This window comes from Sus scrofa, chromosome 14 (genome assembly GCF_000003025.6).
Source record: "Sus scrofa isolate TJ Tabasco breed Duroc chromosome 14, Sscrofa11.1, whole genome shotgun sequence".
NCBI classification, from domain to species: Eukaryota; Metazoa; Chordata; class Mammalia; order Artiodactyla; family Suidae; genus Sus; species Sus scrofa.
Window position 1 is genome coordinate 40,227,613 of NC_010456.5, and position 131,659 is coordinate 40,359,271.

Consider the following 131,659-nt stretch of genomic DNA (forward strand, 5'->3'; position numbering starts at 1 on the left):
AACCTCTTTCCCCAGCTGCGAGTGTAAGGCGGTCCAGAGGCCCATGTCAGGATGCCTTCAGCAAACCCATGGGAAAGTGCAGTGGACAGGGCCTGGCCCACGCAGGAAGCCAGGAGAACCACAAGTGCCTGGTGGGGCAGGAATCCCATCCCTAGGACTTCGGCCTCAAGTAAGGGAATTTCAATGATTTACCCTCAAACTGTGGTCCTTGTAAGTCTGGGGTAGGGAGTTTGGTCTCTTCTGAAAGTTGTTATCTCAGACCACAAAGAACAGGCACTGGCACAGGTGAAAATAATGGCAAACTTTATTGGCATAAATCACAGGAATTGAAATGGGGGAAAGCCAGGTTAATAAGTTTATGGAGGAAAAAAAAAATCAAATCATTGAATAACCATTGAACCAAAGGGGAGACAGACCTCTGAAACCCCAGGCCCTCTGGGGGAAGGGCTTGGGGCAGGTCACTGTAAACAGAGCGATACGGCCTATGGGTACAAGTGGAGACATCAGACCTGTGGCTGGGCCTGGCTGACCACTCCAGACCCAGGCTGCTCCCAGCCCTGCCACCAAAGAGGACCCTCTTCTGAGACCTCAGCACACCCAGCCTCTGCTATGAGGCTAGTGGAGTGGTCTGGCTCTTCATCAATTCAGACCCCACTGGGGTCCCGTTCTGCTGACCCAGAACACCAGCCCTATCTGTTTCCCCTCTGGGAGAGAGCACTCTGGGGCTTCCTGTTGTGTCAGCAGGATCCTGTCGCTCTGCTCAGAATCCTACCAGGCCCTCATTTGAGAACCTGGATTCTTTTTCCCCAGGCCTCCAGTCTCCAGGGAGGGCAGGAAATTTGGGGAAGGGATGCACCCAGTGGAATCAACAAGACTAATGGTCAAAAATCGGATACCAGCTTTCCTGAGAAGGCAGGAGAAAGAGCCCCAGAGAGAATGTTCTCTTTGTTGCCAGAAAGTTCACAGGGGAGTGGACGCTCCTAATGGCTTACTTAGGAAACAACACTCCAAAGTGCACTTCCCCTTCTCCCCCCTCAGGAGCAGGACGGATGAGGTTCAGAATTCCAGGCCTCCAAGGGCAAGAGCCCCTTAAGGCCAATTTCAGTAAAGAGCTTGCTGGCCTGGGTTAAGTAAGGAAGGGGTTTCAAAATACAGCAGTTTATAAAAACAGTCCTGGTGAGCTGTGAAGTTAAAGAAGGGGAGTCACAGAGCTGCTCCCAGTTCACCTGCTTGTGCTAAGAAAAAAATAAAATACAAATTGCTTCCCCACCCTGAACCCTCAGTACAAGGCAAACTCCACACCACAGCCACCATCACTGACAGGATCAGTGGCGGCTGACACAGGGGAGTACAAAGGGGACATCTTTAAAATCTCTTCAAAATCATTTTTGTACAGAGAAGTAAAAGCAAGTCAGACGATATGAATTCAAACCTCAGTGTAGAAATCTATCAAAGTCGGTACAGTGTCCAGGCACAGGGTGAAACTCCCCACCTCATGCCATTCCTGGAGACAGAGGAAGTGACTAGAAAACATTATTGCTGGAGAGGCCTTTCTCAGTAGAACCAGAGCGGTTTTGCGGAGGCAGCTGCCCAGGCCGGGGGAGCCTGGAAGGGCAGAAGGAGCACAAGGAACCTTCCATGGCCCCCTGGGCACTTCCAGCCTTGGGTGGATGCTGGCTTTGTCTGGAGGGAGCTGTTGTCCCCAGTACTCTCGGAACAAGGATAACGAGGTTGATGGGGGAGGATGAGGATGAAAAGGGGCCCCCATCTGACCCTGCCTGCCCTCCCCCTACCCCCCGGCTCTACTGCCGAAGTATGAGTAAGAGATGGCTCCAGTGTGGGGTGCTGGGCTGGCCAGGCGGGTTCATGAGGACACAGGTGGGCCCTACAGCCTCCACCTCCAGGGAGGGTGAAGAGCTAGCAGCCTGGGGAGAGCTGCAGGAGGAAGGAGGCCCAGAGGCTCTGGCAGGGGGGTAAGAAAAGCAGGTGGGACCCCACAAGGTCTTCTTGCCATCCTGCACCAGCCATGGACATGGTTCCAGTTTCAGTTGGGTTTGCCCCTTCACCCCAGTGAGGCCTCTGGGTCACAGTAGCGGCTGGAAGGCTGGGTTGGGAAGGGGGGCAGAGGAAGGACAGGGGCGCCTAGCAAAAGAGCTTGAGGAAGCAGTTCTGACAGTAAGGCTTGTCATTCTGCTCCTTGAAGGTGCCCTTGTTGAGCTGCTTGAGGCAGAAGGCACAGACGAAGTGCTCCGGGTGGAACTTTTTGGCCATGGCCGTGATGCAGCGGCCCGTGATCGGCTTCTGGCAGCCAGAGCACAGTGAGCCCCGCCGCTCGTGGTAGTGCACCTCACAGTAGGGCTGCCCATCGTGCTCGAAGAAGCTGCCGTTGACGAATGGCGTGAAGCATTCCTGGACACAGAAGGGGGCGGCAGGGGGCAGAAGGCTCAGCCTGGGGCTGGGGCTGGGGACTGAGGGAGCTCCCAGGTGATGGGCAGGGTCATCACTCTGGGAACAACTCCCACTTGCTAAGCATTCCCTGAGTGTCAAGTGCGATGCTAAACACTTACTGTTCTCCCAATAAAGACCTTGACCTGCCACTGCTAACCTGCACTGCCTGGATTCCAACAAGGATCTGACTCCTGGGCACTTTAGCAGGTGGCTGTAAGGATGTGCCCAGAAAGACTCGTTCTAAAAAAAGGGTTCTGCGGTCAAACTCTGCATCCTAGATTTCCATTTGGAGATCCACATGCACATCTGGGTATTAAAGACTCTGAGAAGTCCTGTAATGCACGGTGTTCCCCAAACTTATTTGACTCTTGGTGGAACCCTAATAACATCTGTGGGCCATTACCCCTAGAAGGCAGTCTGGAAACCCTTGCCCATTTCCGCTGAGGCTGCTAAATGCTTGCGTTACCCCATTTCACTCTCACACACCCCTCTCCCGAACGTGACCAATCTCAGGGCTGTGGCACAGGACCACCTTGCACTTTTCTACTAGTCTCAGTTCAAGTCCTGGCCCAGGACCTACTGGATTTGAGGAAGTGTACCTCCTGCCTTCCCACTCCCATTAATAACCCAAGTGGGGCCTCCAAGTTCAGAAAGTGAAGCAGGCCCTTCTCTTCCCTGCTGCTCACCCTCACCCCCCTAGAGGGTCTGGAGGCTCCTCACCCGACACACGAAGCACTCGGGATGCCAGAGGGTGTTGAGGGCCGAGATGTAGTTCTCCAGGATGGCCCGGGCACAGCCGCCACATTTGGGCGCGAACATGTCAAAGTAATCCTTCCGGCAGTAGGCCTTGCCGTCTTTCTCGTGGAACCCTGCGGAGGTGGGGTGTGGGGCAGATGAGGGCCTCTAGAGGGGGCGCCACCCTGGCACCAACCTCTGCCAAGTCTCCCTGGAACCCCTCCCACCCCAATCCTCCAGGAGACAGTGAGTTGGCAGGCACCAGTCAGTACCTTCAGGCCCAAAGAAGGCGCCACACTGGGCACAGAAGAAGTGCTCCGGGTGCCACGTCCGGTCAAGGGCTGTCACCACTTTCTGTAAAAGCAAAGTGTGGGACCAAAGCTGAGCTGCAGCCCCACTGGGCAGATCCCACAGCTGAGACCCAGCAGCAAGGCTCTCTTCTTCCCACCCCTTCCCCCAGCTCCAGGCCAAGAAAGAGCAAAACACTCCGAAGATGGAGGTCTCCCCTACTTGTGCTCTGAAGCACCGAGGATTCCGCTTTAGTGAATGAAGGATGTGACATGCCAGACCCACTCTATCTCCTTTAACCCTCACATGTGGTCAAGGTCATACATTCTATTGTGACTCCCATTTTATATGAAACTTAGGCTCAGAGAGGCTAGGCACCCCCCTAACATCACACAGCAGGAGCAAGGGAGCAACACTCCACTCCATTTATCCGAGCTGGGCTCCTAACCTCTGGGAGTCTGGGCCAAAGGGAACCAGGGATGGGAGATGGGAGGGAGCCAGGGCCACTTAATGTGGCCTGAGTGAAAACCCGGGTTCCCAGCTGGGTGAGCTCAGGCATGTAAGTTGACCTCTCTGAGCCTCGGATGGGGCCACCTGTGCAGGAGGAACTCACATCCAGGATGGGCCCGTTGCAGTAGTAGCAGCGTGGAGAGAAGAGGTTGTGATAGTCCTTTTCACAGTAGGGCTGTCCATCCCGCTCAAAGAAGTTCCGGGACCCGATCTCCTCCTGGCAGTGGGTGCAGACGAAATGCTCTGGGTGCCACGTCTTCCCCATGGCAGTCACAACCTGAGGAGAGGAGGGAGGCAAGATCTTCAGGGCCTGGGTCTGCCTGGTGTACCCTCCCAGAGGAGCCAAGGTCCCAGGCCCACCTGACGCGTGCCCCCCCACCCCCACCCCGCCATCATCACCTGCCCCGCGATGGGTTTTTTGCAGGCTCCGCAGACCCCCTTTGCAACCGTGGCGACCCCCAGTTTGTTCAGGTCAGACTGCAGGCTCCCTAGCATGCTGTCCAGCTGGCTTCCCGGCTTTGGGGGGCCCCCTGGAGGAGAGCTGCTCCCGGTCTTGCCCTGGGCCATGAACTGCGGAGACAGAGACAGAGGACAGGTCAGGATACCCAGGCCCTGGGGATAGGCTTTTGCAGCACTGGGGCTCTTTTCCCTCCTGGACACATGAGCTGATGGCGGTAGGAAGTGCAGCCCCTCCAGGGGCCTCAGGAGCCCTCAGGGTGGGAGTGGCATCTGTAAGGCATTGTGGTGGTCAGAGGGGCTCACGGCACCCTGAGGGCCTGACTGAGCCCCCAGAAACACACGGCAAGCAGGACACAAGGCTCCAGCCTTGGCACTGACCCCTCCCTTGTCCTGCCCTTCAGGGCTGCTCTGCCTGCCATTCCTCCAGCCAGCTGCCCAGCACAGTTCTCTGTCCACTCTTTGTTCCAAGCCCTGGGTCTTAGGGGAGGAAACAAGGAGAAGAATTTCCTTTTAAAAAATTAAGAAAGAGAGAACATGAGGCCTTGTCATTGGACCATTTCACAAAAGGGAACTTAGGATGAGATAAGAGGATAGATTCTGCCCTCCCCCACCCCCACCCCCAAACACACACTGGTAGTCCCAAAATCAGGAGAAAAAGTCCAGAGAAAAACCACCACGAGAGAGAGGCCCAGGGAGAGGTGAAGAGAGAAAAAATCTTAAAGGGAGTCAAAGGCACAGGACTTAAGGAGGGGAGGTGATGGGGCCAGAGAGCAAGGAGGCCTTGCCCGGTACTGGGTCTGGGGCTGAAGAGGAGAACAGGTTTTGGTTTTCCTTCTGGAAATGGCTTCCTCAGACAGAGCCTGGGGCAGGGCTGAGGGGCAGCAGGAAAGGGCCATCGGAGGGCAGGCCCCACAAGGAAGAAAGGGACTGCTGATGTCTCAGAGGTGGGACTGTGGACATCAGGTTACGTTTGTGAGGGTCCAGGGTCAAGGACAGATCTAAGGAAGGACCCTAGTTATGCGAACTGTAGAAGGAGGGACAGGAGTTCCCGTCGTGGCACAGTGGTTAACAAATCCGACTAGGAACCATGAGGTTGCGGGTTCAGTCCCTGCCCTTGCTCAGTGGGTTAACGATCCGGCGTTGCCGTGAGCTGTGGTGTGGGTTGCAGACAAGGCTCGGATCCCGAGTTGCTGTGGCTCTGGCGTAGGCCGGCGGCTACAGCTCCGATTGGACCCCTAGCCTGGGAACCTCCATATGCCGCACGGGAGTGGCCCTAGGAAAAAAAAAAAAAAAAAAAAGAAGGAGGGACAAGGAGAGGCGAGCATGTGTGTGCAGCACGGGGACTTGGCTCAGGCATGAGGACAGGGAGGGGCCCCAGGAGGCCTGCCTGCATCGGGGGGAAGAGTGGGTCCTCGTCAGTCTGGCAGCCCACGGAGCTCAGAGAGTGGGGCGCAGGTGAGAAAGGGCTGGGGCCCTGTGCATCAGCTTCCCATGGCCCCACCCCAGTGCTCTGGACCCCAGGAGAAGCGCAGGGGAGAGCCGGGGACCCCAGGGTAGAGGGGCCAGGTGGGCTGGGTGGGGGCGAAGAGCTGCTGGCCGAGGTGTCTCTGCGATGCTGGAGCAAAGGGCTGGGAGGAGGAGGAGAAGGCAGAACAGAGAAGGTTCTTCTCAGGGGAATGGGAGAGCCGGGAGGGAAGACAACCTGGGAGGAAGGAAAGAAGGAGAGAGATGAGGACGACAGCAGAAACATCAGCTCTGCAAACAGGGGCTCCCGGCCTCCCCACTCACGAGGCCACAGGATGCAGGACCCCCACACACACCAGACCTCCCCTCCAGCCAGTGCTGGGCAAGAACTGGAGGACCTCCGCCCTGGCCCGGTCCTGGGCATCTGCTCGCTACCTTCTCTACCAGCTGCCCCCCAGCCCGCCTCCCACGCGGCTGCACAGTGATGATGACGCCCTCTGTCAGCCAGTCCTCCGCAGAGGCTTCCGTGGCCTCCTCCACCTCCGGCTGGATGCCCAGACGGCCCTGCAGCTCTGCGATGAGCCGCTCCTGGGATGGGGTCCTGCTCAGGGTGGCGGGGTCCAGCCGGCGGCGAGGGGAGGGCTCCCGGGACATGGGGTGCGCGTGGCCTGTCTCCCGGCTCCTCCTGATCACCGAGCGGATCTGAGGAGGGAGGGAAGCTGTCATGGGCCACTTTGGGCTCCCCCGATGCTGCTCAGTCCACACTGGGGGTGCACTCAAGAGGGGAGGGCTGAACCACACCACCAGGGAAAAGCCAAGCTGGACTAGGGTGGAGGCAGGGGGCAGAGAGGATGCTTTCCAAGTCAGCCCTGACCTTGGGCAAGACACTTCACTTCCAGGCCTCTGCTTCTCCATCCTTGCAGTGGGCTAGTGATGTTTTCTCAGTTGCCTTACAGGGCTATCACAAGAATTATTTGAAAGAATAGAAGTGGACAGTCTTGAAAGGGAAGAAGACTTTTCCTTTTTTTTTTTTTTTTTTAATTCATAATAGAAAAATGTGGTCTTTCTAGTAAATCTTTTAACTGCTTTTTTTCCCCCTTGTTTATATTATAAACTACTTGTTTCTCGTGGTTTGGGTTTTTTGTTGTTTTACTTTGTTTTGTTTTTGAAAAGGGCCTAAAATTTCAATCAAGTAAGAAGCAAATAATAACGGCAAGGTCAGCCACGGCCTACTGGGGACCATGTGCTGTGTTCTTTCTTCATTTAAGGCACTACCTTCATTTAAGCCTCTGGACAGCCTTGTGGGGGAAATGGCCTATTACCCTCACTTTAAAGATGAGAAAACTGAAGCTGGTTGCCCAAGGTCACACAGGGAGCATGTGCTGGAGGCGTGGTTCGTATTCAATTCTATCTGGTTCCAAAGCCCATGCCTTTTTTTTTTTTTTGGCTGCAGCATGCAGCAGCTTCATGGAGGACCTCAGTTCCCAGACCAGGGATTGAACCCGCAATGGTGAAAGCGCCAAATCCTAGCCATTAGGAAACTCCCCCAAAGCCCATGCTTTTAACCATCCCGCACACATCCTTTAAGGTGTCAGGGGAAGCTCATCTAAAGGAAAGGCCTTAATCAAGCCAGAAGCAGTCACTATGAGAAATTCTGGGGCTCGAGGAATTCTGTCAGCCCCACAGAGCTCACTGCCCAGTGCCAGTCGTCAGGGTCTTGGGCCACGACATCTCGGCTGCCCAAGCAGACATGCGCAGAGTGGGAGGTCGCATGCAGTTAGGCAGGCGTGGCCCCGTGCCAGGCGCCCCCCAGGACTGGGACCGTGCCTAGCAGCCGTGCGAGCTCCGCCTGCCTGGCCAGAGGTGGAAATCCTCTCAGTGGTGTTGGGTGTATCCATGACCACAGCCTGCGGAAGCTCCAGCTGTTCCCTCCTGGCCTCAGCGGCAGTTTCCGTGGTGCCCTCTGGCGTCCTGGGGGTCTTGAGTCCTTGGATTGGTCTGACAAGGCTGCCCCCCATGGGTGTCTCTCCACCTAACTGCTCTCCTGGCCCTGGCCTGGCCCTCTCCTGCTGTCCACGTTCCTTCGGGAGACTCCAGGTATCTGGGAAGACAGCCTGACGGTCTGCAGCCACCAAGGTGGGCTCAGATACTTGCTGGAAGCTGGGCATAGCTCCCTGAGGAGTCTTAGACCTGACAACCTCCAGACCCCACAGGAGCCCCTGCATGGCGGCCATAGCCTCCCCTTGACACAGAGGGTTGGCTGATGGAAGTTGGGGGTCCCCAGACTCCTGGGGACCTATGCACCCAGTGTGGGGTAGAATGTTACCCGGGGATGCCCTGGAGAGCTCACACACCAGGTTGGGTGGGTCCCTCCAAATGTGGGCCTGGCTCTCTGTACCCAGTGGCCCCAGAGAACCCTCCATGGAGGAAGACCTTGAGTTTGGGGTGTCCGGTGTCACCCCAAAGCCAGCCAAATCAAGCCAGCTGGGGGCCACAGGAGGTACAAGGCCCTGAGCTAAGTTATCACTGTCCTCAGTGCAGACGACCTCAGGGGTGTGGCCAGGGCCTCGAGTGGGGGGTTTCCCAGCAGGTGGCAGGAATACAGAGGGCCGGGGAGGAGAAGGAGGAGGAGCAGGAGGAGGAAGCATGTGGTGTGTGGAAGGAGCTGAGCTGGACAGCAGCCCCGGGGAGCTCAAGGCCACAGCGGAGGAGCTGGTCTGGAGGAGGAGAAAAACAAAAGGCAGAGGGGAGAGGAGAGAAAGAGACGGGAGAGGTGAGGAAGGAAGTTCTCTGCAAGGTGCAGGCCTGGGCTCAGGGCTCCGAGAGCCACCACCTACACTGACCAGACTGTCTACACCATCTACACTGTCTACACTGATCAGACTGAGGTGGAGGCAAAGCTGAAGTGTGAGAACTGGCTCTGGAAGAGGCCCCACCCCCCAAAAAAGGTTTTCCTGGACTCCGTGTCCTTGGCCCCCATCAAACCCAGGCAGCAGAAAGCGGCCTCCAAGCCATTCCTGTTGGGGTCACCCCAGTCAGCAGGGAGACAGAGAAAAGGCTGTGGTGAGGTGGAGCACAGGGAGGGCAGCTGGGATAAACACCCTGCCTCCTGCAGCCTCGGCTCTCGGCCCTGTCCCCCCCCGCCAGGTAATCCCAGGGCTCCATGACCTTGCTCTGGGGGCACAGCTGGAACCAGTGCTGCTGCTCAAGGGGCATCGCGACGCTGTGGTCTCAGAAAGTCGCACAGCCTAAAAGACACTGAGGCTAAGGGCTGAGTCCAACAGACTTGCTTCTGACTGTGGCTGCCCAGAAATGCTGGCACACGAGGGTCACAAGCCCAGGCTGCCCCCATCCCCACCCCCAGCATGAAACCCCAACCGAAGGAAGGCCTGGAGGCCCCACTGGGGCCAAGAGCTGGCTCCCCTTCTCAGATTCCCTAAGTCAGGCCCACATGGAAGGGTGGAGTCAGCAGCCATTAGAGTTCAGTCAATATCAGCCACCATCGAGGCACTGCATCCTCTAAATAAAACATCTTGGGTCTGGCAGGCCCAGGGGGCCAGGATGGAGGGGAAGGGACGCCTCGTGCAGGACTGGCCCAGCAGCCTGATGGGTGAGGTGTTCCAGACAGAACCCATGGGAACTCAGAGGCCACAGAGGATGAATGGAGGCTGGTGAAGGAAGCCTGCGGATTCAGGAACCAGAGGCAGAAAGAAAGGGGACATGCTGAAGACAGCCAGCGTGGGCAAAGGGCTCCAGGGCCAATGACCTCTCAGCACAGGATCCCAAGTTCCACGGCCCAGGAGAAAAAGAACACCCTCCCCCACCAGGAGCAGCCATTAACACAGGGTCCTTTGTCCCAGCCTCCTGATCCCTCCCAGGGTGACTGGGAGCTGGGAGCACCCAGGGAGTTAGGAATGTCCTGCTGAGCACTTTTCAGACTTCACAGGCTTCCAGGCAGCTCAGCTAGGAACCCGGCCTGGCCCTCCCTTCCCCGTACCCTGGCATGGCCGGGGCACTGCCCGCTGGGTCCCGGGCTCAGGGTGAAACACCCAAACCCTAAGGGGCCAAGTTCCAGCTACTCACACTGAGGTATGGGAGAGAAGAACCAGGGTGGGAGTTCTGAGGGGACAGAGCTGGGAAGAGGAGGGATCTCAGGGCACCTTAAAATCTGACAGCGAGGCCATCAGCTCGTCCAGCTCCCTGGTGGCAGAGGAGGCTGAGATGCGCGTCTGCTGCTGGCTGGAGGTGACTCGCTGGGGGCTGTTCATCTCACCCTGGTTCAGAGTGATGGCGGGGCTGCAGACAAGCATGGCATCAGCGAGGACCCCAGAGTCCAATGCAATCCCCTCCCCAGGGGAGCCCCCCAATCTCTCCTGGGGACCTGTCACTGGGAGGGGACTGCTGTCAGCCAGGGGAACAGAGCCCTGAGGCCTGCTCAGAGGGCACCTTTCCCAGGAAGACCAAGTCCAGGCCTGCCTGTTCAACAAGCCCACGCAGCCTGTGTATCCTCCACAAGGCTGCATGTGCTCCCACAACATCTAACACCGAGAAGAGCTAATGTTCCATCGGCACTTTCCTCCTCAGGCACCGTGGTGTCGGGTCTCACCCATATTGAGGTAGGTGGTCCCATCCCTGTTTTCCTGTATCCCTTATCCCATTCTACAGACGGGAAGACACAGGCCTGAGAGACAACAGAAGGGCAAGATGCGAACCCTATCGTGTGGCTCCAAAGCCGGTGCTGACAGCCGCTGGGCTACAGCGTGCATGGCGTCAGTCTCTTTGGATGGACTGTGTTCACCTGCCTGAGGGCAGGCATGGCGTCTGTGTGACTCACCAGCTGCCCGAAAGGCCTGGGAGAAAGCCTGGTAAACAAGAGGCACCTTCAGAGGGAACAGGTGACACTAGGGATGAGAGGACAGACACTGGAGCATGGGGCAGGCTCAGGGAATACTCACACAGGGCTGGGCACGGAGCTCTCCAGCTCGTCCAGGAGACTCTCCACGCTGGGACGCACATCCTCCAGGCCTCGGCCTCCATTCCGCTTGGGCTTCTCTTTGGTCACCGGCCCCGCTTTGCCCCCCAGTGAGCTGTTGTGTTCCAGGACGCCATAGTGTGGGCTCAGAGCCCCAGGCAGTGGGGGGCTTGAGTTGGCCTCATCTGCAAGGAGAGAGAAAAGCTGCTCAGCCTGGAGCCATGCGGGGGATCCGTAGGGGAGACCCTGGGGGGCCTGGCCGAGGCCTACCTGTGGGGAAGCCTGGGGCGTTATGCTGCACAGCATTCAGCTCCAGCAGCAGACGGTCAAGTTCAGAAAGGTTGCTGCCCAAGGAGGAGCTCATGACGGTGGGTGAAGGCTCAGCCGACTTCTGCTTGTTGGGAAAGCTTGAGAGGCAAAGGGAAGACCTCAGTGAGACATGCTTCCTTTTGCCGGCGGCCCCCAAATGCTCAAGAATAAACAGAGGGGATACGGTGCCTCCGCCAGCCAGAGAACGGACAGTGGGAAAGGGATGTGGTAAGAAGATTGGAGGAAGTAAGTCTTGCTTCAGTTCCTGAACCTTCCTCAGTGCAGGGTGATATGACAGCCAGCCCAGCCACAGCGCAAAGATGACAGCAATAAGGCTACTGGGCCAGGCGAGAAGCCTCAGGACCTGGCCAGGCACCCAGCGGCTTCCACAGCCTAACCCAGTGACCCTTGAGGCAGAACCCCACAGCCAGGGCTGTGACCATGCCTGTCCCTGGTCAGCTACCCCCTGCCCCCAGCCCGGACAACTCACAGGATTTCCAAGCAGGCAGAGGCGCTGGGGGGGTACCTGTACACGTGCTCCTCCTCGCTGGCTCGTGGACACGGAAGGCCGATGCCGTCCTGGGGGTTGGAGGAACTGGAAGTTTTGGCACTGGAGCCGTACACAGGGGATGGGGCCTGAGGCTGCAGGAAAGAGAATGTTCAGGGTCTCCTCGGTGAGGGAAGGGAATAGCCCAAGTCACCCCAGGAGGCTCCTGCTCACAGCCAGTCTCCCCAGGGTATTTCCACACTCTGGCCAGGAGATAGGTGACTAACACTTGGTCACTGGCCCTCACGTGGTGGCATCTGGTGCAGGGAGCTGGGTGCTTCCTGCCTCCTCCCCTTGTCCCTGATCCCTGGCTCCCTATCCACTGCCAGACAAGCTCCTTTGGCTCCAAAGCTGACTTCCAAGCCTCGTCCCCACCTTACCTGCTGGTGGATGAATCGGGAGGTGCTGGGTTGCCACTGGTCTATCGGGTCAAGAACTGAGCCATTGAGGGCCTCACTGGATGGGGGTGGGGGGACAGGGGGTGGCACGGCAATCTCCTGGTATGTGTGGTTTCCAGTTGGGTACGAGTATGGGGTCTCCTCTGACAAGAACACAGGCCGTTTGGAGATATGGGAGGTGGTGGACTCCAAGTCCGCCAGCAGAGCGTCTGCAAAGAGAAGGCGTAGGGAGCAGGTAAAGAAAGGGATCCTAGAAAGTAGTCTCCAGTGGCAGCAGCCTCCCTGCTGGCACCAGAGAGTTAACAACTTCTGAGCACCTGCCCCGCCCATAGGAGAAATGACCAGCCTCTGGTCAGAAAGGTATCAGCCCGGGGCACACCTAGCTAAGAACAGCCCCTGAAGCTCCACCCCCAGCCCAAGAAGAAGGTGCTCTGGAGGCCCCTGGGGCCGCCCTGGGGGCTCTTCTACCTCCGGGAGTTGGGCACCTGCACTCCCTCCCGACCAGGCCCTGGCAGTGCAGCTGGCTGGCTGGGAGTCAGAAATGCCTGCCTGGAACCAGGCACTGACTCCGCAGGGCAAGGCGGAGAGCATGGGCGGGAGGGGCCCCACGTCACAGGGAGGGGCCTGGGCACTACCAGGTCCCACTTAATTTCCAAGAGCCTAGGCCTTCTCAGCACCCCCCCAATGGAGGGGCCCCTGCAGTGGTACCTGCCTTCCTGATCAGGTAGAAGCAAACCTCAGGCACCAAGCTTCTCCTCAGTCTCTGGGCTACTGGCGAGGTGTGTGGGGAGGTGCGGGCTGGGATGAGGCTGGTGCAGTGCTCCCCACCTCCTCGGCAGAGCCAGGCAGGACTGCTCGGTAGGCTGTTTCTGTGGAAGCCTGGCAAGCAGCCTGGCCCCAGAGGCTCAAGGGCCCCACTATTCTGCTTTTAACAGCAGCAAGGAGATGAATTGGCCCTCAAGAGCAAAATTCCATTACCCTGGACCGGGCAGCCTGCATCTCCCCTGTCCCCAGACAAGGAGGGTACAGCTAGAGGGGCAGGGGTGACAACTGCTGATCTTCCCGATCCTGGGGCCCTCAACAGCCCCAAAGCCGAGAGCCTGAGTCCCACATGCCACACCCTCATTCCTGCCTGGATCACTGCCGCCCCCTCCCCCGTCCCCCCACCGCTGACCTACTGGGGTTGGGGACACTCAGTACAATCACCAAAAAGCAATGGCTGGATCTTGGCTGTTTACTATTGACAGGCACTGTGCCGGGCATGTTACATACATGGTATTAGTGAGTCCTCCTAATACCCATGAAGTGGGAATTCTCCCTTTACAGATGGGGAAATTGGTTTTGAAAGGTGGTGGGACAGGCCCCAGATAACAAAGCTGGTAAGTGACAGGACTGTCTGATTCCTTAAAAGCCCCAAGCCCCAAAAATCTGCCCTGCAAGAGGCTGCTATGATCACAGGACAACTTTCTGTATGGCAGGGCCCAGACTTTGAGCGCGGCCAGTCCAATCCTTTCTGGTGGCCCTGTCCCCACCCCCACCCCTGCTCAGAGGAAGTAAGAAGGATCAAGGGCCTCACCCAGGGCCTGGGCCTGTGGGCCCACACCTTCTCCCAGCTGTATCCTATCCCCAGGCTCCAACCCTAGGCTGGTAATAGATACCTACCACAGGCTCCTACCCAGCTGATCAGAAGCTTGTTCCACAGCCCAGAATGTCTCCTGACTTCCAAGGAAAGTCAGTTCCTATGCCCCCTCCCTCTCCGGGTCCTTCAGAAGAGGTCTGACTTCCTGTCTCTAGCAAACCGGAACTGGAGGGAGTCAGTGTGAGTCTAGGTAACAGCGGAAAAGGAACCAGTGTCCAGGGCCAATCCCAGCAGGCTCTCCAGGGCCACACCTGCTATCTTGGCTTCACACGGAGTCTCCACTTCCTCTGGGCTTAAGCCAGCAGTGGTGGGGTCCCTCCTTCTCCCTCATGGGCAAAGCCAACCCCCCAGAGCAACAAGGGCAAGCCTGGTAGGGGTAATAGGCAGCTGCCATGTCTGAATGCCCACCATGTGCCAGGAGGTTCACCTGTCACCTTACTTCCTCCTAACCCACCAGCACAGATGGAAAAACTGAGGTTCAGAGAGGCACAGGCACACTTCCATACCACCTGAGCTGGATGAAGTGACACAGCTGGGACATACCTACCCCAGGCTACAAACACTCAACAGAGGACAGATGATTCACCTCCCTCATCAAACCTTCTGAAGCAGGGACACTACTGCCCTCTGCATCACCTCCCCCCACCTCACTCATGACTGACTCCAAGTTTGGCTTATTGGTTTTTGACTTCAACAGGCTCTTTTCTTTTCCTTTCTCTCTTTCTCTCTCTTTTTTTTTTTTTTTTTTTTTTTTTTGAAGTTCCCAGGCTAGGGGTCAAATTGGAGCTATAGCTCCCAGTCTATGCCACAGCCACAGCATTGCAGGATCTGAGCCATGTCTGCGACCTACACCACAGCTCACTGCAACACTGGATCCTTAACCCATTCAGTGAGGTCAGGGATCGAACCCACATCCTCATGGATCCTAGTCAGGTTTGTTAAGGCTGAGCCACGAAGGGAACTCCCCATTCATTTATTTATTTATTTATTTTAATTTTTAGGGCTGCACCTGTGACATGTGGAAGTTCCTAGGCTTGGGGTCGAATCAGATCTGCAGTTGCCGGCCTACACCACAGCCACGGCAAGGCGGGATCCAAGCCGAAGCTTGCAGCACTGCCAGATCCTTTAACCCACTGACTGAGGCCAAGGATTGAACCCGCATGCTCATGGATTCTAGGTGGGTTCTTAACCCACTGAGCCACAACAGGAACCCCTGTTTATCCATTCTAAATGTAATAGTTTGCATCTACTAAACCCAAACTCCCAGTCCATCCCTCCCTGTCCCCCTCCCTCTCGGCAACCACAAGTCTGTTGGCTACTCTGTGAGTCTTCAACAGTCTTTTCTTTTCTTTTTTTTGCCATTTCTTGGGCTGCTCTGGCGGCATATGGAGGTTCCCAGGCTAGGGGTCCAATCGGAGCTGTAGCCACTGGCCTACGCCAGGGCCACAGCAACTCGGGATTCGAGCCTCGTCTGCAACCTACACCACAGCTCACGGCAACGCCGGATCGTTAACCCACTGAGCAAGGGCAGGGACCGAACCCGCAACCTCATGGTTCCCAGTCGGATTCGTTAACCACTTCGCCATGACGGGAACTCCAACAAAGTCTTTTCAACACAGATACCTCTGTTGGTGGAAAGGAGCAGAGACAAAATATCACAAGTTGGAGAGTCGAGCCAGACACCAGTTCAGTGCCAGCTCCTCCATCTATACTACCCATGGCCACAGAGCAAATCACAACCTCCCTGAGCCTCAGTGTCCTCAGTAAGCTGGGCTTTCTAACCCCCACCTCATCTCACTGGTATGAGGTTTATATGGAATAACAGATGCTAGTAGACGGGAAGCTTCAAACATCACATCTTACTGACTCTGTGAAATCAGAAAAAGATTTTTCTCCAAGGAGGTCAGGTTGGGTGCAAAGTGCTAACTTTTCCTCCTAAGTCCTCTATGGGTAGGATCTGAGCTAGACAAGAAAAGGGCAACCTTGAAGAGAAAAGCAAAGTATAAAGTAACATTCAAAGTGAAACACGTGTGGCTGTCAGAGATATGAGGCAGATCACTGTCCAAACTTGTGTCTGACTGCGTGAGAGGACATGTACAGCTGCAGGTTGCAATGCAGCTTCCTTCATTCTCTCCATCCTTGGTCCTGTCCCCCCTGGGCCCCCCACAAGTGCCTCAGGGAAGAGCCAGGACGTCAGGAGACACTGAGGAGCACTTGCTGGCCTCTTCTTAGGATTTCTATGGGCGCCGAAGCCTACTATCTCCCCACGGGCTCCAAATTGTGCCAGGGCAAAGTCTCCTTGCAAGCTCAGCAAACCCCACCCCGCCTGAGTAAACAGAGGTGGAAGATGGAGGACTGGACAGGGGAGTCCACTTGCTGGCAGTGCCCCATGGTGGTGGTGGGACGGGGAGTGTAGGTTTCAGCTACAGTGACTGCCTGGCGCCAGCTCTGAATACTCTTGGAGCAGGCTCAGAGATTCCTGCTATGTACCAAGAAGGAGTCAGAGAAAATGGTGTGGCTAAAACACCCCCTCCCTCCACATGTTTGAAGGACACCTCCCATACACACAGGAGCAGTACCTGAAGCAGTCAGGGCTCACTCATGCAGGCCTGGAACTTCCTAAGCAGGGTTCCACTAAATTTCTGGACCCAGGCCTGAGACCCAACGGACAAGTCAGAGGCACTCTGACCATTCCAGTCGCCCTAGTGAAGGAGCTCTCTCTGGAGCTTGCCTTTTCTGGAGGACACTACCCTAGATTCTGCAGGCTTTTTGCCTCTCTGGGCCAGGTAATGGAGGCTCTGGTACTTCCATCCAAGAGGAGAGAAAGCCCAGGTCTCTGGGTGTGTCTGTCCACCACACGTGTGGAGGGGAAAGGTTCTCGGTTCAGGCCGCGGGGTGGGGGGAGGGGGGGCAGTTAATGCAAAGTCTCCCGGCACAGCAGAGGCAAAGGCCACCCAGCGGCTCCCTAGCAGGGAAGGGCATTGCCCACCAGAGGGCGCCATTGGTGCGTCAGCTCCCCACTGAGGAGAGTAACCGAAGGTAACTACCAGGAGCCCCCAGCCGCCAGTAAAGTTTCAACGAGGCAGGGAATGTGCTGCACCAGACTGGAGGGGCGGAGCAGGATATGAGGAGGAACACAAGAGGGTCTGGGTGCCAAGCCTCTGCCCTGTGCGTGAAGCACACATCATTTGAAGGTGCGATCCAAGAGTGATGCAGAGCGTGGGAACCCAGGTGACAGACATGCCCTCACTTCCAGTGCTGCCTTGGCAGATGCCATGGCAGCACCTGAACAGTGGCTCAGAGTAGTTGTCGCCTCAGCTGAGGCTGCACTGCCCTAGGGCAGGCACCTGGGTGGGCACAGCGCACCAGGCCCAGGCCAGGGTGAAACACCTTTCCTGGGCCCCAGCGACCACCAGTGAGCATAATCCTGAAGAGCAGGTGGGAGCTGCTGGGTCTACAGCCCCCAGGGACTTCAGATTCAGGTGTCCAGGCTCTCTGCTGTGGGTGGGAGGGGACCTAGGGGCCAGTCTGCCCGCATTCCAGGGCAAATGCTGTAGCTGCACCCCTCACATTCCCAAACCTACTCAGGAGCACAAGACCACGGGACAGAGTCCCCCTAAGGGATCTCCCCCTGATTTCAGCTCTGGGGCCCTGAGCTAAGCCACAGATACACCCAATAATAAGTTAAAGATAATCAATTAACCCTTCCCACCTCTACCCCCAACTGGAGTAGAAAGACAAGTCAAGCCTCTTTCAAACACCCGGCCACTTCCTAGTGTGTGATAAAGACTGTCAAGCTCAGGGACCTAGAACTGGGCGGACTCCAAAGAGAGTGAGATAAAGGGCCATCCAGGATTCCTCAAAGGTGTGTGTGTGGGGGGGGGCAGAGCCATTTCATCCTCTCTCCCAGGCTCTGAGGACACTAGATGTTGGAAATCACACAGGGGCATCCTGAGTCACACAGCTACCCTGTGGCCAGGTTGCTTGGCCAGGCTGCTTAACTGCTCTTAGGCCTCAGTCTTCTCGTCTGTTCAATGGGCATTCTACCTCAGTCACAGGAGTAAAAATGACATGAGAGAATAGTAATGGCTTGCTTTAGCACAGTCCCTGGAATAGAGCTCCCTCCCAGAGAGATGGTGAGCCCTGGAGGGGAAGAAGAAAAGCGCCTTCCTGTCCCATTCCACTCCTGAAGGCAAAGGATGTTGCAATCCTGGATCAGCAGTTAGGGGCACCACTCTGAAGAAAACAAAGTTGCTATGGTCAAGCCTCCCCACCATGTCTTCATGATGGGGCAGGTATGTGTGGGGCATTGTCCCATCCCAGAGTTCACAGGCTCCCCTGCCGCACTGGCATGAGGCTGAGCTAAAAGAAACAGGGTCCTTTGGCCACCTGGAAGACTCCACCTCGACCAGCCTTGTTTTTTTCTGTTTTTGTGCATGTGTGCTTTTTAGGGCTGCACCCACGGCACATGGAGGTTCCCAGGCCAGGGGTCAAATCGGAGCTGCAGCTGCCGGGCTACACCACAGCCACAGCAATGCCAGATCCAAGCCTCATCTGCAACCTACACCACAGCTCACTGCAACACCAGATCCCCAACCCACTGAGTAAGGCCAGGGATTGAACCCGCAATCTCATGGATACTAGTCGGATTCACTTCTGCTCTGCCACAACAAGAACTCCTAGCCTTGTATTCTTGAGGCCCAGCCTAGGAGAGGCCCAGAATAAAAATAAGATCTCTCCAAGACTCAGTTCACCCACCTTCTTTCCACAGGCCAATTTAACTCAGCTTTCATGGCCCCAGGCAGCTGTTTCCTTAGGACCTGACAAGCAGAAGCAAGGTGTGGCCAACACTGCCATGAGAGCCCCAACACAGGTTATAAGAGGCTGCCATAGCACCAGGCCTTCCTAACAGCCCAGGGCCAACTGTCCATCCCTGCCACTTAATTCTTGACCCTGACTCTCAGAGCAACAGCACCAACTCGGCAAGGCCCTTCCCCACCAGTCCTGGAGAGGTCCAGCCTTTCAGCCTGCCTACTCCGCTCCTTCAGAACTCTGGGCTCTTAAGAGAGGTTTCGGGCCCCCTGGATGGACCACCTGTGCAGTCTTGGTGGCCTCAAGTGTCAGAGAAGAAGCTGCCCAGACTCCTTACAGCTGCCTGAGCTCAGGACATAAGCAGTGAGCAGGGCTCAGCCCTTCTTAAGGAAGGAGCTATGTAAACAGCAGGGCAGGCGGGCTCCTCTCCTCAAGGATGGTCTCATCTCAGCCCCTCCACTGACACTCTTCCACATTAGGAAGGAGTGCAGGAGAGGAGGCACTCTCCCCATCCCCCAGCTCTGAGCAGGGTGCAGTTGGAGCAGAGGTAATCTAATCCACGGCGGGGCCCTTGCACTCGGTGAGTAACTCCCTAGGAATGGGGAGCTGGGTATATTTATCCTGATAACTGTCCTGGGAAGAAAGGCAGATCTGGGACCAGTAAGGGCCAATCTACAATTAGGCCAGATACGCTCTGCACCACCCAGCCCGGGGACCCAGGGTCTGGACACTGACTAGGAACTTAAGCTCCTAGAGGGTCCTTCCCTGCCAATTTGAGCTCCTGTCAACTGACTGCCTCCTCTCCAAGAATTAAGCTCTCCAGAACAGGGGCTCTGTCTACCTTGCTCGATGCCACATCCCCAGCAGCTAGAATGAACAGCCGAATGACAGAGGGACGGCGTGAGGAGGAGGAGAAAGGTGGGAAAGTAACTGTGACCAGAGAAAACAGGCCGTGAGCAGAGACCACAGCCTGTGCTAGGATGCTGTGACGCCAGGCCCAGGCTGCTGGGTGCCCGTCGTCATCGTCAGGTAGAACCACCTTTTGGGGTCGTCTTCTCTATCTGTAAAATGGGCAGAACCCAATTTGCTCCCATGCCTGGTAGCAAGCTCTGAGGGGGAGATAACATAATTTCAGGTGAGATTTATACAGAACCTTTAGAGTTTGTCTAAATCCAAGATATCTCTATTATCCAAATCCCAGACAGGAACTGCTTTCCTAAGGGGATGGATGAGAAACAATCAATACTGTAGTGTCATTTAAATATTTAATAGCCATGCCTGGAGGTTATAAAGACTCAGCCACCACTCTCCTTTGCTGACTCATGCCTCCTCAACAGGAACTGTCATTTTACTCTCAGCCCTGAAGGAAGTGTGGGCCGGGGGTGACACACAGGAAACCAGGGGAGAAGGCCAGAGTCTTCCAATCTGCTGCTCAGAGGGCTGGGAGGTGGCCCTTTCTTTCCTGGACTGCCCAGATGCCTTAGGAGGGCGGGGTCCTGTCTGCCCTGCTAGCAGGGGCTGACACAGCCTGAGTGTGCCGACAGGTTGGCTTTTTGCTGGGTGCCTGGCTGGCACCCAAGGTCATAGGTAACCAGACACTTGAGAGAATAAAGGCAGAAAGGCAACTCCGGAGGTCACCCTGAGCTCCAGGCAGAAGCCTAACTGTGCCAGGCCCTGTCTACAGCACCAGCACACACACAGAGCCCCCCATGGACCAGGCCCCAGGCCTCTACAGCTTCCCCATCCATGGGGCTCTGGCAGGTTAAGCAGCAGCAGGTGAGACAAGTTGCCCAGGTACACTCTGCCCACCCCTACCCCCCACAACGGGCACAGCAGTGGGCCAGGCTGACAGGCCAGCAGAGTCTCACTTCTGTTGTCAATAACACATCTCTGGGTCCAGGATCGGCAGGCCCCGCCCTCCCCCAGAACGCCCAGAACACTGGATGCATTTCATTGGTCAGAGTCATCCACCTCTTCAGGTCACCCAGCGACTTCTGGACTTTTTAAGGTCACGCCTAGGGTCCAACTCCAGGTCCATCCCCGTGGTTCCTTCACAGGGTGAAACGTGGATTAACAAAAAAAAATCTGACTGCCTGGAAACCAGGAGGCATAGGGGCTGGGGTTTTTCTCAGCTATTCCACATTCACTCCAATCCGTTCCTGCAATCTGGGCTCTTTGAGGCAAGTCCGCCTGTTGCACAGCAGGGCGGCTCCGGGGGCCTCTCACCCCTGCTAATCATCAGCAGAGGTTAGGAGGGGCTCCAAGTGACTCAGCCACCCTACACAGACCCAAACACAAAGTTCAAAAGTTTGCCTGTTCTAGGAATGAGCTTCAGTCTTCCTGATGTTTGTGGATCTCACAGCGCTAGTTACCCACTCTTGGCCAATAAGTTCTAGTGAATACGGCTCAAAAGGCCTCGGAACAGGTCCCAGCTCCCCGATCAAGCATCTGGGCCACCTCCCGATCCTGCGCTCTCTTGCCAGGCCCCCTTCCAGCTCCCACATTTCCTTGTCTCTGAGTGTCACAGGTTCTTCCTTCCTTCCCAGGAGCCTCCCCTTTCCTGGCCTCCCTTTCTTTCCATCACAGGAAGCCAACAACTTGGACTGGCATCAAATCTTCACTCAGCCCCTTCTCAAACCCCTGCCCTGGCTTCCCCTGCTCTAGCTCTGGCAGCAGACCCCCGAAATCCCACCTCTTCTGTGTGCATCCACTAACTAGACACTTGCCCTCTGAAGGCAGGAACCTCCCTCCCCCTTGCTAGATCCACAGCACCATGAACATCCTCATGAGCCTCTGGATGCAAGCAAGGGGGATGGCCCCTGCTGCCTACAGGACACAGGAGGAGACTGAAAGCCCTGGGCTTGGCACTGTGGTCCGGAGCCTCTCAGAAAATGATCCCAACTAGCCTTTACCTCCTGCCCAGGCCTGCTCTCTGCAAACTGCCTCTCTGGTCAAAGGGGACCCCTCCTCCCTTTATTTATTCAAAATACTGACATGTCCCCCTCCCCCACCATCTATAGGGATGTCCATACTCTCAGGGGGCGGATGGCGGCCAGGGGCACAGGAACACCATCTGATGGGATCAAACCGCCTCAGGAACAAAAAATTGAAACCACTGCTTTAAATTAAAAGGCTACTTCATGGGAGTTCCCGTCGGGGCACAGTGGTTAACGAATCCGACTAGGGACCACGATGTTGCGGGTCTGATCCCTGCCCTTGCTCAGTGGGTTAAAGGATCTGGCATTGCCATGAGCTGTGGTGTAGGTCGCAGACTCGGCTCGGATCCCTTGTTGCTGTGGCTCTGGCGTAGGCCGGTGGCTACAGCTCCGATTAGACCCCTAGCCTGGGAACCTCCATATGCCGCGGGAGCGGCCCAAGAAATGGCAAAAAGACAAAAAAAAAAAAAGGGGGGGCTACTTCATGGAGTCAAATACAAAATGCAAATGAACTGCAAGATAAGAAGTGAGGCTTCAAAGAGACTCTTGGCATGTGCACGTGGGAGCTCAGGGTGACATTTAAGTAGCACCACAAAGCCGTCTTACCATACCAGAGACTTGGCCGCTCTGGTGGTATTAGGAGCTGTGATGGTCACCTAGCTCTTTGTACCCTCCTGGTATCCTGCCCATGTGGCAGTGTGGCTCAGTGGAAAGAACGGACCTCCAAGTAGAGAGGGGGACAGTTCAAATCTACACCACTCACTCGCCTGGGTGGCAATTCTGGGCTTTAGTTACTCAGACACCTCATAGAGCACAGGGTGAGTAATCAATGAAAAAGTATACAAAAACCACCACTCCTGCTGGGGAGAGCCTCCTGGGCCTCCTGCTGTCATACAAGGAGGCACTCAGTAAAGAAACCCATCCTGACACCAACTTGCATCTCCCTAAGGACACGATGGGGAGGGAGTGGAGCCAGGGACTGTGGCCAGGAATCTTGGGAGCTGTGACAGGTCTGTCACTAACTTTGGCCCCCTTGCTGAGCAAACCACTGACCTCACCCTTCTGTGCCTCCAGTTCATTCCAAGTCCTCATCAGCTGAGCCCAGAAGCTTCCTACTCATTCTCTTGCAAGGACGAAGGCAAGAGAGAAGCTGCAGGGCTCTAGCCCCCCCCAACCCCCGACCCCTACCCCACACCAGCTCTGCCACCTGCTGGGAAGTCACCGTTGTCTGAGAGTCCTGTGGCTTCGAACCTGGAATCATGTCAATAGAAGGAGCTGGCTAAGCTTCTCAGAAGCTCCCTGCCTCTGACCTCCCAGAGGAGAGAAGCCTCTGCTCCTGCCACCTAGGCTCCGAACCCCGCAGAGTTTTACGAAGGGACCCAAAGACAGAGCTGCAAGGCCAGAAAGAAGCTTAGAAGGGGGACATAGGGAGAGACAGAGATGTGAAATAATCCTTACTGAGCATCTACCAGGAGGCTGACCTCACAACCTCATTTTCTAGATCGGGGCAAAGAGGCTAAGAGATGCCTGATTAAGGGTGCTCTGCAGGCCAGCAGAGTTCCCCACCCCACGAGAATAGCTCATTCATGTTCTTCCATGATACCCCTGGGAAAGGAATATTGCTGCCAGCAGCTGTCCCTCGCTCTGTCACCACTCTCCACACTCTCTGTTTCAAAGCCTCAGTTTCTGGAGCTCCTGGAACAATCCAAGAAGGCTGGCCCCTAGCATGCCCTCCACCCTTTCTTTCCCCCTCAGCCGGGGTGCTGAGCCACAGATGAGCCCCTAGTGGTGGCATGGGGAGCTCCATGTTCCAGGCTAACTTGCTGCCTGGTGGGTCGACTTGCAAGAGTGTTTCCCCGCTGTGCCATGCTAGGGCCCACCTGAACAGTGTGATGCAAGACAGGGTCACCCCAGGCACTGAGGACCTCCCTCCCTTACTACCCCATGGATTTCTTATCTGGACATAGGGAGGGGCCTGGGCCATGGTTCTGGTTCTGGGGCACAGACAGATCACTGGCTCCCCAGAATTAGGCAGAAGCAGCATGAGAGTCATCAGGAGACAGACAGGCAGTCAGAGCTCCACTGAAGGCACCTAATGACCAACTGGGGGAGGGACAAAGGATCTTGGGCCTGATGTGTGATCGATCAGCCTGAGGCGTGCCACCACCTGTCCTTAGCTAAGGATCATAAAGTACTTACTTTTCAACTTATTTGCTTTTACTTTTCAAAAATAAACTGAATGAGTTCCAGATGACTCTATGACTGTCAGTCCCACTCACACAAGATCCAATATGCTTGCTTTTTTTTTTTTTTTTTGTCTTTTTAGGGCCACATCCGCAGCTTATGGAAACTCCCTGGCTACAGGCTGAATCAGAGCCATAGCAATGCCAGATCCTTAACCCACTGAGTGAGCCAGGGATCAAACCCGCATCCTCATGGATACTAGTTAGGTTCTTAGCCTGCTGAGCCACAAGGGGAATTCCCGATGTGCTTTCTTGAGCGAGAGAGTGAGGAGGTGCTCAGAATCCCAGGCTGCGTCCTCGGTTAGGATGGGCAGTTCGTGATCCTTATCTGCCACAAATGTCATGTGGAGGCTATGACACTGCAGAACACAGCTGGAACTGCTATTTGACATGGTCAAGAGCAGAGAAGGGGCAGGTGGGGCAGGAAAGAGCCAGGACCAGCAGCCTCCAAACTGACCCTCGATGACACTTTTACTTCCCAAGAAGTACCTACACCATCTGGCCCTGACCTTTCTAGTCTCACAAATTTGGAAGCCATTTGCTTGGTTTGGGGCAAGACAAGATTTTTGGGCCACATGACTGACAGCACCTCCAGAGTAAGGGGGGAGCCCCAAGTCTTGTTCCTGTCCCTCCAAAGCACCCCACACAGGCCCTGGTGGGATGGTGTCACTCATCTACAAAGGAGGGCAAGACAGATTTCTCTGCAAGCTCAGATCCTTGTCGACTCTCTGTGTTGGGAACTCAGCCTCTTCCTTGACCGGGAGGGAGCAGATAGAGGACACAGTCCTTGGGGCTCTGGCTAACCAGAGTCACACTGGGAAACCACACGAGAAAGAAAGGAGGGAAAGACCTTCCTAAAAGGAAAAGCACCCAGGGAAGGGACTCCTCTGGACTGTCAGTCTTGCTAGCAGGGCTCACATGCAGAGAAAAAAAGTGCAGAGGAGGGGGAACAGAACCAAAATGAGATCCTGTAGTCCGCCAGCAAGAAGCCCACCAGACCCAGAGCAGAGGCAGGTTCTCTCATGGGAGAACCGAACAGCACGGTCTGTGTCTGAGGGGGGCTCACGTGGCAAAGGGTCCCAGGTCACAGCTTGGCATGGCTGAGCTGGCCTCCCTCCACCAAGCCCAGCTGGTTACCTCAGGAGATTGATGGGGGGAAGGAGAAGGAGCCATCTCAGCCCTGCTTTGTGTTTTACTGGAGTTGACATCTGGGGCTCTGGGAATCCAACCCAGCAGAGCCAGGACAGATGGCAAAAGCAGTACCCAACCATAATGTCCCAAAACATCACTCAAGAAGTCCCCAATGTCCACAGAGTATTCCAAAAGTCTGTCTGGAAATCAGTTTGGTTTTTTTTGTTTGTTTGTTTGTTTTTGTCTTTTTAGGGCCACAGCTACAGTATACGGAAGTTCACAGGCTAGGGGTTGAACTGGAGCTCCAGCTGCCAGCCTACACCACAGCCACAGCAATGCCAGATCCGATCTGCATCTGCAACCTACATCGCAGCTAATGGCAACGCCAGATCCTTAACCCACCGAGGCCAGGGATCAAACCTGCAACCTCATGGATACTAGCTGAATTCATTACCGCTGAGCCACAAAGGGAGCTCCCTGGAAGTTAGATTTTGAACTGTGGAGACTGTCTTCTTTTGGGTGACAGTTCAGGTAGACCATTTCTATCACTCAGTCCATGAGACATGCCAGGTTCTGCAGTTTGCTAAGAATGCCTTCTCACTCTGAGGGGCCGAGGACCAGAGGCCAGAGGAGGGGGAAGGCCAGCATGAGTCAAAAGCATCAAACCCCCTCATTCTGCACTCAATGTACCTGCTCTATGCCCGGCCATGTGCTGTGCACTGGGGGATACAGCTGCCCTGGACACTCCTGGTCTAAAGGTCCCAAGAATATACAGGACAAGAAATCTTGTTGCTTCTGCCCTGAGCAACTGTGTATAAAACTGGGAGCCTCGGAGTTCCTGTTGTGGCACAGTGGTTAACAAATCCGACTAGGAACCATGAGGTTGCAGGTTCAATCCCTGGCCTTGCTCAGTGGGTTAAGGATCCTGCATTGCCATGAGCTGTGGTGTAGGTCACAGATGCAGCTTGGATCCAGCGTTGCTGTGGCTCTGGTGTAGGCTGAAGGCTACAGCTCCAATTAGACTCCTAGCCTGGGAACCTCCATATGCTGTGGGAGCGACTTAAGGCAAAAAGACAAAAAAAAAACACAAAAAACCAAAACCTGTGAGCCTTAAGGTTACGTAGGCAAACTCTGATCCGAACAAAACTGCCAGCGAGGCTGCTGCCTCTTCCCCTGCCTGTCTCTATGTCCAGAAAGGAAGTACTCACCAAGACAGGCAGTGAGCTGATGAAGCACCACCCACTACTGCCCTCTTCAACACCACTTGTTTCTCCTTTTTTTCCCCTTTCTTCTTTTTTGGCTGCCCCTCGGCATGTGGAGTTCCTAGGCCAGGGATCAGACCCACTCCACAGTTATGACCTACCCCACAGCTGCAGCAACCATGGATCCCTTAATCCACTGTGCCCAGATCCTTTAACCCACTATGCCCAGCCAGGGAGCAAACCTGCATCCTGGTGCTACAGAGATGCCACTGATCCTGTTGCACCATAGCGGGGAACTTCTGTTTCTCCTTTTTTTGTTTTGTTTTGTTTAGGGCCACACCCATGGCATACGGAAGTTTGCAGGCTAGGGGTCGAATCAGAGCTGCAGCTGCCGGCCTACACCACAGCCACAGCGACACCAGATCCGAGCTGCATTTGCAACCTACACCTCAGCTCATGGCAATGCTGGATCCTTAACCCACTGAATGAGGCCAGGAATCAAATCCCATCTTCGTGGACATTATGTCAGGTTCTTAACCCACTAAGCCACAACAGGAACTCTCTGTTTCTCCTTTTTATTTTTTATTTATTTTACTTATTATTATTATTTTTCGGTTTTTTGTCTTTTCTAGAGCCGTACCTGTGGCATATGGAGGTTCCCAGGCTAGGGGTCTAATCGGAGTTGTTGCCGCTGGCCTACACCACAGCCACAGCAACACCAGATCTGAGCTGTGTCTGTGACCTACACCACAGCTCACGGCAATGCCGGATCCTTATCCCGCTGAGCAAGACCAGGGATAGAACCCGCAACCTCACGGTTCCTAGTTGGATCTGTTTCTGCTGCGCCACAACCTCACGGTTACCAAAGGAGAAAGGGGGGAGGATAAATTTGGAATTTGGGATTAAAAGATCCACACTACTATATATGGAGTTCCTGTGTGGCTCAGCAGGCTAAGGATCTGGCCTTGTCACTGCTGCGGCTTATGGTGCTGCTGTGGCATGGGTTCGATCCCTGGCCCTTGAACTTCTGCATGCCACAGGCGTGGCCAATAAATAAAATTTAAAAAAATATATATATATATATATATATATAAGGACCTACTGTATAGCACAGGGAACTATAGTCAATATCTTGTAATAACTTATAATGGAAAAGAATCTGAAAAAATACCACATATTATACACACACGCACACACATATACACAAAATAGGAGTTCTCACTGTGGCACAATGGGATCAACGGTGTCTTGGGAGGGCTGGAACAAAGGTTCAATCCCCAGCCCAGCACAGTGGGTTAAGGATCTGGCATTGCCACACTTGTAGCTTAGGCCACAACTATGGCTCGGATCTGATCCCTAGCCTGGGAACTCCATATGCCACAGGGCAGCCAAAAAAGAAAAAAATAAAATGAATAAAATGGAATCACTTTGCTGTACACCTGAAACACTGTAAATAAACTATACTTCAATAAAAAAATAAAAATTTTAAAAAGGTACAAGTCTCTGTCCCCATCCACCCTTCCTGCTGTGCCCAGAACTGTGATGTCTTCCTCCATGGGCACCTTCCCTGGCAGCGTGTGTGGGAAGGTTGCCTGTAAGCAAAAGGGGTGCCTGGCCCCAGTCCACTGTCCTACCCCACACGTAGTTGAGGTAGGAGCTGGGATGAGAGGAGTCAAGTCTCACTGGCTATGAAAAAGGACTTCTGTTTCCACAAGAGGAACAAACTTCAAAACCAGGTACAAAGCGCTGCCACAGCGCTCTTGCCCGGCATCCAGGTCTTCTGAGGGAAGATCCCAGGGGCGGTGCCACCCTTAGAGCCAAGGGCAATTTGGTGTGCGGTGGCAGACATCATGAAGTGCCAGCAGCTTCTGAGGGTGGGGCGATGGGGCTGGCCCAGCAGCTCAGGCCCTCAAGCACAGCCTCCAGAGCAGAGATTCCACAGTTCCTGTCTTGTCCACACCTACCTATCTTTTTGGTGAAACAGGAATCATCAATGGCTAGGGTTGGCTCAGATAATTTTCCAAGATCTCTTTCGAGTAATGAACTCTGATTCTTCTCCTTTCGGAGGGGATTCTAGAGGCCCGAGGACCAAGGGAAGGGGAAGGGGGTTAAAAGAGGCAATGGAGAATAAATATGGCAGAGGCCCCAGCCTAAAGCCTGAAGGCTGCAACCCACCACACCACCCTCTGGGTATCTCTGTGCTTTTTAAAGAAATGGTGATATTTCACATGAAAGCCAGACTATTTAGCTTCCTAGGAGGAGTCAGAACTAACACTGGAGTTCACTTGTGGCTCAGTGGTTAACGAACCCGACTAGAATCCACGAGGATACGGGTTTGATCCCTGGTCTCGCTCAGTGAGTTAAGGATTCGGCATTCCTGTGAGCTGTGGTGTAGGTCACATACTCGGCTTGGATCCTGCGTTGCTGTGGCTGTGGCCTAGGCTGGCAACTGTAGCTCCAATTTGACCCCTAGCCTGGGAACCTCCATATGCCTTGGGTGCGGCCCTAAAACAAACAAACCAAAAAAAGAACTAACGACACTGGTCTATTTTCCTGCAGGGCCACCACAGGCTGTAGCATGAAATTTAGTGCCTTACTCCCCTCTTTTTGGCCCACTCCATCCATTCACAACACTCTGTGGCCTCAGCAAGTATATGAGTTTGCAAAACAACATAGCGTGGGTTTTGTAGCTGGATAATGCAGGTCTAAGTCCTGACTCTGTCACTTGCTAGCACTGCACCTCTTTGAGCTCAGTTCCTGCATCTATAGAATTTGTGTGACAAGAGCCTCTGACATCGCAAGGATGGGTGAGTTCCGCCAATCCTTCCATCTGTCCCCCAGGTACCACCTCATCTCTACCCGTGGTGGCCCCATTAGTGTCCACAAACACCATGCTGGGCACAGGGGTGACAAATATACAGTGTGTGTCCCCAGGGAGCGCTAACTAGTGGGAAACTGTCATATTTGGGGCTGGGGGAGGGGGCAGGAAGGGTTTCCTTGGCACAGGAAGGAGCAGAGGCAGAGGTGAGACACAGCCTGGCAGACAGAAGGGGTTGGCGTTCAGAGCACAAGTCCCAGCTTGGGGGAAGAGGAGCGCAGGCCGGCTGCGGCGTCTGGACTTGGAAGGGCAAGCCTTGGAAGGAAGGCTGCAGGCAGGGAAGGGCAGGACCAGGCTTGCAATTTACATCAGCAGCATGTGCAGGAGAACTGGGGCTGGGGGGGGGAGGGGGTGGCTCACCCAAGGTGGATGGAGAGTCACAGTGCTCTAAATAAAACTAGGTAAATCAAGGAGAGCCAGTAATTGAGTGGCTCTGAAGAAAGAGGAGTACAGGATGCCTCCCACGTTTGTTTCCTGCAGGAGGATGGAACATCCCCCAGATGAGCTCTGCTGGTTGGAAGGGGGAGCAGGGCCAGGGGAAGAAGTTGCACAAGAGGGTCAGGGGGACAGGGCAGCAACCGAGGACAGGAAGAGCCATGGGGCTATCTGAACCAAGGGCCTTTCTCCTCCCCTGACCAAGTCACCTCTGAACATCTCAGGGGCACAGGAAGCAGAGGTCTGAGAAACCATACAGAGCCGCTACTCCTGTTTGCTCTGGCCCGGGCATGGGGAAGTTGCATGCAGCCAGCTCCGGGAATTCTCAGAGTGCTCATCCCTCCCTCAGCCCACTCCCGCGGTGCCAAAGTCCAGCCCTGAAATCCAAATACAAAGCTAGCTCCCTCCCCTGACAGCTTCCCTCCGGAAGAGGGGCAAGGTCAAGCATTTATCACAGGAACCAGGTCCTTCCTGCCACAAAAGCATATGGGCTCACCGCTGGGGCCAGTGGGCCCAGGACGCAATCTCAGGCCCCAAACTCTTGTGGAAATGGCCTTCGGAACCGGCCCCGGGCTCCACCCGAGTGGAGCCCAAGAAGAATTTGCACCCACAGAGCTCAACATCTGAGTGGAGGATAACAGAAGCCACAGAGGCCAGTCCCACCTCAACTGCCAAACAAGCCACCCCAAAAGGTCATTCCACTGAGGAAGCAAAGGCTAAAGACTGCCCTTGGGGAGTTCCCCTTGTGGCTCAGTGGTAACAAACCTGACTAGTATCCATGAGGATGAAGGTTCAATCCCTGGCTCTGCTCAGTGGGTTAATAATCCAAAGTTGCAATGAGCTGCAGTATAGGTCACAGACACAGCTCAGAACTGTCATTGCTGTGGCTGTGGTTGTAGGCCAGCAGCTATACCTCCGATTCGATCCCTAGCCTGGGAACATTATATGCTGCGGGTGTGGCCCTAAAAAAAAAATTTTTTTTTAAATTAGCAATAAAGACTGTCCTTGGCCTTGTGACTGGGTCTGAGTTTGACAGATCCAAATGGGACAATACAGGATGCCAAATAAGAGCCAATGAACTTACTAGAACATACATGCAAAGGCTTCTTCCCCCAGGCCTTTGCATGTGCTGTGCTGCCTGCCTAGACCACCCTCCTGTCTCCTTCACAGGCTAAATCCTTTCTTATCCAGGGAGACTCATCAACAGTTCAGTTTCCTCCTCAACACGAGGATAAAAAGGACCCACCCTGCCTACCTAAAGAAAAAGGAATGCGTGGTTTTTATGAGGGGGCCTCTTCTGTAAAACTTTCCCAAAACTTATTATGGAAAATTTTATTTTTGGGGGTAGGATTCCAGCTTTTTCATTTTTCCCCCTTTACACAAAACAAAGTAGAAGACAGGCTTAAAACCTGTATTATTACAGTAGTTAATTGGTAGAAGAAATATACGTTAAAAAAAAAAAAAAAATCCAGAGGGTGGTGTTCCCTTGTGGTGCATCAGGTTAAGGATCCAACATTGTCACTACAGCAGCTCAGGCTGCTGCTGTGGCATGGGTTCAATTCCTGGCCCAGGAATTTCTACATGCTGCAGGCAAAAAAAAAAAAAAAAAAATCTGGAGAGGAAGACAAATCTATTTACAATAAGGAAACAAAACTTTTTTCTTTTAAAAGACAAACATATGCTAAACAGGTATCACTGTTTACAGCAATATTGAAGAGGAGAAAACAACACTTATTTAGGGACAAATGTACAAGGTTCAGGTTTTTGTTTTGTTTTGTTTTTAACAGCTGCACCTGCAGCATACGGAAGTTCAAATCTGAGTGTCAGCTGCAACCCACGCCACAGCCACAGCAACACCAGATCCTTAACCCACTGTGCTGGGGATCAAAGATAGTGCCAGATCCTTAACCTGCTGCACCACAGCAGGAACTCCAAGGTTTTACAGCATCTTTTGCAAGAGATTTTTCAAATCTTATTATGGAGATCCTTATAATTTATATAAAGGACAAAGGTTTGGGACCTTCCTAAATGTCAAGTTTCCAATTAAACACATATTGAAGAATCAGCTTAGAATACCTTTTCCTCCAGGGAGCCCTCCCTGACCACATTCCCGCCACACAAGGCCCTTTCATACACATCCCGTGACAGCACGTGTCAAACTCAAAGGAAATATCTGCCTGAGTGCCTATGTCCCACCAGCCCATCACAGCTCACCAAGGGCAGGGAGTCTGTCTTTATCTTTATCTCCTTGATTCAAGCAGAACCTAGCCCCACCAAGCCCATCTGTCACCAAGACCTCACCACTGCAGTCCATGCTACTCCAGGCCTCTGTGAGTGCTCATTATATGTAAAGCATGATGGGGGCAAGCAACACGTAAACACAGGGCCCAAGCCTTTCCTTCCCTCCTAGCCCAGGAAATTCCCCTCTACTGTGATCTAGTTACCATCACCCCTCCCCAACTGGCACCACTCCTACCCTTTAAAGAAAAAAAAAAAAAAAGAGAAATCAAAGGAACACTGCACAAGACTCTGTGTCTGTGGCCTGAGCAGAGCAGCCCCTTGTGGGTACTTAAGGTTTCAACTCACTGTGTGGCCTGTCTGGCTTCCTTTGCGGGTGGGGGAAGGCAAGTCAGGGAGGGGGTCTGGCTCAGAGGAGTGAGGCAGATGGCAGGAATCTGGTACCCAGGCAGCCAGGCCCTGGGATCAGTGGCACTTTCACTTGCTGAGGGGGAGTGGGAGGGGCTGAACCAAGTGACAGGGCAGGATGAGGAGGCGCAGGGAGAAATGCAGCCCCAGCGTCCTGCCACACCTCTCCCCGTGGGGCAGACCAGGCAGGAGACATAAGCCGGAATGTGCAGATCTTCTGAAACGTAGGCCACTGGAATGTGTTAGCAACACCAAAGGGGCTGCTGATAGCTTCATTGATTATCACAACCAAGCCACAGATGAGACAGCCAAAAAGCATGCACAGATTAGCAATGCAAAGAGAAGCTCCCCAGGCAGGGAAAACTCATCAGGGAAAGGGAAAGAAGGACAAGTTTTTGGAAGAGAAAGTGAATGGGGGAGGGAGGGGAAAAAATGATTTGCAAACATTTTTGTTAATTTCTTTAGATTTGTTCCTGAACAAAGAGTGCCAAAAATAATAAATCTTTCGGTAAATATAAAAGACTAACAACATAGTGTGGGTTTTATAATACAAGTAGAAGTGTAAAATTTATGACAATAACACAGAGGACGGGAGGGAAAGACAGAAATACTTGCGTGGTTGTAAGGTTCTCACGTTGTATGTGTAATGGTATAATATGATTTGAAGACAGACTGTATTAAGTTAAACCTGTAAACCATACAGACACCACTAAAAAAGTAAACCAACAAAGGACAGCCAAATATAAGCCACTAATGGAGATAAAATGGAAACTTAAAAAGTACTCAGTGAGGGAGTTCCCATTGTGGTGCAGCAGAAATGAATCCTACTAGTATCCATGAGGATGTGGGTTTGATCCCTGGCCTCGCTTAATGGGTCGGGGATCCGGCATTGCCACGAGTTGTGGTGGAGGTTGTAGACAGCTCAGATCCTGCATTGCTGTGGCTGTGGCGTGGGCTGGCAGCTGTAGCTCTGATTCGACCTCTAGCCTGGGAACTTCCATATGCTCCGAGTGTGTCCCTAAAAAGCAAAATAGAAAGTACTCAGTGAATCCAGAAGAAGGCAGGAAAAGAAGAATAAAGAATAAACAGTAGGACAACCTAGAATAGATTTACAAGGAGATCCTGCTGAATAGCATTGAGAACTATGTCTAGATACTCATGTTGCAACAGAAGAAAGGGTGGGGGAAAAAACTAACTGCAATGTATACATCTAAGGATAACCTGACCCCCTTGCTGTACAGTGGGGAAAAAAAAAAAAAAAAAAAAAAGAATAAACAGTAGGAACAGAAAACATATGGCAAGATGGTAGGCTTAAACCTTATCATATTAATAATTACTTTTTTTTTTTTTCTTTTTAGGGCCATACCCACAGCATATGTGCAGCATATAGAAGTTCCCAGGCTAGGGGTTGAATCAGAGCTGCAGCTGCCAGCCTATGCCACAGCTACAGCAACACAGGATCCAAGCCGTGCCTGCTACACCATGGCTCATGGCAATGCTGGATCCTTAACCTACTAAGCAAGGCCAGGGATCAAACCCACATCCTTATGGATACTAGTCGGGTTCGTAACCCATTGAGTCACAATGGGAACTCCCAATAATTATTTTAAATATAAGAAGGTCTATATACTCCAATTAAAAGGTAGAGATTGTCAGACTGGATAAAAGTGCAAGATTCAAAATAAGCTATCTATAAGAAACACTTCAGGAATTCCTGCTGTGGTGCAATGGGATCGGTGGCATCTCTGCAGTGCCAGGGTGCAGGTTCAATTCCTGGCTCAGTCCAGTGGATTAAAGGATCTGGTATTGCCACAGCTGCACTACAGGTCACAACTGCAGCTTGGATCTGATCCCTGGCCCAGGAACTCCATATGCTGTGGGGAGAGAGGGAAGGAAGGAGGGAGGGAGAAAGGAAAGAAGGAAAGGGGAGTTCCTGTGGTGGCTCAGAGGAAACAAATCCAACTGGTATCCATGAGGATGTAGATTCGATCCCTGGCCTCGCCCAGTGGGTTAAGAATCTAGTGTTGCCATGAGCTGTGGTGTAGGTCGCAGCATGGCTCAGATCCAGTGTTACTGTGGCTGTGGTGTAGGCCGGCAGCTATAGCTCCCATTCGACCCCAGCCTAGGAACTTCCATATGCCTCAAGCGTGGCCCTAAAAAGCAAAAAAATTAAGTTAAATTAAATTAAAATTAAGATAAGAAAGAAAGAAAGTCTTCAAATATAAAAACACAGATAAACAGTTCCTATCAGTTTGATAGGTATGAAACAATGGAGAAAAATATCAAGTAAGTTGGAGTTATTCTGTTAACATCAGACGAGGTAGACTGGGAGGTAGAGATATTATGAGAAATAAGGAAGGACATTTCATAATGACAAAAAGGTCAACTCAGCATGAGCACACATGCATCCAATAACAGAGCTTCAAACTAGATGAAGCAAAATAGAAATAAAAGGAAAAAGAAATAAATCCATGATTATAGTGGGAGAGTTCAACCCCTCTAATTGAGAAAGTTCAGTAATTGAGGAAAAAAAACCTTTCAAAAGGAAGCAGGAAAGGAGTTCCCTGGTGGCCTGGCTGTCTATTTGTTTTTGGCCATGCCCATGGCATGTGGAAGTTCCTGGGCCAGGGATTGGACAAGAACCTGTGCCATGGCCTAGCTATTAAGAAGCTGGTGTTGTGGAGTTCCTACCGTGGTGCAGAGGGTTAAGAATCTGACCACAATGGCTCGGGTCCCTGTATAGGTGTGGGTTTGATCTCCAGCCTGGTGCAGTGGATTAAAGGATCTGGTGTTGCTGCAACTGCGGCTCAGGTTGCCACTATGGCTCAGATTCAACCCCTGGTGAGGGAAGTTCCATATGCCACAGATGGGGCCATAAAAAAGAAAAAAAGAATCCAGCATTGTCACTGCTGTGGCTTAGGTTACTGTTGTGGTGCAGGTTCATTCCTGGCCTGGGAACTAGAGCATGTCATGGGTACAGGAAAAAAAAAAAAAGTTAAATATTACAAGTAACATGAATATGGAGTTCCCATAGTGGTGCAGTGGAAACAAATCCGACTAGGAACCGTGAAGTTGTAGGTTCGATCCCTGGCCTCGATCCCTGGGTTAAGGATCTGGCATTGCTGTGAGCTGTGGTGTAGGTTGCAGATGTGGCTCAGACCCTGTGTTGCTATGGTTGTAGTGTAGGCTGGCAGATGTAGCTCTAATTAGACCCCTAGCCTGGGAACCTCCATATGCCATGAGTGTGGCCCTAAAAAGTAAAAAATAAAAATAAAAGGAACATGAATATAATGAGTCCTTAATAGGCATTTACAATAATATAGAAAAATAAGCTTTAAAAACAATGAAGAAGGAGTTCCTGTCGTGGCTCAGTGGTTAACGAATCAGACTAAGAACCATGAGGTTGCGGGTTCAATCCCTGCCCTTGCTCAGTGGGGTAAGGATCCAGCGTTGCCCTGAGCTGTGGTGTAGGTAGCAGACGCGGCTCGGATCCTGTGTTGCTGTGGTTCTGGTGTAGGCCGGCAGCTACAGCTCCGATTGGACCCCTAGCCTGGGAACCTCCATATGCCGTGGAAGCGGCCCAAGAAATGGCAAAAAGACAAAAATAAATAAATAAATAAAAATAAAAAAAATAAATAAAAACAATGAAGAAGCTGGAGTTCCCATCGTGGCTCAGCGGAAATGAATGTGACTAGCATCCGTGAGGATGAAGATTCAATCCCTGGCCTCATTCAGTGGGTTATAAGGATCTGGTGCTGCCGTGAGCTGTGGTGTAGGTCACAGATGCAGCTCAGATCCTGCATTGCTGGAGCTGTGGCTGTAGGCCAGCAGCTGCAGCTCTGATTTGACCCCTAGCCTGGAAACCTCCATATGCTGTGGGTGAGGCCCTAAAAAAAAAAAAAAAAAAATGAAGGGAGTTCCTTTGTGATGCAGCAGGTTAAGGATCTGGCATTGTCACTACTGTAGCTCTGGTCAGCTTCTGTCCCTGGCCCTGGAACTTCCTCATTCCACGCGTGTGGCCTAAGCAAAAACAAACAAAACAAAAATAATGAAGAAAACTACTATACATAAAAAAGATAAAGCAAGGATTTACTGTGTAGCACAGGGAATTACATCCAATTATCTTGTAATAACCTATAAAGGAATATAATCTCAAAAAACTCCCCCAAAACCCAAAAAAACTCGATCACTATACTGTACACCTGAAACAAATATAGCACTGTAAATAAACTGTACTTTAATTTAAAAAGAGAGATAAAAACAATGAAGAGATATAAATACAAATGAACTGAAAACAAGTATTTAAATAAACCCTTGAGCAAGAATGTTCATAGTTGGAGTTTCTATTGTGAATGAGTGGTTAATGAATCCGACTAGGAACCATGAGGTTGTGGGTTTGGTCCCTGGCCTTGCTCAGTGGGTTGAGGATCCAGCGTTGCCATGAGCTGTGGTGTAGGTTGAAGATGTGACTTGGATCCTGTGTTGCTGTGGCTGTGGCGTAGGCCAACAGCTATAGCTCTGATTAGATCCCTAGCCTGGGAACCTCCATATGCCTCGGGTGTGGCCCTAGAAAAGACAACACAAATAAATAAATAAATAAATAAATAAATAAATAAATAAATAAAATGTAGAACCTTTGAAGAAGAAAAAAAAGAATGTTCATAGCCACACTCTTCACTATAGTCAAAAGGTGGAAATAACCCAAATGATCATCAAGAAATGAATGGGTAAAAAAAATGTGGTCAATATATACAATGGAATATTATTCAGCCATAAAAAGGAATAAAGCATCAAGACATGCTCTAACATGGATGAACCTCAAAAACATGATGTTAACTGAAAGAAGCCCAAAACAAAAAGCCATGTATTGTATGATTCCATTTATATCAAATAACCAGAATAGGAAAATCTATAGAGACAGAAAACAGATTATTAGTTGCCAGGGGCTATGGGGAGAGATTAAAGGGAATAGACTGCTTCAAGGTGACAGGGGTCCTTTGGTGATAATGAAACTGTTCTGCACTAGAGAGGGTGATTGCACAAATTGTGAATGTACCAAATGCCACTGAACTGTAACTTTTTTTTGTTATTTTTTTAGGGCTGCACCCATAGCATATGGAAGTTCCCAGCTAGGGTAAAATTGGGGCTATAGCCGCTGGCCTACGCCACAGTCACAGCAACAGCAGATCTGAGCCGCGTTTTCAACCTACACCACAGCTCAGGGCAACACCAGATCCTTAACCCACTGATCAAGGCCAGGGATTGAACCCGAGTCCTCATGGTTACTAGTCAGATTCGTTTCCACTAAGCCACGACAGGAATTTCCTAAACTCTATACTTTAAAGTGGTTAATTTATGTTATGTGACTATAATTTTGATTTTTAAAAAATGAAGGGTATGGAGTTCCTGCTGTGGCACAATGGGGTTGGTGTCATCTCTGCAGCGCCAGGACATAGGTTTGATCCCCAAGTTAAAGGATCTGGTGTTGCTGCAGCTGTGGCATAGGTAGCAATTATGGCTCAGATCTGATCCCTGACCCAAGGACTCCATCGGCCTTGGGGTAGCCAAAAAAGGAAAGAAGGCTATGTATATCACAAGCATGCTTATCTATTTATAAACATATAGAAGATAGTTAGGCAAAGACATACACCATCCTATTAACAATAGTAACTCCTGTTCCCCCCCTCAAAAAAAGAAAGTTTTTTCTTTTTCATTTTTATAATAAGCATGTATCTGCTTTGACTTAAAACTTTTACAAAGTAAGTAACAATATCAGATACAAAATGACAAGAGAAAGGTCTCTAGAAGAAAACAAGACTTGAGGCTACACAGTGGCAAGTGTGTGAGTATAGAAACAAAGAAAACTAGGACCCCCAGATATTTCCTTAAAAGAACTAGAAAAAGGGAAAGAAGCACAGCCCTGCACTGCTACTAAGCATCTCAGGCAAGTGCTTTCTCCTCGGAGGGTCTCAGGGTGTGTCTCTAAAACAGGAGGGGTGAGACTCATAAATGATTTTCAAACGTTTTTAAATTTTTATTTTCAATTTTTTTTGGCCATACCTGCGGCATGCAGAAGTTTCCAGGCTAGGGGTCGAATCAGAGCTGCAGCTGCTGGCCTGCACCACAGCCACAGCAATGCGGGATCCAAGCTGCATCTGCAACCTACACCACAGCTCACAGCAACACCGGATCCTTAACCCACTGAGGGAAGCCAGGGATCGAACCTGAGTCTGATTTGGAACTCCCCAACTTTTTTAAAAGCCACAAAATCCTGTTTGCAATTGCAGTCTTCAATGGAAGTACAATATATAAACAGATACAAAGTGAGCAGCTGTGACTGAAGAAGTGATAGGCAGAGACCCCAACCACAGGAATGGTAACATCCTAAGGCTGCACCACTCTGGAAGCACCAGAGTCTAAGAAAGACTGAACTGGTCCAGGGCCACAGAAAAGCGAATCTGGTCACACCCAGCAAAACATTCAGAGGAAAAAAAAAAATCTCACAGTCAGTAGAAACAGGGAGAAGAGAAAGGGCAGAGCTTGAAAGAAGCCCAAGCCAGCGATGAGGAAAGGAGCTGCTACCAGCAATGCCATCGACAGGGAGGGACCAGTAAAGCAAGGGTCGCCGGAACGAGTGGGCTGTGACACCCTCAGCCACACACCTCTGTCCTAGGTCAGACAGACAGATAGCAGCTGTCTCTAAGTCAGTGTTTCTGCTGCACTAAGGGTGCAAACAGGATGTTTGGGAACAGATGACCACAATGACCACAGGAAGCATGACAACCACCTCCAGGTGACTCTCTTCTTCTTCCCTAGCTTGCTTTTCTTATGGCTGCCTCGGCAGACAAGGCAAAAAGACTTCCAGTGTGGCTCTCCAAAGACAGAGAGGGGGTGGAAATTCTTGGAAAGTTCAGGACACGGCAGAAGAGGCCATCTGAGGGGTTGAGACGGGGAGGAAACAAGGCCACCGAGCTCTCCCAACAGCCCCCTAGCCCCAAAGATGCAGCCAGGATGACAACCCCAAGGACAGTAAGGAAACCACACAGCCCCTATGGGAACACAGGACTTTCCAAGACCAGCAGCACATGACCAAGTAAGCCCAGGGGAACACCAGGTCAGGTCTCCAAGACACCAGCATAGTGCTCCAGGAGCCATGGCTGCTCCTTCACACCGGCCCAGAAGAGCCAGCCTGACACCATTGTCCTGCAGCTCATCACTGATGAGGACCCACCCCCACTGGCCCAGCGAGCCAGGCATCCTCGGGCAAATGATAATCCAGAGAAAGCCAAGTGCAGGCTGAGGGTCACTCCTATTTTCACCTCCAGGAAGAGGAACATTCCTGGAAACAGAGAACAAGGGAAAGCCTGGCAGGGACTCCCAGAGCCACTTCAAACCCCCAATAGTGCCTGGGGCTGACCCAATAGAGCAACTGCCCCTAAGAGGGGACAGAGGCAGGCAGGGCGGCAACCCAGTCACTGTTTCAGCCTCTAGCTAGTGGCTATACACTCAACTGCCAAAAGACACAGTTCCTGGTCCAGAAAACCAAACTCTCCCTGTTTCTACTGCTCACTAGCCCACAACTATCCTGGAAGGCTGTGCAGATGACACAGAGCATCCTTTCCTGGCTGCTTTGGCCAGAGGAAGGCCTGCGAGCTCTGGGAGAAACCCAGTGCTAATCTCAGACTGGCTCCCTGGCCGCTCTCAAATTTTAGCATTAGATGAGTGATCAGTATAAACCAAGCCACCAAGCAACCTTCTCCCCCACCACTTCCTCCTCAAAGCCACCAACAAGGCTCGAGGGAAATGAAATGTCATATAACCTAAACCCATCTTAACACCACCAGCATTAGGGTATGACCATTTCACCAAGCCCCAAACACTCGTCACCCCACAGGGCCACAGAGGGTCCCATATCACATTCTTGAGGGAGATAACTAAAGCCAGATTCCTCCCCCGGGCCCAGGTGAATGGCTATCCAGCTACACGTGCTCTAAATGCCCACCAGCAGTGGACTGTAGAAGTGAAGAGGTGACAGAGAAAGCCACACCCCCAGAGCAATGTCTAGATTATTCCAGGGATGAAGAATAATGATAATCATTACTGCTTCTTGAGCACGTTAAAGCCTTTCAGGAAATGCGCCTGTTTCATAGAGGAGGGGACCAAGGCTCAGGGTGGAAGGTGACCTGCCGAGTTCATGCAGTTGGCAAGTGGCAGCATGGACACAGACCCAGGAGAAGGGGGGCCTGCATTCTGTCTGTGGCATCTGCTGCCTCCCGACCTGCCTGGAACCCAGAGGGTTTCTCGCTCAGATTCTCCAGTGGAGGAAGTGGTTTGCTGGAGGCTCGGCATCATGGTGGGTGTCCGCAGTTCATACCCATTTAATCATCAACCACCATCAAATATTTATTAAGCAAACTGCAGGGAGAACCAAGCCATACTTGGAGATAAGAGACAACTGAAAGGCGGGTAAGATCCCTGCCTTCAAGAGGCTTACGGGGCAGAGGACAAGACAAAAGGAGAAAAGCCCTATGTACACAGATCTCTGAAGCTCTAGTGCAATAGGAGGGTCAAGGGGCTGACTAGTTTTAACTAGAAAAAAAGCCTTCTCAAGAAGGTGGCAATCACTTCGTTGTACAGCAGAAATTATCCCAACCTTGTACATCAACTAGACGTCAATATGGCATAGGCCAGCGGCTACAGCTCCGATTTGACTCCTAGCCTGGGAACCTCCATATGCCGCAGGAGCGGCCCAAGAAATAGCAAAAAGACAAAAAAAAAAAAAAAAAAATGTGGGGAGTTCCCATTGTGGCTCAGCAGTTAATGAACCCAACTAGGAACCATGAGGATGAGGGTTCAATCCCTGGTCTCGCTCAGTGGGTTAAGGATCCAGTGTTGCTGTGAGCTGTGGTATAGATCATAGATGTGGCTTGGATCCCGAGTTGCTGTGGCTCTTGGTGTAGGCCAGCAGCTTCAGCTCCAATTTGACTGCTAGCCTGGGAACCTCTATGTGCCGTGAATGCAGCCCTAAAAAGACAAAAAAAAAAGAAAAGACAAAAAAAAGAAAAGAAAAAAAAAAAGAAAGAAAAGAAAAGATGGCTATAGAAGTTTCCCAGTGGCTGGGCAGGTTAGGGATCCAGCATTGTCACTGCTATGGCTCAAAGCACTGCTAGTTTGAGTCACTATGGCACAGGAACTTTTGCACTCTGCAGGTGCGGCCAAAAAACAAAAACAAACAAAAAGAAGAAAGTGAGGAGTTCCCGTTGTGGCACAGTGGAAATGAATCTGACTAGGAACCATGAGATTGCGGGTTCGGTCCCTGCCCTTACTCAGTGGGTTAAGGATCCGTGTTGCCGTGAGCTGTGGTATAGGTCGCAGACACGGCTGGGATCTGCGTTGCTGCAGCGGTGGTGTTGGCTGGCAGCTGCAGCTCTGATTAGACCCCTAGCCTGGGAACGTTCATATGCCACAGGTGTGGCCCTTAAAAGGACAAAAGACCAAGAAAAAAAAAAAAAAAGAAGAAAGTGACTGCAGCAGAGACCTTAAAGGTAGAGAGTGAGGGAAGACAAATAGGTCAAGAGGCTATTTTCTGCAACTCGGACAAAGGTCCACACTCCAGACAGAGCTAAATGCTTGGAGTGGTCAAAAATCAAATCTAGCTCAGAGATGTAGTGCAAGAAACCCCCTAGACTCAGCAACTGTGTGTTTGCCATAAATATAAGGCAGAAGGAGAGGATTCTTAGAACCTTCCAAAGCAGACCCACTGCAGGCAACAGAGAGAGCTGATGTCAAGGCCAGAGCTGTTAAGTTCAACCAACCAGTGCCATGGAAGATGGGCTTCCAGCATAGCCAGCTCTGAGTTTTCAAGAGAAACCAAATATGGATTTTTAGGTGCCATCTCCTGATTTTTTTTTTTTTTTTTTTTTTCTGGCTGAGCCCATGGCATGGGGAAGTTCACAGGCCAGGGATTGAACTCACACCACAACAGAAACAATGCCAGATCCCTAACCCAGTGGAAGTGGGGAAGTCCAATCTCCTGATACTTTCTTTTTTATTTTATTTTATTTATTTACTTATTTATTTTTTGTCTTTTTGGCATTTCTTGGGCCGCTCCCGCGGCATATGGAGGTTCCCAGGCTAGGGGTCTAATCGGAGCTGTAGCTGCCAGCCTACGCCAGAGCCACAGCAACACAGGATCCGAGCTGCGTCTGCGACCTACACCACAGCTCACGGCGACGCCAGATTGTTAACCCACTGAGCAAGGGCAGGGACCGAACCCTCAACCTTATGGTTCCTAGTTGGATTCGTTAACCACTGCGCCACGACGGGAACTCCTATTTTATTTTTATTTAAAAATTTTTTTTTGTCTTTTGTCTTTTTAGGGCTGCACCCACGGCATATGGAAGTAACCAGGCTAGGGGTCTAATGAGAGTTACAGCTGCCAGCCTTCACCACAGCCACAGCAATTCAGGATCCAAGCTGCATCTGCGACCTACACCACAGCTCACAGCAACGCTGGATCCTTAACCCACTGAGCAAGGCCGGGGATCGAACCCGCATCCTCATGCTTCCTAGTAGGATTCTGCTGCACCATGACGGGAACCCCAATTCCTGATACTTTAAGTGCTGGCGACTAATTTGAAATATTTCTATTTATTTATTTATTTATTTTTGTCTTTTTCTCCTTTTAGGGCCGCACCCGCGGCATATGGAGGTTCCCAGACTAGGGTCCAATTGGAGCCACAGCTGCCGGCCTGCCCCACAGCCACAGCAACGCGGGCTCCGAGCCGCATCTGCGATCTACACCACAGCTCACGGCAACGCCAAATCCTTCTCCCACTGAGCAAGACCAGGGATGGAACCCGAAACCTCCTGGTTCCTAGTCGGATTGTTTCTGCTACGCCATGATGGGAACTCCAAATTTGGAGTATTTTTAAATATCATGAAGGCCAGGTATCACAGGTCTTCAGGCCAAAGCCAACCTGTGATTTCCCATCTCTGTCCTAAGGTTTCTAGTATGAAAACCGAAAAAGGGAACAAGTTGGGCACTCAAAGATCTAAGACCAAGTTCTTGCAACATTATCTGTGGTGACACTGGGTGTGTCCTCTTTCCCCTAAGCTGCAGTTTAGCTTCCTCATCTGTAAGAAATGCCACCTACCCCAAAGGGCTATTGCCAGAATTGTCAAAAATGATGAAGCACATAAACATGTTTCCTAAAGCTTAAAAAATTGCAGAAATGGTTTAATATAGACCAAGAAAAGGGAGGGGACCACAACAGAGAGAGCAGACAATAGATGAGGCCAAGAAGAGAGAGTGAAAAGGAAATGAGTTGGGTCTTGCTGGCGTGCAGACCGGAAGAATCTGGACAATAGAATCCACGTCAGGGGGGAAATATAAATTTAGGAGTCACCAACATACAAGTGACAAAAGAGGTCATGCAAGCAGATAAACTGACCTGGGTACCCAGGAGAGCCCAGGAAAAGCCTTTAGGAAAACACAATGGTGTGCCCCCAGGAAGGGATGGGAGAAGGAGGTGGGGAAGGAGGCTAGGAGGTTCTTCAGAGAAGCAGATTTTAAGGAAGGGAGGAAAAATGAGGCCACTAGAGAGTGGGATGCATTCTTAGCAAAAGAAAAAAACTTGAAGAATGGCCCAGGCTGCATTAAAAACAGAGAAAGGAGCAAACTAAAGAAGTTAAAAACGGCAGACAGAGGAAAAAAGGGAACCAGAAGGAAAGGGGGTGCAGGTGTAGCTGAGGATGGAGAAGAATGGGCCACAGGTGTCGACACTGATGAGAGATGCTGGGGGGTTGGGGAGTGTGGGGAGTTAGAGGAGGTGTTGAGGTGGAAAAGAGGGGACACAGGGAATAGCGGGCTGTCCCGGAGGGCCTGTCTGCTGTGTGCCGAGCAGGCCCACATCCCTCACCTCACGTAGCCGCCTCACATCATGGGAGGAGGCTTCAGGCTCAGTTTACAGCCCACTTGCCACAGGGTCTTTCTGGTGTTGCAAGAGGCCCAAGTGTCCATGGTTCATTCAAAGACACCCAGCCTGGTGTCCAGAGGAAGGTTGAGCCCTCTGAGGACCCTGGCACTGAACTGAGAGGAGGTCCTCAGAGGCCTCTGCCCACGTTGCTCACACTCCTCCCCGGGGTCCCACTCTTCCAAATGGCTGGAAGTGTGTGTGTGACTTGCTCTCCCCAACAAGAAAACAGAACAGAACATGGCTGTTTCTGCCAAGCGAGTTCTGAATAAGCTGCATTCCATTTCATTAAAACAATTACCTGAGTCCCAGCCAAGAATTACATAAAGCTTCCTCCCAGCGCCACCCCTCCCCCCCCATAAAACACACATCATACTGCTTCTCAAACAGGCAGAGGCAGGCCCTGAGACCTCACTAGGACGACCCTAGGATCACAACCCAGTGGCCAGCCTCTACGTCTTTGCTTGACACCGAAAGACAGATGGGAGGCTCAAAAAGACCTTCGTGAGACACGATCCTCTTATGAGGGCTGACGGGCTGCCCCAAATGCTTCCAGTAGTCACCAGGGCCCTCACAGCCAAGGAGGCCACTGATGCTGGGATCCAGCTATTTCCCCCAAACAGATGGGAAGCCCAGTGGCCTGGCTTGGAGTCAGCACCAACCGAGAAATGAGGGACCTGCAAGTGGGGATTCCAGGCCAGGGAGCTCTGAGCCTAGAGAACTGGACAGCCAGCTCAGAGCTACAAGCAAGAGCCTGGGGCCACTCTGGCCTCTGCTGCCCACAGGCTAATGGCGTTTCTTTGGCCACAGATAAGACGTTCATGATGTGAAACGAATGGCATTTTGTCCCCACCCCCAGGCTCCAGCTGCCCAGAGGCTGCTCTCTGCCTTTTGTAAAGCCTCGCTCTGCATCCCACCCAGGCAACCCCTTCCAAACTCCAGCATCTCTCTTGCCCTGACCCTGGTCCAGTTAATGTCACCACACCCAAAATGACCACCAAGGCTCCCTCCACACTAGGGAGGCTTGCTGTCTCTACCCGGCCCTGTCCTTTTCTCCTCACGGGACCCTGTGCACCCCCATGCCCAGCTGAGAGTCACCAGTCACTACCCACCCAGGCCGGCCTGGCTCCTGGCTCTGCCCACCCAGTCTTTTCACCACCTGCGCAGAGTCACAGGAGGCTGAGAATCACTCAGGTCAACCACAAGTAGACATTTATGAGCACCCTTGACCGAACAGCTCTGAGCCCACTATAGAAAAGCAGGGACTTCTTTTTCCCTCCCAACATTTTATCATGAAAATGTCTAAACATACAGAGAAGCTGAAAGGCCACCACATCAAGCACCCATATACTCAGATTCAGCCATAGTCAATGTCTTACCATTTTGTATAAACACAAGCACAAATTTTTTCTCTCCCCCCCACACATGTATATACAGTGTATACATAGCTCCCTTTTTTTTTACAATATCATTTAAAACTAAGATGCAGACATCATGACATTTCACTCCCAAATACTTCTGCATGCACCTAACAATAACAATGTTCACCCATAAAACCACAGTACCACAATCGTACAAGAAATACGCATTAAAAGGCCATCTTTAAGGGAAAACTTGGCCAGTGGGGCTCTGCCGGGACTGGCCAACCACACATTCTGCCTGTCACTGGCCCAGTATCCAAGGCCTCCCTGAAGAGACCAGCCCTGAGCCCCACTGGTTAGGCAATCAATTTGTTAGTTGGAAGATTTATCTGGATGTGAATGGATGCTTGAGGCCAGATGTGAGGCTTCCAATAAGACTCCAACTGAAAAGGCAAGGGGAGCTGGGAGGCTGTGGAGACTCAGGAAATGATCCCTAGATACCCTTTTTTTTTTTTTCTTTTTTTTTCTTTTCTGGCCGCCCTGCAGCATATGGAGTTTCCAGGCCAGGGATAAGATTCGAGCCACAGTTGTGACCTACACCACAGCTGCAGTAATGCCGGATCCTTTTACCCACTGTATCTGGCCAAGGATCGAACCTGCGCTCTGACACTGCAGACACTCTGCTGACCCCACTGCACCACAGGGGAGACCCCAACACCCTTTTTACTCTGTTGGATTTCTGGAAAACTCAGCTTCCTAATGCTTTCTCTCCCTTCCACAGGACATCCTCAATTCTCCGCCCTAAAAGTTTTTGAAGCCCTCCTCCTTTGGAAATGGGCTGGTTCCAAATGGCAGCAACGTGCAAACACCTGAACAAAGAGAGGAGCGTATAAGGGGTATGGGGCACAGACAGTTTCTGATTCCAACCACAAGGGGTAGAGGAGGGAGCTCAGAGCCTTCCCCAGGGTCTCCTTGGCAGCTGTATTGTAAGCCTGTATCTCTGTATTGAGGCTAACAGGTGACGGGAGAGGTAAAAGGAGAGAGAGGAGTGAGGTCCTCCGCCAAGCATCCCATCCTCATCCTGAGAGTGGCCTCCCTGAGAAAGAACAAAGGGAAGGGAAGAAGCTGCAGAAGATGGGAAAAGGACAAATGTGAGACACTGAACAAAGAATGCAGGGGTGGGAAGGGGGCAGGAAAGACTTTTGTAGCATCCTAGACATGGAAAGCAATTAAACCACAGGCAACCCAGATCCGATTCAGTATCATGAAGAGATGTGTAAAAATGGTTACAAACCCAACCTCCGTTTAATCCCAGCCCTGGATTTAACTCCCAGCCATGCCACTCACTAGTTATAGAACTTAGGCAATTGGGCTCACCCTTTCTGTGCCTCCATTTCATCATCTATAAAATGGGTACAGTAATAATAACAGAACGTGTGCCTCGCAGGGCTAACATGATTCAATGAAACAATGCATGTAAGGAGCACAGCACAGGGCCAGCACATAGTAAGTGCTCAATAAACATTACGGTAGAAGTTCTGTAAACACTCTAAAAAAAGGAAGAGTGTTCTACAGATGGTTGTTATTACTAACGAAAGCACTGAGACTAGGACAACCTAGGGGAGGGCTGGAATGAGAGGGAAGCTGGGAGGAAGTTTTTCAACATCTCTGGCCTGGGAACAAGGTAAAAAGGTCCAAGGGAAGTTTCGGAGGGTCAACTCGATCCATGCATGAATGAATACATGGGGAAGGAGGGCTGGTCAGCACAGCCACAGTAACTCTGTCCTTCCCCTGACCATCCCTGGGGACACTGGAAGAAAGGAATACTGAGATGTGCCCTTGGTGGACCTCACACCCACAGTGGCAGGGCTCTGGTCACCAGCAATGTGAACTTCTCCACACTAAGCTGTGGCTGCCCAAAGGAAGGGCACCTGCTTAAGTATCAGACACACTAGGGTTGAACCCCAGCTCTGCACCTCACTAACACATGGCCCTAGAGCCCTGGCACTGATGCAGAGCACACTAGGAGCACCATCAGTCCACAGGCCGCCTCTGCCACAAGCCCAGCAGCTGGGTGCCCTGACCCTGGCCTAACACACAGAGGCACCACAGATGGGCCAGCCCAAAGTTCAGACTTTCCACAGAAACAGAGAAGCTTCATAGCCCGGAATGCCCCAGGCAACTCCTCTGCCCCCCAGCACTCCCCCCAAAAGACAATGAGGCACTGTTTTCCAGAGGGTCAAGACTGCTGAGAAGTTGAAAGAAGACAGGTCCAGATTCCAGCGGCAACTGGGTATTGCCAACAGCTGGCTGTTCCCCTACAAGGGATGGGAAAGGCCAAGCTATCCAGGCCTGAACTAGACCACCCTTTGCCATCATAGCCTTATAGGATGGCCCCTAGGGTAGAAATTTTAAAAGATACCTAGCAATTACTCAGCAGGCCCATGGCTCATCCTCCTGGTTAATCACTGAGCCCTTACTACCTTATTATGAAGAAGATGACCAGATCTGGAACTGGATCAATCTGGGTTACGATCCCAGCTCCCCCACTGAACTTTCCTGACTCAGATTTCCTCATCTGCAAAGTGGAGATTAAACACCTCCCTCTCAGGACGGCAGGGACGATATCACGGAGCACTGGGTAGGGTGTCTGGCTCCCATCAAGTACGCCTGATGGTTGTTAGCCCCCAGCTGTGCTCAGAGACCCCACCCCCACCCCAAGTGCACGAGGAACGTGGGCAAGGGGAGAGCGAGAAGTCGGCTCAGAAAACATAATCAGAGTGCATTGCAGTGTTGTGGGAACTCTGTCCAGGAAACTCCAGCCAGAACTCGAACAGGGAGAACTCCTGGCCAAACCAGCATCTAAACAGTAATGAGAAAAGCCACCAGCAGCCACCCCGCAGTACAAAGCAGAGAGAACACACAGGGAGGGGCAGGACGCACTGTGTTTATGTTTTTCTGCCCAAAGAGCTATAAATTTGTAACTTATTAAACAGCACATGGTGAGTTTGTCACTAACAGCTACGGGGAGGGGAGAGTTCCCCAATTTTTTTTTTTTTTTTTTTTTGACCAAAAAACGAAGTCACAGCAGAGACTCTGACCCCTCTAGACTTGGCAGAGGGCAGACCATAAAATCCCCTATTTCAGGGACTGAGAGGCCTAGGGCTGAGAGCACTCTCAGGAGAAAAATAAAAACAAGAGGCCTGGCCTTTGTGTCCACCCTAACTAAGGAAAACAGCTGACGGGGAGGGTGCTGAGCAGCCATTCAGACAGCTGATGGGGCCTGAACGCAGAGGCAAATTCCTCTTCCCTCCTGCACGCCCCATTCCTCCCACCCCAGGCCCCGGTCAGCCAGGCGTGGCTGGCCTCCTGGGAGCTTAAGCCAAGGAAGCCAGCAGCCCGGATCCAGACAACTGGGGAGCCCATGGTGGAAGGTAGCAGAAGTTACAGGTGGCAGCCGTCACCCCCATTGTGACCCCTCCTCAGGAAGAAAGGCCTCGTGGTACACAGCTGCAGATCTAGGAGCTAGGGACTGGGCTTCCAGCCATGATTTCGTCACTCTGTGGCTGTGCAGCCTTGGGCAAGTGAATCAGCCTCTCTTAGCCTCATTTTTCTCAATTTGTAAAAGACGGTCATAATGACAGCCGTGACCCTAAATGGGCTCTCAGAAAAGGTTGCTGTGAGGACAGGATGAGCTGAGGTATGGGGAAGTACTCCAGGAACAGCAAATTTAAATTCCTACAATCTGCTCTGCCAGGACACTTTCTTTCCTTTCAGAGACAAACTCACTTTCCTGGCCCTAAATGGAAGGCTGTCAGAGGACAGGAATTCCAGGCTTCAACTACGAACTCTGCAAAGACTTTCTCAGTCCTTCAAACAGCACGGGGACTGTCTGGAAGCAACAGAACCACATCAGCATTTCAGAAACTGTCACTCTGAAAAGGAGGTCGCCCCACTGGGAAACCATGGAGACTTTCAGATCCTGATTTGAAAAATATCCCCCAGCCTCCTTTCAGCTCAGTTATTTTTATGTGAAAAAAATACCTGCCTGGAAGGCATGCCAACTTTGAGTGTGTTCGAAAAATGGGTGCCAAGCCTGACCCAAAGGCAGAACTATGCTTGGCAGCCATCGCACTCTGCAAAACAGGCAGAACCATACACCATCCCCACTCCAGGATCTCAGGGGCCAGGGAGAGGCACCCAGATACCCAAAGGAAGCTTCTGGGAAGCAATCAAATCCCAATCCTCCTCCCTTTCCCCTTGGAAGTTCAGTGCCTACAAATAGCCAGTCTTAATATAGTGCCCTGTGCGCTTGGGGAAGCCCATCAGTCCTGTCTGATGAATCCACTCCTCAGAGCCCGGGACAGAGAAAGCATCAGTGGTCACACAAGCCACTCACAGTCCATGGAGGGAAGACAAGGCTCCTACAGAGAAGCAACTCCCCCTCCTCTCAACTCCCAGGCTCAGAGGCCCTCCAGTTACAGACTTTGTGAAGGAGGGAGAGTGAATTCTCCCACCCCAAGTTCCACGCCACTCAAGGCCTTCCTAGAACCCTGGCAACAAGCCCCCTGGGTTGGCTGAGTGTCCCCCAGTCCCAGGAGATACCTTTCCCTGTCCTAACATCAGATCGAGACTAGACTGAAGGGAGGAGTGTGGGCGCTCCAGTAACATGAAAACAGTATAAACTCTGTTCTGGGCATCGTGTCCTCCTTACCTGTGTGCCTCCTGCAAGTTCTGATTCTGGGGGGGGAGGGTAGAGGAACCCCACTAGTATGGACAAGTTCAGAGAGGACCATACCTCAAGGGCCCACTTCCCACCTCATTCCCCTGGCATTTCACCGGAGTCTGAGAGTCAGAGGAGAGTCATGTCTCCCCAGCTTACTTTTCTAGGATTAGGCTGGTCTGTGATATGCAAGGGGAGGGGCTGGTCCACAGAGTGGCCAGGGCTGGCAGGGAAATTAAATGGGAAGTTAGTGGGGCGGATGGGAAACTTGTCTTTGTGGGGATGGGGTTATTGGAGCCTCATTCAGAACTCGTGAATCTGATCTATGAAATGAAGGGGTCGTTCGGAAAGGCTATGCCTAAAGTGGGGTGTGCGCGACGAGGGTGGTCCTCAGAGGGGGTGGAAGCAGGTCCTGGAATTGAGGGCCCATCCTGTGAGATTAGGCAGCTGATCCCCAAGTTGGGTGTTCCATTTGTGCGATGGGGGTGGGGGAGCAGTCTGTGAAGTGAGGGTCCCATAGCTGGGAAGATGGTCACATCACGCAGTGGGGGGCCCGTCCCTGAGGCAGACACGGAGGGTCCTTGACCTGCAAGCTCGTCCCTGGGGTTGCTCTGGGAAATGGGGCTGGATCCCCGAGGTTGGGGGTCCGGAGGTGGGGCTGTACTCGCGGCTGGGGGCTGGGAGCTGAGAGGACGGCGGCGAGGCTGGCCTGGCCCAGGACTCAGGCCCAGCCGGGGATCCAGACCCCGCAGGGCTCCGGCCAGCCGGAACCAGAACCAAGACCCGGGCCGCGGGAGGTGGGATTCCGCCCGCCACTCGCTCGCTCGCGCCCGCCCGGCCCGGGGCCGCGCGCCCTTTGCTGTCTCCTCCCTCGGCCTCCGCTCACTCACCGAGGTCGTCCATGGCGTGGCCGCAGGCGCCGGGAACCGGCTCCGCGTCGCGCTTACTGCCCGTCCCAGGGCCGCTCCTTTCCGCCGTGCAACTTTTCCGCCGCGAGCCTCGGCCCGGAACGGAACGCGCCGCCGCCGCGCGTGCCCGCGCCCGCCGCGCGCCCCGCCCCGGCCGCCCCCGCGAGCACGCGCGCCCCGCCCCCGCTGTCCCGCCGCGCGAATCGCCCGTGGTCGCCCCCGCGAGCATGCCGGTCCCGCCCCGCGCGCACGCTGGCCCCGCCCCCGTCGCTGGCCCTCGAGCGCGCGCCTAGCCCGGACTGTGGGCTCCACTGGGCGGGGCGGCGGCGCCCTCTCGCGGCAGAGCCGGAGGGTGGGAGATTCCCAGGCCTGGCCCTCTGTCAGTCTTTCTGTCAGTCTCAGTCACATGCCTGACTGTCTGGCTGAGAGATCCACCTGCCTGTCTTGACATCTCACAGTCTGACCTGTGTCTGTCCATCCACCAATCACTCGCTCATCGTATGTCTGTCCATTGGAAAGTCAGATTCGTCCGCCTATGTCCCAGTAAGTCACCTCCCGAGAGGATCCTTAATCAGTGCCAGGAGAAACTGGAATATTTGGAGGACCTTTCCGGGGGTCGCCCTCTGGATCAATGGCATTGCAGCTCGCAGTCCAGCCTTTGGGGACAGACTCAATTCTTTTGCGGTTGGATATCTCTTAATCCTCTACATATCCTCCCTCCCTGGAGAAAGACTTTTCCAAAACTCCACAAGGAGCAGAAGGGACCCCATCTTAGACATTAAAGAAAAGCTACGGAGAAGTATCCAGTGCTGGGCACAGTTTCCTGAAACATCCCACTGCCACCCCAGACCCTAGAAGGGCTCTGCTCCCACAGACTCAGAAATTGGGTAATAACAACAGCTGCCATTTATTGAGGCCCAGATACTATATTATTATTATTATTATTTTGTCTTTTGTCTTTTTGAGGGCCACATCCGCGGCATATGGAGGTTCCCAGGCTAGGGGTCTAATCGGAGCTGTAACCGCCAGCCTACACCACAGCCACAATGCCAGATCCCAGCTGTGTCTGCAACCTACACCACAGTTCACAGCAATCCCGGATCCTTAACCCACTGAGCAGGGCCAGGGATTGAACCCACAACCTCATGGTTCCTAGTCGGATTCGTTAACCACTGCGCCACGACAGGAACTTCCAGATACTATATTAAATTAATTCTCATAGAGATGGTTGTTAGTATCAGCACTTCCACACACTTTGGATGGGACAATAATAGTTTGTTGATTTTAGGTAAAAGTGCTCTGTAAGCACAGCTTCAGGCTCCCCTTCCCACAAGAATCCAGCCCTCCAGACCCTCTGTGTCAGGTCAGGTCTTCTAGGAAGCAGATGCTGAGATAGAGCTGGAGTAATGCCTGTGAAAGAGAAAGAAGAAAAAGCAAGACAGACAAAGAGGGACTCAGATCTAACAAAGAGGAGCCAACCCAGAGTTTCCCTGTGGCACAGAGTTAAGATCCAGCCTTGCCACAGTTGTGAAGCAGGCTGCAGCTGCAGCACATGTTCGATCCCTGGCCCAGGGACTTCTACATGCCATGGGTTTGGCCAAAGAAAAAAAGGAGGAGCCAACCCAACTGGGAACCTGGAATAAAGATTCATTCATTAGAGGAGTCCCATTGGACAGAAATGTCCAGGAGGCCCCAGTTCCCCTATCATGTTCCATTTCAGCTGGAAATGTCCAGGAAACATGTGGCCTTGCCCTGAAGGCCCTGCATCTGGATGTTGTCATTTCTTGAGCTGGATGACAAGCTCAAGAACCAAGTGGCTTTCTTCTCTGGGTGCTATATCCTCCTATATTAAAATTCAAGGGCTAAGACTGCTTTCCAACTAAGCAGTCACTCTTGCATCCCTTTCCAACACCTTTCATGTACTCCCGTGTTGTAGCCGTGTCTCACTGGTGCAGTTTACATTTATTGGTAGGATTATTTGGTAAATGTCTCTTTCCCTTTAAGACCAAAAGGTCATGGGGCAGGAACCATGTCCACGTCTGCTCACCACATATCCATATTTAGTATGTGTGTAGCATATAGTAAGCATTCAATGTATATTTGCTGAATGGCTGGCAGGTGTTGTGCCCGACCCTTGGAAAAAAGCAAACCGTAGTCCCTTTCCTCAGAAAGTTCACAGATTAATAGAGGAAACAGAAGATTAATATAGTGAGATCACTCATTCATTCATTCAGTGATAAGCCATTAACGGCACTCCTTCTGTACAGGTTCTGTGCTGCTCTGCGGCTGGAGATTAAATGATGACTGATATGGTAGAAGTTCCTGCTGTGATGCAACAGGATTCAGTGGCATCTCTCGCACAGTGGGACACAGGTTTGATGCCCAGCCTGGTCCACTGGGTTAAGGATCCAGTGTTGCCACAACTCTGATGTAGGTCACAACTGTGGCTTGGATCTGATCCCCGGCCTGGGAACTCCATATGCCACAGGGCAGCCAAAAAAAGAGAAAAAAAGGGGGGGTGGGAACTGATATGATGCCTGCCTTTGGGGGATTTATAGTCCAAAACTGCAGGCAGAAGAGCAAGCAGGTCCATAGGAAGGATGAATAGCCTCACACCATTCCCAGCTCCCTGGAACAGTATATGCAAAGGCCTTTAGGCAAGACAGAGACCATGGTGCATTGGAAGATCTAGAAGGAAATTTCAGTAAGGGATACAAGGTAAGGAATGATAATGGGGGAACAGAGGGGTCAGCAGGGGCACCTATCCTGCTGGGCTAAAGCTGGGAGAAATATAAAGAAGAATCCACAATTAGTCAAATTCACATTAAGTCCTGGGGTTTTGGGGTGAACACTATGCTAAAACTGTAAAAGAGGATATTACAATGGAGAAGTAATGTCATACGTCCTCTAGAGGAGGTCAATGAGTTCCCATCAGAACAGCAGTAACAATTATGAGAGGATTATCAATGTAATGAACAGGCTGTGGGCTGAATGCTTTCCATGCTTTTTTTCTTTTTCTTTTTCTTTTTAGAGCCGCACCCGCGGCCTGTGGAGGTTCCCAGGCTAGGGGTCGAATCAAAGCTACAGCAACTTCAGAGCCAAGCCATGTCTGCGACCTACACCACAGCCACAGCAATGCAGGATCAGAGCTGCATCTGGGACCCACACCACAGCTCATTACAATGCCAGATCCTTAACCCACTAAGCGAGGCCAGGGATTGAACCCACAACCTCATGGTTCCTAGTCAGATTTGTTTCCACTGTGCTACAAAGAGAACTCCTTCATCTTCTTCTTCTTTTTTTTTTTTTTTTTTTTTTTTTGGCAATGTCTGCAGCATGTGGAAGTTCTCAGGCCAGGGATCAAATCCGAGCCACGGCAGCTACCTAAGCTGCTGCAATGACAATGCCGGATTCTTAACCAGTCACAGAGGATGACTCTCATTTCCTCTAAGAGGCCACATTCTCCTGGCTCCAGATCCCTGCAAGTACTGTTTCCCTGGCTGAAATGCATCCTGTCCTCTTTCTCTTGGTTAACTCCTGACCTCCATCAAACATTGCCTCCTCCAGGAAGCCTTTCCTGACAACCACCCTGGCTTGGATAATTGATCCCATGACCCCCACCAAAGCATTTAACTCTGTATCAAGCACCATAGGAAGCACTTTTCCTATATTATCTCCTTTAATATTCACAAAATCTCTAGAGCCAGTGGCACGTTGGAATCATCTGGGAAGCTTTATTTATTTATTTTGCCCAGAACAAATGCTCAGAAATTGATTAAAAAAATTTTTTTTTCTTTTTAGGGCTGCACCTGCAGCATGTGGAAGGTCCCAAGTTAGGCGCTGAATCGGAGCTACAGCTGCCGGCCTAGGCCACAGCCACAGCAACATGGGATCTGAGCCGCGTCTGCAACCTGCCCCACAGCTCATGGCAACGCTGGATCCTTAACCCACTGAGTGAGGCCAGGGATCGAACCCACATCTTCATGAATTCTAGTCAGATTCGGATTCGTTTCTGTTGAGCCACGACAGGAACTCCAGGAATTCTGATTTAATCGGCCCAGAATGCAGCCTGGGCACTATTGCCCAGGCGATTTTTAGTGCTCAGCCAGGGTGGAGACCCACTGGCTTCTGAGACACCACAGCCACAGAAACACAGCATCCAACCCACATCTGTGACCTACACCACAGCTCAACTCAGGGCAAAGCCAGATCCTTAACCCACTGAGCGAACTCTCTGGAACATGCATCCTTATGGATATTACTTGATTTTCTAACCCGCTGAGCCACAACGGGAACTCTCTGGCCTCTGTGACAGATGTGATGATCCTGACACTCCTTTTACATCCAGGGAAACAAAGGCACAGAGCAATTAGGTAAGTGGCCTAAGGTCACGAAGCTGGCGAATAGTGGAGGGAGGATTTGAACCCAGAAAGTATGGCTGTCACAGGAAAACAATCAATTGGTCTCAGTTAAGTTCCCCAGCAGTGGGGAGCTATGAGCCAGCTCTCTTCTGAGACAGACACCATGGGCCCCTCGGGCATGAGATATTTTTAACCTAGAGAAGCAAGCGATTCTTGCAGACTGCCTGCAGTGACTTGAACACTGGGTGATTGTTTGGGGGCTGGTGGACCCTTTCCCTGCTGAGAGACTCCTCAGAGTCGGCTTTTCCGTCCCCTGGAGCCAGGAGGTGCTGGCTGACTCAAGCGACAGGGTGGGAGGGGGTCAGGGGGGCTGGCTCCATCTGGAACTGATGTTTGCAAGGATATTTCCATACATGGTGGAAGGGGAGAGGGTCAGGATTACCTCACCCAACCCAGCCCCTTCTCCCTGCTCGCTGCCTGGAAAGGAGCTGGAGAACAAACAAGTGTTGGAACCGGGTATGAATTCACCCTCCCCCCTCTTCCCCTCCCTAACCCAGAAGAGTCCTGTGAAAGCGGCAGAGCACGTCCAAATATACACATCAACCATTCTCCAGTCGCTCTCCTTGTGGCTTTGTGGGAGAATACATTGGTTCAAGTCTCAGGGTACCCAGCTTGGGGCACATCTTAAAATGCAAAATATGAATGGCTTTTGTGCAAGCAATCTCACCTACAGAAAGTCCCCCTAGAAATAGCCCACTATGGACCAAACTCCCTTAAAAACACCCCACGGGTAGGCAAAAATGCACATCCAAGGATTTTTTTTTCCTTGTCTTTTTAGGGCCACACCTGTAGCATAAGGAAGTTCCCAGGCTAGGGGTCAAATCGGAGCTGTAGCTGCTAGCCTATGCCACAGCCACAGCAACACGGGATCCTTAACCCACTGAGTGGTCCCAGGGATCAAACCTGCCCTGCCTCATGCATACTAGTCAGGTTTTTACCCCTGAGCCACAACAGGAACTCCCAAGGATTTTTTTTTTTTTTTTTTTTTGGTCTTTTTGCCTTTTCTAGGGCCACTTCTGTAGCACATGGGGGTTCCCAGGCTGCGGGTCTAATCAGAGGTGTAGCTGCTGGCCTACATCACAGCCACAGCAATGCGGGATCCGAGCTGCGTCTGCCACCTACACCACAGTTCACTGCAATGCTGGATCCTTAACCCACTGAGCTAGGCCAGGGATTGAACCTTCAACCTCATGGTTCCTAGACAGATTCGTTAACCACTGCGCCACGAGGGGAACTCCTCCCAAGGGTATTTTAAATTTCAGCTTCTGGCTAGCGCATGCTGGCTCCTATTGTGGTTCCCATGATTGTTGTGGGCTCTTCAGGCTCTGTGTGGCTGCTCTTGTGGGCTCTTCAGGATGCCCCTTTGGGCAGTTACCACTGATTCCCTCTTTCCATCATGTTTGCTCAGTTCTGAAACACTGGCTCCTCAGGGGGCTCTGCCTCCCTTTCCTGGGACCACAGGTCCTCCTGAACACAGGGTTTTCCTTGGTTCCAACAAACCAGCTGAGTCCCAGAGAAGAAATGAATTAACTTGTCCTACTTAGCCATATTTTGATGACTGATCAGGAAGTGGTTTAAGGAAGCAGTTGTGGAAAGCAAAGGGCTTTTAGTACCAAATGGTTCCTGTGTCAAGGATTGTTCATTCCACAGCTTACTGATTACATAGAGGAAAATGCACTTTTACAATAGAGAATAGTTACTGCTTTATCTAGGTGCTTAAATTCACCGTCAATTATAGTGGCAGAGGCAGTTCACAATGCCATCTCTGAAGTTGTTTTGTTTTTTGTTTTTTTGTTTTTTAGGGCTGCACCCGTGGCACATGGAGGTTCCCAGGCTAGGGGTCAATCTAAGCTACAGCTGCCAGCTACGTCACAGCCACAGCAACGCAGGATCTGAGCTGCATCTGCGACCCACACCAGAGCTCACGGCAACGCCAGATCCTTAACCCACTGAGTGAGGCCAGGGATTGAACCTGCAACCTCATGGTTCCTAGTCAGATTCGTTTGCGCTGCACCATCACGGAAACTCCTGAAGTTCTTTTGAATCCAATCAAGCTGTGGTCTTGGTTACGGGAAATAAAAGGGACAGAAGAACGGGTTAACACCGCACAGAACACAATCAGTGATGTCAGAATGTGAGACTTCAAGATAACTGTCTCAGACTCTTCAGAAATCAATGTCATGAACGAAAGAAAAAAGGTAGAGGGATTTGCCTAGATTTTTAAAAACTGCAGATGGAAAGTGAAATGATACAGCCACTCTGTAAGATAATGTGGCAGCTTCTTAGAAAACAACATGCAACTTAGTATACCGCCCAGAGAAATCTTACACACTCTCGCACACAAACTTGTACAGAAACACTCTTAGCAGCTTTATTCATGATGGCAAAATACTGGAAACAATTCAAATGTCCTTCAATAGCTGAATGGTTGAACAAACCCTGGAATTTGATGAAAAAAGGCTCAAAAAAAAAATCATACTGTGTGAGTCCATTTATGTAGAATTCCAGAAAATGCAAACTAATCTATAGTGACAAAGTAGGAGTAGTAGGAAGATAGGAGAGATGGATGGATTGCAAATAAACACCAGGAAACTCTGGGGAGTGATGGACGTGCTGTTTACTAGCTGGATTGCAGTAATGGTTTCATGGATGTACATGTTTTCAAAATGTATCAAGTTGTATGCTCTAAATATGTGCAGTATATTGAACATAAATTATGCCTCAATAGAGCTGTTTGTAAAAAGAAAGAAGGGGAGAATGTTTTCTTGTGAAAATTAAATAAATCATGCTAAACACTTTTCATGCAGTGAGGCACACAGTAAGTGCTCAATAGTTGTTGCTGTTGGAACTTGGCTAGTCTCTTGGATGGCTTCATCACATCTTGTTTATTTTCTTCATAACACTGTAATAATCTATAATTATCCAGTACACCACAACTCAGGGCAAAGCGGGATCCTTATTAACCCACTAAGCAGGGCCATGGATCGAACACAAGACATCTTGGTTACTAGTAGGATTCGTTTCCACTGCAACACACCGGGAATTCCACAGGCCCAGCCTTCTTAACAAGACAAAGCTAGAAGTATGGAGTGAAAACCAGCACCCCAATAGAAACATGGTTCCAAGTCCAGCTCTTGTTCGGGATTCCGCAATGAGAAGCCTGAGCAAGCCTGTGTCCATCTCCCTTCTGATCATTTTAGAAAGTAATAAGATGAAATACTTTCTTTGATTGTCGTCTACTTCGGGGAAACCAGACCCTCCTTCACTGCTATAACCAAAAGTATACTCCGCGTAGCGCGCAGCAGCCGAACTACACTACACCCCTCCCAATCTTAACTTAAACGATTCCGGGGGGGAAAAAAAACAAAAACAGCCTCCCCAGTCTGTAACAGTACCACAGCACCTTAACCACATATTTACAAGCCATTTTAATCTCTTTTTGAGAACACCTTTATTCAGTCTCCGTAGAGACTGTCAAAAATTGCCAATGCCGACTATATTTCAAGTCGTCATGGCGGGGTATTGGGAAAAGTTTTCAATTAGCAATAATCGCGCCTCGGATAAACCTCATTGGCTACGATACTGCCACTGCGCAAAGCTGACAGACTATCGCACGAACCCTGATCCCCATGGATGACAACTACCCTTTCAGTGACGGTGAGCAATCGCCAGCGAGTTCGTGGACATGAAGCGTTTCTCTGAGAGCAGTTATGTCTAAGACTCGTCTGCATGGGGGGCTTCTTCTTGTTGGAGCATCTCTTGCCGAACATTCATATTTTAGAAACGAGAGCTCATTTGCGGGGAATGCTGGGGGATTTCATGCAAATTAGCATGACGCCATAGAGCCGATCTGCTTACGACTTGAACTCCTAAGAAACAGCGGCTGGAAGACAGAGAAAACGAGTAAACCGAATAGGGTGGTGGGGAGGCTGTGTCCAGCGTGGGGAGGGGATCATCTTCAGTAAAGAAGATCTCAAATGCGAACGTGACCAATACAAACAACACACAACTGTGTGAGAAATTGGATAACAGACACACCAACAAGATAAAAGAATAAAAAACAAAACAAAACACCCCATCAAGCTAAAAACCGGAAGTGCAAAACACTTCCTCGCCACCTGAATAACAAAACGGTGAACTCCAAAACGAAGATAAACACGAAGACACTCTGACCGCCGAAGCTTTCTTTTCAACTTACATGATTCAGTCTCCGCAGAGACTGTCAAAAATTGCCAATGCCGACTATATTTCAAGTCGTCACGGCGGGGTATTGGGAAAAGTTTTCAATTAGCAATAATCGCGCCTCGGATAAACCTCATTGGCTACGATACTGCCACTGCGCAAAGCTAAAGAGTACCGCCCACTACTCATCACTCCCAATAAGTAAGGTTCCTATTACAGAAAGGTGAGTTTTAGTCTCCGGGAAAAACCCTCAATTATTGATTGGCTGAAATTATAAAACTATATAAAGCTCCCTTTCGGAAATTATATATTGTTTCTTAATATTCAGTTGCTTGATTTCACTTAGTTTTTTTTTTTTAAGTGGCGATGAAGCAAAGCATTGTGGGAGGGAACATGCTAATACACAATTTACACAATGAATGAGGACGATGAGAAATGTCTCAGTTGCTGTTCACTTGGCTCCTGATTCGCTGTGTAACCTCTCCAAAAGACTTGGGGTTGTTTGTTTGGTTGGGGTTTTTTTGTTTGCTTTTTTTAGGACTGCACCTTCGGCATATGGCAGTTCTCAGGCTAGGCGTCAAACTGGAGCTACAGTTGCCAGTCTATGACACAGCCGCAGCAACCCAGGATCTGAGCCGAGTCTGCAATCTACACCACAGCTCACGGCACGCCGGATCCTTAACCCACTGAGTGAGGCCAGGGCTCGAACCTGAGTCCTCATAGAAGCTAGTCAGATTCGTTAACCGCAGAGCCACGACGGGAACTCCTGTTTGGTTGGTTTTAATTGTGATAAAATATACATAATGTAAAATTAACCATTTGAACCATTCCTAAGTGTTCAGTTCAGAATAATATATTTACACTGTTTGCAACCATTACCACTGTACATCTCCAGAAATTTTTCATCATCCCAAACTGAAACTGTACTCCTTAACAATACTAACTCCCTGAGTTCCCTTTGTGGCTCAGCAGTTAAGGAACAAGAATAGGGTCCATGAGGATGAGGGTTCCATCCCTGGCCTCTGCTCAGTGGGTTAAAGATCCTGCATTGCTATGAACTATGGTGTAGGTTACAGACATAGCTTGGCTCCTGCCTTGCTGTGGCTGTGGTGTAGGCCAGCAGCTACAGCTCCCATTGGACCCCTAGCCCTGGAACTTCCACATGCCAGAAGTGCGGCCCTAAAAAGACAAAAAACAAAAACAAAAAACCACCAACTCCCCATTCTTCCCTCCCCAGGGCCCTGGCAACTTCTATTCCACTTTCTACGAATTTGGTCTCTCAGTACCTCAGATAAAATAATCGCGTAATTATTTAATCTTTTGTGCATGGCTTATTTCATAGAATGTTTTTAAGCCCATCCATGTTGTGGTATATTTCAGAATTTCATTCCTTTTTAGGGCTGATATTCTATCGTATGGAATTTTGTTATCCATTTATTCTTTGATTGACAGGACATTGCTTCCACGATTTGGCTGTAACAATACTTCCATGAACAGCAGCACAGAGATATCAGTCTGAGTCCTTGTTTTCAATTCTTTTGGGTGTATCTACCTAGAAGTAGAATATCTGGATCATGTGGTAATTCTCTGTTTAACCTCAAAGGGTTTTCTGTAGACACCTTAATTCAGAGGAGAGAGGCTGAAAGAGGCTATTTCCACAGAAATGCCCACAATTCATGAGTTTGAAGTTACTTTCACTCTCATTGCCTTGGCAAGTCAAAAGCTACTAGAAACATGTGCCTAGACTTGGTTCAGCTCTGAACTATATTCTCCAAAAGACTTGTTTTTTGCTACTAAATAAGATGCAAATAGTAGTCTCCAAGAAAATGACATTTCCTCCAGCATTTTATTATGAAAATTTTAAACATGAAACATTCAAAGTATTGCTTAATGACCATTTATGTAGTCATTGACTAGATGTAAAAAAATGACATAAGGAGTTTCCATTGTGGTTCATCAGGTTAAGAACCTGACTAGTATCCATGAGGATGCAGGTTTGGTCCCTGGCCTTGCTCAATGGATTAAGGATCCAGCATTGTCACAAGCTGTGGTGTAGGCTGGCAGCTGCAGCTCTAATTCAAGCCCTAGCCCAGGAACTTCCTTATGCCACAGGTGTGGGACTAAAAAGGAAAAAAACATGACATAAAAGGTCTGTTTGATGCTGATGGGTAATTAATTTTTTTTCACATCCATAACTGCCAGGGTGGGGGGGGAATACTAGCAATTTGATTAATTTAGAGTAATTTACTTTGATCCAATCAAGAACTTTGTCACTAATTTGTGGTGTGGTCGAGTCATGAGAAATAAAAAAACTAGGATCATCCAAAGAATTTCTCAGCCCTTGAGAATGTGTTTTTTTTTTGGCTTTCTGTCTTTGTAGGGCTAAACCCACAGGCATATGGAGGTTCCCAGGCTAGGGGTCCAGTTGGAGCTGTAACCACCGGCCTATATCACAGCCCCAGCAACATGGGATCCGAGCTGCATCTGTGACCTACACCACAGCTCACAGCAACACTGGATCCCTAGCCCACGGAACGAGGACAGGGATCAAACCTGTGTCCTCACACACGGATGCTGGCCAGGTTTGTTAACTGCTGAGCCATGGAAACTCCAAGAAAGTCTTGATTGGTGGCTCAATACACCCTGTCAGAATCTATCAAGGGAAATTGTGATTCACCAGCTGTCTTGGGTAACTTCATCCTCCATGGATGACTTCCCAGCGGCCCTGAAAAGAAAAAAAAAAAAAAATCTAGATCCAGTATTAAAGCTTCTAGCTTAAGAGAAAATGAATTCCTAAGTTATTGCTATTTGGATGTACTACATTGCACCCAGGACAGTAGCGTCCAAGCTCTTAACCACTTCTCAAACAGATGATAGGCTTGTTGGCTTTGGAAAAGCACACTTTGCAAACGAAGGTTGGAAACCTCTGACCAGAATGGGCCGACAGAGGCGCTATGGGACAATATGGGGCCCTCAAATGGGAAGCCCATAGAATTGTGGGACTTGTAGTTTTTTTTGCATCATTTCGGCTTCATGCACTACATTTCCCAAAATGCAAATATAGTCAGTCAGTCCCACTGCCGGGTGTGGAGTGTCCCTTAAACTGTGAAAGGTAAGTGTGTTCTGTTCAGGCTGCAGGTTTCTAAAAATTGTGGATTTCTCGTAAGGGATACCATTTCTCTTCTTTGCCCTTTGGTGGGAACTGGGAGACAGCAGCTGTTCCAACAGAGCGTTTTCAAAGGGATTTCCCAAGCCCTTTGGTCTCAGGAATCCAGATTATGTATTTGTCTAGCTGTTCACGTGTTGCTGTGGTGTGTCAAGGAGAAATCAGAGTCCTGATCCCAGATTTGGAAAGCTCAGCATGAAATAATGTTTACATATGGGGTACACGTCACTAGAGAATTTCTGCATTTGACCATGCAATATGTCAAAGCCTTGTTTTCACAACTAGAAAAGGTGGAGTAGATATTCCCTTGTGGCACAGCAGGTTAAGGATCCAGCCTTGTCACTGCAGTGGCTCAGGTTGCTGCTGTGGTGCAGGAACTTCCACATGCTGCAGGCATGGCAAAAAGAAAAAGAAAAAAAGAAAGAAAGAAAGAAAGACAAAAAGGCAAAGCAGGAGTTCCCATCGTGGCTCAGTGGTTAACGAATCCGACTAGGAACCATGAGGTTGTGGGTTTGATCCTTGGCCTAGCTTAGTGGGTTAAGGATCCGGTGTTGCCATGAGCTGTGGTGTAGGTTGCAGACACAGCTCTGATCTGGCGTTGCTGTGGCTGTGGTGTAGGCCGGCGGCCGTAGCTCTGATTAGACCCCTAGCCTGGGAAGCTCCATATGCTGCAGGTGCGGTCCTAAAAGGACAAAAAGACAAAAAAATAAAAAAATAAAATAAAATGGGAAGTAGGTTTATGGGACACACAGTTCCCCCAAGGGGTGTTATTAACTAAAAATATAAATGTATTCCTCTGATAGAGGCATCTTTAGATGTCACAAGTGGATTAACACCGAGCTATTGACGGTCTTAAAAGATACTGGGGTAGGCCATTAACCTTTTGAAGTTTATAAGAAATTCATTGCTGACCAGCCAGGTGTTACTAGGAGAGACAGAATAGGCCTAATGTTATGCTAGAATTGTGCTTTATCAATTTTTTTTCGCTTTTTAGGGCCATACGTGCGGCATATGGATGTTCCCAGGCTAGGGGTCGAATTGGAGCTGTAGCTGTCAGGTCTATGCCACAGCCACAGCAATGCCATATACTTAACCCACTAAGCAAGGCCAGGGATCGAACCTATGTCCTCATGAATACTAGTCAGATTCGTTACTGATGAGCCACAATAGGAATTCCTGTTTTATCAGTTTTTTACTTTACCTTTCTCCTATTTTCTATTTATTTTTAATTTTTAGAAAATGTTATGGCCACACTCAAGGCATATGGAAGTTCCCAGGCCAGGGACTGAGTCCCAGCCACAGCTGTGATCCATGCACAGCTGCAGCAATGCTGGATCCTTTAACCCACTGCACTGGGCTGGCAATCGAACCGACACCTCTGCAGTGATCCGAGTCACTGCAGTTGGATTCTTAACCCATGGCACCATGGTGGGAACTCTGACCTTTCTCTTTTTTAAAGTAGACTTTATTTTTTAGAGCCCCCCCTCTTTTTTTTAGGAAACCAAGATATACAGTTTCCCTTGGATGCAGAAAGCCTTGGCAGATTTGCCAGCCATAGTTAATTTCCATCTGATGGCTACTGCATAGATGAGCTCTGGCTGTAGGTTCTTAAGACAGTAGGAAGATAAAATTGGCTTGAGTGTCGTGAAATGATCTAGTATGGGGGACAAAGTTTTATTTTGTAGGTATTAGAAATTCTTGGAGTTCCCATTGTGGCAAAGTGGAAACAAGTCCAACTAGGAGCCATGAGGTTACAGGTTCGATCCCTGGCCTCAATCAGTGGGTTAAGGATCTGGTGTTGCCATGAGCTGTGTTGTAGGTCACAGACAAGGCTCAGATCCTGCGTTGCTGTGGCTGTGGCGTAGGCCAGCAGCTGTAGCTCTGATTTGACCCCTAGCCTGGGAACCTCCATATGCCATGGGTGCAGCCCTAAAAAGCAAAAAAGAGAAAGAAATTCTTGACCAGAAGAAATTACTAAAAAGATAATAAAAATGTAAGAGTTCTCTTGTGGCTCAGTGGGTTAAGGATCCAGCATTGGCACTGCAGCGGCTTGGGTGGATTCTGTGGCATGGGTTTGATCCCTGGCCAGGAAACTTCCACATGCTATAGGCAGGGACAAAAAAAAAAAAAAAAAAAAAAAGATATAAAGAGGTAAGTTTGTTGTTTCAGGTTGGACTTCATAGGACCCAGGAAGGTGAATTGAAATAGCTTTGTATCAGTGAGGGCCAGTTGTGAAATATTTGGGGTTTTTTTTTTTTTTTAATTTTAGGTCTACACCAGCAGCATATGGAAGTTCCTAGGCCAGGGATGAATCAGAGCTGCAGCTGCTGGCCTATGCCACAGTCACAGTAATGCCAGATCCAAGCCACGTCTACGACCTACACCACAGCTCACCGCCTTGCGGGATGCTTAACCCACTGAGCGAGGCCAGGGATTGAACCTGTGTCCTCATGGATGCTAGTCAAATTTATTACTGCTAAGCCACAACAGGAACTCCAATATTTGGGAATTTACTAGCCAAATTGGTAGCCTGAAAATGGCCATGATGGGATTATTTTCTTTTATCTGTTTTTGATGGGGAGGGTAGATGGAACTCAGTTTACCAGCACATCCATGGCAAAAGTCAGTTTTTCCTCTCAGCCTGGAGCCCTAGTGTTCAGTACATTCTTGAGTTATTAGATCCTGAGCTAGCTCACACCCTTACACATTTTACCAAAGATTTGGATTACGAATACACTCTGGGGGTGTGGCAGGGGTGGGGAGGGGGCTGTACTTTTACAATGAAAGATATTCTTGTTTATTTTGGGGTCATCCTGTAAGATACTGAAGTCATTGATTAATTCACTATCAGTATGTCCTCATGGGTTCTAGTCGGTTCGTTGCCGCTGATCCATGACGGGAACTCCCAAATATTATATATATATATATATTTTTTTTTTATATTTTTATTTTTTGTCTTTTTGTCTTTTTTGTTGTTGTTGTTGTTGTTGCTATTTCTTGGGCCGCTTCCGAGGCATATGGAGGTTCCCAGGCTAGGGGTTGAATCAGAGCTGTAGCCACCGGCCTACGCCAGAGCCACAGCAACGCGGGATCCGAGCCTCGTCTGACCTACACCACAGCTCACGGCAACGCCGGATCGTTAACCCACTGAGCAAGGGCAGGGACTGAACCCGCAACCTCATGGTTCCTAGTCAGATTCGTTAACCACTGCGCCATGACGGGAACTCCCCAAATATTATATTTTTGAAGTTTATTTGAATCAGGATCCAAATAGGACCCATAATTGGTTGGTATGTCTTTAAATCTCTTTTGATCTTCTTTTATATCTCTTTATCTCCATCTCTTGCAGTTTTTTTATTTAAAAAAAAATATTTGGCTGTATCTGTGGCATATGGAAGTTCCTGGGCCAGGGATCAAACCTGTGCCACAGCAGCAACCCCTGCAGCTGCTGCAGTGACAATGTGGGATCCTTAACCCACTGAACCACCAGGGAACTTCTTTCGCAATTTATTTGTTGAAGAAACTGATTTGTCCATCCTGTAGATTTTCGCATAGACTTTGCTGATTGACAAACGGTATCATCTAACACATTGCTTTGGCCACTACACCACAGCTCACGGCAATGCCAGATCTTTAACCCACTGAGCAAGGCCAGGGATCAGACCTGCATGCTCACGGATACTAGTTGGATTTGTTTCCATTGTGCCACAACGGGAACTTCTGCTAGTCAAGTTCTTTACCCACTAAACCACAAAGGGAACTCCTCAATTTTTATAGTTGAATAATATTCCCTTTTATGGATAGACCACATTTTGTTTATCCAGCTGTCAGTGGTTTTTTATTATTTTATTTATTATTTAAAAAAAATTTTTTTTTGCTTTTTAGGGCCACACCCACAGCATATAGAGGTTCCCAGGCTAGGGGTCTGATCGGAGCTACAGCTGCTGGCCTACACCACAGCCACAGCAATGCAGTATCCGAGCCATGTTGTGACCTACACCACACCTCATGGCAATGCCGGACCCTCAACCCACTGATCAAGGCCAGGTATCGAAACTGCAACCTCCTGGCTCCTAGTTAGATTCGTTTTGACTGTCACTGTTTTTTCATTTTTTATTTTATTTTTCTGTGTGTCTTTTTGCCTTCTCTAGGGCCACTCGCGTGGCACACGGAGGTTCCCAGGCTAAGGGTCTAATCGGAGCTGTAGCCACCAGCCTATGCCAGGGCCACAGCAACTCGGGATCCGAGCCGCATCTGTGACCTACACCACAGCTCACGGCAACACCGGATTCTTAACCCACTGAGCAAGGCCAGGGATCGAACCCGCAACCTCACGTTTCCTAGTCGGATTCATTAACCACTGCACCACAACAGGAACTCCTATCATTGGTATTTTAAAAAAATTAAAAAAAAATTTAGATATAGCTGATATATAAGTTTTGGGGGTACAACATAGTGATTCACAATTTTTAGGGTTATAGTCCATTTGTTATTATTATAAAACATTGCCTGTATTCCCTGTGTTGTACTATATATCCTTGTAGCTTATTTATTTTATACATAGTAGTTTGTACCTCTTAATCCTCTATCCCATTTGCCCCGCCCCCCTTCCCTTGATTACCTTGTTGCTTTTTTTTTGGCCACCCGGTGGCATCTGGAGTTCTGGTGCCAGGGATCAGATCCAAGATGTAGTTGTGATTAAAGATGTGATAAATTCATTTGAGTAATTTAAAAAAAAAAAGATGTAGTTGTGACCTATGCAGCTGTGGTAATGACAGATCCTCAACAAAGTGTGCCAGGCCAGGGATCAAACCTGAGTCCTTGGCGCTGCAGAGATGCTGCAGATCCCATTGCACCAGAGCAGGAACTCCCAGTTTACCTTTGTTTTTAAAACTGGGTCTCTCATGTGACTTTTTTTTTCTCTAGAATGAGGATGAGCTTTGGCTTAATTTTTAGGACAGCAAAAGGCCGCTGGATGGCAAAGCTCAGCCGGCAGTGCTCACGTGGATACACTGAATTGTTTGTGCCATCGAGTCCTCCTTTGGACCCTGAGAAGGTCAAAGAGTTCCAGCGCTTTATCACCCTTTCCAAGAGACTGCTAGTGATGACTGGAGCAGGAATCTCCACTGAGTCGGGGATTCCAGACTACAGGTCAGAAAAGGTGGGACTTTATGCCCGCACAGACCGGAGGCCCATCCAGCATGGGGATTTTGTACGGAGCGCTCCAATCCGCCAACGGTACTGGGCAAGAAACTTTGTAGGCTGGCCTCAGTTCTCCTCCCACCAGCCTAACCCTGCACACTGGGCTTTGAGCAACTGGGAGAGACTGGGAAAGCTGTACTGGTTGGTGACCCAAAATGTGGATGCCTTGCACACCAAGGCGGGGAGTCAGCGCCTGACAGAACTCCACGGATGCATGCACAGGTACAGGAAAGCCTAAACAGTGGGAATGCAGACAGGTGTGCTCCGTCAGAACAGGGACATTAGCCATCCTCATCACTGTTGTCTTCGTTAGACCATCAGGAAGTGATTTGGGGGGAAGTTGTTTACTTTGGAATGGATCCCAGCAAACTCAGTGAGGGAGCAGGAAGTGAAACAGGGAAAGTAGGAAAGCCAGGGAAATGTCACATTATGAATGGGTTACTGCTTTGGGTAGCTGGGGCTCAATCCTGCCTATCTCTCTGACAGTCTAGAGCTGCTTCAGAATTGTCTCGCAGCATCAAGGGAGCCTGGGCACTTATCCACCATCTCCCATCCTTCATTGGTCGAGGGTCACTCTGGGGGGATTAACTCCCTAACACTGCTCCTCCAGAGAAGTCTTCCATGGCCAGAGAATTCCCAAGACAGGAGAGACAGAGAATTGTGTGCAGGTGTCCTGTGAGCGACCCGAGGGAACTGTGAGCAGAGCGCCAACAGCATGCACTACACACTCTTGGGTCTCCGGTGCCTGAACCCAGGATAACCTGGACCAATAAAAATACATATAGCCAGAACACAATAAATATTGATAAAACGAGCACGTGTAGCCTTCCCTGGCAATAACCTATAGCTAATTGGAGACTATTTCCTTATCCTTAAGTCCCAGAGGTCTTCCAATCGTAAAATATTTATTGTGTGCCTGCAACATGCGGCGTGTTCTGGTGTGCTCCTTGCTGGTGTGGAGGGGTTAAAACCAAAATATAAAGCGTGGTCTGCCTTACATATGAGAATTTGTAATCTCTTTGCTCGGGGACCCCAAAATAATATATCTAACAACAAACAACTCCACATGTGATTGTTAAATTGTGCGCTCCTTGATAGACATATCTTACAGGTTCAGAGACACAGAATAAAAATTGCAGTCATCAGGAACACTTTTATGAGTAAGGTGCGGCTTGAGAATAGCTCAGGTTTGACTAGGCAAAGGAGGAGAAAGAGTGCTTTCCAAAGGAAGAGAACTTGGAGTTCCCATTGTGGCTCAGTGGTAGCGAACCTGACTAGTATCCATGAGGATGAATGTTTGATCCCTGGCCTCGTTCAGTGGGTTAAGGATCTGGCATTGCCATGAGCTGTGGTGTAGGTCACAGACTCGACTTGGATCTGGTGTTGCTGTGGCTGTGGTATAGGCTGGCGGCTGTAGCTCTGATTCAACCTCTAGCCTGGTAACTTCCATATGCCACAGGTGTAGCCCTAAAAAGAAAAACACCAAAAAAAAAAAAAAAAAAAAAAAACCAACCAACCAACCAAACCAACAAAAATGAAGGGAACTTGTAGAGCCTGCCTGGCCTCCTTGAAGACTAATAATCATGTTGTCTGGAAAGGCTAAATCCAAATCCTGGATGCATTTGAAAATCATGCAGTGCAATTTGGGTCTGTTGTGATAGACCAAAGGGGACTGTTAGTGGTTTCTGAGCAAGAAAGCAATATGATAAAAATAGCATTTGAGGTAGACTAGACAGGATTAGAGTAGCTTAGAGGTCAGCTGGAAGGACTCAGACGAAGGTGATATCAGGGAACAAGAGAGCCAAGGATGGCTATGGGTCCATTAAAAAAATTTTTTTAAGGAGTTCCCATTGTGGCTCAGCAGAAATGAACCTGACTAGTATCCATGAGGATGCAGGTTCAATCCCAGGCCTCGCTCAGTGGGTTAAGGATCCAGCGTTGTTGTGAGCTACAGTGTAGGTCACAGACTTGGCTTGGATCTGGCATTGCTATGGCTGTGGTGTAGGCCGGCAGCTGCAGCTCTAATTCAACCCCTAGCCTGGGAACCACATCGAGTGGGGCCCTAAAAAGAAGAAAAAGATTTTATCATGTCTACTCTATCCTTTCTCTCCCTGTCTCTTAAATATTTTATTTTTTTCACTATACCCATAGCATGTGGAAGTTCCTGGGCTAGGGACAGAATCTGAGCCACAGCTGCGGCAATGCTGGATCCTTAACCCACTGCACCACAGCAGGAACTCCCTCTTGAATATTTTCAATCAAATGGAAGACTTCTTTTCATTTCATGGGAAGCCTTTGATTAAAAAAAAAAAAAATTGGTGTTCTTGTTGTGGCACAGTATCAGCAGCGTCTCTGCAGTGTCAGGATCCAGGTTTGATCCCTGGTCTGGCACAGTGGGTTAAAGGATCCAGCATTACTGCAGCTGTGGCTTGGTTTCAGTCCTGGGTGTGGCTATGGGGAAGAAAAAAGAAAAAAAAAAAAAAGTGAGCCAGCAAAAGATTTAAGCAGCAAATGTGTAGTAAGGAAACAGGTGCCTGTTGTTCTGGAAGGCTGGCAGTGGAGGGAAGGTGGTAGCTAAAGGGGTCATGAGAAGGTAATCGTAAAGTGGGAAAAATGGTGGGTATCAGGAAAAGAAAGTAGTGCTGCAGGAGCTTGAAGTGGTTAGGGATGAGCCATCTTGGGCAGCTTTGTGCCTCCCTGGGGCAGGCTCTTCAGCTGGCCTCTTCTTGGGTTTTAGGGTCCTCTGCTTGGACTGTGGCGAGCAGACTCCCCGCAGGGTGCTGCAGGAGCGGTTTGAAGTCCTGAACCCCACCTGGAGCGCTGAGGCCCACGGCCTGGCTCCGGACGGTGATGTCTTTCTCACCGAGGAGCAGGTACAGAGCTTCCAGGTCCCATCCTGCTCTCGATGTGGAGGCCCCCTGAAACCAGATGTTGTCTTCTTCGGGGACACGGTGAACCCTAACACAGTGGATTTTGTGCACAAGCGTGTAAAAGAAGCTGACTCTCTCCTGGTGGTGGGGTCATCCTTGCAGGTAACTGACTTGATGTCGGGGTGGTAACTGCCCCCTTTTGGGGGCTAGGGGGCCATGGAGAGGCTCCCTATTTGGTTTATCTCTTCCCGCATCCAGAGAACTGCCCCCTGTCCTCTCCTGCAACAGGTGTACTCCGGTTACAAGTTTATCCTCACAGCTCAGGAGAAAAAGCTGCCCATTGCAATATTGAACATTGGGCCCACACGGTCGGATAACTTGGCATCTCTGAAACTGGATTCACGTTGTGGAGAGTTGCTGCCTTTAATAGACCCACACTGACCACAGCCTGATGTTCCTGAGATGGAAACTGAAACTTTCCCTTGAATTCTGCTGCTAAAGGTAAAATGCCTTCTCAGATATTAGATTCCAGTTCCCACTCAACTGAGAGCACGGACAAAGGAAAGAAGGTTCTAGGCTTCTTAATGTATGTTCATTCTTAATTAAAATTAATTTTTTAATGTGCATTAAGCTTTATTGTTCAAAAGACTATGATTTTCCAATTCTAGGCACCTAGTTATTTAAGACGATGTTCCAAAATCTGCCATTGCTTTGTCCCCCATTTTTATTTTTTATTTTTTTTTAATTTTATTATTATTATTTTTTGTCTTTTTGCTATTTCTTTGGTCCGCTCCCGCGGCATATGGATCTTCCCAGGCTAGGGGTTGAATCGGAGCTGTAGCCACCGGCCTACGCCAGGGCCACAGCAACTCGGGATCCGAGCCGCGTCTGCAACCTATACCACAGCTCACGGCAACGCCGGATCGTTAACCCACTGAGCAAGGGCAGGGACCGAACCCGCAACCTCATGGTCCCTAGTCGGATTCGTTAACCACTGCGCCACGACGGGAACTCCCCGTTTTTATTTTTTTAAGGCTGCACCTGTAGCATATGGAAGTTCCCGGGCTAGGGGTCAAATCGGAGCAGTAGCTGCCAGCCTACACCACAGCCATAGCAACCCTGATCCGAGCCACATCTGTGACCTACACCACAGCTCACGGCAACGCTGGATCCTTAACCCACTGAGGAAGGCAAGGGTTTGAACCTGCATCCTCAAGGATGCTAGTCAGATTCGTTTCCACTGAGCCATGATGGGAACTCCAAAGTATACTTTATTATTTTAATTTTTTAAATTTTGTGTCTTTTTAGGGAACTCCTCAAGCAAATTTTTTTTCTTTTAAATATACTTTAAAAGTACAAAATTAATATTTTTTTAGCACACTCATGAAGTTGTAACTTAATCACCATTAATTCCAGAGCATTTTTATCATCCCAAGAAGAAACTCTATACGCATTAGCAGTGGTTCCCCATTCCCCACCCTCCCCAGTCCCTGGCAACAACTAATTTTTCTACTTGCCTATTGTAGACATATAGTGTAGTATGTAGCTTTTTGTGTTTGGTTTCTCCAATTAGCATAATATTTACAAGGTTCATCCATATGGTAGCAGGTGTCAGTATTTTAAAAAGCTTTTTTTTTTTTTTTTTTTGCATTTTAAGGCTGCACCCACGGCACATGCAAGTTACCAGGCTATGGGTCGAACTGGAGCTGCAGCTGCTGGACTACACCACAGCCACAGCAACACAGGATCCGAGCCGAATCTGCAATGTACACCACAGCTCATGGCAACACCAGATTCTTAACCCACTGAGTGGGGCCAGGGATTGAACCCGGATCCTCATGGATACTAGTCGGATTCATTAATACAGAGCCATGATGAGAACTCCCCTTTACAGCGGTTTTTTTTTTTTTGGTTTTTATAGCATTTTTCTTTTTTCTTTTTTTTTGTCTTTTTAGGGCTGCACCCTCGGCATATGGAGGTTCCCAGGCTAGGGGTCTAATTGGAGCCACAGCTGCCGGCCTGCCCCACAGCCACAGCAACGCCAGATCCGAGCCGCATCTGCAGCCTACACCACAGCTCACAGCAATGCCATATCCTTAACCCACAGAGCGAGGCCAGGGATCAAACCCGCAACCTCATGGTTCCTAGTCGGATTCGTTTCTGCTGTGCTGCAACGGGAACTCCTTTTATAGCATTTTTAATCTATGAGTCTGACCACCTTAAAAAAATATAGCAGCTTTGGGATATAATTCAAATATACAGGTCATTCATTGATTGCATATAATTCAATAGTTTTTTTTAAATTTTTTAAAATTATTAATTTGTTTTCTACTGTACAGCATGGTGACCCAGTTACACATACATGTACACATTCTATTTTCTCACATTATCATGCTCCATCATAAGTGACTAGACAGACATAGTTCCCAGTGCTACACAGCAGGATCTCATTGCTTATCCATTCCAAAGGCAATAGTTTGTATCTATTTACCTCAAGCTCCCAGTCCCTCACATTCCCTCCCCTTCCCCCTTGGCAACCACAAGTCTATTCTCCAAGTCCATGATCTTCTTTTCTGTGGATAGGTTCATTTGCGCCCTATATTTGATTCCAGATATAAGTGATATCATATGGTATTTGTCTTTCCCTTTTTGACTTACTTCACTCAGTATGAGAGTCTCTAGTTCCATCTATGTTGCTGCAAATGGCATTATTTCATTCTTTTTTATGGCTGAGTAGTATTCCATTGTGTATATATACCACATCTTCCTAATCCAGTCATCTGTTGATGGACATTTGGGTTGTTTCCATGTCTTGGCTATTGTGAATAGAGCTGCAATGAACATGCAGGTGCATGTGTCTTTTTTAAGGAAAGTTTTGTCCAGACACATGCCCACAAGTGGGATTGCTGGGTCATATGGTAGTTCTATGTATAGATTTCTAAGGTACCTCCATACTGTTCTCCATAGTGGTTGTACAAGCTTACATTCCCACCAACAGTGCAGGAGGGTTCCTTTTTCTCCACACTCCCCCCCCAGCATTTGTTATTTGTGGACTTATTAATGATGGCCATTCTGACTGGTGTGAGGTGGTATCTCATGGTAGTTTTGATTTGCATTTCTGTAATAGTCAGGGATGTTGAGCATTTTTTCATGTGCTTGTTGGCCATCTACACATCTTCCTTAGAAAAATGTCTATTCAGGTCTTTTGCCCATTTTTCAATTGGGTTGTTGGCTTTTTGGTGTTGAGTTGTATAAGTAGCTTGTACATTCTAGAGATTAAGCCCTTGTACGTCGTATCATTTGAAACTATTTTCTCCCATTCTGTAAATTGTCTTTTTTTTTTATGGTTTCCTTTGCTGTGCAAAAGCTTGTCAGTTTGATTGGTTTATTTTTGTTCTTATTTCTGTTGCTTTGGGAGACTAACTTGAACAAATATTCATAAGGTTGATGTCAGAGAATGTTTTGCCTATGTTCTCTTCCAGGAGTTTGATGGTGTCTCGTCTTATATCTAAGTCTTTCAGCCATTTTGAGTTTATTTTTGTGCATGGTGTGAGGGTATGTTCTAGTTTCAATGATTTGCATGCAGCTGTCCAGGTTTCCCAGCAATACTTGCTGAAAAGACTGCCTTTTTCCCATTTTATGTTCTTGCCTCCCTTGTCAAAGATTAATTGACCATAGGTGTCCGGGTTTATTTCTGGGTTCTCTGGTCTGTTCCATTGGTCTAAATATATGTTCTGGTACCAGTACCACACTGTCTTGATGACTGTGGCTTTGTAATATTGCCTGAAGTCTGGGAGAGTTATGCCTCCTGCTTGGTTTTTGTTCCTCAGAATTGCTTTGGCAATTTTGGGTCTTTTGTGGTTTCATATAAGTTTTTGGATTGTTTGTTCTAGTTCTGTGAAAAATGTCATGGGTAATTTGATAGGGATTGCACTGAATCTGTGGATTGCTTCAATTCAATAGTTTTTAATATATTCCCAGAGGAGCACAGCCACTTAAAAAAAATAGACTTTATTTTTGGAGCAATTTAAGTTTAATGACAGAATCAAGCAGAAAGTGCAGAGAATTCCCACACACTCTGTGGCCCTGTACACTCACTCACATGGTATTTATCATTTACCTACCTAAGGACATGTTGATTGATCACAACTTTTTGGCAATTATGAATAAAGCCACTATAAACATCCCTGTGTAGATGTTTGGGTAAATACCAAGGAGTGAGATTGCTGGATCCTTAATAAAAGTTTGTTTAGTTTTGTAAGAAGCTGCCACAGTATTTTCCAAAGTGGCTGTACTATTTTGCATTCCCACCAGCAATGAAAGAGAGTGCCTATAAAATCAACTTCTTTTTTTTTTGTCTTTTTGCCTTTTCTAGGGACCCACCCTTGGCATATGGAGGTTCCCAGGCTAGGAGTCGAACTGGAGTTATAGCTGCTGGCCCACGCCAGAGCCACAGCAACACGGGATTCGAGCCGCGTCTGCAACCTACACCACAGCTCATGGCAACGCCGGTTCCTTAACCCACTGAGCAAGGCCAGGGATCGAACTCGCAACCTCATGGTTCCTAGTCGGATTCATTAACCACTGAGCCACGACAGGAACTCCCTAAAATCACTTTTTAAAAACCATTTTAATTGAAGTAAACTGTAAGTTCTAAGAATTGCATGTATCATGCATGTATCATGAGTGGACAGCTTGATGAAGATACAGAGCATCTAGATTAAGGGACAGAACACTACTAGTACCTAAGAAGTCCCCCTGGTACAATCACTTTTTTTTTTAAATGGCTGTACCCAGGGCATATGGAAGTTCCTGGGCCAGGGATTGAATGCCAGCTGCAGCTGTGGCAACATCAGATCCTTAACCCATTGCGCCACAAGGGAAATCCAGTGCTATGGTGTTTTGAGTGGTAGGCTGATGTACACAATCATTTTTCACACCCCACTTCTGGCTAACTTTAGCATTAACTTGTTTTCATTTCTTTTTCAGATCCATAAGGATTCACCCTTGCTTCCTCTAAGCCATCCAGGCTCACCAAGTGTAGCCTACAGAGGGCAGCAGACCAACATCTCTGCCAGCCCATCTCTAAACCCAGCAGGTTTCAGAGCCCAAGAGTGAAGATCTTTAGGAAGATGAGATTTGCCCCACAGCTTCTCCTGATAGGAAAACTGCTTTCACTTCCTTTTTATCTCACCAGGCAGAAGAAATAGCCCAGGATATATGTAGGCCAGAATGGTCTCTGGAGTGCTACCCTAGGAATCTCACTAATTGGGGGTGGGGAGGAAATGACTTAATTTATAATTCCAAGTGGTTGTCTTTAACTGAACCATTTTGATATATTTTTTAAAATAGATGAACAATAGTGTTAATGAATTTTTTATTAACAAAGGAATAAAGGAATCATTTTAAAAATACCATACTAGGTATGTGGGCTGTCCTTTTAATTTTTTTTTTAATCAGCTAAAAGGGATTGTGGCTTTATGATATGGTTCTCTAAGGATTTCTGTTTGATTTCAGCTGCCAGAACGAGACTGGCCTTGAACCTGGTCTGTAGAGAGGAAACAGTGAATTCCCAAGTGGGTTCTTAAATTGATTTGTTTCTGCCTAGGGAAGCAGCAAGACTTGTTTGATTACTGTGTTAGCCAGAAAGAATCACTGTCACAGGCTAAAGCTTTCTGCACAATCTCATCAAAAAGTGAAGCGGATGAGAGAAGCACAGCCTATTCTGGGTAGCCTTTTGTCTAAAATTAGGGCAAGAAATACCTGTTCATTCTACATCTGCCTAGGAAGCAAATTTCAGTTAACCCAAGATCTTGAAAACACAAAAGAGTTCTTTTCACCTGCACAACTGTAGGTTTGCTCATAACCATTCATTAATTCTGGAGAGGCAAGGTTGTAGTAAATCTTACTCCAGCTTCTTTGCAGAGAGGGATGGTAAGGTGCTCTGAATCACATTTGCTCAGTTACCTCAAGTCAGTACCACCAATAATGGCATTCAAATCTAAGTCTTTTTATTTTTTTTCTTTTTAGGGCCACACTGGTGGCATACAGAGGTTCCCAGGCTAAGGGTCAAATCAGAGCTGCAGCTGCCAGCGTATGCCACAGCCACAGCAACACCAGATCCTTAACCCACTAAGCGAGGCCAAGGATCAAACCTGCATCCTCATGGATACTAGTCAGATTTGTTTCCACTGAGCCACGACAGGAACTCCCAAATCTAGGCCACCTCACACTCTCAAGTGGCTCACAGAGGTCTCCCCCACTGTCATTCTTTACCAGAAAATGTCACAGAGTCATGCATGGAATGCCAGCAGAGAAAATTTAGTTTATCCCTCCCTTAATTCTATTTTTTTATTTGTTTGTTTGTTTTTTGTCTTTTTAGGCCCACACCCACAGCATATGGAAGTTCCCAGGCCAGGAGTCAAACTGGAGCTGCAGTTGCCGGCCTACACCACAGCCACAGCAATGCCAGCTCCAAGCCACATCTGCAACCAGCACCATGGCTCATAGCAATGCTGGATCCTTAACCCACTGAGTGAGCCCAGGGATCAAACCCATATCCTCAGGGATGCCAGTCAGGTTCATTACCACTGAGCCGTAAGGGGAACTCCCATTCTATTTTTAAGGAAACAAAGATGCAGACTTACCTAAGGCCATGGTACATGGTTGTGGAGCCAGCACTAGAATCGGTGTAGGTCTTCCAGTTCTTTTAGTCATCAGTGCTTCTTATTTATCTGAAGATTATAGTTAGAAGAAAGTCAGCCTGAAGGAGCAGTTGAAGCCAACAATACACCAGGCCAGGAATGGTTAACATGTGGGCAGTAGGGAGCAGGTTAGGCCACCAGGGAGTGAAGGCAGGTTCTTTGATCACCTAATGCTGGCACAGTTCATGAAACTGAGTCTTGAAGGCCTTAGGAATGTTGGTTTTGTTTGTGTTTCCTCCTGAGATGGAATTCTTTGCAAAAAATTTGTCTCAAGAGGAACCTGTTATTTTCTGAAGCTGTTGCCTCTCATAATGTCTCCTACTTTACATCTTTTGCTTTCTATGGGCTAGGGGTCGAATCAGAGCTGCAGCTGCCAGCCTACGCCACAGCCACAGCAACACCAGATTCAAGCCTCATCTGTGACCTACACCACAGCTCACAGCAACACCAGATCCTTAACTCACTAAGCAAGGCCAGGGATCGAACCTGCATCCTCATGGATACTAGCTGGGTTCGTAACCCTCTGAGCCACAACAGGAACACCGTGTGCAGTGCAGTTCCTAACTTGCTGTAAGTGCCCTCAGTTGGAATAACAGACATCTCCTAGCGGGTGCTATTAGTTCATCACTACCCTGGTTGCTTGGTTCTAACTGTATAAGCCCAGCTTTCTGTCATATCATTCCTAGTTGCTTCCACAACTGCTCTTTTCTCTCAGTTTTAGTAAGTAGAAACCATAAAGGCAAACAAGTACAGAATACTGGAAATCTCCTTCCCACTAACTCATATTCCTTCTTTCATTGCTGTCATACATTGAAGATCCTCCCCTTAAATAATAGCCATTTATTGAACACACTACCCTCCAAGCATTGTGCAAAGCATTTTACAGCATTATCAGCTCACTTAATCAGTTAATCACACAAGAGATGCTTGGGGTTTCATACAGGTCAGTTATCAGCAAATGCCAAACTTTTCCTGAGGGGATCAAAGTTAGGATGGCTAGGAAATTCAATGCTCCTAGGTAGGGTGACCAACCATCCCAGGCTGCCCAGTATAGAAGGGGTTTCCTGATGCAGTTTGCAAGATGTGTTGGTCACCCTGCTCCTAAGAATAGCAAGGGTTGCCACCTGATATAATGGTTAATTCCAAGTATATTATTCTTTTTGGGGTGCATGCTCATCATGTGGAAGTTCCTGGGACAGGGACAGAATGCACACCACAGCAGCCACCCAAGTCCTGCAGTGACACCAGATCCTCAACCTGCTGCACCACAAGAGAACTCCATCCAGATATATTATCTTTAATGAGATTCAAGATGGTGCTCTGAAATCCAGATTATTATTTTTTTTTTCTTTTTAGGCTGCCCTGTGGCATATGGAAGTTCCCAGTCCAGGGACTGAATCAAAGCCACAGCTGCAACCAACTGTGGTAATGCCGGATCCTTAACCCACTGCACCAGGCTGGGGATCAAAGCCCAGCGCTGCCACAGAGACAATGCCAGATCATTAACGCACTGCGCCACAGCAGGAATTCCTATTCCTTAATTTTTATGTGGCAACAGATCAATTCCACTTCATGAAGAAAAAAAAATTAAACTCATCCAAGAAAGCAGTGTTGTTTTTTTTTTTTTTTCTTTTCAATTTATTAGAAAAGATATATATGGAGTTCCTGTCATGGCTCTGGGGTTAATGAACTCAACTAGCATTCGTGAGGATTCAGGTTTGATCCCTGGCCTTGCTCAGTGGATTAGGGATCCCATGTTGCCATGAGCTGTGGTGTAGTTCACAGACAAGGCTCGGATCCCAAGTTGCTATGGCTGTGGCATAGGCTGGCAGCTATAGCCCTAATTGGACTCCTAGCCTGGGAACCTCCATATGCCTTGGGTATGGCCCTAAGAAGACCAAAAAAAAAAAAAAAAAAAAAAAAAGATACAGAGCATGGTATTGAAACTCTTAGGATATAGACACACTTGGATTTCCAACCCTGTCTTGCCACTTACTAATTAGGGGAACTTGGGCAAGTTGTTTTACCTAATATTCAATCTCTTTATAAAAGAAGATAATAGTAGCTGCCTCCTTGGGTGATCAGGAAGGTTAAATGAGGTCACTGCACTGTAGCTCACAGCACCGTGCCTGACTCACAAAAAACAAATCTCAAGTCATTATCACTAGGATATGGGGGAAGGATGGGATGGTGGGAGGGAAGCCACTATACCTGCCAAACCTTTGTTTCCTATTGAGTATTCCTTTGAGTGGACTCACATGGATCTTCCCCAAAGCCATGTTTCCTTTTTGTGTACCTGTTTGTCTTTTAAAAAAAATTACAGGAATTCCCATCGTGGCTCAGTGGTTAACGAATCCAACTAGGAACCATGATATTGCGGGTTCCATCCTGGCCTTGCTCAGTGGGTTAAGGATCCGGCGTTGCCGTAAGCTGTGGTGTAGGTTGCAGACGCGGTTAGGATCCTGTGTTGCTGTGGCTCTGGTGTAGGCTGGCAGCTACAGCTCCGATTGGACCCCTAGCCTGGGAACCTCCATATGCTGAGGGAGCGGCCCAAGAAATAGCAAAAAGACAAAAAAAAAAAAAAATTACAAAAGCCAAGACTTGTTTGATGTAATAAAGCTTTTCTAAAGAAAATAAAGAGTATTCTTCCAAAAAGGGAACTCTTTTACACAGTTGGTGGGGATGTAAATTGGTCGAGCCACTGTGGAAAACAGTATGGAGCTTTCTCAAAATACCAAAAAGAGAATTACTATAAGATCCAGCAATTTCACTCCTTGGTATATATCCAAAAAAAAAAAAAACCCCAAAACACTAATTTGAAAAAATAAACACAACCCAGTGTTCACAGAGGCATTATATTACAATTGGCAAAGTATGGAAGCAAGTTAGGTGTCCATCAGCAGATGAATGAATAAAGAAGATGTAGTGTAGGAGTTCCCTTCATGGCTCAGTGGTTAACAAATCCAACTAGGAATCAAGAGGTTGCGGGTTTGATCCCTGGCCTCACTCAGTGGGTTAAGGATCTGGCATTGCTATGACTGTGGTGCAGGCAGGCAGCTACAGCTCAGATTCAACCCCTAGCCTGGGAACTTCCATATGCTGCAGGTGCGGCCCTAAAAAGCAAAAAATAAATAAAATAAAATATGCTATACATGTGTGTGTATATTATATCTATATATACACATATACGCAATGGAATACTGCTCAGCCATTAAAAAAGGACAAAATCTTGCCATTTGAAGCAACATGGATGGACTTGGAGGGCTCTATGCTAAGTTATATAAGACAAAGACAAATACTGTATGATATCACTTTTTTTTCTTTTGGTCTTTTTGTCTTTCTAGGGCCACATCTGCAGCATATAGAGGTTCCCAGGCTAGGGGTCTAATAGGAGCTGTAGCCACTGGCCTACACTATAGCCACAGCAACACCAGATCCGAGCCAAGTCTGCGACCTGCACCACAGCTCATGGCAACGTTGGATCCTTAACCCACTGAGCAAAGCAGGGACTGAACCCACAACCTCATGGTTCCTAGTCAGATTCATTTCCGCTGTGCCATGACAGGAACTCCTGATATCACTTATATATACAAACTCAAAAAAATACAACAAATTAGTGTATAAAACAAAGAAGCAGACTCAAAGACATAAAGAATAAACTAATGGTGGAGTTCCTGTCTTGGCACAGTGGAAACAAATCAGACTAGGAACCATGAGGTTGCGGGTTCGATCCCTGGCCTCGCTCAGTGGGTTAAGGATCTGGCATGGCTGTGAGCTGTAGAAATTCAGATCCTGAATTTCTGTGGCTGTGGTGTAGGCGGGCAGCTGTAGCTCTGATTAGACCCTTAGCCTGAGAACCTCCATATGCCATGGGTAAGGACGGAAAAAAACAGAAGAGTAAGAAGAAACTAGTGGTTACCAGAGGGATGTGGGGAGGGAAAACATAGGGGTAGGAGATTTTTTAAAAGGCTATTATGGTGTTATATGAAATCATGAGTGTGAAACTTTTGAAAATTGTAAAGCACTACAGAATTTAAAGAATCTTTCATTCAAAAAAAAAAAAAAAAAAGTGTTCCTGCTTTGGCAGACTGGATCAGTGCCTTCACTGGAGTCCTGAAACGCAGGTTCATCCTGCCTTCAGCACAGTGGGTTAAGGAGCTGGCGTTGCTGCAGCTGCAGCATAGTAGCTTGGATCTGATGCCTGGCCTGGGAACTCCATATGGCTCAGGGGCAGCCAAAGATAAAAAAAATAGCAGCCTTTCTTCTTGGGAGAATAGTATTTACTGAACATTCCTGATACAACAAATACCCATTTTACAACGCATCAACCCACCTAATTCCTTCAACCCTATGATCTGCGCACTATTATTTCTTTTGAAAGATGAGGGGAAAAGAAGGAAAAAAAAAACTGGGAGTTCCCTCGTGGTTAGGACTTGGCACTTTCACTGCTACAGGAGCACGTTTAATCTGGTCTAGGAACTGAGATCCCACATTAAACCACTGCACGCTTGCCTCCCCACTCCTTTACAACCCCCCCCCCAAAAAAAAGGAAAGAGAAGGATCCTGAAGCTTGGAGACCTTATGTAACTTGCCCAAGATCACCTAAACTGACCAGGCCAGTAATCAAACATAGTCTGTCCAGTTCTGAGCTCTAACGCACTATTTATTTATTTATTTTTTTGGTCTTGCCCATAGCATGTGTTTCCCTTGTCAGGGATCAAACCCACGCCAGAGGAGCGACCCAGCCTCTGCCCTGACAACCGCCGGTCCTCAACCCACTGTGCCAAAAAGGAACTCCGCGCTCTCTCTTTGAATGTTCTCGAAATCCGGCGGGGTAACCGAGCAACTATACTTTGAGGAGAAAAGAGGGGTAAGGCTCAAGAAACTTCCAGAGTGACCTGAGCTAGATCTTAAAATATTAATAGGTAATCTCCAAGTGGGAAAAAGTTCATTGCAAACGAAGGCAACAAAAGCAAAAGCACGGCTGTTAGAACTGCAAATCCCTTCACCCCCCCCCCCCGCCGCCCTCTTGACGGTGGGGGTGGGGATTCAAGTAAGGACTTGGGACGCTCCACAGGCCCCTGGCTCGTCCAGAATTCACTCACTTCTCTCCTTGGCCATTCCTTCTTTTCGCAGCAGTTTGATTTGCTGCACTCCACTTCCCTGGCCCCTCGGTCCCTCCCCAAGATAAATGCAATGGAGGGGTTACCAACTGAAAACAGGTCTGGGACTGCTGCGGTAGGAGGGGCGTGTTTTGGGAGTGAGAGACCCAGAGAGGGACGCACGTGGCGGGAAAATTGGCCCCAACGTCACACGCACATGATTTCACCCTCTTTTCAATGTCGACTCCTCCACTCTGTCCTTCCTGCTGGACTCGGGTGAAGAGCACGCCAAGACCCGACTTCGGCGGACAGCAACTACTGCGCCTGCGCTGGCTCGCCCCCACCTCCAACCCAGCGCGAGAGAGGCGGGGCCTGAGCCTGGAGCTACTTGCCCGTAAAATACCCAATCACATTTCCTCCTCCGAAATCCTCAGTCTTAGGAGTGTGACCAGCAAATAGGATTGGGTGCGCGGGGTCACGTGATTCGAAAAGGTAAATATGGCCACGTGGTTTCTCTTTGACTTGGGCAATCATTGCGCTAGGCGGTACTTCTTGAACAGTTATTTAAAGAGCTTGTGTAGTGTGCTAAGTGCTGTGAAGATACTGTGGCTTACAGGATACACATAATCCAGACATCACATTACTCTCAGTCTAGTTTATTTATTTATTCGTCTAAATAGTCCCAGCCTCTGTAACCCTGTTTCCAGTCTTCGGTCTCCTGTAATGAGCACCTGAAGATGTTCATTAAAAGATCGTTAATCCGGCGTTGCCGTGAGCTGTGGTGTAGGTTGCAGACGCGGCTCGGATCCCGCGTTGCTGTGGCTCTGGCGTAGGCTGGTGGCTACAGCTCCGATTCAACCCCTAGCCTGGGAACCTCCATATGCCGCGGGAGCGGCCCAAGAAATAGCAATAGCAACAACAACAACAACAAAAAGACAAAAAGACAAAAGACAAAAAAAAAAAAAAAAAAAAAAAGATCGTTAAAGGAGGGTCAATTTTCTGTACAGTAGAAACTGACAGAACACTAAATAAACTCTAATAAGTAAATTTTTTAAAAGAATTTGTTCTCTGCGCCAACTTTTGGGATGATAAAAATAGGTTTTTACAGAGTTCCCTTCATGGCTCAGCGGTTAACGAACTCGACTAGTATCGGTGAGGATGGGGGTTTGATCCCTGGCCTAGCTCTGTGGGTTAAGGATCCAGCGTTTCCTGAGCTGTGGTATAGGTGGCAGACCCGGCTCAGATTCTGAGTTGCTCTGGCGTAGGCTGGCAGCTGTAGCTCAGATTGGACCCCTAGCCTGAGAACTTCCACGTGCGGCAGGTGTGACCCTAAAAAAAAAAAAAAAGTAGGTTTTTACATCAGAGGGTATTTTTAGAGCCCAGCTTGAGTCCTCCGATGACTCTCTTCTCTCTGATGTTTGTTTTATCATGTGAAAAAATGGGAATAAGCAACAGTTTCCTAAACTTATTTTTCTTTCATCCTAAGAGGACTGGCAGTTTCCTTTCATTGAAGCAAGACATTTATGACCTTTACAATTCCTCAAATGGTGAGACCAGGTCTAACTTAATTGTGTATCCTTTGCAATCATACTATAGCACAGTATGCCTGGAATGGCTATTCAGTCTAGGTTTGATGAATTTGAACTTGAAAGTAGTCCTGGGAATTCTCGTCGTGGCTCAGCGGTTAATGAATCCGACTAGGAACCATGACGTTGAAGGCTCGATCCCTGACCTTGCTCAGTGGGTTAAGGATCCGGCATTGCTGAGAACTGTGGTGTAGGTCGCAGACACGGCTCAGATCTGAGTTGCTGTGGTGTAGGCCAGTGGCTACAGCTCCAATTAGACCCCTAGCCTGGGGACCTCCATATGCCTCAGGTATGGCCCTAAAAAGACAAAGAAAAAAAAAAGACAAAAGACAAAGAAAAGTAGTCCTGTTCTTGCCTGTCAAAATATCTTAAGCCCTAATGACCAACACTTCATTTAACATTCAGAAATTATTGAGTGCCCCAAGTGTCAAGTACAGTACCAGGCAGTTAGGGATACTAAAATGATTAAGACATCTCACTCTGCCTTCAGTAGGTTCATGGCGTATTGACACTTTTCCCATAAATTATCCAAACTGGTATTCCGATCTCAGCTATGCTGCCTATGAGTGGGTGACATTTGGCGAGTTACTTTTCATCTTTCGCCATTTCCTCATCTGTAAAATGGGGAGGTGATAATGCCTTCAATTATAGAGCTGTTGTGAGGATGATGAGATAATTGTGCAAAATGCTTGGTGCAGTCTGGAGTGTAGAGCATAGCACATGCAATGTAGCATACGCCAGTTTGAAGAGCAAGGGGAAAAAAGTCTCAGAGAAGACTAAACTAACAATAAATCATTGTCTTCAGGCCAGCTGCAAATACATTGTATCCTCAGCATTTTGTTTGGTGTCTAGCCCAGAGTGAGGACTCAATAAATACTCATTGAATGGATGAATGAAATGAAGGAGAAATTGGGTCAAAAGGCAACTCTGCACATACTCCTTTGCTGCCCGCTATACATCCAACAATATGTATGCTCTCAGCTTTCAGTGGTTTAAAACTGCTTGGTGATGGCTCCTCATAGTCCTCATGGTCCTTTCTTAGTTTTGCTTTTCCAGTTCAATTCTCTTCTGTGCCCCTCCCCACTCTCTCTAGCGAATTTCAGTGCTAGTGTAGTCACAAACCTTTGTAGAGAAACTTGGCCAAGTGACTTAGTGGTTAAGAGCTCAGGCAATGCCAATCAGACAGATCTGGTCAAATCCTGACTCTGCCATTTGTGTGATCATGGGCAAGTGACTTAACTTCTCTGAGTTTCTAGTTCCTCATCCATAAAATGGGGGCAATAATATCGAATTCACAGAGCTGATTTGAACACTTAATGAGATGCAGAAAGCCCTTAGCACAATGACATGCAGTAAGTGCTCAAGAAGTAGAAGCTGTTATTGTTAATTATATTTCATGGCTGCAATGTAAAGATCAGCTTGTAGAGTGTGGTGAAGACTTTGAAGGGTTTAGAAAGGAGTTACAGAAAAAATGGTTTTAACACATTGGAAATGAAAGCAGAAAAAGAAGGGGTGAATCTGGGTCAAATTGAAGAGACTACCACTTCAGGCAGGGCAGGATCATGGTTAAAAGCATGTGTCTGTTGAACTTGCTGGGTTCAGATCCCTTGTTTACTACTTACCAGATGCATCTCAGTAGACAGGTGATCTCTCCTATTGAGGCTCAGCTTAGAAAAATAGGATTTGCTAATAGTGTCTAAATCCTATAGAGCTGTCCAGAGAATTTAGAGACATGTAGTTCTGGCACAGGGTAAATCATCAGTGGTTGTTCATCTTCATTCAGGTCTTGTGGTACTCTCTTCCTAGAAATATCCCTGTAATCCAGCTTCCAAGGCTGGAAGGAATGATGTTCACAAAGGACTAAGAGGAGACCTAGTCATGTTCAGTAGACAATAAAATAATCTACAGGAGTTCCTGCTGTGGTTTAGTGGGTTAAGAATCCAACTGCTGGAGTTCCCGTCATGGTTAGTAACCATGAGGTTGCAGGTTGGATCCCTGGCCTTGCTCAGTGGGTTAAGGATCCAGCGTTGCTGTGACTGTGGTGTAGGTTGCAGACTCGGCTTGGATCCCGCATTGCTGTGGTGTAGGCCAGAAGCTACAGCTCTGATTTGACCCCTAGCCTGGGAACCTCCATATGCTGCGGGTGCAGCCCTAAAAAAGACAACAAAACAAAACAAGAATCCAACTGCAATGGCACAGGTCACAGCTGTAGCTCAGATTAATTCCCTAGCCCAGGAACTTCCATATGCTGCAGGTTAGGCCATAAAAAGAAAAAGAAAAAGGAGTTCCCGTCGTGGCGCAGTGGTTAACGAATCCGACTAGGAACCATGAAGTTGCGGATTTGGTCCCTGCCCTTGCTCAGTGGGTCAAGGTTCCGGCGTTGCCGTGAGCTGTGGTGTAGGTCGCAGATGCGGCTCGGATCCTGCGTTGCTGTGGCTCTGGCGTAGGCTGGCAGCTACAGCTCCGATTAGACCCCTAGCCTGGGAACCTCCATATGCCGCGGGAGCGGCCCAAGAAATGGCAAAAAGACAAAAAAAAAAAAAAAAGAAAAAGAAAAAACGAAAAAGAAAACCCCAAAATTTCCAAACGTGAGGCTTTTCAATAAGGTGTTTATTGGAGGGCACAGTGTACGGGTGAAGGCTATAAAGCAGATAGGGATGACATTTTCGAGGGGTGATACTTAGCTCTAACAGTACTTCTTGGTGTCCAGGTTCTTGTGCTCCTTGTTGTATGGGGCCTTTGAGAAGCAAATGGCAGCATTTCGGTCACAGTTACAGATGAAGGCCTCACAAGCATTGTTTTTGCCTGGAAAAGAGAAAGAGCAGAGGACTGAGTCAGAGTGGATGGATCACGCTTCGGTTTTTGTTTGTCTGTTTGTTTGGTTTTTGGCCACGCCCATGGCATGCAGATGTTTCTGGGCCAGGGATCCAACCTGCGCCACAGCAGTGACAATGCTGGACACTTTTCTTGCTAAGACACCAGGGAACACCGTGGACGGTGTTTTGTACAACCCTGGGGTGGGAAGAATTACCTGAAACGATCTGGTGGCTATTCCGTTGGTGCAAATTTAGGGTTGACTGATAAAGCAAATAAAAAAATACTGGAGGAGTTCCTGTCATGGTTCAGTGGTTAGCGAACCCAGCTAGCATCCATGAGAATGCATGTTTGATCCCTGGCCTGGCTTGGTGGGTTAAGGATCCAGCGTTGCAGTAAGCTGTGTGGTAGGTCGCAGACACGGCTTGGATCCAGTGTTGCTGTAGCTCTGGTGTAGGCTGGTGGCTACAGTTCAAATTAACCCCTAGCCTGGGAACCTCCATATGCCATGGGTGAGGCCCTAAAAAGACAAAAAGACAAAAAATTTATATATACTGGAGGAGTTCCCTGGAGGCCTAGTGGTTAAGGATTCAGCATTGTCATTGCTATGGCTCAGGTTCAATCTCTAGCCAAAAACAAAAACAAAAACAAAAAAGCTGGAATTTCAAATCAACAATGAATCCAATATTTGGGACAGACTAAAAAAAAAAAAAAATCACTCCTTGTCTATCCGGAAAGCAAATTTAACTGGAAAGCCTGTTTTATACAGTGATCCTAGATGTAATAGCTACTTTTTGGAAAGTTCTGTCTATTTCACACCTCTAAATGAACTCACTGCTTTTAAAACTCATAAAGCTGCAGAGCTCTGATAACATAGGCAAACAATTGCAAACTCTGTGGAAAACATTAAAACATATACTAAACTAAGTATTGTACATTTCAACTTAGTAAAGTTTCATAAGCCAATTTCTCTACTTTAGATTTTATTTAAAAATTTTTTGGGGAGTTCCCATGGTGGCGCAGCAGAAATGAATCTGACTAGGAACCAAGAGGTTGTGGGTTTGATCCCTGGCCTCACTCAGTGGGTTAAGGATCCCTGTGGTGTAGTTTGCAGATGCAGCTTGGATCTGGTGTTGCTGTGGCTGTGGCTGTGGCCAGCAACAACATCTCCGATTAGACCCTAGCCTGTGAACCTCCATATGCCGGAGGTGGGTGCTGCCCTAAAAAGACAAAAAAAAAAAAAAAAAATTGCCATACCCAGGGCATGTGGAAGTTCCTGAGCCAGAGATCGAACCTGCGCCACAGCAGCGACCTGAGTCACTGCAGTGACAACACAGATTCTTACCCACTGTGCCACAAGAGAACTCCAATTTCTCTAAATCACTTTTTAAAAAAAATTTTAGGGCTACCCCTGTGGCATATGGAAGTTCCAGGGGTTGAATCAGAGCTGCAGCTGCCAGCCTACACCACAGCCACAGTAATGTGGGATCCAAGCCACACATGCAACCTACACTACAGCTCACGGCAATGCCAGATCCTTAACACATTGAGTGAGGCAAGGGATTGAACCTGCATCCTCCTGGATACTAACTGGGTTCGTTACCACTGAAGCACAATGAGAACTCCTTAAACCACATATTTTTAAAATTACAGAATGTCCTTGCAATAAAATATTATACAGATATTTAAAATAATTAAGTATGTCTATAAAACATTTTCCAAGATATTTTCTTTTCTTTTTTTTTTTAGGGCTGCAGGTGTGGCATAAATGGAAGTTCCGAAGCTATGGGTCATATTGGAGTGATAGCTGCCAGCTTACACAACAGCCACAGCAATGACAGATCAAGCCATGTCTGCAACGTATGTTGCAGCTTGCAGCAAGGCTAGATCCTTAATCTACTGAGTGAAGCCAGGGATCAAACCCTCATCCTCATGGATATTAGGTTCTTAACCCATTGTGTCATAAGAGAAACTCCATGTACAGTGTTTTAAAACTGGAATGTGTCTGTGAGTGCAAACCAAAGGGCGATGGAAATCCAGAATGCTGGGCTCACAGGACAATAGCCTACATCTCTCTGAATTGTCTGCTCTTTACTACCGCCTTCAGAGAGGGACACATTTCACCTTTTCACCATGAGCGCTGTAGAACTTAGTGGTTAAGACCAGAGACTTTAAAATCAGAAGCAACTGGATTTCCCGTCATGGCTCAGCGGTAATGAACCCGACTAGTATCCATGAGGATGCAGGTTTGATCCCTGACCTCGCCCAGTGGGTTAAGGATCCGGTGTTGCTGTGAGCTGTGGTGTAGGCCAGCAGCTGCAGCTCTAATTTGACCCCTAGCCTGGGAACTTCCATATGCCACAGGTGTGGCCCTAAAAAAACAAACAAACAAAAACAAATCAGAAGCAACTGAATTCAAATGCTGGCCCTACCACCCATAAGTTGTGTGACTATTTTTGAGCCTTACCTACATAACCTATAAAATGGACTTAATAAAACCCATCTCATATAAATACCTAGCCTGGTACCTGATACATGCTAGTTCCAAGCTCTTTTTATGAAATAATGGAGCAGTATAGAATGGCAGTTAAAAACAGAGGCTTTAATTTGAAAAAGAATATGTGTGTGTGTACATATATACATATATGTGTGTATACATGCATATATATATATATATGTATATATATGTATGTATATAGGGGGTTACCATTGTGGCTCAGTGGTAATGAACCCAACTAGTATCCATGAGGACACAGGTTCGATCCCTGGCCTCAATCAGTGGGTTAAGGATTCAGTGTTACTGTGAGCTGTGGTGTAGGTCATAGACATGGCTTAGATCCTGCATTGCTGTGGCTGTGGTGTAGGCCTGCTGCTGTAGCTCCAATTTGACCCCTAGCCTGGGAACTTCCATTTGCCTTGGGTGCAGCCAGAAAAAAAAGCAAAAAAAAAAAAAAGGTACATATATATATGTATCTGAATCACTTTACTGTACCCCAGAAACTAACACAACATTGTAAATCAACTATATATTTTTTTAGCTTTTTTTTTTCTTTTTTAGGACCACACCTGTGGCATATGGAAGTTCCTAGGACAGGGGTCAAATCAGAGCTGCAGCTGCCACAGCAATGCAGGATCAGAGCTGCATCTGGGACCTATGCTGTAGCTTGTGGAATACCAAATCCCTAGCACACTGAGCAAGGCTAGGGATGGAACCCATATCTTTACCAACACCATGTCATGTTCTTAACACTCTGAGCCACAATGGTAACTCCATAAATATAGTTTTTTAAAAAAAAAATCAGAGGCTTTGGAGTCATAGAGACTGTATTCAAAAATCAAACACCACCATTTATGAGCTGTGTGCCTTCCTTTAGACAATTGGCTCAGTCTTCTAAGCCTCAGTTTCCCCATCTGTAAAATGGGGATAATAACAGTATCTATTATTTTTTTTTTGTCTTTTGTCTTTTTTAGGCCACACCCATGGCATATGGAGGTTCCCAGGCGAGGGGTCTAATCAGAGCTGTTGCTGCTAGCCTATGCCAGAGCCACAGCGACACCAGATCTGAGCCTAGTCTGCGACCTTACACCACAGTTCACAGCAATGCCAGATTCTTAACCCACTGAGCAAGGCCAGGGATCAAACCTGCAAACTCATGGTTCCTAGGTGGATTCGTTTCCGCTGTGCCATGACAGGAACTTCTATTATTGGGTTGTTTTGAGGATTAAAGGAGACACTGCCTGGCACCAGCAAAATGATCAGTCAGTGGTGGTTATCATCACTATGACTTCCCCCCATGCTTAGTGAGGGCCCTTGATCCAACAACGAGTAAACCTACTGTTGCAGGTGATCTCAGTGTTAGAACATGAGTAGGAGTAGCTGTTGGTGTAGGGATTGTCCACGAGGAATTTACAGCTGTCCAGGTTCTTGGCATCTCTGTAGCAGTTGTCGTGTGTCTCGCAGCACCTGGAGATGGGGAGGGACAGAGCTGGGCAGGAGCAGAAGTAGAGGGCAGCAGGTCAACCTGTCCCTGTTCTCTCAGGAACCCGTGGGAATGTTTTGGCTGACATGCTCTGGGAGATGCTTGTCCTGTGGCTTGAAAAAATTAAGTCTTTATATCAGGTCAACAGAAGGTGATTTTCAGATGTTTGCAGGGCTACAGTACAAGCCTGTATTCTGAAGATGCAGTGATCGGGTGTTCACCATTGTAGAAGAGGGAATCCTTGCAGTGATGCTTTGTGCTGCAAAATTCTGCCACTAGAGGGCAGAAGCATCCACTAGTTTACATCTGGCCTGTTTTCCATTCCTAATAGTGAGCAGTGGATTCAGGGTCTTCTTAGAACACATGTGTTTATATAAGAGATAAAAGTGTGTTATCCTTAACAAATAGGCAAATCTCCTTTCTGTGCCTTGTGAGATCCTTGGTTTGTGCCCCACCCCCGTCCAGAAACACTCTGCAGGTAGATAGATCACTCACCTGTCCAGTTCATCCACAGGGGTCCCTGATCCACCTAGGCCACAGTAGCAGCCATAGTTGTTGAAATCCAGCAAGGGGTCACTGCCGGGGATCGTGCACTTAATCATGCTACGAAACTGCCATAATGCCCTTGAGCTGATGCCTTCCTGGGCAGCGCCCACTGCAAGAAGACACAGCCAGAGTTCAAATCCATCCTGGTTGGCTCCTGGCACCCCAGAGGCCCCACTGCCTGTCGGCTCCCACAAGCCCCATGCTGTGCCCTTGACCCTGGCCAGCTGCCTCCCCTGCAGAGTGGTGGACACAAGAACAGGTAAAGTGAGTCGGGATTTTTTTTTTTAATAAAAACTTTTGGAAAATATAAAATATATATTTTTTATATTTATAAATATATATATATATATATATATTTTTTTTTTTTTACTGCCACACCTGTGGCATTTGGAAGTTCCCAGGCCAAGGGGGAATCTGAGCTGCAGCTGCTGGCCTACACCACAGCCACAGCAAGGCCAGATCCCAGCCACAGCTTGTGGCAACACTGGATCCTTAACCCACTGAGTGAGACCAGGGGTCAAACCTTCATCCTCATAGATACTGGTCAGTTGGTTACCGCTGAGCCACAATGGGAACTCCAAAATATTTATATATATATATATATTTAATTGAGACAAAATTCACATAACAGAAAACTCACCATTTTAACAGTTCAATGGTTTTTAGTATATTAATGGAGTTGTGTAACCACCACTATTAATTCCAGAACACTTTCATCACTTCCAAAAGAACACTCTATACTCATTAACAATCGCTCCTCTTTCCCCCCCTCCCCTCTGGCAACCATTAGTCTGCTTTCTGTTTCTATGGATTTGCCTATTCTGAACACTTCATATAAATGAAATCATACAATATGTGGCCTTTTTTTTTTTTCTTTTGAGAGCCACACCTGTGGCATATGGAAGTTCCCAGGCTAGGGGTCGAATTGGAGCTGTAGCTGCCGGCTTATGTCACAGCCACAGGAACTCGGTATCCGAGCCACATCTACAACCTACACCACAGCTCACAGCAACACTAGATTGTTAACCCAGAGGGCAGGGCCAAGGATTGAACCTGTATCCTCATGGATACTAGTTGATTTCTTAACCTGCTAAGCCCCAGCAGGAACTTCTGAAACATCTAGGTTTAAATGCAACCTCTTCAGAGGTCCTTCCTGAGCACCCAAGCTAAGTGGCTCCTTTACTACTGCTTTTCTTCATATTATTTGCTTCATATTACCTCTAACCATCTGTATCCCTCTGTTTATTTAATGCCCCTCTCTCATAGAACCACAAACTCCTCAAGGACAGGCCTCATGCATTTTATTCCCCAGGGCCTGACCTTGGGCCTGACACAAAGGAAGCACTCAATAAATATAGGATGAGTTAAATGAATGAAATCATCCATACATGAATTAAAGAAATTGCCTGGCACATAGTAGATACTCAGTAATTATTAAATAAGTTTTAAAAGTCTGCTTCTAGAAATTCTTGTGTTGCTCAGAGGGTTAAGAATCCCAAGATGCTGCTGTAGCACTGGTTCGATCTGATCCCTGACCTGAGAACTTCCACATGCTGAGGGTGTGGCCAAAAAAATAAGTCTGCCTCTGGCTAAGTATTCGCCCAAATCAAGCACAAGGCTTGGCACGGCAGACTTAAACAAGCAGGACACTTTACCTACCCTGTGAGTTTGGTGTCCTAAAGAGAAGATGGCACTAAGTGATTTGGGGATCCTGTCCAATCAGCCACCAGCGTTGACTCTCTGCCACATGCCTGGCCCTTCCTTTCCTTGATCTGCTATGGACACTGACACCCCCTGCGCTTAAACTCCAGAGCAAAGGAAAGGTAGGAGCTGGCTGCTCTCCCCCCTGAGCTGCCTCTGTGGTGGCAGGTGACAGAGGCTGTGTCCAGGAACAGAACCTGGAGCCAGGTCTGGCAGGAGTGTCCTGGCCACCTTGGCCCATCTCCAAACCCTACTCCTGCCTCCCTGTTTTCTTTCTCTCTGATCCAGCCAGCTTTGCTCTTTGTAGAGGCCAGACCTGCACAAAATTACTGCTCTGTTTGTGTATGTGTGTGTGTGTGTGTGTTCCTTAGACAGGGAACATGCCTCATTCACCTCTGAGTCCCCAGTCTCAACTGTGCCTTGGAAGTTCTGATACCATCAATGTGGAATGGATGAATGAGGTGGGATCTGAATTCCAGTAAATTCTAAGTTCTTTTCGTTTGCTTGGTGTTTTTGGCTGTGCCCTCAGCATGTGGACGTTCCCCAGCCATGCATCCAACTCAAGCCACAGCAGTGACCCAAGCCATTGCAGTGACAATGCTGAATCCTTAACCCCCTGTGACACCAGTGAATTCTGATTCCATGAATTCATTCAATAAAGGTGCAAACAGCACCAGGGATTAAAGAGCAGTACTTTTATCCCTGCTCTTGTGGAGACTATGCTTTGGTGTGGGTGTAGGATGACAAAAGAAATGAATCAACAAGATATGAATTGGAGTTCCCGTTGTGGCTCAGTGCTTCAAGAATCCAACTAGGAACCATGAGGTTGCAGGTTCGATCCCTGGCCTTGCTCAGTGGGTTAGGGATCCGGCGTTGCCATGAGTTGTGGTGTAGGTCGAAGATGTGGCTTAGATACCTGCGTTGCTGTGGCTATGGCATAGGCCGGTGGCTACAGCTCCGATTTGACCCCTAACCTGGGAACCTCCATATGCGGCGGGAGCCGCCCAAGAAATGGCAAAAAGTCAGAAAAAAAAAAAGATATGAATTGCAGGCAAAGGGAGGTGCTAACTTCTTATACCAAGGCCATATGGCAGAGGAAGAGGAGAGGGGGCCCTCTGAGCTTGGATGGACAGGGGTAAGGCTTTCTGAGAGGGGTCATCTGAATTCAGATCTGAAGGATGGAAAGGTGCCAGCTGTGGGGGGCTTTGAGGGAACCCCAATATTGGAGCTCTCATGCCCCATCATGAGCTCTGAAAAAGACTCTACATCTGGCCAGCCCTGTGAGCTGTGGTTCCCAGGAGGAGAGAGATGTCATTGCAAGAAGAGATGGAGCTGGGGGAACTCACCTACCTGTGAGCAGAACAGCCAACACGAGGAATTTCATCCTGCTGTCAGGTTGGTGAGCAAAAGGCTCATGTCACTTATGGCCTCTCTTCTTATAGCCGCCCTGCTGCCCCAAGATAAGACTCTAGTGTTTACTTTGCTCTCTGCTGACTCTGGGTTGGCCTTGAGTGTGTCAGCCACAGGAACGATCCTGAACAACAAGCAAGCCCTGCCAGCCGGGTTTTGGGGATGGGGTTGGAAGTAGTGGATATACTTGTCATCAGGACTTTTTTTTTCTGTTCTGTTTTGGTTTTGGCCACCCCCAGGTCATGTGGAAGTTCCCAGGCCAGAGATCAAACCCACGCCATAGTAGGGACAACATGGGACCCTTAACGCACTGCATCACCAGGGAACTCCTATTATCAGCCCTTTTTGAAGGATTATTTCTGGAGTCGAATATCTTGGAATCTTTACCCTTGCATTCAACCCTTTGCATTCAGTCCAGCTTCATCAGAATGCGTGGGGGGGATGGGGTGGGGGAGCAAAACTGTCGACTCCATTGAACAACTGGGATGGGAAGGAAATGATTACTGCTTCTGTGTTTTCTCGTGTGCTTAAGCCTGAGCCATGAGTCTCACTGAATGATCCCAGCAATTATGCACCTTGTAGATGGGGAAATAGGTTCAGACAACAGGAGCAAATTGCACCAGGTCACACAGCTAGCAAAGGGAAAGCAGGAGCTCAAACTTAGGTATGTCTGATTCTAAGGCACACAGTTAATTTTTTTCTTGCTTCATCAACATCACTCCCCTCTCCCCATTCCCCACTGTGGGTTTGTAAGAAAAAGAAAACCCTGGGCTTTGGGGTTCTAAAAGCTTGGCGCTGACTTGTAGACTAAAAAGGGTTTTAGAACGATCATATCAAAGGTTTATATAACATTGTTTAGGTGAAATTCACATTATAAAACATTTACTTATGAAGTATTATTTATTACTACTAATTGTTTTTTTTGGCTGTCCTTGTGGCACATGAAATTTCCCAAGCCAGGGATCAAACTGCACCACAGCTGAAGCCTGAGCCACCGCAGTGACAATGCTAGATCCTTAACCCTCTGTGCCACCAGGGAACTCCTAACCATTTTATTTTTAAAGTGAACAATTTAGTGGCATTTAGTACGTTCACAGTGCTGTGCAACAATCATCTCTACCTAATTCTAGAAAATTTGTTTCTTCTCCAAAGGAAACTTTGAACTTATTAGCTGTCACTTTTCCCCAGCCCCTGGCAACCACTAATCTGCTTTCTGTCTCTACAGATTTACCCCTTTTGGATATTTCACACAATATGTAATATTTTATACTTGGCTTAGTGGGTGCTAGCCCATTTGGTTTTTATGTGATCTCTGCAACAACCCTGTGACTAAGGGAGGCCCTATTGTTTTATTTATTTATTTATTTACTATTTTTCTTTTTAGGGCTGCACCCCTGGCATAGGGAAGTTCCCAGGCTAGGGGTCAAATCAGAGCTGCATCTGCTGGCCTACATCACAGCCACAGCAGTACTGGATGCAAGCCTCATCTTCGACCTATGCCACAGCTCATGGCAACACTGGATCCTTAACCCACTGATCAAGGCCAGGGATCGAACCTGCATTCTCATGGGTTTGTTACTGCTGAGCCACAACGGGACCTCCCTATTGTTTTAATTTAATGTATTTATGTATTTATTTACTTACTTTTCTCTCTCTCTCTCTCTCTTTTTTTTTTTTTTTGGTCATTTTTGACCCTCCCTTGGCATAGGGAGCTCCTGGACAGGGATCGGATCTAAGTCACAGTTGTGACCTAAGCCACAGCTTCAGTCACGATGGATCCCTACCCTACTGTCCCAGGCCAGGGAACAAACCTGTATCCCGGCAAGTCCCAATATGCCCACAATCCCGTTGGGCCACAGCGGGAGCACCTTCACTGACTTATTTTTCTTTTCTTTTCTTTTCTTTTTTTTTGGTCTCTTTTTTTGCCTTCTCCAGGGCCACTCCTGTGGCATGTGGAGGTTCCCAGGCTAGGGGTCTAATCGGAGTTGTAGCCACTGGCCTACGCCAGAGCCACAACAACGTGGGATCCGAGCCCTGTCTGCGACCTACACCACAGCTCATGGCAACGCTGGATCCTTAACCCACTGAGCAAGGCCAGGGATTGAAGCCGCAACCTCATGGTTCCTAGTTGGATTCGTCAGCCACTGAGCCACGATGGGAACTCTGACTTATTTTTCTGAGCAGAGAGTTCCAATATACCCTGCTGCCACCCTTCCCATCCTCTCCTGTAGTGTCACTTATTCCTAATATCTTACTTTAGTATCGTACACTTGTTATGGTTAATGAACCAATGTTGATATATTATTATTATCAAAAATAATGTTAATAAGTCAGGCCCATAGTTTATTCAGATATTTTTTAAAAAACCAAATGTCCTTATTCTTTTTTCCTTTTGGCTGCTACCATGCATGTGGAAGTTCCCTGACCAGGGTTCGTACTCACACCGAGGTTGTAGCCTACATCGCAGCTGCAGCACCCCAAATCCTTAACCTGATGCGTCATGTGGGAACTTCCCAAATGACCTTTTTCTGTTCCAGGATCCACCCAAGATAGCACATTGTATTATCATGTCTTCTTCTTCTTTTTTTTTTTTTTTTTTTTTTTTTTTGTATTTTTAGGTCTGCACGCACAGCGTATGGAAGTTCCCAGGCTAGGGGTCAAATAGGAGTTATAGCTGCTGGCCTACACCACAACCACAGCAACACCACATCTGAGCCATGTCTGTGACCTACACCACAGCTCAAAGCAATGCCAGATCCTTAAGCCACTGAGCAAGGCCAGGGATCGAACCTGCGTCCTCATGGATACTAGTCAGGTTCATTAACCACTGAACCACGATGGGAACTCCTATTATCATGTCTTCTGAGGCCCTTCTGGCTGTGGTGACTTCTCAGCTTCCCTGGTGCTGAGGACCTGGATGGCTTTAAGGGGTACTTGTCAGGTGTATTCATAAGATGCTCCTCTATTGGAATTTGATGTTTTTCTCATGATTAGATGAGGGATTGGTTATGCGTTTGGGTGAAGAAGGTCACAGAGTTAAGGTGTTATTTTCATCCCATGGCTGGGTTATGTTTAATGATCTCTTATCTTAGAATGCATCTCAGGGAGCTCCTGTCGTGGCGCAGAGGAAACGAATATGACTAGGAACCATGAGGTTGCAGGTTCTATCCCTGGCCTCACTCAGTGGGTTAAGGATCCAATCCGGTGTTGCCGTGAGCTGTGGTGTAGGTCGCAGACATGGCTTGGATCTGCTGTGGCTGTGGCGTAGGCCAGCAGTTACAGCTCTGGTTAGACCCTTAGCCTGGGAACCTCCATATGCCATGGGTGCGGCCCTCAAAAAGACGAAAAAAAAAAAAAAAAAAAGAACACATCTCAGGCACTTTCCAGATGAGAACTTCAGCCTGGAATAGAGCTGGAAGTGGCTATGACAAGACTTGAATCCACAGCTGCCTCTTCCCATGGGACCACTTCCTTCCTCCTTGGGTGAAATTATGTTAGGTTATGTCAGGTTATGTCACGTGTGAGACAGAATCGGCTGGCTTAATTCTACCTGTCTGACCTCTGCTCATGCACTCCAGGATTCCAGCTTTCTGCACTTTCCCCTCAAGCATCCACTGGGGCCAAGAAAGAAGAAATCCATCTGGAAGGGCTTCCGTGTTTCATCCCCAGTTCAGGAGCCCCAGGAAAGGGCCTTCAGCCAAGGAGATAACAATGAAACAGCATCTAGTAAGCAGATGGGGAAACTGGGGCCCAGAGAGGGGAATTGACTTATTTGCTTGGGCCTGAGTCTACCCCATTTGACCCAGAGTTCATGCCACCCATCTCTCCATACTTGCCTGGAGACATTCTACATCTGTCTAGTATGGGAGCTGTTGGCCACATGTAGCTATGTAAATTCATTAAAATCAGATCACATTGGAAATCAGTTTCTTTGTCCCACTAGGCACATTTCAAGTGTTCAATAGCTACATGTGGCTTGGGGCTGCAGATACAGAATGTCCCCCTCATTGCAGAAGGTTCTGTTAGACAGCATGTCACAGCGCCTGTCCCAGTGCTGGCCCAGAGTTGGGTGGGGGCTGTGAGAGCTACAGGAGGGAGTAAGATTAGCTCAGGACCCCTGCATCAGCCTAACAGATGGTTCTGCCTCTTCCACCTCAGTATGAGTGGAGGTTGCCCAAGGAACGAGAAGGCGTGTTCAGCAAAATTCTAGGTCCCTCTGATGTGGATTCATTAGGGTGAGACAAAACAGAGGAGCAGGCACTGCTCCTGAAGGGGGATATGGGGAAGGAGGAGTAGCTGGTGCTACAAAATCCTCTAAGGCTAATAGTATTGACTACCATTTGCTGACCCCTAACTAGTCCAGGCCCCATGCTAAGAACCTGGCACAGACCTCTGAGGTAGGTCCAGTGACAAACTCATTTTACAGAAATGAGGGAGGCTCAGAGAGGTTAAGGGACTGCTGCAGTATCACCCAGCAGGACCAAGATGTGAGTTGGAGCTGGTTCTTTTTTTTTTTTTTTTTGGTCTTTTTAGGCCTGCCCCTGTGGCATATTTCCAGAAGTTCCCAGGCTAGTGGTCAAATCTGCACAGCAGCTGCCAGCCTACACCACAGGACCCAAGCCACATCTGCAATCTATACCACAGATCAAGGCAATGCTGGATCCTTAACCCACTGAGCAGGGCCAGGGATTGAACCTGAGTCTTCATAGATACTAGTCAGTTTGTTACCACTGAGCCACAGTGGGAACTCCTGCATCTGGTTCTTATGTTACCACAGTATCACCTCAGGATAAGGAATTGTGGTAGTGGGTGGGGGTGCCAAAAACTCCTGGAGGCCCGAAGGCAGTTTAGTCCTGTATGCTTCTCTCTTTTTCTCCCCTCCCACAGGCAGCTGGAAGCTTTCCCCAAGGGTGGGCTGGACAAATTCCCACGTGCGATTGGAGCTAGCACTTCGGGAAAGCACCTGGTGGGAGAGGTGTCAGGCTGTGCCTGGAAACCTCTCCCCCTGGCAAGAGACCTGCTTAATGTGACAATCCAAACCTCAGCAGGGAACAGAGGTGGCAGAGGAATGGATCTGGCAGGTAACGGAGTGGCCCGCTGGGCCTCTACGCTCTGTACCATGACCTGATGCTGCCCCATGCACAGGTGTGCGGGGCACAGCTTCTCCCAGCCTGGGAAAACACACTCTCCAGTGGAAAGAACAGCTAAGTATAGCTGCTTGGCTCCTCCAGGTGATGACATACCCACACTCCAGCAAGGTCACACCTGCCTGGCTCCTGGAGAACACAGCTCCTGCTTCCCAGAAAAGTTCAAAAGCAGCTACCAGCTATCATCTGCCAAGTGCTTCTATGTGCTTGGCCCTGTCCTAAGAGTGTTACACTGTTTTGCAGCCTAAAAACCATCTTCTGATATAGTTATTATTATTGTCATCATCTTCCTCCTGTTACAGATGATGAAGCAGCTTCAGAGAGCTTAAGTAATGTGCTTCAAGTCACACAGCTGGAAAGTGGTGGGGATAGGATTTGAACCTCTGTGTGCCCACCTCTTAGTCCAGCACTGAGCCCAGTTGTTGGCTGTTGGGAGGTTCCCAGAAGACCTTAGGTAACACTGGGCTAGGTTTAATGTGGCTGGGGTCACCCTAAGGATCTGATTCCCATCCCTCCTCTTATCACATGGTGTCTCTAGTTGCATCTGAGCTCAGCTGAGACTATTTCTCAGCATCTGCTGCCCAGGTGGATGCAGTGGCCTCCTCAGTGTCTCCCTACTCCCCTTCACAATGGCGTTCCTCCAAAAATTTCCCATTGTCTAGCCTGGTGACCTTTTCAAATGGAAACCTGATTGTGTCATCACTCTCCCACTCCACTGCCTAAAAACCCTTCACACCTTCCCAGTGACTCTTATATAACAAACAAACCCAGCCCAGAGTCCCAGTCTGATCTGCCCCACCTGTCACTCAGCTTGGAGTGGGCTGGGGTACCCTCTTTTCCAGCCACAGCAGGCCTTCTCTCAGCTCCTTGTTAAAGTCCTTAAGCTTCCTCCCCTTTCAAGCTGTTTGCCCCTGCTGGTCTCTCCACCTGGTATGCTCCTACCTAGTTAATTCTTACCCTTCTTTCAGATCTCAGTAGAACTTGACCCCCGACACACCCCAACTGAATCAGCACTAAATCAGGTGCCTAATTGGCCTGGTTTTTCAGGGACTGAAGGCTTCTGGGAACTCAATGCTTCTGTTTGCAAACCAGAAAAGTCTCCAGCAAAGCAGGACAAGTTGGTCACCATATCAGTGCCTAAGACAATGACTTGTACATAGTAGATGCTAAAGGATATTTGTTGAATGACAAATATTCAGCCACTGCTGAGCCCCAGTCATGGATTTCCAGGCACCTGGGGAAGCTCAGTATTAAGAGCAGCTATTATTTACCACTTACTTTGTGCCTTGCCTTGTGTTGCATTCTCTCTGTGTCTGCCCTCCTGTCTAATTAGCAACTGTTTGAGTTACTGCTACCATTCTTTTTTTTTTTTTTTTGACAAGTTTAAAACATGTATTTAAAATACAATTTGTAAAATGCTTAATCTGCTGACTCAGGAGCCCACAGTGCAGGGTGAGGTAGGGTGGGCAGCTGCCTGCTAGACCAGCAGAGCAGGACTGCAGGGGTGCGCCCCTCCCTCACCTTTCTGTTCCAGATACCTAAGGGGCCCATGTGCACCCCTGGGATCACATGGCCAAAAACAGGACCCCAAAGTTTTCCAGAGTCTCTGCCTACCAGGGAGGCTGGGACAGCCCTGCCAGCCCATTCCTGGCAGAGCATCCCCAGATGGGGCAGAGCAGGGTATGGCTGAGCTGGACCATTCTTTTTATTTTTACTTATTTATTGTTTCTGCAACATTCTCTTTTTATTTATTTCCACAGTATGTGGAAGTTCCTGGACCAGGGATCAAACCCATCCCGCAGTTGTGAGCTGCCCCAGAGCTGTGGCAAGACCAGATCCTTAACCTGCTGTGCCACAAGGAGCTTCCTTACCATTCTCTTTAAATTTGTTGAGGTGACACTCCGGTAACACATAATGGCCATTTAAAACTGAGCAATTCAGTGGCATTTAGTACGTCCAGAATGTTGGGCCACCACTGCTTCTAGTTCCAAAACATTTGCATCACCCCAGAGAGTAAAGAAATCCCTTAACTATTAAGCATTACTCTCCCTTGCCCGCTTCCTTCCAGCCACTACCAGTCTGTTTTATAGCGCTATGAATTTGTTTAAAATTTGTTATAGTTGATTTACATTGCTCTGTCAATTTCTGCTGTACAGCAAAGTGACCCGGTCGTACATCTACACACACCCTCTTTCTCATATTATCTTTCATCATGTTCCATCACAAGTGATTGGATGTAGTTCCCTGTGCTATAGAGTAGGACCTCATTGCCTGTCACTATGGCCTTTTCTATCTGCCTTCTTTATCATTCCCATTAGCAGATGAGAAAATTGAGGCTCAGAGAGGTTGAGGAATCTGCTGGAGGACCCTCAGCTAGGAAGGGGAGGAGCTGGGTGCTAGAACCCCCATCTCTCACCCTTTGGGGATACCCAGTCCAGCCTGAGCTGGTTTTTCCACCTGACCCTCTCAGGATTCTCTGAGTTAAAGGTGAACTAGAGCAAGGGGTTCCAGTGCTCAGCTTTTTAAACAAAGTGGTAGAATATATTTAACAGAATTTACCATTTTTAAGTGTACGATTCAGTGGCATTAATTATATTCACAATGTTGTGCCCTCATCGGCACCATTTCTAAAGTGTTTTCATTGCCCCGAACAGAAAGTCTGTAACCACCAAGGAATAACTCCTTGTTCCTTCCTCCCTGGCCCCTGGTAACATTTAATCTACATTCTCTCTTAATGAATTTGCCTATTTCCGTTAACTCCAAAGTGTGGAATTATACAATGTTTTTCCTTTTGTGTCTGGTGTCTTTCATTTAACATAATTCTTCAAGGCTCATCCATGTTGTAGCATGTTATCAGTACTTCATTCCTTTTTATGGCTGAATAATATGGCTCTGTATGGATAAACCATATTTACCCATTCATCTGTTGATGGGTACTTAAGATTGTTTCCACCTTTTGGCTGTTGTGAAGAATGCTGCTATATACACATTGGTATACAAGTCCTGTTTGAATCCCTACTTTCAATTTCTTAGGAGTGGAATTGTTGGATCACATGGCAATTCTATGTTTAGCTTTTTTTTTTTTTTCCTTTTTTTTAAATTTTAAAACTATTTTTTTTCCAGTATAGCTATGTTTAGCTTTTTGAAGAACCACCAAACTCTTTTCCACAGTAGCTGGAAAACAGCACCACTTTACATTCCCACCAACAACGCACAGAGGTTTAGATTTCTCCTCATTCTCACAGATGTTTGATATTTTAAAAAATTATTATAGTTGATTTACAATGTTGTATCAATTTCTGCTGTACAGAAAGTGCCCAGTCATACATATATATAATTATTTTTTCTCATTATCTTCCATCACATTCTATCACAAGAGATTGGATATAGTGCCCTGTGCTATTCAGTACTGGCCCCATTGCTTATCCATTCTAAATGTAATAGTTTGCATCTGCTAACCCCAAATTCTGTCCCACTCCTTTCCAGTCCCCCTTAGCAACCACGAGTCTGTTCTGAGTGTTTTTGTTTTGTTCATTTGTACCATATTTTAGATTCCACATATAAGTGATATTATATGGCATTTGATTTTCTCTGACTTACATCACTTAGTATGAGATTCTCTAGTTGCATCCATGTTGCTGCTAATGTCATTATTTCCTTCTTTTTTAATGGCTGAGTAGTATTCCATTCTATAGCTTTCTGGCTTTTTGATGGTGGCCATCCTAATGAGTGTGAAGTGGTATCTAGCATTAACACTAAGCTCTGAGGTTGGTCAAGAAGTTGGAGATGGGAGCTGGGTCAAGTAGAAAGTGAAAACTGTCCCAGGAGGAAAATGAAAGTTAAGGGAAAACAGGGTATCACCAGGGAAACTGGACCTGAATGCACAGAGACACAAGACACTCACAAGCTCAGGCCCATTTTCAAATAATTTATTAGGAATTTAAAACTGAAAATAAAACCTGGAAAAAGAAGTTACAGATGTGGAGAGAAGAGACACCGGAGGGTGGTAACTTGCTGGCTTTGAAACACCGTGTAACATCTTTTTAAAAAAAAATTCCCCAAACAAATCAGAAAATGGAATCTCAGGGCTCTGAGCCTGTGGGTGGGCCCGGGGAGATGGGGGGGAGAAGGTGGGCAGAAATCGCAGGAAGGGGAGGAGAGGGAAGCTAAGTCTCTCATGACTCAGCTCAAATGTGTAGAAAATTAAAAATAAAAACCAATAAAATGCAGCTTCTTTTTTATTAGGAAACATTAAAAAAAAAAAAAAAAAAAAAACACGAACAGCCACGCATCTTGGTAACAAAGATTATTGCTTTGTGTTCTCGGGGCTAATCGGTTAAGCACCTCACACAGACAATTAACTCTCCAAAGGGGGTGTAAGGAGTGGGGACAGTGATGGTGAGGGAGCTTAGGTCCCCAGCCTCAGATCTGGAGGAGAGGGACACAGGGTGCGGGGTCGGTGACGGCGGAGGGTGGGCCTCAGCCCTGCCTCCCTTGCCAGCCTGGTCATTCACTGTTCATGAAGTCACAACCTGAGCCTCTTTTTCCTTTGAGGGGGGCTCGGGGGGCTCAGGGCTGCCAGGGGGCTCTGGCCATGGGACCATCCTGGTGGGGAACTTCAGTGAGAGAATGTGGGGGTTCCCTGAGAAGCCCTTTGCTTTCCCCTGGGGTCCGCCCCTTCCCAAAGCGCCCCCTGATGCCCGCTCTTGGGAGGGCTCAGGGCAGAAACCATGAAGGTCTGACTAGGGAGGGGGCAGGGGGAGACCTTTGGAGAGTTAATTCCTTTCCAGCTGTGGCTCCGGGCGAGCCCTTCTCTTCCCTCGCCCCCACACTGGGTTTTCGGGGTGAGCGGGCCCAAGGCCTTGACCCCTAGGGCCTGAGAGAGCGGGCCTGCCTTGGCCACAGTTGAGGCCTGCAAGCTTACAGTAACGGTGTCTGAGAAAGGTACAGAAACACGGGGGAAACCTTTGCCGGATGGGGCGAGGCAGGTGCCGCCCTCACCCCCCAGGGGTCTTAGAGAGGGGTGGGGGCTTCACCTCACAGTATTTACATATGATACAGGACGGGATGGTTCCAGGGGCTCGGCCTGGCCTACGCAGCCCGGTCCTCCTCTCCAGGGCTGGAGGGAGGTGGCCAGGGGCCCACACCCACATAGATATTTTGTCCTCAGCTGGTGGGGGGGCACCTGGCCCCTTGCGGCCTGGGGCTTCACATTCACAAACCTAGAAATAGTTTAAAAAAACGGTTTCTTAAAAAAAAGGGGGGGAGGAGAAAGGGAGGGAAAATCAGAATAAAAAAACCAGGGTTGTGGCTGCGGCCTGTAGCAGCCCCCTCCGCCCTCACTCTAGCTATGCACACATACAAAAGCCTTCTTGGGGGGGGGTCCTATGGGGGCGCGGCAGGGAGGCGGGGGGCGCAGACCCGACAGAGGAGGGGAGAACCAGGGGCGGGGCGGTGGGGGGCAATCGGCTAATCCAAAATAAATAAAAGCGGGCAGGACAGGGGAGGTGGGTGGAGGGGGCGGAAGAGGGGGCAGTTAGTAGGGGAGCCAGACGATGGATGTCCGGGGTGGGGGTGGGGCAGCAGGGCAGGGGCCAGGGCCCAGGGATTTGGGGGGAGGCAGTAGCGTCCGAGTCGCTGCGGGGGAGGGGGCGGCGGCTGCGGCTGAGGTGTCCCGCCCCCTCGCTGGCTCACTCGTGGTCCTCAGTCAGCTTCAGGCTGGGGCCCTGGAACACAGCGGTGGGTTATGGGGGTCCTGCCCCCGCCTTTTTCTGGGGCGCGGGGTCCCCAGAACACAGGTGTCCTCGTGCATAAGACCTCTTCCCCTAATCCCTTCCTAGACAAACTTTGTTCATACACTTCGCATTTTCTGTTCCCCGTTTGTAATCCTTTTTCCCTAGATTTTTGTCTTTCTTTTTTTTTCTTTTTAGGGCCGCACCTGCAGCATAGGAAGTTCCCAGACTAGGGGTCTAATTGGAGCTACAGCTGCCGGCCTGCACCACAGCCACAGCAACCAATGCAGGATCAGAGCCGCGTCTGGGACCTACACAGAAGCTCAGGGGCAACTCTGGGTCCTTAACTCACTGAGCAGGGCAGGGCATCGAACACGAATCCTCATGGATACTTGCTGGATCTGTTACCCCTGAGCCACACGGGGAACTCCTTTTTCCTAGATTTTGAATGGCTGGATTTGTTCAAATGTCACCTTTGCAGAGACGCCCTCTGAACCCCCCCAAGTAGGTTAGACCCCTCACACACAATGTGGAATTACTTCACTTGCTCACATAATTTTTGTCTGTAGAGGGAGGGGCCTTGATTGTCTCATACATCTATTTCCTGCAATAGTGCTGAATAGTTCATTGAATGAATGAGTTGCTCCCATCCTGGCATTGGAAATGAAACTGACTAGGAACCATGAATGAATGAATGAACAAACAAAGGGAATGTCCCTGGTTCATCCAGTACCCCACCATCTCGCCAGGATGACTGTGTGCGGGGTCCCCTGCTCCCCACTCTCTGTTCACCTACATATGTTGACAGAATCCTGTTTTACCAGTAGAGTGATATTTCACTGTATGCATACAGTCTATTTAACCACTCTCTTGTTGATAAGGCATTTTGGTTATTTGCCTAAAGTGGAATCATATTAAAGACATGAATATTTAGTCTGGATAAACCCTGACGTTTGGAAAATCTGACCCAATCTGCAGATTCCCCTCCCCCCTCACCACTGCTGGGCACCATCAATCTTAAATTATTATTATTTTTTGCTTGTTGGGAATACGCCTGCGGCATATGGAGGTTCCCAGGCTAGGGGTGGAATTGGAGCTACAGCTGCCGGCTTACGCCACAGCCACAGCCATGCCAAATCCGAGCTTCGTCTGTGACCTACACCACAGCTCACGGCAAAGCCAGATCCTTAACCCATTAAGGAAGGCCAGGGATCGAACCCACAACCTCATGGTTCCTAGTCGGATTCATTTCCGCTGAATGGCAATGGGAACTCCTTCATTTACATTCTTTATGGGGGCAGTTTGAGCAGCTTCTCCCATTCTTTGACCATTGCTGGGATGAAGGTCTGTCTCCCCCACTGGACTGTGGGTTCTGTAAAGGCAGGGATGGGTTCTGTGCCCCCAGACTGGGCTGCCCGGTACAAGTCTTCCTGGTGCCACCCTCACCCAAGGCCCCTGCCCGCCTCCTCACCTCCTACCACCTGTCTCCTGCTTCAGTGGTACCCATTGGTGAAAGCTGTGGCAATCAAGGGGCCCTGGAAAGAAAAGAATTTGACTCTTTGGTTCCTAGGTCAGCAGAGAAAGTCCAGGGGCTCCTTCTCTCTCCTGTAGGAGCCCCAGGTAAGGTACAGACCTTTTCTAGCCCTGCCCATATCACCCCCACTAAAAGATTCTCCAGGGTAGTACCTGGGAATCTGCATATAATCAGTACCCTGGTTAAAAACAGGGCATCCTTGAGCTAGAATCTAGCCTCCATGCAGACAGATGGTGAGTCCCATTTGCACAATATCCCCATAGGTGCCCTCCCATGCCTGGCATACAGAGGGTGATCATTAAATGCCCACTGATTGAATGAATGAAAAACCTCACTGTTCCCCGGTTGGCAACACTCTCTCTATCCATCATCTCTCCCCTCCCTTCTGCCCACACAGATAGATGAAGCCTCAGCCTCCTTCAACTTTAGAGTCTTCCAGGTCCAGCCACTCACCCCAAGACTGTGGCCGAAGCCGGTGCTGGGGGCGGGGCTGGCAGCACTGATGTAACTGCTGACCCCTGAGTCCTGGTTGGTTGCCCCATAGAGCTCGGCCATGGGGCCAGGGCTGGTGGTCCCCAGGAAGCCCCCTGTGCGGCTGGGAGTCGAACCTGGAGGGGGAGCCATCGTCCAGGGGTGAGAGCCTGGCAACCCAGAAAGAAGACAGTGATAGCCCCAGCGCCCACTGTGACCCCACAGCATCTCCTCCAACCCATTCCACCCAGCCTGACCTTGACCCCACCCCCTCTGCCTCACCCCCACATCCCAGCAAGGCACGTGGGCCTAGTGCCTGGAGATCCAAGTCCATCCATCCCCACCAGCCCTAGCCTGGGCCCCCACCATCTCTTGTCTGACCATTCAGCAGCCTCCTCACTGACCTCCCCTCCCCTTTGGAGCCCCTTCAGCCTATCCTCACCCTGCAGCCCTGTGCATCTTCTAACATGGACATCACCCCACTGCTTAAAATGTTCGGTGTCTCCCTAGTACCTGGTTCCTTCCACCTCCTCCCTACTCCCCACTCCTGCACTCCACCCATGCTAAGTGGCCTCTGAACCTCTGCACCTGATATAACTCTGCTGGGAATACTCTTTCTCCTCTTTGCCTTTGAATTCTGGGAGCCTTCCCAAGAGGCCTGTGAGCTCCTCTGATCTGATCTGACTTCCCCTGGTGGAGCAGTAGCATCCCTTAGTATGACTGCCTTTTCTTTTTCTTTTTTTTCTTTCTGGTTTTCACATGGCATATGGAGCTCCCCGGCCAGGGATCAGATCTGAACCACAGAGGCGACCTATGCCACCCACAGCTGCAGCAATGCCAGATCCTTAACCCACTGTGCCAGGCCAGGGATTGAACCTGTGTCCTGAAGCTGCAGAGATGTTGTCAATTCTACTGCGCCACAGCAGGAACTCCATGATTGCCTTTTTACACTGATGCCCCACCAGCCTGGAGGCTGGGGAGGGCAGAGACCACGTTGGTCTCCTTCCCAGCTGGCCTGCTGGGTGCTCAGCTCTTCTTTGTTGAGTGAACAAGTGAGTCCCTCTGAAAAGGGGTGGTAGTGGCTGCCTCTCTCCGCTCTAGACTTCTCTGCCCCCTACTCCCCTCTCTTGCTTCCTGTTCCCTAGAAGGCCTCACCTGTCCCTCGAACTACAGCTGCTGCTGCTGCCGCCGCTGCCATTGGTCCATAAGCGGTGAGAGGAATGGCTGAAAGGAAAGGTGTGGGCAGCTCAGCGTAGCAGGTGAGTGGCAGAGGTGGATGAGGAAGGGCCCCCTCTGGGCAGAGCCTCTCTGGCCTTAGCCCGCCTCTGAGGGGTCAGCACAGCCCCAGAGTCCAGCAGAAAGAGCTCCTTTGGAGAGGAGGAGGCGAGAGTATGGCCTCCCAGGTATCAGCTGGAACTCAGCTTCTCTCCTGGACACTTGCACACCCCAAATCTCAGAGAGGGTAGGGGGGGCACCCCACCCTGAGCTGTTCTGAGCATTGCCTGACCCCGCCCCCTTCTCCAGTGGGGGCCCTTGGCCAAATGGGGGCCACTTAGCTCAAGGGTACCTGGAGATTATGTCCCTCTCCCCAACTCCAGCCAGCTGGAGCCAGTGACCGACTGACATGGATACAAAAAGCCGAGCCTATTGCCCCAAGGGACACACTTGGATGTGCATTCACCCCCAGGGCTCCCTGTGTGGCGTCCGGCTGAAGCTAGACTCTAGTCCAGGCCACAACCCCATTTTGCTCCTTCTGCTGCCTGGCCAGCTCCCCTCGCTCCCTTTCTCCTGAGAGCACGTCTCTGATAAAATGTGTGCACCTGGTTCTCTGCCCCAGGGCCCCCTGACCACTGTCCAGGCAGAGATGACCAGTCCCTCCCCCAAATCCCCTGGTCCCCCTTTCTCTGACCCCTCTTCAGACACAGGGATCTGGCCATCGCCTGGTTTGCTGTTTACTGCCACCCCCACTTCCACAGTACCTAGCACTCTGCCGTGTACACAGCAGGGGTTTAATAAAATAAAGGAACAATACAAGAGGGGACCTCTTCTTAAATAACTGGTTGGCATGAGCTGGGAGCTCCCTTGGACCTGAGGGGTGAGTGCCCCCTACTGCTTGGCTCTGCCACTGCAGCCCCAAGAGGCTATAATCCCACCCAGGGCCAGGGTCTGGGCAGTTTGCATTTGCCCCCTCCCATCCAAAGATGCACACCTGGGGGCTGTCTTGGTGATTAACTAGAACTGGCCCTTAACTAGAACTGGCCCTAGGGCTAGGGACCCTGAGGGGAAAAAACCCTGAAAGCCCTTGGCTAAGCCACTGGGCTAGGGGATTAAAGTCTAGGACAGCATTCCTGCACTGTTGAGAGATGCCTTGCCTAAGATCTTCATATAGTTGGTACCTTCTCACTCAGATGTCACCTCCTCTGAGAAGCCTTCCCTGACCACCCCCACTAAGGCAGCCTCTGACCCTAATACCTTAGCACATCTCCCTGTTTTTTCCTTGTGGAACTTCTCACCCCATGAAAGTATATGGTTTACTTGTTTCACTTGTTTATTGCTGTCTCCCTCCACTAGACTCCCAGCTCCAGGAGGGCAGAGATCTTAACTGTCTCATTCCTGCTGAATCCCTGCTGCCTGGGACAGTGTTTGGCACAACAAACATTGATTAAATGTGTGAGGGAGACACCCTCGTCTATCAAAGGCGAGGGAAAAGTTTGGATCCCAGACCTCCAAGAATTGCTAAGCCTTGAAGCCACATCCTCCCCAGCCAAGATGTCTGCAGAGGGGACATTTCTCCCCTCAGTTCTTTAAGGGCAGGGCTGGGTGCTGAGGTCTGGTTTGGGGCCCAGTTAGGCATTTCCGCCAAGCAAAATCAGCATGCTTTTATCTCAATGATAAAGCATTACTCATTTGTATAGTAAGTATTCATCTTTCTCTTGAGTTCAAGTTCTGTGATCAGGGCTTGGCTGTCTGGCCCCAGCTTTGTCCCCATGGCTTGGTAGACTGTGCCACAGTAGGTCCTTAACACAGAGTTCTGAAATGGGTAGAAAAGACCCCCTTCTGCCTCCCCTCATGCTGCTCAGGGAAGAGGCTCTACCGCCCCCCTCCCCAGGACTCCTTCTACTTCCTTCACCCCATGTTCCTCGTTCTCCCCCCCTGTTTTGGGAGCCCCTTGAGCACCCCTTGGAAGGAAGGTCTCATCTAAAGCAGCATCCACTCTCACGTCCTTCACACACGGCTAGGTTGGGGGGGAGTCTGGGGATGGGGTTGGGGGAGAAGCAGGTTGGATAGAGAAATCCCTTGCAGTCCACCTCACTGGCACCCGCCCCACCCTGACCCTGGGCCTGGGTCTGAGTCTCAGCCCCAGCTCCAGAGCTGAGCCGACCAGCCCCACTGAAAACTCCAGCTTGAGAAATGGCCCACCCTGCCCTGGGCCTGGGTCTGAGTCTCAGCCCCAGCTCCAGAGCTGAGCCAACCGGCCCCACTGAAAACTACAGCTCGATGAAATGGCACATCATCCTAGTGCCCCAGAAGTTGCAAATGCGCAGCCTGAGGGCTGAATTCGGCCCTCAAATATGTTTCGTTTGGCCTGTGGTGGTTTAAAAATTTTAAATTTGTTGCCAACATTGGAAAATAACTGGAAAATTCATTTAAGAGCAAAAGCCGGGTTTTTGGCTTCCCTTGGAAAGTAAGATCTGAAAATACTGGGCCTGCATCCCCTCCTGGCACGGTCACCAGCACCAAGGGGAGCCACGCCCACTATCCTGCCCTGAAGTCCCTGCCCCGCCCACTTTGCTCTGAGTTGAAGACCCTGGCTGGTTCACCACTGGATCCCAGCACCTACATGGTGCCTGGCATATGGAAGGTGCTAGATAAATATTTGTTAAATGGATGAATGAGTGACTTCGCCTCCATCTGCTGGGCTTGGCCCTGTGCCCCTTCCTTAAGGGCCATGCAACTACACAGACCAGCCGGTGACCGGGCAGAGTCTGCTATATCCTCACATCAGAGGACTGGAGGGCAGGAGGAGAGGGTCCCCACTAGCTTTCCCTGAGAAGGTCCCTGGGTCCTTCTCTTTGTCCCCATGTGGCCTGTGAGGTGTACAAAATCCGAGCAACTGACCTGTAAGCTCGGGGAGGACTGGGGCGCTCGGGAGAGGGGTCCGCTCTACACGGAATTCTAAAATGAAACGTAAAACAGCTTAGGAAGATTCAGGGAGGCCCCTTGGGTGTGGCCCAGGGAGAACAAACGCACCCACAGAGACACTGGGTTGGGGGACAGGCCATGCATGGGACCCAAGAGCTGGGAATGGAATGGGGAGGGCACGGTCCCCAGCAGGCAAGGAGGTGGGGGAGGAGACACAGACGGAGACGAGAGAGAGGAGGGGGAGAGCGGGCAGAGTTGCCACCTATACCCTGGGCACAGGGCGATGCTGGAGCTACTGTTCCTGGTGTTTTTCTTTTTTCTTTCTTTTCTTTTCTTTTTTTCTTTTTCTTTTTTTTTTTTTTTTTTTTGGCCAAGCCTGCAGCATGTGGAAGTTTCTGGGCCAAGGATGGAATCTGCACCACAGTAGTGTCAATGCCAGATCCTTAATTCGCTGAACCACCAAGGAACTGCCCCAGTGTTTTTCTTAAAAGGCTTGAAGTTGCACTAAAACATCTCCCAGAATCCATCTTTTCTCCTATTTTGGGGGGCAAAGAGAAGCTGGGGAGACAGCCCTGATGACCCTAGCAGATCAGGCTCTGGATCCGCTCCCAGTCTTTCTACTTTCTAGTTATCTTTTTGGTCACTTTCCCCTCTGAGCCTGATTCCTCAAAAATGGGGCTTAGGAGTTCCCGTCATGGCTTAGCAGTAACGAACCCAGCTAGTATCCATGAGGATGCTGGTTCGATTCCTGGCCTTGTTCAGTGGGTTAAGGATCCGGCATTGCTGTGGGCTGTGGTGTAGGTGGCAGACATGGTTCGGATCTGGCGTGGCTGTGGCTAAGGCGTAGGCTGGCAGCTGTAGCTCTGATTCCATCCCTAGCCTGGGAACCTCCATGTGTCACAGGTGCGGTCCTAAATAAATAAAGAAAGAAAATGGGGCTCATCGTGCCTCCCCCAGATTATTGTCAGGACTAGAAACATAATGTGTAGAGAGGATTCTAAGCCGGACAGCCCAAGGTGAAAGTGCTTAGGTGACTTTCTAGAAAAATAAGACCAAAACCCAAACAAAAGCCTTGCAAAAATAGGATATTTGAGATTTTAAAAAAACACTGAAGAGTCATCATGGGAAGGCTCAGAACTTTGTTGGACTTCTTGCCACTTATGCGAGGGTCTAGTGTTGTTTTTTGTTTTGAATTACAAATGAGAGTGGTGATTATCATGCCTTTTAACTATTTTTCAACATTCAGGGTCTCAGAAGGCTTTGTCCGCCTCGAAAGGAGCTCAGGCAGCACATGGTCATTGTTAAGTGTCTCCGTGAAGACATAACCAGGGTTGGCCCTCAGGGACGCTCCCCATCAGAAGCCCGGTGACCTTTTTGGTGGAAGTGGCAACCCCGGAGTAGGGTAGGGAAGAGAGAAAGGCAAGAGGCAGGCAGAGATCAGCCTGGAAGGGAGGGTTGCCATGCAGGGCCACGTGGGAGCCCCGTCCCCTGTTTCTGGGGATGGGGTGGGGAGGGGATGGGTAGGGAGAGGCACTCCTTCCTCAGACATGCCCTTCCTTCCAAGCCTCCAGCAGGCAGACCTCCCCCCAGCCATGCACCCCCAAGATACCGCCCTGAGGAATCAGACTGCCAGGGAACCAGGGACATGCCGGCAGCAGAAGGAGACACTGAGCAGGACTTACCGGGGAACTGGTAGGTGTAGCCAGGGGCGAGGCCTGTGTAACTCCGGCTGGCATAGGTTGTGGCTTGGAAACCAGGGTAACCTGATAGGCAAGGGGGCCAGTGTCAGATGCTTCATATCCTCAGCGGGTCAGGATCTGAGCCTCTCACTTCCCTCCCCATCTTGTATCAGGAATAATTAGTCAAATTTACCATGTGCCTTCTGTGTACCAAGCCCTTTGCACACTGCTCTCTCCTTAAACCTCATTAGCTTCCCAAGAGGTGCCATAAGGAGCCCCATTTTACACATAGAGGAGCTGAGTTTCAGAAAGGCGACATTTATTAGCTGAGAATAATCCAAAATCTTATCAAGACCCTTCATGCTCTGGCTTCTCCCTCTATCCTGTCCTCATCTACATTCTGCCCCTTCTCTCTCTTTGCTCCAGCCACCCTGGCCTCCCTGCTGTTTCTCAAGTTCACCAAGCTCCTTCCCACCCCAGGACCTTTGCACAGGACCTTTCCTCTGCCAAGAACACTCTTCCCCAAGTTTTGACATGACTATGTCCTCATAGTGCAAGTCCCAGCTCAAATGTCACCTCCTAAGAGAGGTCATCCCACAAGAGACCTCCCTCTCATCAGTCACAATATTTATCATGTCACCCTCCTTGGTTTTTCCTTTTCAATATTTATCATGTCACCCTGTTTTTTTCCTTTCATGGCACTGATGACCATTATCTGAACTTAGACCGGGATTCCCTTCAGTGCTGATGTTCTGTCTTCCCCATCTCTGGCTTCTGTATCTCCAGCACCAGCACATGTACGCTACTTAGTAAACATATAATAGATCTTTTGCAGCTTTGAAAGAAATGTCATATAGTGAGTAATAATGGTGTAACTGGGATTCAAATTCAAATCTGACAGGCTCCAAGTCTCTTAACCACAATTCTTGCTGTTGGTTAGTTTTCTTTCTCTCCCCCCCCACTATTTAAATTAAGTGAAACCAGTTAATGAATCATTATGAAAAGAACATTTTCTTAATATTCCAAAGAAAGCTAAAGAGAAGAACAACTAAATTTAATACATGATTCTAGCCTGGATCTTGTTCTGGAGGAGAAAAATAGCTATAAAGAACATTACCAGATTGACTAATAAAATCAGGAAATAATAGATTAGAATAAATATTCTATCAATATAAATGTGTGAAGTTGATAATTATGTGGTTTCATGAAAGAACACCTGTAGTCTTAGGAGATACACACTGAAGTATTAAGGGTAAAGGACCATAATACACATAACTTATCCTCAAATGATTCAGGGAAAAATCACAAGCATAGCGTGTGTGTGTCTGTGTACATATGTGTATATATATACATATATACACAAATAGAGGAAATGATAAAAGCAAATAGGGTATGACGTGAACAACAGGTGAATCTAGTAAAGAGCATATGGATTTTTTATGATTTTCATTTTTTCCATTATAGTTGATTTACCATTTTCTGTCAATTTATACTGTACGGCAAAGTGACCCAGTCATACATATATGTATATGTATTCATACATATATGTATATGTATACACACACACACACACACACACACACACACATACATTCTTTTTCTCATAGTATCCTCCATCACATTCCATCACAAGTGACTGGATATAGTTCCCTGTACTATACAGTAGGATCTCAATGCTTATCCACTCCAAATGCAATAGTTTGCACCTATTAACCCAAGACTCCCAGTCCATCCGACTCCCTCTCCCTTCCCCTTGGCAACAACAATATGGATGTTTTTGGCACTACTTTATTTTTCCAACTCTTCTGATAGTTTGGAATTACTTTCAAATGAAAAGCTTTAAAAACAAAACAAAACTACCAAGTCTCTGTTCTGGCTCAGGGATAATGAGCCCGACTAGTATCCATGCAGGTGCGGGTTTGATCCCCAGCCTTGCACAGTGGGTTAAAGGATCCGGCATTGCCATGAGCTGTGGTGTAGGTTGCAGACGTGGATCAGATCCTGCTTTGCTGTGGCTGTGGTGTAGCTCGGCAGCTGTAGCTCCTATTCAACCCCTAGCCAGGGAACTTCCATATGCTGTGGGTGCAGCCCTAAAAAGGAAAAAAGCAAAAAACAAACAAACAAGCACTGAAACTATAGAAGTGCTCGCTTTAGCAGTACATATGCTAACATTGCACTGATACAGAGAAGATTAAGACATGGTCCCAGCACACGGGTGACATGCAAATTCGTGACGTATTCCATATTTTTTCAGAAATGAACACACAGATCTCAAAATCAAACTTATGGTTACCATGGGGGAAACTGAGGAGGGGGGATGAAGTAGGAAGAAGGGAATAACACATACACACACTAGAATATATAAAATAGATAATTAATAAGAACCTACTGTATAGCACAGGGAAATCTACTCAATAGTTTGTATTAACCTATACGGGAAAAAATAATGGATATAGGTATATGTATGACTGATTCATTTTGCTGTACTCTTGGAACCAATACAACACAGTAAGTCAACTATACTCCAATAAAATTTTAAAAAAAGAAAAAAAAGGAGTTCTCAGCTGTGGCACAGTGGGTTAAGAATCCAACTACAGGAGTTCCCGTTGTGGCGCAGTGGTTGACGAATCCGACTAGGAACCATGAGGTTGCGGGTTCGGTCCCTGCCCTTGCTCAGTGGGTTAACGATCCGGCGTTGCCGTGAGCTGTGGTGTAGGTTGCAGACGCGGCTCGGATCCCGCGTTGCTGTGGCTCTGGCGTAGGCCGGTGGCTACAGCTCCGATTCGACCCCTAGCCTGGGAACCTCCATATGCTGCGGGTGTGGCCCAAGAAATAGCAACAACAACAACAACAACAAAAAAAGAATCCAACTACAGTGGTTTGGGTTTCCAGGGAGATGCAAGTTCAATCCCTGACCGCATCTGCGGCTCAGATTCAATGCCTGGCCCAGGAACTTCCATATGTCGAGGGTGCAGCCATAAACAAACAAACAAACAAAACCACTAAAACTATAGAAGACAGTAGTCCACTCAGTGGGTACTCCTCATCCCCTCTGTCTGTGATCCCAATCCTGACCCTCTAGCCCAGGCCATACCTCCTCCTGAGTCACCAGAGCACCCCTCCCCCAACCTTAGCATAATGACCCCCTAGTACTGTTCCCTTTTGGGCTAGGGGTCAAATTGGAGCTGCAGCTGCCGGCCTACCCACAGCCACATGGGATCCGAGCCACGTCTGTGACCTATACCACAGCTCTCGGCAATGCCAGGTCCTTAACCCACTGATTGAGGCCAGGGATCCAACCCCGCATCCTCATGGACACTAGTTGGGTTCTTAACTTGCTAAGCCACAACAGGAACTGCCCTGTTCCCTTTCTTGAACATATGTAATCTTCTCTCTCCTGGGGGCCCAGCTCAGATTTTTCACCCTCAGTCATGCGCCCCAAGAGCTGCTGATTCCTGTTCAATTTCCAAGTCTCACAGTAGCCTTGATCTCTCCAGGGAGCCCCCTTGGACTCCCAGAAGGATTTAGATGCCTCTTTAGGCCCCCCACAGCCTCCTCTCACTCTACAGTGACATTGCCCATTCATTCCTATTTCCTACTTGATGGGAAACCCCAGGAAGGCAGGCAGGTCCTGTCTCTCAGAAGCTGCTCAACAAATATTTAGTTACATGTACAAGAAGCATCAGCCTTCTTCTACCTTCCCAATGGCCTTTGGGTCTCTACATGCTGTTCCATCTGCCTGAACACCTTTTTCCCTTCCCTGCTCCCCGCCCTCCCATAACTAGCTCCCATTCAACCTGCAGACTCAGCTTAAATATAACTTCCTTCCTAGTTTCTCCAATTCTTGGTCAAATTTGCTCTGACCATACTCCCTTGGCACACTATTCTTCTCCATCCTGAAACTATTTATGCTCTTACTTGTTTTCCCTGCCACACCATAAAGTTCCAAGGAAAGTCACTTGGCATTTACTCAGGCCTGGCATTTACCCAGTCGCTATTTCCTGGGATGGATGGGCAGACAAACAAATGGAATGGACTGATGGACAGGACCAATTAATAAGGAGAAGCACCACCAGAGGGCAGCACCCCACAACCACATCGGCCCACCTTCCTTAGGGCTGCCAGACCTGAGATGCTTCCTCCACACTCCTGCCCAGTGACTCAGACAAGAAGGCAGGCCACAGAGGAGATACAACACCCACGCAGCCCCTGGTAGCCCAGGGAGCAGTTCTGGGCAAGAAGAAGCTGCAGGTGCAGGCCCAGCACATACCCAGCATGCCGATGCCCAGCATAAAGGCGTCCATTCCGTAGGGCATGACTCGAGACCTCCCCCGGGCCGAGCCTGTTGGCGACATCACCTCTTTTGGCTGAGCTTTCTTACATTCCACCTGCAATGAGACCTGGTAGTCAGTCCCTCCTATAGTCCCAAGGTCACCGACTCTCCTATTTCTCTGCAGACCTCTTTATTGTCAATCTCATACTTAGCATTTCTGCAATAGTTCATCGAATGCTCACATCAACCCCATGAGGGAGGTGCTACTACCACTCATTTTACAGATGAGGAAAAGGAGGCTCAGAGAGGGAAAGCCATCTGTCCCATAATAAGACGAGTACGTCGTGGAGTAAGGATTCCAGCTCAGGTCCCTCTGAGCCTACCAGCCATGCTTTTTTATTTATTTATTTTTATTTTTTTAGGGTCACACCCGAGGCATATGGAGGTTCCCAGGCGAGGGGTTGAAGTGGAGCTACAGCTGCTGGCCTACACCACAGCCACAGCAACGCAGAATCCGAGCTGCGTCTGTGATCTACACTGCAGATCATGGCAATGCCGGATCCTTAACCCATTCAGCAGGGTCAGGGATCGAACCTGCATCCTCATATATACTAGTCGGGTTCGTTTCTGCTGTGCCACAACAGGAACTCCCCGGCCATGCTTTTTAACAGCCATAGGACACTGCCTTCCCGTCCAGATTTTGAGGGGGTGGGAGAATTGGCTCTGTCTCCCTTGACTGTGAGGCTCCTCTGTCTGCCTCCAGAACCCCCAAATATCCCTGGTTGCCTCAGCCTGGAGCCCCAGTCTCCCTCTGAACCTTCACCCCATTTAATTCCAGCTTACCATTTTGTTGTTGATTTCATGGAAGTGGATTTCACACACTTTCTCCACGATGTCTTCGCTCTCAAACGTGACAAAGCCAAACCCTAGAGGGCAAAGGCAGGGCCAGAACCGGTCTCAGGGTCCAAACCAAGCCCCAAGTCATACAACCACCAACGCTCCCCTCACAGACAAGTGTCTAAGCATTAATGAGAGGCTCTGCTCACAGCCTAGCAACCTCTCAACTACTCCATGAGACAGGGTTTTAACTTCCAAATCACAGATGTGAAAAACAAGGCTCAGTGACATGACTTGCCCAAGGTCACACAGCAAATCAGAAAGGGGCAGAGCCACGATGCAAATACATTCAACAAGCCTTTTCTCTTCCTCAGATGCTTTCCAAAGAGGGGAAGAGCACACACACAAACACTTCTTAAAACGTACACAAAAGTGTGGGCACCCAAATATATTTTTATACAAACACACACACATACACACACCCCTAGGTACCCATATATCACAGAGACACTCACTCACCAGTGCTCACAAAAGCATAAAGGCCCCTGTGTACATGTACACAGTTACTCGTGACACTAGATATACACAACTACTCAGGACATCCTCACATGCACAGATACAAACACACACACACACACACACACACACACACACACACGCCCCAGCACATACCCCACACCCCAAACAGACTAAAAGGCCCAAAGCTCTGAAAGCACTGGAGAAACAAACCCGCCTCCTCCTGGGTGCACCCCAGGGGCTGGAATGGGATTTCTCAGAAGGCAAGGCCCTTGAGAGAAAAACAACCAGGCAGTGCAGACATGGTGGTCCAAATGCTCACAGGTTCAGGGGCAAGGGGGCTGGGGGCCGGGCTCAGCCCATGGGTGGGGCGAGGGGGCAGTGGCAGGAGGAGACTGCCCTGGGCTGTGGAGTCAGCCTGACACAGGGGTGGCCTGGCCTAAGCTCCGGTTACCAGGGACAAGGTAAGCCCAGGCGGCGGACTCCGGCTGGGCTGGGCAGACACCAGGCGGGGGCGGGGGCGGAGGCTCAGTTGCAGGGGGAGGAGAGGTCTGCTCCTCTGCTCCTCTCGGGTGTCTGCAATTCGGCAAGTTTCTAGCACAGGAAACAGCGGGACAAAAGCCTTCTGTAAGGCCAGGCCGGGGAGAGGATGCAGATCCTCGGGGATAGGATGTCAGAAGGCAAGATGAAAGGGCAGCTGTGACCTGCAGCCCCCTGGCTGACCACAGGCCCCCAGACTGGCCCAGGAAGGGGGAGGGGGCCACACTCACCTCGGTGCCGGTTGGTGGTTTTGTCAAACATCAGCATGGCATCGTCCACCTGAAACAGAGCTGCCGTGGAGGACTCACCAGACACGAGGGGTGAACCACCACAGCCCAGAGCAAGGGCTCCTACACCCACTGCCAACTTGTCTAGTCCAGGCTTTATCTTAAACCTGCGTGCTAGGTAGGGGATAACTTTCCATTTGCAACCCTGGGTGCCACAGAGGCACCCTCATTCAATCACTAGAGTCTCAATGGACTGGCCTGCAAAGAGTAAGCGCCAAGTATACGCCTGGTACTTTGCCCCTCTCCTCCACATTCTTTGCATAATAAGATCCTGATTTTGTAGATAAAGAAATGGGTTCAGAGAGGTGAAGCCACCTGTCCAAGGTCACACAGCAAATCCCAGACCAAGCCTGAGATGAGAAGGCACAGAGTGGGTGCTAGAGGAGAAAATACGAGAGCTGCATATGAGATGGGGAAGTGAAAGCCTCTTTCCTTTTTCCAAAAGGCCAGGAGGACAGCAGCCACTCCAGCCAGACCCAACTCCCCTCTCCTGGTACGGATCTTTTCCTCTAATTGAGGTTTCCTCTTGCTAGAGGCTGTAATTAAAGCAAGTAGAGTTCTGTGCCTGGGCTGCTTGCCTCCCACTGACTGGGGGAGGGGAAAGGGGAGGAGCAAGTGGGAGGGTCTATATTATTCCCCCATCCCTTGGACCCCAGTCTTCTCTTCTTGCTACTCCCTCAGGGTATCCTCTTGGATACTAGGACTGCCAGAGGCCTTTGCCTCCCTCTGCAGTCCCATCTCCTTCCCTTTGCCTACATCTGCTGCTTTCTCCTTGCCCTCTTAATTCTTCAGCCAATGTCAGCTGTCTCATGGGGTTAAGCTAAGGTCTGATTCATCCTCAGTGGAAATCAAGGGCTGGCTCTGATACTGCCTACCATCCCCCCATCCCACTCCAGATGCTGACCTCCCCCAAATGGTCAGACACCCAAGGGATGAAGGAAAACTTCCTTAGGCCTTGGGGCCAAGCCTCTTCCCCACTCTCCTTTGCTCTCTTTCCAGGCCCAGCATCTGCCTTGTCAAAGTGGTAAGGGCAGCGCCTGAACAGGGTGGTCCTCCAGCTAGCTCTTCTTAGGCACTAAGCTGCACCAGGCCCCCCACAACTTCCCCCTGGGAGGACCATAACCCCCACTAAGCCAGGAGGCAGCTGGGTCCCTAAAGAATCTTAGAGCTAAATGACATCTCTCTTCCCAAGGAGGCTCCTGACCCGGGGCCCTGTAGCGCAGTATCACCCTCACTCCCATCCTTATGGACTGATTCTGAGTCCCAATCCCAAACTGATTAGGCTGTCCAAACTGGATGGACACTTCATGCTTAGCACATGGAAAAGAGAAACCTGGAAAGGGAGGGTTGTGATAAAAGCATAGGCTTTGAGAGTAGGACAGGCCAGAATTGGAAAATAAACTCGGGCAAGTGACTTATGTCTGCATGATTCAAGTTCTTCATCTGTAAAATGGGCATAACTATGTCTTATAGGGAGAAGTTAAATGAGATAGTGCCTTGTAACACTTGGGATACAGTAAGTACTTAATAAGTAACAGTTATTATTATGATTAATAGTAGTACCTTTATTATAGAGGCACTTGCCCACAGTCACATGGGGGAGGGTGGCAAAGCTAGAGAGAAAACGGCCCAACACCGCTGGCTTTGAAGGTTCCATGAAGACAGTGCCTGTGTCAGTTATGACCAGGACCATCCTATTGGGCACCTCCACTTGTGTGCAATGATTACTCTTTGAATGAATGAATAGACGAACCAGCCATACCCTCCTCCTCTGATCCTGCAGCCTTGAGTTTCTGGTGGACCCATAACACATTCAGCCCAAATCCACAGCCTTTCCTCCACCCAACCTTGCAACTCCCCCCAGCCTGGCCCCACACACCCTTCAACCTGGGCCTTGGCTGGGCGAACTCCGAGTAGGGCAGTGAGGTTGAGGCCAGGGCACAGAGCAAAGAAAGTGGCTGGGGGTCCAGGGGACCCCCACCGGCCTACCCTCCCGGGGCCAGCGGAGGGGAGGGAAGCTCCCAGCCCAGTGTCCTTAATAGGCTTTGGTCTCCATGGGAACCCAGGGGCAGGGGGGATCGGGAAGGGGGAGGGGAGGTGGCCGAGGCCTGCTGACCAGTGGGAGCCGCCAAGTTCGGCGGCCGCTAAGCCTGAGTGGCAGCCATGGCGGCTGACCATTGTTCCCCCCTCGGCGGCGGCCCCTCGATCCGGGCGGGGGGCCCCCTGCCGCGGGGCCCTTGGCATTCCCGGCTGTCCCCCTCGCTCCCTGGCAGCCTATTCTCCGGCTCCCCCTGGCCTCCCCGGGCCGGTTTCACATGCCAACGCCGATTTAGGCCCGAACAAAAGACGCGGCCGCTGACGGCTTCTCCTGGGGCCCGGTTGCCATGGCAACGCCGGCCCCGGGGGCAGGCGGCCTCCAATCACAGCTGCTGGATCAGATTAGTGCGAGCTCTAATGCTCCGCGCTCAGACACAAAGACACCCCACCGGAGCCTAGCGGCCTGCTGCTTCCCAGGAGCGCCCTTCCCTCTGGGGCCCAGGCCGCCGACCTGCCCTCCGTCCTGTACGCGGGTCCCCGCAGAGGCGCCTGAGCCTAGGCCTCTGGTCCCCACATCACCAGCATCAGCTGGCCAGGGGATACCCTGCTCTCTCCTCTTCTACCCTAGGGACAGAGGGCTGGAGACCCACCCAGTCCCCAGCTCCCATCCCATTCCCATGCCACGTTCTCATGTGCCCTTTGCCTAACAGGGAACTAAAAGAGCCTTGATGGGAAAGTGAGACTCAGCCCTGCAGCCTGTCGCTCATCAGAAAAGACCAGGGACCCCAGCATTAAGCACAGTAGCCCTACTTCACCCCAAGACTTAAAACTTGGCCCCCTTTGCCATCTCCCTATGGGAGCTTGAAGTTCAAATTGCTCACATTTCTGGGGACATCCTTTTGTCTGATGTCACCACATTGACTTCGTGGACTAAATGGCTCCAGAAATTTAAGCTCTCCATGCACCTCAGAGCTGAGAGCCAATCCTCTGGAACTGACCAGGAATTTGGGGTGGTCTCTTCAGCCCCTTCCCAATAGCTAAGAGATCAGCATACACTGCCGCCCCCCCGCCCCCCACTCCCACTTGTGCCAGCAGGGTCCTGAGTACAACCAGGAGTCATATTTATTGCCTCCTTATCATCCTCACCAGGAAGGAGTGGGGGAAGGTACAACCGCCCGTGGACTGGACAGGTGCAAACTCCCAGGAGGCTAAGAGGTGACTGGATTGAACTGGCTTCGGGAGCACAGCCTCCCTCAGGAGAATGAAGATAAGCAGGAGAAGGGCAACAACAGGGACAGCTACTGTGTGGCTTCTCTCCCTGGGGATGCATCCAGAGTCTGAGGCCCACAGATAGGCCAGGAGCCTGCATGGTGGGTTGGCCTGGTCTTACCCACAAAAGGACCCTGCCCCCTTTTCAACTCTTGCAGGCATTGGAATGGCCTGGCTGGACTCTGCTCACTACTGACCAAAATTCTACAGGGCTTTCGTACCCCCAGCCGGCACCCCCAGTTTTGACCCACCTTCCCAAACTGCTCAAAATATTGCTTCACGTCCTCCACTGTGGTGTTTACTGATAGGCCCCCAACAAAGATCTTCTTCGTTCGAGTCACCATCTGTTAGGGGAGGGAATGAGAAAGTGGGCATCTGAGTCCTGTGGCCTACCGCCACCAGCAGGGGCTCCAGCCCTCCTGCCAGGGCGCCAGCTGACAAGCTCTCTGTGGCCCCAGCTACTTGGATGCCCCCAGCTCTCCCTCAGACCCCCACCTCTAGGCCTGTCACAGGCAGCTGTGCACCCCACACCCTGGCTGGCTCGCTCCCTGAGGTCTGTGTCAGGAAGGGGGTGGCTTAGTGACCTATAGCCTACCTCAAAGACCCCACCAGCCACTCCTGGGAGAGACCGAAGGCCCATTCCAGAGTCCCCCTGAACTCAACACCGACATTTTCCTCATCAGCCTCCTCCCAACCCAACCTCTGGCAGCCTCGTGGTTCCAGCCCTGTTTTAGGAAGAACACATGGTCCTAATTACCCCAGGAGCGCATGGCTAATCCACAGCAATTCCCAGCCCCATCCTAACACTAAAGCACCTTCTGTCACCAAACTGCTTAATGGAATTAACCCAATTCCGACCATGTGCTCCCTGGTGCGGCTTCCTTCGAATACCTGCTCCATAATTGCTTTCAGGCCCTCTGCTGGACCCTTCCAGTGATGCCCTTTTCCTGTCTCCTAAAACCCGCCTCTCTCCCTTGCCATGGCAGGAGCTGGGCACCAAGACTCAAAATCTTGAATCATCTCAGTTCTCACCAACCCCTTGCAAAGGGGGAAACTGAGATCTCCTGGAGAGGGACCAAGGCCTAGGACACATGATCAGCCAGCAGACTCAGGGGTCCTGCTCCCCACACCATAGTCAGCTTTCCAGCTATCTCCTGCTTCCCACTGCTTAAAAGTTAAGATGTGGCCAGTTGCCCTCAAGCCTGGAATAAACTCTTAGACCCCTGTCCTGCACCCAAAGTTTTGAGTTCTGTAGAGCTCAACTGCTCAGAAATCTGTTTTCCTTACACCCAGAAAAACTCACCACAGCACCAGAGAAAAAGAACACTGGAGCGGGCAGCCACAGTCACCCAAGTTGAAAGATAACAGGTGACAGACTCTGTGATCACTTCCTGCTCTGCAAGCCCAACACACCTCATCCTAGAGGTGGGGGTAGGGGGTTGGGGGTGGAGGGTGACTGGGGGTCAGAGGTAGCTCCCTGACCTGACTCTAGCTCAGCCTCAGGGGGTAAGTTTGTTCTGTGTTTGACCCCCTAGAAGTGCTGGGCACAGAGGCTATGATCTCCAAGGTCAGAATTAGACCCAGGGTCCAAAGTCTACTGGCTTCCAATAGAGGACAATGAATCCCCTGAGAGGTTCCTCCTTCTTTCACCACATGCAGCCCCTTCTCCCTAGTTCACTCCAGAGTAAAAATGGGAAAATGCGTGGCGTCTGTGATCCACAGAGAAGGACAAGAATCCTCCCTCCTCCCATCCCAGTCCATGCCATTAACATTCCAACCAGAAGCATCTTCCATGGAAGGGCATGCTGGGAAAATCACTGCTGGTGGTACAGAGCTGCTCCCAGACACAGACTCACCTACCTTAGGCTGTGCTCGCCGAGGAAAGGCCACCTTGGGGTCAATCTGAAAGAGAAGAGAGAGGTGGAGGGGGCTTGGCTATCACACTCAGCCTGCAGATCTGAGGACCTCTCTCATCTCAGGACACAGAGGTGACACAGAGGTGACAGAAACTGCCACAGCGTCTGGCAGGAGAGTGTAAATGTTAAGCATTAGACCCAAAGCTGGGCTGCTGGGTCCAAATCCCACTTGCACTGCTTCCCAGCTGTGAGGTCTTGCACAGATTACTTAACTTCTCTGAGCCTTAGGCTTGAGCTCCCTTGCAAAATGGACCAATACTAACATTTACCTCAAAGAGTCGTCTGCGGATTACGTGAGATAATGTTTACAAAGCACTTGGCATGGTGTCTAGCCCTCAGCAAGAACCAGAAAAAAAGGTGTTAGTCCTTCTAGCATCAGGTATATCCAGGGCCTTCCTGCCTGACAGATACCTGTCCAGGTGAGGCATGCAACCAGACTTTGGAAGCCTTGTGAATGGAAACCCTCTGTGCCTGAAAAAGGCTTCAAGATAAGAGTTCATAAACTACCAAATGTAGACTCAGTTCTGTCTTCCCAATACTATTGACATTTAAGAGCCCTTCTTGAGGCTGCAAACAAACAGTTCCCTGGTAATGCAGCTCGGCATGGGGTGAAACAGAGCGTAGGCTTTGGCGACATGCAAGAGCACAGGATTTGGACTCAGACACTTTGGGCCCCTGGCCAAGCCTGTGATCTTGGTAATGCCTGACCTCTCTGAGCCTCAGTATCCCCATCTGCAAAGTGGGAACAATAACACCCACTTTTCCCAGGGGCAGCTGTAGGGAAACAAATGAGATAACGCAGGTGAAAGCATTCCTTTGTGAACTGCCCTTCACTGCACAAACAAAGGTGCTATTACCAGCAGGCCACCTTTGCCCTTGGCTGTGAACAACCAGAGGAAAAAAGTAAGATGCACCTGGGTACTCCAAGGTACTATATTCATACTGACAAACAGCAAAAACCAAAGCACACAGGACCTATGAGCTTCAGTCATTTCAGAGTTTCTTGCCACTCACAGGGTGGACACTACTCAGAGTTAACCAGCCAATCCCAGGGAAGATCATTTCCCAAAATTCCTTCCATTCAAAACTCAGCCTCGTTCTAGGAAACAGGCTCTGATTCCTCTGCTTGAATGGTTCGAACCAGGGACCAGCCTCTTCCAGGCTCCCCCACTGGAATCTAACCACAGAGAAGGAATCTCCAAAATCCACACTGGCCAAGGCTTCCTCTCTCCGCAAATCCCAAGGGGCTCCAGGTGTAATCACAGCTGCCCATTCCCCGTCTGTAGGTGTGATTCATACTGGATGGACATGTTCATCCTTCCGTTTCTCCTGGAAGCCACCCAAGCATACCTCAGTCCCCCTGCACAGACCCTGATGGTGAAATGGTACCAAAGCCACGTCCCATAGACCCACGCACACCCAAACCCTGACGCACCCTACCTCCACTCTGACTCACAGCTGGCAACATAAATAAAACCCAACAAGTAAATAAAAGGTGAAAGTCAGAACCTAAAATAGACTCCAAACAATAAACCTCCCTTCCACCCCCTTTCCCAGGCTGGAGACCGACAAACACAAAGCCCTTGCCCTTTTCAAGTTCCGAATCTCAAAAGGATGCCCATCTCTCCTCCTTCCTCCCCTCTCTCTTCCCCTTATCAGTCTTCCACGCTCCCTTCCCCAGCCTCAGCCATCAAATCTCAGCTTCCGGGGTGCTGCTGAAGCCATCAGTGCATTCTGAGGACAGGAGATGGTAGGAGAACAGGCAGCTCGATGGCAGATAATCACGAAAAACAATAGGCCACTGTCTCTCCATTCCTAGCTTGGGTCACTCAGTCTGCGCCAAGAAGATCCTTTCAGAGCCGGCAAAGTCGAGGCCTGGCCTCATTTGCTCATTACTGTGGAGCAGGAGTGGGAGCCACTGGGCAGAGATAACAGGAGCTGGGGACAGGCGGTAATTTAACAAATTCTTGGGCACAACCAGCTATTGTTGCAGGTAAACAGGAGCCAGTGAGTGACCCAAACAGGGAGGCCCAGGGCTGGAGGAAAGGGAGTGTGGAGAGAGATTGCAGCCCCCTGACAGACAAGTCACCCCATCACAGAGGAACCCCTCCTCGGCTTTCTCCTTTTCCCTGTCCCCTGGAGCTGGGGCCTGGGCCAGCGCCCCCTGCAGGGCCCAAGACACTGGGGAGCAGTGGGATGGCCACAAAATGTTCCAGGAGTTTGAAGGCCAAACAAGCAGCTTCTTCCTCAGATCTGGACAGGAAGGGTTGTATCCAGGAAAGCTAGCTCCCTTCTCATAAATCCCTTCATGGGCAAAGCAGGTTCACGTATTCCACACAAAGCAAGAAGCTCATTGACCAAAAGTCAGGGGAGGGAGGGAGGGAGGAAGGGAGGGGGATTCAGTGAGGCTTTGCCATTGGTCTGGAATGGGGTGGGAGGGGGAGCCAAATACTAGTTAGAGTTCAGAGAAGCCACGGGTGGGTCACTGTAGCCCTGACTCACCCAATTTGGGCTAGGGGAGGGCCCTAGCCCCACCCCAAGCTCCTCTCTGAGGCATCAAGATTAGTATGTACAGGGAGGGGGTGGTAACTGCGTCCTCCCTCACCAGTACTGGAGGGTCTGGGGGGATGTAACATCTCTTAGAAGGCCTCGGATTTTTCTGCTCAGTCTCCCCTCAACTCTAGTGGCAAAGTTTCAGAGCGTGGCAGCCCTTTTACTCAGAAAACTCCCTCCTTCCTTCAGGACCCCATCCGACTGTCCCCTGGGGAGAGTCCTGACCCTCTCCTCCAGCGACCTCCCTCTCCCAAAGGACCCCCGAATCCCCGAGGGCCACTCACTGTTTTGGAGTCGAGCTCGTGCCGCGACTGCGCCAGTACTTTATCCACCCCCGCCTGGTCCATGAAAGTGACGAAGCCGAAACCCCTGCGCGCCGTAGTGAGGGAGAGGCAGATGGTTACAAGGCAGTGAGTGGTGGTGGTGGTGGTGGTGGTGGTGGTGGTGGAGAGGGGCGGGCCGGGAGCAGGAGGAGGGGGTGAGGGGCTCACCTGGATCTCTTGGTCAGGGGGTCCCGCATCACCAGACACTCCTTCACCTCCCCGAACTGGCCGAAGTATTCGCGCAGCCCTTCTGTAACCACACACCCGCCTTCGGACCAGCCCGCGCCCCGCGCCCTGCCCCCCTTCCCCCGTCCTTTGCCCCCAGTGACCCCGGCGCGGCCCGGCCGCCCCCGCGCCAAGCAGCCTGCACGCTCTCCACCGCCTCCCCCCTAGCCAGCTCTCCCTGGGTTCCCGGGGAGCCTCCGAGAGCCCACGGGGGCCCCAGGAAGCCGAGGGCCGAACCGGGCTGGAGGGGGGACGGCTCCGGCCGGGTTCCCGCCGCTCCGGGAGCCACCTCACAAAAGTTTGAGCCGCAGGTGCGAGCGGAGTTGGCGCTGCCGCCGGCGGGCCCCGGGGGCCCAGCCCACCCCCCCGATGCCCCCTGAACCCCTCATCTCCTCTCCTCCACCCGCTGGGCCGTGTGCGGTTGCCGATCGTCCTGCGCTCTCTGGGTCCCCGGGCGGGGCGCGAAACACGGCGCGGGGGCGCCCGGGGTCAGCAGGGCGCAGGGCCGGGCTGGGGTGGCCGGTTCCGGGGCGCCGGGGGGTCCCGGGTGCCCCGCCGGGGCGGCGGACGCTCCCAGGCTCGCTCACCCTGCGTAGTCTGCCAACTGAGTCCCCCGATGAACATCTTGCTGCGGGAGGAGGAGAGACACAAAGGGCCCGCGTGAGCGCCGGGCGCCCGGGCGCAGGGGGCGCGGGCCCGGGCCCCGGGGAGGCCCGGCCCGACCCGGATCGGCCATGTTGGCGGGGCCGGGGCGGGCGCGGGCCAGCAAGGCCGGGCCGGGCCGGGCCGGGCCGTACCAGGGGTCGTGCGGCGAGTCCGGGGAGGCGAGGCCGGGCTGGGGCGCGTCAGTCTCCATCGGGAGCCGCGGGCGGCGCGGGCAGCGGAGCGGCGGCGGCGGCGGCGGCGGCAGCGCTCGGCGCGGGGCAGATGAGGAGCGCGGCGAAGGGGGCCGGACGGACAGGCCATGCTGCCCCCTCCCCCGACCCCGCTCGGGCGGGCGGGCGGGGACGGCCGAGGGGAGGGCCCGCCGGGGGCCGACCTGCCGGCTCCTCCCCCCGCCGCCCAGCGAGCATAAAGCCCCGCGCTCGCCCGCGCGCCCAGGCGCCCGCGGAGGCGGCGGCGCCCGGACCCCACTCCCGTTGGGCTCCCGGGTCCTCGAGGGCAAGAGAGACCCCGAATCCCGAGGCGGGCCGGGACCTGGGCGCGGCCGCACCCCACACCCACCCTGGCTCGGGGGCCGGGCCGCGGGAACGCCCTCCCGGAATGAAGCGCTTCCCGGTGCCTTCAAGGTAGCTCGGTTCCGGATCGGGGACCTCCCCAGTCCTCCCTCTCAGGTCCCTGCTCTCCTGAATCTAAGAGGTCCCCAATCTCTCTGGGTCGGGCGGGAGATAGCCCCCCAATCCTCTCACGTTCCAACTGGCGAGGATCCCTCCATTCTCCCAGTCGGAGCGATTATCGCCCTCCGAGCCCCCAATTTCCTCTGAACCTAATTGAGGGGTCCCTTTCATTGGCCCTCAGTCCACTCCCAGTGTCCCATGTCCCCCATATGCAATGTGGGAACCCCTCTCAGTGCCTCGCGTCCCGAGCGGGAAGCCTCCACCAGCACCCACTAGAAACCGTGTCAGTTCTCCTCAACCCTTTCGGTCTCCGAGTGAGAATTCCCCTCAGGTCCCCCAAACCCCTTCGTCCAGAGTCGAAGAAAACTCCCAGCCCCGAGCTCGGGTCTTTAGTTTGCCGTGCCCCGCGGCCCCCCACCCCCCACCCTCGGGTGTGAGGCGTCGCCACTGTTTCCCTCTCTCCCTGGCTCACTCTTGTCAGCCCTACTCGGACTTCTGTCTAGATTCGGGAACGCCGGTTCCAGAGTCTCCCCGTCCACTCCCCACGGAAGCTGTAAGAAAGGTCAGCGGCTCTAGAGCCTCCCGTTTTTAGCTTAGAGACTGGTGGCTCAGCTGTGCATCTTCCGCTACAATGACCCCCCCTCTTTTTTTTTTTGCAGAGTTCTAACCCCACCCCATCGGATTGGAAGTACCTAAGCTGCCGGCCCACTGTGTTTGGAGTGACTTCTCTCAGTCCATCTCAATTTAGACCACTCCCCATGGAGGCAAATGCCTTCCCGGCTTCCTTCTCCCCCCGACCCTGGCTTCTAGGTCTCTGAGATCCTCCAGTGTTTTCGCCCCAGGCTCCTGGGAACCATCTCACCCACCCCCTTAAACTCCCTCCCTCTAGCCTGGGAACCCGGAGGAAGCCCATCCTGGATCACCTCTGGATCAAGAGTACTCTCCCTGTCTCCCCTTCTCCAAATCCATGTCCCCGCCTCAATCCCCTGGCTGAAATCAGCCAAGAAACTGTCAAAGCCAAAGGCTGAGGCAGCCAGCCACTCCTGCTCAAATCCCTAACCCTGCTGGGGGTCTCAGTGCCACATAAGCCACTCCCGCCCAATTGCCTCCCACTCCTTCCCCCACCCACCTTCAATCTAGCCAGTGTAACCCAGTGACAGTCCTTGATGACAAGTTCCTTGCCCACCTTGACCTCCATTCTCAAGTCACCCACCTTTTTATTAATGTGTGCTAGAGCTCTGGGCAACACAACCCTGACCTCTGTAAGGGTGCCCATCCCCCTCCTCTTAGTACACCTCCCCTGCCCCCACCCCAACTACCTCTGGGATAAGAACATGAGAGACTCAAGTTAATGGTTTCCTCTGGGACCTTCTGGGAACACTCAGCAGGTATATCCTGCCACCCTGTATGCATGACACTAGAAACAACTTGCTTTTTCCTGTTTTTTGTTTGTTGGTTGGTTTGTTTGTTTGTTTGTTTGTTTATCATCAGACTCAAACCACAATTTCTCAGAATTCCCTGGACTGGGGGTGGGGGACACCCCACCATGGGGCATTTCTCACCATTTTAGTACAAACTGGAACATCAGGTGTGTCCTGGAAGAGACTCCTGGGGGTCAGTGGGGAGTACCTCTGGTGTTAGGGCACTGACTATTCCTAAGTCTAAACCTCTGGTTTCCTGTGTGTAAAACGGGGCCAGTGTGGAGTTGCAGGGAGCCGGGAGCCCCAGGGGCCCATAAGCATTGATTTTGGTGCTGGTGCTGTTGGGCAGGTGGCTTGGAGGGTAGGAAATGAGTAAAGGTCATCTGTTCAGAGCCAGCCAAGCCTGCATGAGATAGGATCTATTTATGAGCATCTTCATGCAGGATCTTAAAAGAGGAAGCCTCTGCTTATTGACACTACCTGTCACATGTGGGGTGAACTTACAGAACCTCCTACTGCAGGTTCACCCCAGTTTCACTGCTTCCTTTCACTTTGTTCACAGTAGGGACAAAGATTCCTTCTAGGGGTAGCCCTCACAGACAATACAGGTGTAAATGGATGATCCTCACAGTAAATTGAAGATCTCAGCCATATTAAGAAAAAAATGATCTTTAGAGCAACGGGCCCAGACCCCAGAATTAGGCAATTAGAGGATA

The 131,659-nt window shown here is 49.8% G+C and overlaps 4 protein-coding genes and 1 long non-coding RNA gene across 19 annotated transcripts; 1 reads left to right on the forward strand and 4 right to left on the reverse strand.

Moving 5' to 3' along the window:
• On the reverse strand, nucleotides 282–51,173 carry PXN (paxillin). 10 transcript variants are annotated; one of them, XM_021073135.1, is made up of 15 exons: nucleotides 51,002–51,165; nucleotides 12,113–12,339; nucleotides 11,712–11,827; nucleotides 11,147–11,283; nucleotides 10,860–11,061; nucleotides 10,065–10,200; nucleotides 7,758–8,621; nucleotides 6,340–6,606; nucleotides 5,828–6,142; nucleotides 4,819–4,917; nucleotides 4,381–4,551; nucleotides 4,085–4,258; nucleotides 3,456–3,537; nucleotides 3,169–3,317; nucleotides 282–2,409 (listed from the first exon to the last, which is right to left on the reverse strand). In XM_021073135.1, the coding sequence occupies exons 1-15, from the start codon at nucleotides 51,012–51,014 to the stop codon at nucleotides 2,143–2,145; spliced, it is 3,219 nt and encodes a 1,072-aa protein (XP_020928794.1). In that variant the 5' UTR covers nucleotides 51,015–51,165; the 3' UTR covers nucleotides 282–2,142. The 10 variants fall into 10 exon arrangements, with proteins under 10 accessions (XP_020928794.1, XP_020928798.1, XP_020928797.1 ...); XM_021073139.1 differs by lacking the exon at nucleotides 51,002–51,165 and adding an exon at nucleotides 43,974–43,998; XM_021073138.1 differs by lacking the exon at nucleotides 51,002–51,165 and adding an exon at nucleotides 13,793–14,510.
• LOC102165911 lies at nucleotides 58,891–83,372 on the reverse strand. Of its 2 annotated transcripts, XR_002338550.1 has the most exons (4): nucleotides 82,884–83,372; nucleotides 77,508–77,594; nucleotides 62,300–62,347; nucleotides 58,891–59,323 (listed from the first exon to the last, which is right to left on the reverse strand). It is a non-coding gene; the product is annotated as an uncharacterized LOC102165911 (long non-coding RNA). The 2 variants fall into 2 exon arrangements; XR_307439.3 differs by lacking the exon at nucleotides 58,891–59,323 and having other exon boundaries at nucleotides 61,687–62,347; nucleotides 82,884–83,051.
• SIRT4 (sirtuin 4) lies at nucleotides 62,676–76,275 on the forward strand. The gene is made up of 5 exons (NM_001114270.2): nucleotides 62,676–62,734; nucleotides 67,715–68,212; nucleotides 70,728–71,022; nucleotides 71,149–71,361; nucleotides 75,850–76,275. The coding sequence occupies exons 2-4, from the start codon at nucleotides 67,716–67,718 to the stop codon at nucleotides 71,299–71,301; spliced, it is 945 nt and encodes a 314-aa protein (NP_001107742.2). The 5' UTR covers nucleotides 62,676–62,734; nucleotide 67,715; the 3' UTR covers nucleotides 71,302–71,361; nucleotides 75,850–76,275.
• PLA2G1B (phospholipase A2 group IB) lies at nucleotides 86,908–94,703 on the reverse strand (the record flags this gene model as incomplete). The annotated part of the gene is given in 4 exon segments (NM_001004037.1): nucleotides 86,908–87,057; nucleotides 90,903–91,030; nucleotides 91,542–91,701; nucleotides 94,644–94,703. Coding segments are annotated over 4 exon segments (441 nt in total). The 3' UTR covers nucleotides 86,908–86,938.
• On the reverse strand, nucleotides 103,759–129,181 carry MSI1 (musashi RNA binding protein 1). 5 transcript variants are annotated; one of them, XM_021072062.1, is made up of 15 exons: nucleotides 128,983–129,181; nucleotides 128,773–128,813; nucleotides 128,129–128,210; nucleotides 127,922–128,006; nucleotides 125,029–125,070; nucleotides 123,420–123,512; nucleotides 119,806–119,854; nucleotides 118,526–118,608; nucleotides 117,680–117,797; nucleotides 113,413–113,493; nucleotides 111,707–111,763; nucleotides 108,743–108,811; nucleotides 107,570–107,757; nucleotides 107,054–107,117; nucleotides 103,759–105,576 (listed from the first exon to the last, which is right to left on the reverse strand). In XM_021072062.1, exons 1-14 carry the CDS (start codon nucleotides 129,039–129,041, stop codon nucleotides 107,076–107,078), a joined length of 1,089 nt encoding a protein of 362 aa, XP_020927721.1. In that variant the 5' UTR covers nucleotides 129,042–129,181; the 3' UTR covers nucleotides 103,759–105,576; nucleotides 107,054–107,075.

Bases quoted from the DNA above. Each gene is read 5' to 3' on its own strand.
- PXN (XM_021073135.1), bottom strand. The intron at 11,284-11,711 runs GTACCCCCCCAG...TTGCCTCTCAAG, and splicing joins GAGGAGGAGCACGTGTACAG to CTTTCCCAACAAGCAGAAGT. The intron at 11,062-11,146 runs GTAGGCCTCGGC...CTCTCCTTGCAG, and splicing joins CGCCCCAGGCTTCCCCACAG to ATGAGGCCAACTCAAGCCCC.
- SIRT4 (NM_001114270.2), top strand. From the start codon at position 67,716: ATGAGGATGAGCTTTGGCTTAATTTTTAGGACAGCAAAAGGCCGCTGG. The intron at 68,213-70,727 runs GTACAGGAAAGC...CTTGGGTTTTAG, and splicing joins CTCCACGGATGCATGCACAG to GGTCCTCTGCTTGGACTGTG. The intron at 71,023-71,148 runs GTAACTGACTTG...CTCCTGCAACAG, and splicing joins TGGTGGGGTCATCCTTGCAG to GTGTACTCCGGTTACAAGTT.
- MSI1 (XM_021072062.1), bottom strand. From the start codon at position 129,041: ATGGAGACTGACGCGCCCCAGCCCGGCCTCGCCTCCCCGGACTCGCCG. The intron at 113,494-117,679 runs GTATGTGCTGGG...CTTGCCTATCAG, and splicing joins GCTGGGCATCGGCATGCTGG to GTTACCCTGGTTTCCAAGCC. The intron at 111,764-113,412 runs GTAAGTCCTGCT...GTTTCATTTTAG, and splicing joins CTACACCTACCAGTTCCCCG to AATTCCGTGTAGAGCGGACC.